Source organism: Engystomops pustulosus, chromosome 2 (genome assembly GCF_040894005.1).
Source record: "Engystomops pustulosus chromosome 2, aEngPut4.maternal, whole genome shotgun sequence".
NCBI lineage: Eukaryota > Metazoa > Chordata > Amphibia > Anura > Leptodactylidae > Engystomops > Engystomops pustulosus.
The window spans coordinates 240,199,686-240,343,864 of NC_092412.1; the positions used below are offsets into that span (position 1 = coordinate 240,199,686).

Below are 144,179 nucleotides of genomic sequence, written 5' to 3' on the forward strand. Positions count from 1 at the left end.
TAAAACATAAAAGGTAATAAAATACCAGCAGCATAAAAGGTAATTAGTGCAAAATCAATTTCGAGTTTGGATGTATGAAGAGCGGTTTTATAAACTGTTAATATGGGGAACTTATGCGACGACATTCTATTGATTTACATTCAAATACCCCTGTGAAATATGAGGAACGTGGATTGGAATTATTGCTTTAAATGGCTCTTTTTGTTGCTAAGTGTTCTTGATACCATGACAACCACACAACAAAAAAACAAAAGTCTCCATGTCCTAGATTTATCAACCTGTAGGAGAGTGGAGAGGAGAAAAAAAACCCTACTGAAATCCTTTGTAATCCTATAAAAAGAAAAGTATATAGCTTTGACTACATTTAAGAAAGCTTAACGGGCTGAGCAGTCCACCTAATTCCTATGGTATTCCTCTCCGCTTCTCTTATTATCGATTTCTATACAAGTGGATTTGTAGTCAGGCATTGGCTCTCGCCATACAACCTTCTACTCTTTCATGCAACGTGGCGTTTATAAAGGTCAAACAGTTCTCCTTAATATCTCAACGGTATAGAGGAGTTGTAGAAATAGTGAAGTAATGACAAAGATTTGGGACACTGGAGACGTTTTTCGGAAAGTGTGAGAAGGATTAAAGTAGAAAGCGAGGTAAATGATGGATTTATTTTGTTTCGACTGTATTTTTTTGTCTTCTAACTATTGTTTGCATACAGTAGTTCTGTTCCAAGTTCATATATCTGTTCTAAGCTACTTCTGTTGCCTAGGAAAAGAGTTTTTTAATGCTTTTATTCTGGTCTGGTATATAAATAATACACATTTTATCTAACCATACAGTCCATAATATTGTTGATAAAAAAAAATATATACTATGTAATAAGTAATGTTTTTGACTGTTAAGAAAAGGTAAATCTGCTGTAAAACCTACTCACGCCTTTACCATTTGTACTCTGGACTCAAAAAGCACAGACAGGAGAGGGAGCGTTAAACTGAGCCCACCAAACTGTCACTCGCCTTCTTACTGGATCCACCCTAACTAGTGGCCAGTATCTGGACGATGTTCCCTTTCCATGACAAAGTGACGACGTTCCCTTCCCATGCCAAAGTAAGGGCATAAACCAAAATTGACAAACAAATAATACAAAAGAATAACAAGCAATTTTGGGCACAACAGAGATGGCATACGAGACACAAAATTGCAGATACAAAAGGATAGTCTCAGAACTATTTTTTAAAAACTGTTTACTTTTTTACACTTTTAAGTCAGGCCTCCTACTATACTTGATCCCTTGTGAGCCTGATCGCTTATACAATATATTGAAATGCAACTGTACACTCTAAAAGTAGTATGATACAGAAAGGTGGGTGCCAGCTATGGGTGCCTCAAACAGCCTCCTATCTGCCTTGACAACTGATCGGCACCCTGTGATGGAGTCAAGGGAGGCGCTAATTGGCATTTAAAAATGGTAGTTCCCATATGCAGCCACCTGGCAGTGCTAGGTGTGATGGTTGACCTTTGGCACCTAACACGTGAACTGCTGCAATCGGTGGCAGCTCCTACTTTAAAAGCAAGTGTCAGATGTATAATGAAAATGACCCATTAATTTTCAAATTCTCAAACTAACCAATTGCTTTGTACATTTGCTTAGATAACCATTAGCTGCAAACATTAGTTTATGAGTCATTTATTTTCATCTACACCCTCTTATGCATGTTTTCTGAAAAATGGGCAGGTAGGACATAACCGGGTTTGGATATGGTCACTTGTACCCAACATATTTTTTAGGGAATGTTGTAAATTATAGCTTAGACTTTAGGTTTTTCTAAAAATTATCAGTGTCTTAGTCTTCTCAGACTCAAGTACATTTAGACTAACTGTCTATAAAACATATTACATGAGGCAACCTCCCTCTTCCGTTCTATCTAGTGGATGTATGTGACTGACTTTCTCCATGTTCACTTGTTCATACACATTTTGTGGGGCATCTATCAGTGCTTCAATGCCAGTTTTCTGGTGCCAAATTACTGAAATTATCACAATTTCTTGTGCACTGCAAGACTTTGCAATTATTTTCTGATTATGCCACCTCCACACCATGTCGATGTGGAGGGGGTCGTTAAGGGACACATCCGCCGGTTCAGTGGCCCAGCATGGGGTTTTCCTGCCCTTTGCCTGCGCACTAAAAGCCTTCAAACGCTTTTTTACGCAAAACTACGCCAAGTCAGGCCTGACATACTTTTGCCTAACAGCACTTCCACCCATCGGAAACATCCACCGGTATCGGGGGGCGTGGCCTCTATCATATGTTTGATAAATTGTCCACGTTAGTTTTTTTTTCGTTTCAATGAGATGCCTGAGTGACAGTGTCTATAAAATAGACATTACTTGGGTATATGCTATTACAAAATGTGCATCTTAGATATGTCCATGCGTGGCCATCTTCAGGTTGTGTCGTCAGTTGCCGTCTTGTTAGCATTTTGCAGTAAAGATTTGAATTTATTACGTAGGAATTTAAAATTTCCTGATAAAATATATACGACTGGTGAATCGAGAAAATGGGAAAATGTCATTTCTAAGGAATATCTCTTAAGAGCTCCAATCACTTATATGTTGAACAAACCTAATTTTAAAGGTTAAATAGATTTAAAAATAATATCCAATTATTTAATATAAGGGTATTATTTCCAATGTCCACACTCGCAATTACTAGACAGTCTAATAGTCATCCATGCACATTGATTTTTACAGACTTTCACCAAACCCTACCCATTATGGTATATAAAGGTCTATTTTCTGTAACTACACAGGGTATGTTTTAAAGGTCAGGTCCAGATTCAACCATTAACCACTTAATATAGAGTACCCAAGCAGAGGGTTGTAAAAGTACTAAAATGGTTATTATCTTCTGATAATATTATGATATTAGTTGAATTTGCCATAACACTCATGGTGATGGGGCTGATCTCTTGGTGGCCTAAAAATTGATTCTCTAATGCATTGTAATTAGATTATACTTAGTCTGAGTTGTGTGCAGAAGCACTTTTGCTATTTTTCTATAACGAATAAATGGATTTATTATCTGGCTTTTTGGACCTTATTGAGTAGCAGCAGCTTTAGTGCCTAGAGAATCATAGTAGTGTGAGTCAAGAGACCATGGCCTATAATTAGGGTTGAGCGGACCAGAGCCACAGAGTCCCTGAACACAAACTTCATTCAAAACTTTGAGTTCATAATTCGGGCTCAGCGGGAAACACAGGTTGATGCGCTGCTTGTTAGAGAAAATATATAACACACTGGGGCACATGTATCATAGTTTCAGCTAGGCAAATTTTCAAATTTTAGCGACTTTTGCCGTTTTTGCGCCCTTTTTGCGACTTTTAACTCTGTTCTGTTTCAATTACACCTTGTCTGCATCTTTATGCAGTGTGCCTAATGTATCAATGTTTTCCAGATGTTCCTTGTGACATTTTGCGCCAATTTTGCACCATTTCACAGCATTTTAGGCGCAATTCTGCACCTCGTCCAGGGCAGATGCAAAGGATGTTTTTTAGCTTTCATGGACCCAATTTTAACATGTAAATTGGAATTATTTCATGTGCTTTAACTGTTTAAAACTGTTTTTAACTGTTTAGCTGCAGCTGACCTAAAAATCAGATTCCTAAAAAGAGGTTACCCGACAAATGTTCTTAGGGAAGCCCATCATGATGCCCTGAAGAGGCAAAGAGAGACACTTCTCTCTCCTCGTATAAGGGACACAGACACCTGCCCAATTCACATTGTTGGTATCTATGATTCAAGGCATCATGAGGTGAGACAGATCCTTTCCAATTTTTGGAAGCTCCTCCAAATGGATCCAGACATAGGAGGAATGGTTGGTGATGGACCTACTATCACCTATAGAAGTGGCCTAAATCTGAGGGACAAATTGGTCGACAGCCACCTTGAACCATTGACCAAGACGACCTGGTTGCCTAATCCACCCAATGGCACTTTTAAATGTGGTTCATGCAAAGCTTGTAAGTCGATTAAACAGGACAAGACTTACACTAGCGGGGTGGTGTACTTGCTGACCTATAAGTGTGGACTTCAATATGTCGGCAAAACGATTGGGGAATTTCGTGTTCGAATCCTGGAACATGTCAGAGATGTGAAAAATGGTAATGAGACTCCTATATCTCGTCATGTATGGGAGGTACATCAAGGAGACATTGGGGCAGATTTACTTACCTGGTCCATTCGCGATCCAGCGGCGCGTTCTCTGCGCTGGATTCGGGTCCGGACGGGATTCATTAAGGTAGTTCCTCTGACGTCCACCAGGTGGCGCTGCTGTGCTGAAAAGCATCGGAACGCGCTGGAGTTCATCGTGCCGGGCTGAGTGAAGGTAAGTGCAAGCTCCGCGACAGATTTTTTTAAAAAAATGCGGCGGTTTTTACGAATCCGTCGGGTTTTCGTTTGGCCACGCCCCCCGATTTCCGTTGCGTGCATGCCAGCGCCAATGCGCAACAAACCGATCCCGTGCGCCAAAATCCTGGGGCAATTCAGGGGAAATCGGAGCAAATCGGAATTATTCGGATAACACGTCGGGAAAACGCGAATCGGGCCCTTAGTAAATGACCCCCAATATGTTAATCAAGTTCCAAGGCATTGATTTGGTTAGACCTCCTTGCAGAGGTGGCGATTTTGATAAAATAGTCACACAGCGGGAGGCAAGATGGATCTAGGTGATGGATACTGAAAAACCAAATGACTCTGTAAACTTCGCTTGCTTTTTATAATTTACCCCATATTACTGCTTATACTGAAGAATATCTTTACATCGCACAGTTTTTACACGACTCAGTGTCCAAATGGAGTGCTTCTTCGTTGTCCATGCAATCATCCCTAGATTGTAGATACCGGCTGTCTCTTATACTTACCTGTTTTTTTGGAACGCAATCAGATCCCTTTACAACAACACCGATGCTGCGATTTATCTTGTTTACCCTGACCAGTAGGCGGTTTCTCTCATTGACTGCGGGAAGCGAGCCTCCGACGCACGTCATGCTTGGACTCTGAACCTGGATTGGCGGCGAGCGCTGCAGCACCGCCCTGATGGGGTGGGGCTTTATCTTGAAATAGCCGTCATTTCGCTTACGGCCGCTACAGTGCCGGTATGGCAGACACAGACAGTTCGGCTTACCAATGTTACAAGCCAACAGTCTGTGTTTGAACTAATGTATCAGCCTAACATGTACTTTGACAGCCTCTGATGAGAGAAAGAAAACAGTCCATGTAGAAACACGTCAGGCAGGAAGGATAGGAGTATTGTGTGACTGTTTACAATGTAAATGCTGTTCAGTCAATGATAACTAAGTTTGGTGTGGTGCTTGATGTGCTTTAGGAGTTAACACTCAGCTTTTTCACCCTATTTAGTATTGTGTAAACTTGAGCTACATAGGATCGTCTTAACTCTATCGTTCACACGATACGGCTAGGATACACAATAAGCCTGTTTTTTTTAATTATTTGGGTATATTGGGCCCCGTTTTTAAATTTAACTAATAAAGTGGTTTTTAAACATTATTTTCTTCAGGCAGACTATTATACTTTGGAGAATGTAACTATTGTATTGAGATTTACTTTCTGCATTTAAAGCTTTAACTGTTTACCATTTTGCACAGTAACCTCTTTTGGCAAAATTCTTAAATTTTTGCATTTTTTTTATTGGTTACTTCTAAGGGTGAGGTCACACATAGCGGTTTACTTGCGTTTTTAATGCATTTTGAAACTAATTACCACACCTGAGGAGAGTTGATTTGCCTAATTTCATTACTGTTAACATTTGCGTTTACAAACCTCAGCTCTTGTCATAGGTTTCAAAATGCAATAAAAATGCAACATGTTAAATCCCAAATTAACAGTAGTGTCCACTCCTGTATATAACCCCCTCACGTGGCTTGTGTCCATGTGGATTTGAGACATATGCAACAAATAGGGGCAAATTTACTTACCCGGTCTTGTCCGGCGAAGATGAAGTCCGGTGCTATTCACATAGCTTGTGCGCCCGATTTCCTGCATCTGCCGCTTCCCCGCTGAAGTCCGCCAGAGTTCACCTTCTTCTTCCCGGTGCTTGTAAGTGCATGTCTTGCGACACAATTTGAATTTTAAATCCTGTGCCTAGTCTGAATCCGTTGGGTTGTCCGACGGCCACGCCCCCAAAAAACCGCCAAACTGGTTGCGTGCGCCAAAAAACCCTGTTCAATGCAAAGCAACACGGAAATACCCGATGAAAATGTGGTCCACGGACCTTTAGTAAATGAGCCGCATAGTCTCAAAATTTGAGCCTGCCAGGATAGGAAAAACTGAACATGTATCACAAGTACAAAGGCAGGATTATACATAAAGTGCAAAAACCTGGCGCCAAATGTCTCTAAAATTCACCGCAGAGAGACAAACCTATGATACATGTGCCCCACTGCACTACATACAGTAAGTAGTTCAGTGCATTATATAAGATCAAAAAATCTCATACTATTGTCCCATTGTGGGAGAAAGCGATATAAAAAAAAATGTAATAAAGAGTAAAATCACACACATTTTGCATCTGCACATCTGTACCAACCCAGGCTAAAAAACTATAATAGTATTTATCCTGTACAACAAAAAAGTTTAAAAAAGGAAAAACAAATTTACATTTTCAATTACCCATCACACAAAAAAATGATATTAATTGTAATCAAAAACTTTATGAATCATTAGATCATTGACGACAAACCTTTTAAAAACCAAGTGCCCAAACTAAAACCAAAACCAACTTTTTTATTGTTAACGTGGCTCTAACGTTCCACAGACAACAGAACTAAAGTCTCTTTGGGAAGAGTCTGGAGGGAGGGGTCTGTGGACTAGTGGACCCTCTGGACCACCACCGGAGATGATGATGGTACTAGCCGATACCCAAGACCGGTGGCACCTGATCTTTACCAGGTCGTTCCACGGGTGTGACTAGACCCACGGTGGCAGCCAGGGAAAGCAGGGGGATGTAGGACACACTACGAACCTGGGGTGACAGCAGGAGTATGCTGGAGACACAGGACCATCTGGGAACGCTGGAGACACAGGACATAGGAGCATCTGGGAACGCTGGAGACACAGGACACAGGAACGTCTAGGAATGCTGGAGAACTATCTCATGCCTTTTCTGGAACAGCTTAGGGAACTTGGTATGGAAGCCATGGAAGTTCCTCAGGGAACAGATGAAAGGGCTTTCACTTACAGGAACAAAGCAGAAGCAATCCCGGACTGAAGATCCGTCAAGGCAGGAAGGGAGGTCCCGGATTATAAGGGTGAGGCCTGATTAACGAGCTCCAATCAGGAGGACGCTGGCCTTTTAAGGCGAGGAAAGCCGTCGGGAAGCAGGAGCATTGGAGAGGTGTGTCCGGGCTGGGGAGTTGCTGCATCGCACCAAGGCGAGGCCATGACAGTGGCAATTTAAGCAGTGACTTATTGCTACATGCTCTTCCACAACCTTCAATCGTATTGGCCTCTGAGACTATCAATATGGTTAAAACTATGAGGACAAATTCTTATCATCATTGTAGCTTCTTTCCAGGGACTCTTTGCACTGGAAGAAAAGTGGGGCCAACAGGAGGACCCCCAATGATCATCAAGCTCTATATACACCTTCAAACTCTTCCTGCAGGCTCAAATGGCCTAGGATGTGTTGCTTTAAAATAGCTCTAAGAGCAGCATATCTGCTGTGACTACAGGAAGATTATTTCCTATTTGATAAAATTTGTGCTGTGGTGATGGCCTAGGGGCCCACAGAAAGGGCTCTGAGTGCCACCAGTATGCCACCACTGCCCCAGTGTGTACAAATAAAATCTGCAGACCTTTTCACAAAAAATAAGCCCTCACACAGCCAAATTTACAAAAATTGGTTTCCCTTTATCAGCCATCCCCCTCCTTCAGCCTCATCTATTCCCTCACTGCTCAGTTATCCCTCTCGCTTGGGAACAGCTCAAAATTATTTAAAAAAAAAAATCTATTAAAGTTAAAGTTAATATAAGTTAATCAAAAATACATGCACTACCAAATAGGTTCTGCTGAGAAATAAAACTTCAGCATATTATGAAAAGATGAAAGGTTTTTGACTTTGTCAGAAGATTAAGCATTAGTCCCGTCATCTGTGCTTCAACTTAGCCAAGTAAGACTTCTCTGTTTTCGCTGCCATCGAAAATCTATGCCAACGCCAACAATCAAAGCCCCCAATCTGTTTGTTGTTTCCTTTCTTTATTGTCCAGTTTCTGCTGTAACAAAATAATCAGGACCTTCGGATCATGATGTCATTACGTTAAAAATATTTTAAGATTTCTTCCATCCCATGCTGTCTCCATCAGATATCTTGGCTACTAAATCATTTGCTGTAAATAATTGATGCAATTAGATAAAACTGTTTACAACTTATTGCATATTTCATGACTGGTAGTGGCAAAAAATTAATCAACTTATTGATCACTCGGTTGAAATTGATATGATTAATAAATCACAGTCTATGCACAGCTTCTCTCCTTGCCTCATTAGAGATGATTATACCGTATACAGGAGACAAGGCTATTCATGTTGACAATGCAGGAAATGGGATATGTTATAAATGACTATAATAATACAAACACCATAGCATTAAATCACCAAAACATCACATGAGTCGTGTAACTCTCATCGACATCTCCATTGTGTTGCTGACACATCCTCATTCCAATGGTTGGCCAGGCCATCCATTATCCTTCCCATGGTTACTGAATATCTCCATGATAATCTAAACTTCAGCTTGTTGTTCTCTTGTTCTAGTTCACTCTTGATTCAGATGATTTTATTATTTAGGATTTGATTGACAGATGAGCCCCAACTTTCCTCTTGACCAAATATGTGATGCGGGATGAGCAACTTTATTAAAGACATGATTTTGGTATAGGTTGTGCATTTTTTTTGCTATAATATGGCCACCATTTGGATATAGTGTCCTAAAGTCCTTTAAAGAGTTATCTCAAGATTTAATGTTATGCCTTATCTACAGTAGAGGAAACAATATGTCAAGAATTTACAGGTTTTGACTGCAGATAAATGGTCATGGGTGCTCCTGCAACCCATATTGCAGGTCGCAGGCTCACCTGTACCCGCTCTGGATTCCCGTCTGCGGGCCATTTTCCACAAGGTTATTTAAACTTTCCTCTCCCATCACACCCTGCCGGATCTTCTTGGCTTGTGCCATAGAGAAAGCTTTGCCTCATGCCCTGCGCTGTTATTGTAATTTCCCGTTGTGACCCCGATTCCATTCCTCTGCTCCTCTGGTGCCTGTCTTGACCTATTGCTACGCCCCCGACTCTGATCCCGTGCTGCCCGTCCTGACCTCCTGCCTGTCCCCGACTACAAGATTGGCTGCCGTTCCTGTACCTCGATCTTGGCTGCCACTTTGAACAAGTCCCACCTTTGGAACAACCTGCTTTTCGGTGGGCTCTGGTAGAGACTGGGTGCCCTTAGATTCCGGTCCCAGGTATTGGCTTGTCTCATCATCTGCGGTGGTTCAGAGGATCCACTACCGCGAACCTGACATAAATATTGTAACAGGGGGCATGCATGGCCAACTGGTTCATTCTTCCAGGGAAATGGGTCGCATTTTCATTATTGATGAGGTTACCTAAAGTAAGTCTCCACAATTAGCAATTTATCTTGTACTCTGTCCTAAAGGGAAACTTGGGCCAAAACCTTTACTGAAGTTTATGTAAATGTATAGTATAGCGTTATTATGTAAATGTATAGCGACTTCTAAAGATTAAAGAAAAGGGGGAAGGGGTATTAAGCTTTGGAAGAGTTACAATTCCCGATGCAAGTCCAAGCAAAGTAGCCTTTCCACCCCTTGCGCCACCTCTTCACCAAGTGTGCATGTAGTAGCCCGGTCGGCACTTTAGCGCTAGTCTGCACCTGGTTCCGGTTATAAAACAATTCTATGCTTAGCAGGAGTTTCTTTGTATATCCGGTGTGACCTGTGAGGCAGCGTTAACATCAAACAACATCAAATTCTATTGTGTATTACAATTTTTACAGTCTGTATATCAAGGTATATCAAGGTCTTTATATAAAGGTGAGCAAGGTTAATGCTCTTGTTACCTCCTCCACAATGACTATAAAGTGCTCCGGGAACTGTTATTTTGGTAATAAAGCCTTTAGCTCATGCTTTATACAGTTATGTAAAGTTGGAGAAAGTAACTTTTGCCGCATTAGAGAAGTTCGGCTATAATCCTAGGGTTACAGCAATTGTGTTGACAGTTTCCAAAGCAACTAACAACTTTGTCAATACAGCTGTGGGCTATAAGAGAAGATCTGATGCGGTAGCAGAACAACATAAAAATGCATTGGATTAAGCCAGTTCCCTCTCCGATACTAGTTCCCTGTGCTGACACATTGATGGACTCTTCGGGGGAATAGAGCAGGACAAAGAAAATCGCTAGACCTTACAGAAACAGAACAGGGGCAGTGACAGAATTTGATGTCTATCTGTACTTATGATGTAATTTATATTAAAAAGAGCAGAGGCTTCATTCCCAAGAGTCTCCAACACTTGGGAGCACCGATGCTTCATCCTGCAGAAACAATACTTTTGGGTCCAGGGGATGGCCTCTTGTACATCCCACATTCTACAGGATCTTTACCTCTACACTGCCATATAAAGAGTATCCAGAACACTGAGTGAAGAGTTAAAGGCGTTGTCCACAGTCACTTGCATGATTGTTCTTATTGCAGAGGCATTAGTGCAGTTGAGTATAGAACATCACCACTCAGGAGCAGAAACAATCGATTGCCTAAGGAGACATAATATCTAACTCTATGGGGCATTTATCAAGACCTCTGTGCCAGGTCAGTGGTGCAGAGGCCCTTAAATAATTGCAAATGCTAGCTCATCGCCAGTAGGGCGTGAACGGTCGTGAGGGGGGGTGGGGGGCATGGCCTGCTGAGCAGAGGGCATGGCCTGCCAGGAGTGGGCCGGCGTGGGGCATTACTGTCACATTCTGGAACTAGTAGGAAAAGATAAAGTGAGACAGTGCCCTCTAAGGTAGACCAAAGTATATTTGAGGTAAACACCCTGTGTGGAGACTAGTGAAAGGGGACTTTTAGCCATTCAGGGTACATGTTGTTGTGCCATACTGAAGGTTGTGTGGACAACTATATCTCACTCCATGCGCCTCCCGAAACATGTGTACAGTTCATCACACAAAAAAAATAGCCCTTAATAGCCCAGAAAAAAAACTTCTCATGAAAATGTCATCCTATTGATACATATACAGCTTGTTGAACGGTTGGGCTAGATGTGATGTACTCAGGACTGATAACCTTCCCTGAGTATATAGATGGATGACTTGTGCAGCATATTCAATTTTGTCTACGGTAAAAATCCTAATGACATCCCCCGCTAATATGTTCCATTACAGAGTTTGTCTACTTTGGAAATGCCTTTTAATAATGTAGATCCACCTGGGACAGCCCCCATCATTGGTTCACCAATAATCAATGTTTTTGAAGGAAAGTCCCAAAAGCTTTATTACCTGTGGCTCTACAATAGCCGGAATTCATTATTTTCAGTAGGTCTCTATGGGCCAAAATAAAAGTGACTCCATTGTGTGTAACCGTCTCAGTTGCAACTCAAACCTTAACAGGTAAATTTTTAGGAGTTTTTGTAAAAAATTCTCATCAATATATTGCATCAAATGATTTAAAAAATTATCATTTCAGTACTTTTTCCATTAGAAGTTGGTTTAATCCCTATTTTATACCAAGTTTTTTTCCTCTAGAATTTCACATTTTTTACATTAAAAAGCATGGCAATTTTTCTATTTGGAGTATGTTGTGCCATAGGCAGTTATATCTCTGGAGCCTGATTATACATTGCTGCCATGTACAATGTAATGATATTACACATTCCCATGTCATTACTTGTACTTTTGAAGCTAAGTCTTTGCTGGAAGGGAAGTCATCGCTTCTATTCATAACAGTGGGGCAGCGGGTGGAATATCCAAAAGGAACGGCACATACATTAGGGAACGTGGGCATGCTGGTCATATTTTCTCCACTTGCAAGTTTGTGAACACATTTTGAGAATGCAAAGTATTTCCACTGATTAACAGAGATCCATGACTTTACGAGGATTATAATTAATGTGAGAAGGGTTTAAAGAGCCCTACTATGGATGTCCCTTAACAAGCACTTTTCACCACTTCCAGTGACTGCTTGTGTTCTTAACTTGACAATGCTTCCTGTTTCCACCACAGTAAGGCCAGAGACATACGACCATGGTTGGTACTTGAATCCTGGACCATGCGCTGACTGGATTTAAGGGCTTAAGCAGTAAGAGGTTCTCTTCTGTGATTTACCTGCGTTCTTGTGTCTCCTGCGTTTCTGTGTCTCTTGCATACCTGAGTTCCTGTGTACCAGTGTTCCTCCGTACTGCTGTCCTGTATGCTGTGTTCCCGTACCCCTCTGCTTGGACCTCCTGTTGCTGACCCTCTGGTGAAAACCGGGTACCACGGTCCCAGGTAGTAGCTTGAGTCATCGTCTGCAGTTGTCCAGAGGATCCACAACCCTCTATAGCCTGACAGTCCCGATCTGTGAGATAGCAGAGCCTCTGCACAGCTTTCTCTGCCTCCCCTGTCCATCCCGACATGCAGGACCTAGAGTGATGTCAGAAGCATGTGATCACATTCTTTCTGCATCACTGAAAGTTCTTGTAACTCTTTCATTGTTGCCAATTATGCATAGGAATAAGTTACATCTGTGACTGGGTATGAAGAAGAGGTAGGTTTGTGTTGGTCTGGGGTTTCTGGCCCACCAGGAAAAGTTAATCCTACCCTAGCTGCCTTGGACCTTTGGGGTTCACTACTGGGTTGAGCAAGGGCCCACCGGAGGATCCCCTTGTACTCTAGTGGGTCAGTCCGACACTCTGTTTGTTTATGTCAAAGCTGAAGGTGTTCATCTGAATGTGTGTAATAGAGCTGAGTTTTTTGGGGGGAATGTGTGTGGCAGAGGTTAGTGTGCGGTTCTTGTGTGTGACAAACAGGAAATCTTTACTTGGTGTCAAATATATTGTTTTCTTTTTTTGGATGACTAATTCTGGAGAGGCTATTTTAGTAAGGTCTTATAGTCCTATAAATATGGTAAATGCTTTTGCTGACAAAATTCCCTTGATATTAATGAAACAGGGTTCTAATTAGAATAGACATTTAATATTAAGTAATGGACTAGTGTTGAGCTGACCAGTAGTAAGAAGTTCAGATCTGGGTTCCACTCCTCCCCCTTTTCTTCTAACACCAACCCCAAGTCTTTGAATGCCACCTCCAAAGTTCATGACGTCTTGGAAAGAGACTATGCCCCGCCCCTTCATAATGGCAGCACATATTCATGGCTGGGACTCTATCAGTTGCTTTGCCCGAGGTGTTTAATCGGTTAACACCCGTGATCAGTGACAGTAAGTTGAATTTGCCCAAAACTGAACTGCTCTTCACTATAAGGGAACACTTCACTCACACAGAGACAGAGCTCATGCCCTGGTGAGCTGACATCAGTAGGGGAAAGGAGGAGTTGTACACAAGCAGAAAGGTGGGGGCTGAGAACCGAGGAGTGAGCTGCACAGACAAGTCACATGTTTTTTTTTCAATGCATCCAAACCAAAGCCCAACCCCTGGGACTACACAGAGGATTCTGCCAGGAAGCCAGGTAGGTTATATCACACAATTATTGTTAGGGTTGGGTAACACAGAAGACAGGGGATAGTGTGCCCTGAGCTTGCCCCAACCTCTGTCCCTTCCTATAGCCCCCCCACGCTAAACCGTGGGGCGACTACTTGAAGATTCGAAATACACTGGATAAGCATGGGAAGGGAAACACAAACAGACTGACAAACATAAAACACAAAAGAATGGTAAACTAGCCAGAGTCACAACGAGAGGGTACGTCAATAACAAAGTCAGAAGGCAAAACGTCAATGTCAAAAACTAGCCGAGATCACAACAACACAGATACAGATACAGATATAGATACAGAGCAATACAACCTAATGCAGCGAGCGAGTGATGAAGGGATTTCAAACACTGGCACAGGTGACTAGTGAGGCTGCAATTTATGCAGCCAGAACTCCACCTCCAGAACCTGATAGGAGCTGGACAACTACTGAGAATTAACCCCTCATGGTGCAGAATAACCAAGCACAATAGCAGGCACCATGCAGAGGTACCACAAGTCTCAGCAGTTCAGAACAGTTCAGAACTCCTAGACAGCGCAAGATCTTAGCAGCCGCTGCCCGGGACGAGAGGAGGAGTTTGCGCGGATACATGCTGGAGGTTGGAGAACGCTGCTAGCATCACCAGAAGAACCAGAAGTACCAGCATTCTCTCCAGCGAACCTGACAGGCCTTCGGACTCCTAGATCGTAAAGATGGCTTCTGAGGATAGGCCTGATGAAGTAACCTAAGTAACAGCGGAGCATGAACATCTCTAGCCGGAACCCAAGACCTATCCTCAGGACCAAAACCTTTTCAGTGGACCAGGTACTGCAGGGAGTTACCTACCCATCTGGAATTCATGACTTTTTCCACCTCAAACTCCAGATTCCCCTCCACACTAGATGGAGGAGGAGGGTCGGGAAGAGGCAAAACAGGCTCAACATTCCGCTTCAGAAGACTCTTATGGAAGGTGTTATGAACCCGCCACCCTGCTGGACGAGTAATCTTGAAGGAAACCGGGTTAACAATTTGAGTAACAACAAAAGGACCAACGAACCTGGGCGCAAACTTCAAAGAGGGGACCTTCAATTTATGTTTTTTTGTGGATAACCATACTTTATCCCCCACCACAAAGGTATCGTAGTTAGTGCACCTTTTCTGAGCCTGTTGGAGCATAGAATTTTGTGCCCTCTGAATATTTTGCTGAACTTGTGACCAGAGCGTGCGCAACTTGAACATAATAGCTTCCGCCCGAGGAATGTTAGAGACAGGCACAGGTGAAAAGGAGAAACGAGGATGAAAACCATCATTGCAGAAAAAGGGAGAAACCTGAGTGGAAGAATTACAGTGATTATTAATAGCAAATTCTGCCAACGGAAGGAATTTCACCCACTGGTCCTGACTGTCCGAGACAAAGAGTCGCAGATATTGAATCATCTCCTGATTCATTCTCTCGGACTGACCATTAGTCTCAGGGTGAAATGCCGACGAGAATGACAAATTCACTTCCAGTCTAGAACAAAATGCTCGCCAAAATTTGGAAACAAATTGTACGCCCCTATCTGACACAATATCATCTGGTATATCATGGAGGCGTACAATATTCTGTATAAACAATTCAGCCAACTCCTCAGCTGAAGGTAACTTTTTTAAGTTACCTTCAATGTGTCCCATCTTAGAGAAACGGTCCACTACCACCCAAATCACAGTATACCCTTGAGATGCTGGCAGATCAGTGACAAAATCCATAGACACTTTAGACCATGGCCTGGTGGGAACTGGAAGTGGAAGAAGAGGCCCCTCAGGACGTCTCCTGGGAGTCTTTCCTCGCGCGCAGACCTGACAGGCTTGGACAAATGCGTGCACATCATCAGTCATGTGTGGCCACCAGTAACTTCTCTTTAGATCCAAGGTACTCCGCATTCCCGAGCAATGCGTCTCCTCCAACACTCTCAAACGACAAGAAAGAGGAACAAATAATTTGCCTTCCGGAAGGTCTTTAGGTGCAGATCTTTGTCCTGCTAAAATTTGAGAGGAGAGGTGGGAGGAGACAGCTGCCAACACAACACCTGGAGACAAAATATTACTGTCCGTAGTCTCTGGAAGCTCAGGAGTCCCGAAGCTACGGGACAAGGCATCAGCCTTCACATTTTTTGACCCCGGTCGGTAGGTGACCACAAAATTAAAGCGAGAGAAAAACAAGGCCCACCTAGCCTGACGCGAGTTCAAGCGCTTAGCAGTATCCAAATATACTAAGTTCTTATGATCCGTGAGCACAGTTATCGGATGAAGAGCTCCCTCCAAAAAGTGTCGCCAGACTTCAAATGCCCACTTAATGGCAAGGAGCTCTCGATTACCAATATCATAATTCCTCTCACAAGAAGAAAACTTTCTAGAGAAATATGCACAGGGTCTGAGTCTGGTGAGAGTGGAGGACCCCTGAGACAACACTGCACCTACTCCAACCTCGGAGGCATCTACCTCTACAACTAATGGCTGAGAGAGGTCAGGTTGAACCAAAACTGGGGCTGACGAGAAAGCCGCTTTTAGAGTTTTAAACGCAGAGCAAGCAGCAGGAGACCAATTACTCGGATCAGCACCCTTATGGGTTAAATCCGTGAGAGGTTTGGCGCTCACGGAAAAGTTCTTAATAAAGTTCCGATAATAGTTAGCGAAACCTAAAAAACGTTGTAAGGCCTTAAGATTGGTAGGCCGAACCCAGTCCGTGAGCGCCTGAACCTTACTCAGATCCATCTGTACATCAGAGGGAGTAACAACATAACCTAAGAAGGAAACTTTCTGGACACAAAAAACACAGTTTAGCGAAGAGATGGTTTTTGCGTAACCTGGTAAGTACTTGACGGAGATGTTGCTGGTGTGAAACCATATCAGGAGAGAAAATCTAAATTTCGTCCAGATACACCACCATAAACACACCGATGTAATCATGAAAAATGGAGTTCATAAACCCTTGAAAAACCGCTGGGGCATTACTCAAACCAAAGGGCATAACCAGGTATTCAAAATGTCCCAAAGGTGTATTAAATGCGGTCTTCCACTCACCCCCTTCTCGGATCCGAATCAGGTTATAAGCCCCTCTGAGATCTAATTTAGAGAAAACTTGGGCCCCAGAAACCTGATTTAAGAGATCCGGGATCAAGGGGAGAGGACCTGAGTTTTTTACCGTTATCTTATTTAATTCTCCATAATCAATGCACGGCCGTAAACCACCATCTTTTTTCTGAACAAAAAAGAACCCGGCCCCAGTGGGCGACTCAGAAGGACGGATATGTCCGATTGCCAAACTCTCATCAATATAACTCTTCAGTGCCTCCCGTTCAGGTACTGACAGGTTATATATACAACCCTTTGACAATCTAGCATCAGGAAGAAGGTCAATTTTACAATCAAACTCCCTGTGAGGAGGAAGGACTTGGGACAAGGGTTTTGAAAACACATCTGAGTAATCAGAGAGAAAACCTGGAAGACTCTGATCTTCCGCCACTACTGTAAATAATGAAACTCTGGTCAGGTGATCCTTACAGTGAGGACCCCAATGAACCAGCTCCAGAGTTTCCCAATTAATTACCGGATTATGGATCTGGAGCCAGGGTAGACCAAGAATGACATTTTCAGACAAATTTTCCATAACTAGGAAAGAACACCATTCTTCATGCATAGCTCCTACCATAAGCTTTATCTGGGGGGTTCGGAACCTTACAAACCCTGCCTGTAGAGGGGTCAAATCCGCACCCGACATCTGGATAGGAGTGGACAATGGAATCAATGACATGCAAAACTGAGAGACAAAATTATAATCAATTAAATTAGATGCAGCACCTGAATCCAAAAAGGCAACGACCAGTGCAGGAAACAGACTGAAACTTAACCGTACAAGGTAAATACATTCTAGACACAATTGGGAGTACCTGAGCTCCTAAGCAGTCCCCCCGACTACTGCTTTGGAGCGGAAGTTTTCCTGCTGCTGCCTCTTGGAACACTAGTTGATCTGATGATCAGGACTTCCACAGTAGAAACAAAGATGGCGTCTTATTCGATGTTGCTTCCGCGGTGCAGAAGAGATACTATCCAGCTCCATGGATTCCAATTCTGGACTACCTGGAGACAGACTGGCCGCTGGCTGACAGTCAGGGGACACCCGAGGTGATCGCCTGGATCTTAGGCGATGAACAACTCGGACGACCAGAGTCATAGCGTCATCTAATGTCTGAGGCTCGGCATGAGCTAGGACTAAGTCCTGTACTCGGTCTGATATTCCGGACATGAACTGGTCTTTCAAGGCACAGTCGTTCCATTGCGAGTCAGTCACATACTGTCTGAACTGGGCACAATAATCTTCTGCTGTCCGTCTTCCCTGATGCAGAGATCTAAAGTGGGAAACTGCAAGTGCTCGGCGGTCAGGTTCGTCATAAATCTGGCCTAAAGCAGAAAAAAAAGCGTCAAGAGATGAACGGGATGGAGAGTCAGGTGGGAGAGAAAAGGCCCAATTTTGCGGATCATCGCGCAACAGGGAAATGACCACGCCCACCCTTTGAGTCTCTGTGCCCGAAGAACGAGGACGTAAAGAAAAATAAAGTTTACAGCCCTCCTGAAATGAAAAAAATATCTTACGGTCACCAAAAAACAAGGCAGGAAGGGGAACCTTAGGTTCTGGCGCAGGTGGCAGTGGATCCTGCGGTGGTGTCTGCCGTGGAACCTGCATAGTTTCCTGAATTTGGAGACGGGCAGTTAGATCCTGAACAAGCTGAGTTAGGGTCTGGACCTGAGCGACCACAGCTGACAAAGGCTCCATGGGAGGGGAGAATGTAGCAGGTCGGATACAGGATGCAGACCTATGTGTGGGCCAGTGTTTCTGTTCGGGTTGGGTAACACAGAAGACAGGGGATAATGTGCCCTGAGCTTGCCCCAACCTCTGTCCCTTCCTATAGCCCCCCCACGCTAAACCGTGGGGCGACTACTTGAAGACTCGAAATACACTGGATAAGTGTGGAAAGGGAAACACAAACAGACTGACAAACATAAAACACAAAAGAATAGTAAACTAGCCGGAGTAACAACGAGAGGGTACGTCAATAGCAAAATCAGTAAGCAAAGAGTCAATGTCAAAAAACGAGCCGAGGTCACAACAACACAGATACAGATACTGAGCAATACAACCTAATGCAGCAAGCGAGTGATGAAGGGATTTCAAACACTGGCACAGGTGACTAGTGAAGCTGCAATTTATGCAGCCAGAACTCCACCTCCAGAACCTGATAGGAGCTGGACAACTACTGAGAATTAACCCCTCATGGTGCATAATAACCAAGCACAATAGCAGGCACCATGCAGAGGTACCACAAGTCTCAGCAGTTCAGAACACAACTCCTAGACAGCGCGAGATCTTAGCAGCCGCTGCCCGGGACGAGAGGAGGAGTTTGCGCGGATACGCGCTGGAGGTTGGAGAACGCTGCTAGCACCACCAGAAGAACCAGAAGTACCAGCATTCTCTCCAGCGAACCTGACAATTATATTGTAATGCAAATGCTTAGAGAAGGCTGAAAGGCATCTTTGCACTGGAGCTGTAATGGGCTTCCGCAAACTGTCGTTAGTGAAAATGAGGTTCCCTTTAAGAAGCCTAGAAAGTACAGAAGTAAAATAGAACAAAGAGGAGCAGAAGATGCTCCTTTCCATATGAAATGGTATAGATGTCGCGTGACTGCGAGTCACTTATGCAATGTTCAGTTTCTCGCTGCTGGATATGCAAATGTTCTTTATGCAGTGATAGCTTGAGTAACATATCCCCCGGTAGGAGTTCTACCTTAAGATACACTTACATGTAAATTAAATTGTTTGCTTTCATTAAGTCACAACATTACATATGAAATGAAATGATTTTATTCCTTCGATTCTTTCATGTGATCCTCTGTTTGGCATTTGCTATCTGTTTACTTGTCTTTGCTGCATTCTGTTCTTTTAGCTGACTTTAGTCTCCTTTGTCTCCTCTGTTCATATAATAGGATCCTGTGTACCTGTGTCTGGATATATAGTGCAGGACTTCCCTGTGTTTCTTTGATTATTGTTTCCATGTCGCTCTGTATTTCTACAAGTTGTCGGTTTTCTATTTTCTAGAATTGCAGGTAATTACAGTGTTACCATCTCAAGGCAAGTCTATGGATTAGTAATGTTCATTGTTTGTTTTAGGATTGTTCTACTATATGAAAATAGATTTCTGTTAAAGTTGAGAACCTACATACAAAGTTGTATTTAATGTCCTATCTACAGGAAACAGGAGGAGCTAAGCAGCTTGTACATAGTGTCCTATCTGCAGGCAGTAGGCTATAGGACAGGAGGAGCTGAGCAGATTGTACATAGCGTCCTATGTGCAGGAAACAGGTTATAGAACTGGAGGAGCTGAGAGATTGTACATAGTGTCCTATCTGCAGGCAGCATATGTTATAGAGCAGGAGGAGCTGAGCAGATTGTACATAGTGTCCTATCTGCGGGCAGCATGTTATAGAACAGGAGGAGCTAAGCAGCTTGTACATAGTGTCCTATCTGCAGGCAGCAGGCTATAGGACAGGAGGAGCTTAGCAGATTGTACACAGTGTCCTATGTGCAGGAAACAGGTTATAGAACAGGAGGAGCTAAGCAGATTGTACATAGTGTCCTATCTGCAGGCAGCATGTTATAGAGCAGGAGGAGCTGAGCGGATTGTACATAGTGTCCTATCTGCAGGCAGCATGTTATAGAGCAGGAGGAGCTGAGCAGATTGTAAATAGTGTCCTATGTGCAGGCAGTGTGTTATAGAATAGGAGGAGTTGAGCAGATTGTACATAGTGTCCTATCTGCAGGCAGCATGTTATAGAATAGGAGGAGTTGAGCAGATTGTACATAGTGTCCTATCTGTGGGCAGCATGCTATAGAACAGGAGAAGCTGAGCAGATTGTACATAGTGTCCTATCTGCAGGTAGCATGTTATAGACCAGAAGGGGCTGAGCAGATTGTACATAGTGTCCTACCGCACCCTGCATGTACAAAAGGCAAACTAAACATATTGGGGCAGATTTATTAAGAATGAGGGAAACCGCAGTAAAAGTTCTCTGCCCGTGTATAATGGTGGGTGTGACACATTCATGAAGAACATGCGCCAGAAATCTGTCGCTTCCGTGAACTGGCCCGACCGAGTTCACCAACTTCTTTGTGGTGCACCATTAACATAGGGTGCGCAACAGATTTTGCATGTAAAATACAGCTTTCGGTCCAACTGAGCACCGGCACGCTCCCTAATTTGTGTCTCTTGGAGACAAGCGCAGCTGCTCCACAAAAAGGTGACGTCCGACACAATAGCGGCGCAGACACTTCTCAAATACCTGTGCAAGCCATTTACACCTAAAAGAACGTGAAAGAAAAGTGGCGCAAAGCCCTTAGTAAATGTGCCCCATTGTGTATTGTACTCAATAATATTGTGAGAACCTCAGCTCATTACTCAGTTCAGTCTTTAAGAGATGCCAATTTCTAGAACTTCAGAAACCCAGAAGTTACTGCCCCAATAATAAACCAAATGGCAGTACCTATGAAATACTGCAGCAATTGCTATATTACAACACTTTTTTCATATTTTCTTCTTTGACCCTTATTTCTTGGATATTAAAGTACAGTATGTACTCATTGCCTTTGTTCAGTAAATGACTGTTCTACAAAACATCTCCTGCGGCGGGAGTTGCCTTTGTTTACTTAACAAAGAATTTTCAACACTGTATTTCATGTTTTTTAATAGGAAACTTTCAACTTAATTTATTTTTACAGTGATTTGCAAGAAACTCCAGAAGGTTTAAAGGGGTTTTAACCACAAAGGACATTTAAACCCTCTCCACACTTACATTGTATATCCTACTGACAATAGATAATGTCACTTATTTTGTTGTCAGTAGTGATGTAATGATGGGTCAGTGTTATCTATATAGAGGTCATTGTACAGGGAGGGGGAGGAGATAAGCTGTGACATCATCTATTGTCAGTAGTGATTTAATGATGGGTCAGTGTTATCTATATAGAGGTCATTGTACAGGGAGGAGGAGGAGATAAGCTGTGACATCATCTATTGTCAGTAGTGATGTAATGATGGGTCAGTGTTATCTATATAGAGGTCATTGTACAGGGAGGGGGAGGAGATAAGCTGTGACATCATCTATTGTCAGTAGTGATGTAATGATGGGTCAGTGTTATCTATATAGAGGTCATTGTACAGGGAGGAGGAGGAGATAAGCTGTGACATCATCTATTGTCAGTAGTGATGTAATGATGGGTCAGTGTTATCTATATAGAGGTCATTGTACAGGGAGGGGGAGGAGATAAGCTGTGACATCATCTATTGTCAGTAGTGATGTAATGATGGGTCAGTGTTATCTATATAGAGGTCATTGTACAGAGAGGGGGAGGAGATTAACTGTGACATCATCTATTGTCAGTAGTGATGTAATGATGGGTCAGTGTTATCTATAGAGAGGTCATTGTACAGGGAGGGGGAGGAGATAAGCTGTGACATCATCTATTGACAGTAGTGATGTAATGATGGGTCAGTGTTATCTATATAGAGGTCATTGTACAGGGAGGGGGAGGAGATAAGCTGTGACATCATCTATTGTCAGTAGTGATGTAATGATGGGTCAGTGTTATCTATATAGAGGTCATTGTACAGGGAGGGGGAGGAGATAAGCTGTGACATCATCTATTGTCAGTAGTGATGTAATGATGGGTCAGTGTTATCTATATAGAGGTCATTGTACAGAGAGGGGGAGGAGATTAACTGTGACATCATCTATTGTCAGTAGTGATGTAATGATGGGTCAGTGTTATCTATAGAGAGGTCATTGTACAGGGAGGGGGAGGAGATAAGCTGTGACATCACCTATTGTCAGTAGTGATGTAATGATGGGTCAGTGTTATCTATATAGAGGTCATTGTACAGGGAGGGGGAGGAGATAAGCTGTGACATCATCTATTGTCAGTAGTGATGTAATGATGGGTCAGTGTTATCTATATAGAGGTCATTGTACAGGGAGGGGGAGGAGATAAGCTGTGACATCATCTATTGTCAGTAATGATGTAATGATGGGTCAGTGTTATCTATATAGAGGTCATTGTACAGGGAGGGGGAGGAGATAAGTTGTGACGTCATCTATTGTCAGTAGTGATGTAATGATGGGTCAGTGTTATCTATATAGAGGACATTGTACAGGGAGGGGGAGGAGATAAGCTGTGACATCATCTATTGTCAGTAGTGATGTAATGATGGGTCAGTGTTATCTATATAGAAGTCATTGTACAGGGAGGAGGAGATAAGCTGTGACATCATCTATTGTCAGTAGTGATGTAATGATGGGTCAGTGTTATCTATATAGAGGTCATTGTACAGGGAGGAGGAGATAAGCTGTGACATCATCTATTGTCAGTAGTGATGTAATGATGGGTCAGTGTTATCTATATAGAGGTCATTGTACAGGGAGGGGGAGGGGATAAGCTGTGACATCATCTATTGTCAGTAGTGATGTAATGATGGGTCAGTGTTATCTATATAGAGGTCATTGTACACGGAGGGGAGGAGATATACTGTGACATCATCTATTGTCAGTCCCCTGACAGACATAATGAGGAAGTAAGTTTGGGATATCTACAATTAGTAAATCTGAGGGTAGGTGTCCTTTAAAGTCATTGTGTTATGCCCTTAAAATAAGTTGAAACCTTTTTTTTTTTGGCTGAAATATTCCTTCTCCACAGGGACGTCTACAGTAATTTTAACCCTTCGACCTTAGTTTGATTGTTAATGTTGATCTATCATTGTAACACTGACGAGTCCCGCTCCGCTGTCATTATTTAATTTTAAGGTTAATTAAGTGGAATAAAAGATTCAATATTTGCCCTACAAACATCCTGCAGCCGGCAGGACCTCCCCGCCATGTGTAGATAGAACGCTGCAGATTTCCTCTAAATCCTTCAGGGTGAAATGAAATTACCCAGGACTTGTCATGAGGCCGTTCTATTAATTTCAATGCTATGACAATCAATTCTGGTCAATTTTATATATACATAAAAGCGACAATGCTGCAGGTTGTACAAAGCGTAAATTATTTTTAATTCCTCTTGCCTGGCAAAGGCACAAAATCAATAGTAATACCCTCTGGTCAACCTTATTGTATCGGGCTCTGGGAGAGTCTTAGAAACAAAGCTTCATGTGCCGCTATCTGCGGGAGGAAGAAATGAAATATGAGTTACTTTGGGAAAGGAAATCTTTTAAATAAGGTTTTATGAGTCCAAATCTAATAATACAAGTTATTATCAGAAATTCAAGGTTTCAAAACCAGATTTCAATTGACTGCATATCAATTGCATATGTATTTGTAAATGTTAAAGGGAGTCTATTGTTAGTTGTACCCTACAAAGCAGCAGAAAGTCTGGGTCATTGTTCCTGCGGTGAACCATACTTTTGTGTGGGTTGTTAGTAGCAGCAGGACTGTTAAAATGCAGTTATATTCCAGGATTGTAGCTGCACTAGGTGAGTGTCCCCACACTGCTGTGAGATCTCTGCTCTACATCCATGCATCTCTGTAAAAAGCTTACTTTATACTCAGAGTAGAGAAGAATGATCTAATCTTTGGCCGTGCTGACCTCAGCAATCCGTGTCTGATGAAGGTCCAAAATGGACTGAAATGTTGCATTGTTTGGATTGTTGCAACTCCCTTTACAATAAATGACCAACTAATTGGCATCATTTTAGAGTGCCATGTTTTTTTTTTACTATATAATCTCTGTACTGTGACATCACTGTGTGTATTATCCCTGTACTGTGACATCACTGTGTGTATTATCCCTGTACTGTGACATCACTGTGTGTATTACCCCTGTACTGTGACATCACTGTGTTTATTATCTCTGTACTGTGACAACACTGTGTGTATTATCCCTGTACTGTGACATCACTGTGTGTATTATCCCTGTACTGTGACATCACTGTGTGTATTATCCCTGTACTGTGACATCCCTGTGTGTAATATCTCTGTACTGTGACATCACTGTGTGTATTATCCCTGTACTGTGACATCACTGTGTGTATTATCCCTGTACTGTGACATCACTGTGTGTATTATCCCTGTACTGTGACATCACTGTGTGTAGTATGCCTGTACTGTGTCATCACTCTGTGTATTATCCCTGTACTGTGACATCACTGTGTGTATTACCCCTGTACTGTGACATCACTGTGTGTATTACCCCTGTACTGTGACATCACTGTGTGTATTATCCCTGTACTGTGACATCACTGTGTTTATTATCTCTGTACTGTGACAACACTGTGTGTATTATCTCTGTACTGTGACATCACTGTGTGTATTACCCCTGTACTATAAGATCATTGTATGTATTATAATGACATCATTATGTGTATGAACCCTATACTGTAACATCACTGCGCATCTTATCCCTGAACTGTGACATCATTATGTAGGATAGTATAACACTTTAATAATCCCTCAAAAGGAAATAATATTCCCCACAGTATATACCACACATACACAATCCAATGCACACAAAAATACAAAACAAAAACTACATTAATAAAAAAAATAAAATTTATATTTCCTATGTTTTGCATGTACTACTCATGAACTTTGACAGCACTGTGTGTATCCCTGCACTGTGACATCACTGTGTGTATTATCCCTGTACTGTGACATCACTGTGTGTATTATCCCTGTACTGTGACATCACTGTGTATTATCTCTGTACTGTGACATCACTGTGTGTATTATCCCTGTACTGTGACATCACTGTGTGTATTATCCCTGTACTGTGACATCACTGTGTGTATTATCCCTGTACTGTGACACCACTGTGTGTATTATCCCTGTACTGTGACATCACTATGTGTATTATCCCTGTACTGTGACATCACTGTGTGTATTATCCCTGTACTGTGACATCACTGTATGTATTATCCCTGTACTGTGACATCACTGTGTATTATCTCTGTACTGTGACAACACTGTGTGTATTATCCCTGTACTGTGACATCGCTGTGTGTATTATCTCTGTACTGTGATCTCACTGTGTGTATTATCTCTGTACTGTGACATCACTGTGTGTATTATCCCTGTACTGTGACATCGCTGTGTGTATTATCTCTGTACTGTGATCTCACTGTGTGTATTATCCCTGTACTGTGACACTACTGTGTGTAATATCCCTGTACTGTAACATCACTGTGTGTATTATCCCTGTACTGTGACATCACTGTGTGTATTATCCCTGTACTGTAACATCACTGTGTGTATTATCCCTGTACTGTGACATCACTGTGTGTATTATCCCTGTACTGTGACATCACTGTGTGTATTATCCCTGTACTGTGACATCACTGTATGTATTATCCCTGTACTGTGACATCACTGTGTATTATCTCTGTACTGTGACAACACTGTGTGTATTATCTCTGTACTGTGACATCACTGTGTGTATTATCCCTGTACTGTGCCATCACTGTGTGTATTATCCCTGTACTGTGCCATCACTGTGTGTATTATCTCTGTACTGTGACATCACTGTGTGTATTATCTCTGTACTGTGACCTCACTGCCAGGACCGGGAAATAAATCAGGTACCAAATCATACATCAATGTAATAAACTTATTAACAACAACATTGCATATTCCCTATCACTTAATCAAATTTTACTTATGAATTCATAACATTAAATTTTACACATATCTACACATGGACTAAATAATTTTGTATAACCTTTTTTTGACACATTTTCATTTGTATTATCCCTGCACTGTGACATCACTGTGTGTATCATCCCTGTACTGTGAAATCACTGTGTGTATCATCCCTGTACTGTGACATCACTGTGTGTATTATCCCTGTACTGTGACATCGCGGTGTGTATTATCCCTGTACTGTGAAATCACTGTGTGTATCATCCCTGTACTGTGACATCACTGTGTGTATTATCCCTGTACTGTGACATCGCGGTGTGTATTATCCCTGTACTGTGACATCACTGTGTGTATTATCCCTGTACTGTGACATCACTGTGTGTATTACCCCTGTACTGTGACATCACTGTATGTATTATCCCTGTACTGTGACATCGCTGTGTATATTATCCCTGTACTGTTACATCACTGTGCGTATTATCCCTGTACTGTGACATTACTGTGTGTATTATCTGTACTGTGACATCACTGTGTGTATTATCCCTGTGCTGTGACATCACTGTGTGTATTATCTCTGTACTGTGACATCACTGTGTGTATTATCCCTGTACTGTGACATCACTGTGTGTATTATCCCTGTACTGTGACGTCACTGTGTGTATTATCCATGTACTGTGACATCACTGTGTGTATTATCCCTGCACTGTGACATCACTGTGTGTATTACCCCTGTACTGTGACATCACTGTATGTATTATCCGTACTGTGACATCACTGTGTGTATTATCTGTACTGTGACATCACTGTGTGTATTATCCGTGTGCTGTGACATCACTGTGTGTTTTATCCCTATCCTGTGACATCACTGTGTGTATTATCCCTGTACTGTGACATCACTGTGTGTATTATCCCTGTACTGTGACATCACTGTGTGTATTATCCCTGTACTATGACATCACTGTGTATTAACCCTGTACTGTGACATCACTGTGTATTATCCATGTACTGTGACATCATTGTTTGTATTATTCCAGTACTATGACATCACTGTTTGTATTAACCCTGTACTGTGACATCACTGTGTACATTATCCCTGTACTGTGACATCACTGTGTGTATTATCCCTGTACTGTGACATCACTGTGTGTATTATCCCTGTACTGTGACATCACTATGTGTATTATCCCTGTACTGTGACATCACTGTGTGTATTATCCCTGTACTGTGACATCACTGTGTGTATTATCCCTGTACTGTGACATCACTGTATGTATTATCCCTGTACTGTGACATCACTGTGTATTATCTCTGTACTGTGACATCACTGTGTGTATTATCCCTGTACTGTGACATCGCTGTGTGTATTATCTCTGTACTGTGATCTCACTGTGTGTATTATCTCTGTACTGTGACATCACTGTGTGTATTATCCCTGTACTGTGACATCACTGTGTATTATCTCTGTACTGTGACATCACTGTGTGTATTATCCCTGTACTGTGACATCGCTGTGTGTATTATCTCTGTACTGTGATCTCACTGTGTGTATTATCCCTGTACTGTGACATTACTGTGTGTATTATCCCTGTACTGTAACATCACTGTGTGTATTATCCCTGTACTGTGACATCACTGTGTGTATTATCCCTGTACTGTGACATCACTGTATGTATTATCCCTGTACTGTGACATCACTGTGTATTATCTCTGTACTGTGACAACACTGTGTGTATTATCTCTGTACTGTGACATCACTGTGTGTATTATCCCTGTACTGTGACATCACTGTGTGTATTATCCCTGTACTGTGACATCACTGTGTGTATTATCCCTGTACTATGACATCACTGTGTATTAACCCTGTACTGTGACATCACTGTGTATTATCCATGTACTGTGACATCATTGTTTGTATTATTCCAGTACTATGACATCACTGTTTGTATTAACCCTGTACTGTGACATCACTGTGTACATTATCCCTGTACTGTGACATCACTGTGTGTATTATCCCTGTACTGTGACATCACTGTGTGTATTATCCCTGTACTGTGACATCACTGTGTGTATTATCATTGTACTGTGACAGTACTGTATGTATTATTCCTTTACAGTGACATCACTGTGTGTATTATCCCTGTACTATGACATCACTGTGTATTAACCCTGTACTGTGACATCACTGTGTATTATCCATGTACTGTGACATCATTGTTTGTATTATTCCAGTACTATGACATCACTGTTTGTATTAACCCTGTACTGTGACATCACTGTGTACATTATCCCTGTACTGTGACATCACTGTGTGTATTATCCCTGTACTGTGACATCACTGTGTGTATTATCCCTGTACTGTGACATCACTATGTGTATTATCCCTGTACTGTGACATCACTGTGTGTATTATCCCTGTACTGTGACATCACTGTGTGTATTATCCCTGTACTGTGACATCACTGTATGTATTATCCCTGTACTGTGACATCACTGTGTATTATCTCTGTACTGTGACATCACTGTGTGTATTATCCCTGTACTGTGACATCGCTGTGTGTATTATCTCTGTACTGTGATCTCACTGTGTGTATTATCTCTGTACTGTGACATCACTGTGTGTATTATCCCTGTACTGTGACATCACTGTGTATTATCTCTGTACTGTGACATCACTGTGTGTATTATCCCTGTACTGTGACATCGCTGTGTGTATTATCTCTGTACTGTGATCTCACTGTGTGTATTATCCCTGTACTGTGACATTACTGTGTGTATTATCCCTGTACTGTAACATCACTGTGTGTATTATCCCTGTACTGTGACATCACTGTGTGTATTATCCCTGTACTGTGACATCACTGTATGTATTATCCCTGTACTGTGACATCACTGTGTATTATCTCTGTACTGTGACAACACTGTGTGTATTATCTCTGTACTGTGACATCACTGTGTGTATTATCCCTGTACTGTGACATCACTGTGTGTATTATCCCTGTACTGTGACATCACTGTGTGTATTATCCCTGTACTATGACATCACTGTGTATTAACCCTGTACTGTGACATCACTGTGTATTATCCATGTACTGTGACATCATTGTTTGTATTATTCCAGTACTATGACATCACTGTTTGTATTAACCCTGTACTGTGACATCACTGTGTACATTATCCCTGTACTGTGACATCACTGTGTGTATTATCCCTGTACTGTGACATCACTGTGTGTATTATCCCTGTACTGTGACATCACTGTGTGTATTATCATTGTACTGTGACAGTACTGTATGTATTATTCCTTTACAGTGACATCACTGTGTGTATTATCCCTGTACTGTGACATCACTGTGTGTATTATCCCTGCACTGTGACATCACTGTGTGTATTACCCCTGTACTGTGACATCACTGTATGTATTATCCGTACTGTGACATCACTGTGTGTATTATCTGTACTGTGACATCACTGTGTGTATTATCATTGTACTGTGACAGTACTGTATGTATTATTCCTGTACAGTGACATCACTGTGTGTATTATCCCTGTACTGTGACATCACTGTGTGTATTATCCCTGTACTGTGACATCACTGTGTGTATTATCATTGTACTGTGACAGTACTGTATGTATTATTCCTGTACAGTGACATCACTGTGTGTATTATCCCTGTACTGTGACATCACTGTGTGTATTATCCCTTTACTGTGACATCACTGTGTGTATTATCATTGTACTGTGACAGTACTGTATGTATTATTCCTGTACAGTGACATCACTGTGTGTATTATCACTGTACTGTGACATCACTGTGTGTATTATCCCTGTACTGTGACATCACTGTGTGTATTATCATTGTACTGTGACAGTACTGTATGTATTATTCCTGTACAGTGACATCACTGTGTGTATTATCCCTGTACTGTGACATCACTGTGTGTATTATCCCTGTACTGTGACATCACTGTGTGTATTATCATTGTACTGTGACAGTACTGTATGTATTATTCCTGTACAGTGACATCACTGTGTGTATTATCCCTGTACTGTGACATCACTGTGTGTATTATCCCTGTACTGTGACATCACTGTGTGCATTATCCCTGTACTGTGACATCACTGTGTGTATTATCCCTGTACTGTGACATCACTGTGTGTATTATCCCTGTACTGTGACATCACTGTGTGTATTATCCCTGTACTGTGACATCACTGTGTGTATTATCCCTGTACTGTGACATCACTGTGTGTATTATCCCTGTTACTGGTTATGTCAAATAATAAAGGAATTATAGCCGTTACCAAGTCCTTGATTACTTTACCAGGTGAGCGCCCGTTTCCATTCTTCTTATCACTGTGTGGATTATCCTTGCACTATGTATATTATGTACACTAGCAGGTTGTACAGTATAACCGGCCAGTACCTCTAAATGAACTATGAGTGACAATGCCCTGCGCTCCTGTGAAACTGGTCAAGGGAGGATGCACTGGAATACTAACTTATACAAATATACATATAAAATGAATATAAAAATGAAGATTCCTCTGCATTCAGGCCCGGGAAGTAAGAGCTCTCCTTATGGAGACTCTGCCAATCATAATGATAATAATAATAATAATAATATTAATAAAGTTCTTCTCATCTTAAATTTTGAGTGCCAAGTATTGACTTTTTGGAAATAACATCGGTGTTTCCCCATCTTGTGCACCACTACGACACATACAGAAGGAGTGACGTGTATCTAACCATCGTTGTGATAGACTTGGCTTCATTCCTTTGCTACATTCAGGTTCAGGATTCTACACAACCTGTTCACATGGAAAATGGTAACTCCTTGCCAGGGCGGGCAAGTGCCCCACCCGGGGCTGTGGGGGCCCACATACGGCTATATACATAAGGAAACCATGGGGTTGAGGGGGGTTGTATCTAATTAATCAATGGGGTGGCTTTATTTAAAATACCCATGAGGGTATATAAAATAACCGTAAGGGGGGGGGGGGGTTGGTATGGTAATCTAGGAAATAGGAATTTCCCGAATTCTAAGAATTTTTAATGTCGCCATGTGAGTTTACTGCAAAGGGGCCCACTGAGGCTCTGTCACCTGGGGGCCTAGTGAAACCTAGAGCCGACCCTGCTCCCAGCTGTCAATGTATTTGTACATTACCAGGACATATAACCGAGGAACAGAACAATCCGGAATCATAAGTAAAGATTATTCAGCATTGCCTCACCAAATAGGGGAACGGAAGTAAAATAGAAGAGCCAGGAAAATTAAGAATGATGGAAAAACCTATTTCATTATCCCATATGATACTCACTTTGTGATCAGCCATCTGATCCTCGCGGGAATCAGAACAATTAAAAGATGTTAACGTATCGGCCACTAAGTGTCACTATTTCACTTTCCCCATTTAAAAAACCTCAACTTTGAAATAGTTTTTCATTAAAATCCTCCTAATTCCTGCTGCTTTCTTCCCTTTAACAGCCTAATTAATGACTATAACAACATGATTCTTTAATTATAGGGATTAACCGAAAATACTTCCATTCATGTGCTATGACTATAACCTACGTGGGATATTATATCTGCAATAAATTCACGAAACTTTGCAGAACACTTCACATTTCTGCTATAATCGGGGCATTGATGTGTTTGAAGGTTTTATCAGAATATAATAGTATTTTATAATCTCCAGGACGAGGGATGTTCAGGTGCTTGTCATGAGACACTTCATTAGACATGACCAGTGGGTGTATCTGAGCAGAGCCCCCCACCCCCCACCCCCCATCGATCTCTAGATAGAAGACGTTCTGAGTGTTGGCTTCCTTCTACTTTGAAGGTTTCAATCTAAATCAATAGGACTGGATTGCATGGAGAGTTACGAGACCCTTCTAGCAATATGTGTGGGTCTCGCAGACACCTACTGTACGGATCCTGTCTTACAGGCATGTACAAAGGCATCTAATGAATTCTATAGACTACCAACTTATAGGAAATGTACTGTCAGAAATATTACCTATGGAGTAAAGGGAATCCATCAGCAGTACTGACCACACAAAGGTACAGATGGTGTTAGGTATTGTCCGTGGGCAGTTACTCAAATAGCAACTTCTGAATTGTTTTTCTTTTCACAATCCATAGCGCTTAAAGAGGTATTCCCATGAAGACAAGATTCTTAAATATACCCAGGATAACAAAATAACACATTCACTGTTATTAACAAAAATACAGCATTTCACAGATATGATTCCAACCTGTCTCTATCAGTCCTGGTGTATAGAAATTTGGTTTCTCCAGGATAGAACCATACCTTTTCTGGCTTTAGGGTCAGGCAGGACAGACTTTTCTCTTAAATAGCTTTTCCTTTCTGCACACTGCAGTGTCTCTGCATTGCCCCTCCCCCCTGCATTCCAAGACAAGCTCACACATATAGACCCAGCAAACAGCAGGGTGAGGGGAATAAATCTACAAGCTACAGACAAGATATCTTCACATCAGGAGAACGAGGTACAGCAGAGCTGACTGTGTGTAAGATATAGATGGGTTAGCAGAACTGACAGTGTTTGTTATAGCTCAGATGTAGCAGAGCTGGAGAGTGTCATTGTGTGTTATATCCATCTCATGGATCTCATCCTCTGTCATCTCTGATCTGTCTCATCTCTCTTTTTCTCTGTGTCAGATACTAGTAGAATGTTATCATGGAAAGGAGAGGCTGCTGCTCCCTGCTCACTCTGGAGGGAGGAAAGGGAAGTCATGCAACAGTGTTCTCTGTGTAGTGGAGTGTGTTCAGGGCTGACAACACAAAATATTGAGATAGAAGATGTCCCTTCTCCAGTTTCAGTCCCTCCATCACAGTCTGTGGCAGAACTTTCTCTGTCTCTCTACACTTGAAACTGTGTTATACACCCGACTACAGCTGCCTTCCTTTACCTTCTGATCTCTATAGCAGAGACACTGCTAACCCTATAGACTATACACTTCATGTAACTGTTTCATTGCTGGTTTCTACCACTAATTACATGTTTCTTGCTTCTCCGTGTGAGAATTTTTTCTTGATTTTTCTTAATTTTCTTGATTAAGAGTCGCAAGGACTTGAAACGCGAGATGTGTGGATCTACTACTCTCTGATGTTGCCAATTTGTATGTTACTGGTTTTATGAGAAAGAAATAAAGAAACAAAGATTTATTGAGAATTCATCCCTGTGGACTTGCTTGTTCATTTAAACGAACTTCTCCTATTGATAAATTATTAGGCTAGTCACTATATGCATCCTGTATGTACACACTTTGCAGTGTTCAGAGGATTTACTTGTAGTAATCCCACTGGATTTACTGCTAAACTACTTAATGAGAAAACACAGGGGATCATGGGAACTGTGGGCAGCCTAAATTTGACTCTGCTTCTGGGCAGGTGCAGGAAGAGGTTAGTCTCTTCCCACTTCACTGAAGCTGACAGATTTTTGACAAGTAGCTTCAAAACAGAAAATGCCATAACTCTGGAAAGTAAAGGGTGAGCAGCACAGAGTAAGCATCACATGTGACAATGTGGTAAAATCATTATGGCATCAGAGTTACACTTTAATTTATTGTGAGTAACATCAGGCCTGTGAAAAATGCATTTTACATATGATCCAAGATTGTAGTTAGAGCACTAGGGGAGGTAAGGGACTCCTCACACTGCTGAGCTCTATGGCTTTCTGTGTCTTTCCCCTCAAATGTTTTTATCCCTGGTCATGTGATGTCACACAGGTGCACATCTTGTTATATACCTGGTTATGTGATGCCACACAGGTGCATGGCTCGTTATTTCCCTGGTCATGTGATGTCACACAGGTGCACATCTTGTTATATCCCTGGTTATGTGATGCCACACAGGTGCATGGCTCATTATTTCCCTGGTCATGTGATGTCACACAGGTGCACGGCTCATTATATCCCTGGTCATGTGATGTCACACAGGTGCACATCTCGTTACGTCCCTGGCCATGTGATGTCACACAGGTGCACGGCTTGTTACTTTATTCAGATCTGTGTGTTATAATGACCCGTGCACCTGTGTGACATCACATGACTGTAGGCAGATTTGATTCTACTTGAAGTAGTTTTTATTTTTTAAAAAATGGGAAATTGATACAGAAAATATATTGGAAAATTGTTTATCTTATTGTCATACAAACAATAAGATTTATTTGCTGAAAATGCACAACCCCTTTAAGGGTTAAAACGTCTGTTTCCATTGATTTATTAGATACAAATAACCTTATAATAGCCGTATTTACATCCCACATAGTTATCACTGGTCTGCTAAGCAACACATGCTTCAACATCTGCTTGGGAACTACAATTCCCAGCATTTCCAACCCACCTCTAACTTCTCCGGCTCCTTCACAGCTGGACAGCCCCGGACATCTGCTCCAGAGGTCGTCTTTAATGAGCTTCCTACCTTGAATCATCGCTAATAACTTGCAGCAGGAATTTATTCCTATTTTAGGTCTTTTTTCACAGAGGAGATAATCTGCTGGATATTTTTCTAAGCCGGGTAAGAATAAGCTCGGCTCGTTCCTAAGATTGACATAATTGGTCATTGTTAATCAAACACGGGGACAGCGTTATCTCCGCCGAACGGGAAAGAAAGCGATTGTCTTTTAAGTAATAGCCAGTGATTCTTATGCCACAGATAGAGCAGATCCTATCCGTGTTCTCATCTCCAAAACCTCTTAAAATGAGGAGGTGTCAGATGTCAAACGCATTGGGAGCCCCGCGCTCCGGTGCACGGCGATAAAACCATTGTGGATGGGCTGGCGGCGGCGCAATGTTCTCTGAGCTCGATGTCAGCTTGGAAGCAGGACAAGACTCTTAAGTGCTGCGCTTTCCGATGCTTCTTGTGGCAAAACTTCACTGAACTAAGTACAGAATAAGCATCGCATTTATCAACAGAAGAACATTACACTGAAAGAACAGCGAGGAGAAGCCAGCGAGAAAAGTTATACTTCAAAAGGAAACTATGCTCTCTTTTCCTTGCTGTAATCCTACAGTCCAGCTGGCAAATGGGAATCTATGGCTAACATCAAGGAGCAGCCAGGAGCTAGGAGTTTCTGTCTTAAAGATTCACAGTATTAGACTTATAGGGGCTCATTTACTAAGGGTTTGAATGCCGCACTTTCGCCAGGTTTCCCGAATATTTCCATTTTGCGCCGAATTCCCCCGGGATTTTGGCGCACACAATTGAATTTTGGAGGAATCGTGCCGGCTTTCACGCGACAGAAATCGGGGGGGGGGGGGGGGGGGGGGCGGGCGTGGCCTTCGGATAATCCGACGGATTCAGAAAAACTGCAGGATTTAAAAAACTGAATGTGTCGCAAGATCAAGCACTTAGATGCACCGCAAAGAAGCAGGTGAACTCCGGCGGACCTCGGCGCAGCAGCAACACCTACTGGATATCGGGTGCACGACCCTAGTGAATCCCGGCAGAACCCGAATCCTCGCCGGACAACGCACCGCGGGATCGTGACAGGACCGGGTAAGTAAATGTGCCTGATTGGGTACTTAAAGGCAATCAATATCTGGGGCATTTATTAATTTGGACTCATGGTGGCGCTGGAGACGTGCCTTAGTTACTTTTCAGAAAGATGCAAGTTTATTGCGCAAGGGATTAATGATTTGACGCAGGAGCCAAAAGGTTAAAAGTATTTTCCCAGGAAACAAGTAAAGACCTATTCACAGGAATTACTGAACTTGTGGATCACAGCGCTAGGCGGTCCATCAGAGATAAACAGACATGAAAAATCTACCATAAAAATCAGTCACTTACTCTCTGATCCATGTACCATGACTATGGTAATCTCTTAATATTTGTTATTCAAGGCCTTTTTTATTCTAAAATCAACTTTTAATCAAAGTATGCTAATGAGCAATAAGGGCTCTAAGGGGTGTCGTCAGAGCCCATACATGCTGTAGCTTCACAGTTTGTTGCACTGTGCAGAATAATAATATTTATTTATATAGCGCCATCAAATTCCATAGCGATTTACAGATTCTGGGGAACATATATAAATGTATATAAAAACTAATATGGAACAATAGGAGTGAGGGTCCTGCTCACAAGAGCTTACAGTCTATGAGGATGAAGCACCTTCCCTTCCCATTGTGTCAGATTACAGGAGTCAGAGGGCGCGGGAAGTGATGACTCCGAAAATCAGGAGAGTGGAGCCCCATGATAGATTCAGCTGGTGCTGGGGGTCTCGGTGCATATCATAATACACACCCCCTATAATTCCCCTTATGCCAACTCCATACCAAGTGGGTGTGGAGGGGTATTGGGATGGCCTTACCAAGCTATTGAGTGGGCTAGCATGGGAAAGGGACGCCCCACGCCCATGCACCAGGTTATGGAAAAATTTGTTGTAGAATTGTTCCGCTGCAATAGTGTATAAAGTGCAAAAATAGAGATCCAGGACAACTTTTAAGCTCACAGTCACATGCTGTGGTGAAGGTTAATTAACATTGTTTTAAGATCGGGTCTAGGTCACATTCCTTTTTAGATACATTTTCAGGATTGCCATTGTTCTGCTTGAGGATTGACATTTCAGGACCTTGTATGACTCATGCTGTGCATTTTAAGAACCTTCTGCTATTCAGTCTCTATCTCTAATTCTCAGGTACACATGGATTCCACTCTGATACACAGAGCAGCAGCAGCATGGAGAACATTATAGACAAGTTCTGAACAATATTGATGAAAATCTAGTAACACGGATATCAAACAACCTTTTATTAGCTGTTCTTTGTCATTACTGCATTTTGAGTGAATTTTAATTTAAGAAGCTAAAAAAGAGGCTAAAAAGGACCCTTAAGACTATGGGGGTCATTTACTAAGGGCCCGATTAGCGTTTTCCCGATGTTACCCGAATATTTCCGATTTGCGCCGATTTTTCCTGAATTGCCCCGGGATTTTGGCGCACGCGATCTGATTGTGGCGCATCGGCGCCGGCATGCACGAGACGGAAAACGGGGGGCGTGGCCGAACAAAAACTAGGCGGATTCAGAAAAACCGCCACATTTTGTAAAAAAAAGTGTCGCTGGACACGCGCTTACCTTCACCAAGTATAGGATCATGGACTCCAGCGGACCTCGGCGGACTTCAGCACAGCAGCGACACCTGGTGGACGTCGGAGGAACTGCCTTAGTGAATCGCCGGAAGACCCGAATCCACCGCAGAGAACGCGCCGCTGGATCGGGAATGGACCGGGTAAGTAAATCTGCCCCATTTTGTTTTCATTTGCTAAGAAATATTCCATTTTCTCCTGAACAATATCCTGTCATTGAGTCATTTGTCTCTGTTACTGGAAGCTTTAGGGTTAGGGTAAGATGTAATAGACTGAGACCAATAAGGTCACTTTAGCTATGGTTTATTTTTAAGAAAAAACCTTTCAAATCCAAAGCTGTTCCTGAAGTCACTGAACCTGACCGTTACGTCCTCTGCCACCCAGCTCATTGTCACTTATCACAGATCATGTCACTACAATATGGGGTTAACATCTCTACACTTGACCTTTGCTTTTTCATTTAAAATGAAAGTCTAACGCTCAACGAACAGCAGTGGAGTGTGATATCAGCTTCTACACTTCTTACTAAGAGGACATCGCTGTACATAGAAGACGGAAATTTATGGTGCCTTTTGTCTCCTTAGGAATCTTTCCCTTACACTTCACCTGTAAACTATTTCACATTTCTATTATGATCAAGAATCCGGAATTAAGGAATTCTCAAGACGGACATCAATTTACCCTATAGCTTTGATAAAATATTATTTCACTGGTCAGGGTCGGCTCCAGGTTTCAGTAGACCCCTGGGCGACAGTGCCTCAGTGGGCCCCTTTGCAGTGAACTCACATGGCGGCATTAAAAATTCTGAAACTAAAACAGTATCCTGTTCCCTAAAATATTTCCCTAGTTTATCATCCCAAACAGCCCCCTCATGGTTATTTTATATACAGCCCTCTCACCCCCTATGGATTCATTAGATACAGCCCCCTCACCCCATGGATTCCTTACGTACAGCCTTATGTGGGCCCCCCAGCAGCTCTGGGCCCCGATACTTGCCCAGTTTTGCCCAGTGCTGGCGCCGACTATGTCAGATGTGCCAGCGAGGATCATCATATACAAGTATACAAGCCACAGACTATATAGTTACCCCTACATTGCTTACTAAAAATCACCCCTGTAGATACAATTGTGTCCATCTAATACTACCAAACTGCAGTTACAGACCAAATACAAAAATGTGTACTGTATGTATATCTGGGTAAAACATAAGGCAGAATTGATCATTCTTTTTCTTTATATACCTTTTTATTGAACTTTTTTTTGTATAATATACAAAGAAAAATTTCTGATACAATAGGGGGGGGGAATTCATGAAAACACTCTGGCCAAACTTCTGCTGTAGATTTGTAGGCTGTTGCAGTGTGCAAGGAGCACTTCCTCACTGCCATTGTGGGCTAATATTTCCTCTGCTGCAGTGAGATTACATCATGCAGAGGGAGGGTGCAAGTAATTAGGGGGCAGAGGAGGAGGGTGAGACAGTGTAACAGCCTGTGAAGGTGCAGCAACGCCAAAGAAAAATCACATTGTCCTCCCAGAAAGCAGGAATGGTATAGTCTGTAGCTGCCCATGTGATACCTTACAGTTACATCATAAGATTGATTTCAGACTTCACAGAGTAAGAAAAATTGTGGAGGGAGGTGACTGTTTTATAAGAGCTGGAGACTGTACTATGGAGAACGTGTGTCACCACATTCTGTACTATAAATTACACTACAATCAGGTACGGGGTACAAAGGGAATACAAATACTTTATGACGTCCTATTGTTGAGGCAGCTTCAGCTCTATGATGTCTCTCTCGGTTTTGTAAATTTCTGCCAAAAACTGTTATTATTTGCTTTGGCAGCAGTGCCCGGGCATTGGCTGCTACGTTGCTCACCTTTACCATCTTTTTATATCTTCCAGTCACTTTCCGTGCCAGCTTTCCCCATTACTTTCCCATTTTATATGTGTTAATGACATAGTATAACATATATTTTGTTGTCTAAGCACATTAATGGTGTTAAATGCTTTTCATTAATTTGCAGAATTAACCTAATTTATTGTACGAGGGGAGGAATGCAATTCTCTTGTAATTACATGTTACATGAAAGATACAATCAAACAGATACAGCATGAATGGACAGATTGACACTTAAACTTTACCTTTCCCATGTTATCAGTGTGTTATCAGATTCAGTTTACCTTAGTGACCGCCTGTAGCAAAATTCACTCGGATTCCAAATCTTCTTTTATAATAAGAAATCCACTGCTCCCGTAACCCAAAAAATAAAGTTGATAAAAATACCTGGGTCCATGCAACGACAGACACCCGAGTCATGTGGGCACCATCCAAGTCTAGTCAATGGAATAACTGCTCACAAGTAGAGATGAGTGGACTCATCACTGTTCAGGTCCGGGTTCTTGTACTAAACCCTACAATCCCTCTATCCACATAGAGGTCTTGAGTAGTGATGAGCAAAACCAAATTCTAAAACCCTGTGTGACCCCCAACCAATAACACCCGGGATCGGTGCTAGCACCAATGGTGTGTATTAACTACAAAGTCGCCATCTAAATGACTGTAACTATGCATGCCGGTATTTTGTCCAGGATCACTGCTCCCTTGACATTTGACGATCCATCTCAAAATGGTGGCCCCCTGTACCGCCAGCTGGCTATTGCTGGCAGGTGTGGCCATTGCGACGACTTTGCCAACAGCATTTCAAGAATTAATGTCAGCAATCAATGTCCGGAATGAAGTTTGCCGTTGGATACTTAGAACCTGAACCTGTCCGCAAAACACTTCTCACAAGTCTCCCTCTTCCGTCATCCCTTCTGGCCACGTCAGAGTGTTATTTTACTCAAATCTTGTGCTTGTACAGTAGTTTCCCCAGCTGCAACTTGCACAGAAAGTGAAAGAGAGAAAATATTAGGTTTATTTATCATACGCCGGCGCTCGTGTGGCGTAAAAAAATTGCCTGCTGCAGTGAGTGCACAGACGCTGGCCCACTCTCCACCCTCTGGCCGGCTACAGCCCACACCACCCCTGCAGGGTTTCTGAAATAATAAGTACTCCAATACTAAAGTTCTCCAGATAAGTACTCCAATTATATATTATAGAACCGTATTTTTCGGACCATAAGAGGCACCTAGGTTTTAGAGGAGTAAAAATAAGAATTTTTTTTTTGCCCCAAATAGTGTGCTAAAATGTTAAATAAAGTAACAGTAACGTAGCGGCGCCGTACGGAGTGGCACAGCCATGTTTCTCTTTGGAGAGGGGCTGGGGCGAGCAGCGCTCAACCCCTCCTCCTCTCCCGGGCACCAACGTGTGCCCGCAGTGCTACGGTAGCCTAAGGGGACTGTGTAGGGGATACTTTTATTAGGGGTCATTGTGTGACATTTGGTGAAGTTTTAATACTGTGTTTGGGGAGAATTAATGGGGAGACTTTATTAGGGGACATTTTATGGGACACTGTTACCTGGTGCTGAAGGATGACTCCTGTGCCGACACTACAAGTGTTCTATCACATACAGCTCTAAACAGAACACTTTGTGGTCGGGGAAGTGTTGTTCCTTTGACCCAACACTGAATGGCTAGGGCTTGGCTAGTAGCGAGCTCAGCCAACCAGTGCTGGGGGCAGAATTAGTGATGGGAATTACGGCTCTTTTGAGTGAGATGGCTCTTTTGGCACTCAAATGGCTCTCAAACGGCTCTTTACATAGAATCATGCGGACATTTAGTCAGGGGATCTCAAAAGTTACCAGGGCTGTATAGGTATGAGTATATCTGACAATGGTCACAAGAGCTTACAATCTATGAGGAGGAGGGGACACAGCAGATGACAGTGCTTGTACACTGGTCACAATCCTACAATCTATGAGGAGGAAGACAAAGGAGGTGACAGTACTTGTACAATGGTCACAGGAGCCTACAATCTATGAGGAGGAGGACACAGGAGGTGACAGCGCTTGTACAATGGTAACAGGAGCCTACAATCTATGAGGAGGAGGAGGAGGAGGACACAGCAGATGACAGTGCTTGTACAATGGTCACAAGAGCTTACAATCTATGAGGAGGAGGACACAGGAGGTGACAGCGCTTGTACAATGGTAACAGGAGCTTACAATCTATGAGGAGGAGGAGGAGGACACAGCAGATGACAGTGCTTGTACAATGGTCACAAGAGCTTACAATCTATGAGGAGGGGGACACAGGAGGTGTCAGTGCTTGTACAATGGTCACAAGAGCTTACAATCTATGAGGAGGAGGAGGGGGACACAGGAGGTGTCAGTGCTTGTACAATGGTCACAAGAGCTTACAATATATGAGGAGGAGGAGGAGGGGCACTGGCAGTGACAGTGCTTGTACAATGGTCGCAAGAGCTTACAATTTATGAGGAGGAGGAGGAGGGGCACTGGCAGTGACAGTGCTTGTACAATGGTCACAGGAGCTTACAATCTATGAGGAAACAGGAGGTTACAGTGCTTGTACAATGTGCAACACCCCTGCCAATGCAAGGCAGAGGAGTTGTTGCGAATAAGCCCCTAATATGTGTGTTCCCCTGGTAGAGAGTCTGATCAGCTCCTCTGCAGGACACTATACATATACATAGGTAATTGTGCAGCGGTAGATACTGCCTGGATAGGCAAGGGTTAAACATCATTTATCGTTATCATCCAATGATATGCCTCAATGCACTTAATTGTGAACTGGAGTGTGATTGGAGAAGGGGATCACCTGACCAGGGATTAACTAAACCCTTAGTCAGGGGAGGAGTTAGCACCCTTCAGGTCCAGCTCTTCTAGTGAGCAGACCTAGCTCTTGGAACCCAGCTCTCCTAGAGAGCAGATCTCTTAGGCCCAGCTCTCACCACATGAGGAGCTCCTAGGCCTCAGCAACTATACACAGAGTGACAAAGAACTACCAGGACAAAGCTGCAGCTTCCAGCATTGGAAACAGCTACATCCCAGCCTGCCCCTGCATCCAGGCTGGTGACTCAACTCCTGAGGTTCCCTCTGAAAGATCACTCCAGTGTAATATATATATATATATCGTGGGGAATTGCTCAGGTAGATGCCTGGTAGTAGTAGTGCAGGAAGCAGGGACACATGCAGGGTTAATGTCCAAATAAAGTGTTTTATTCACACTTCAAAAAAACAACATCAATTCAGCCTTGGTTTTGGCACATATAAAGCAACACAAAAATAAACCCTGCCCGGCTGGGCACTGCCTAATACAATATCAGGTCCTAGCTATACGGGTACCAGGCTGCCTGGCACACGCTCTTGGTCAGCAGAATATAAGGAGGCACTCAGTTACCTTTGCTGTGTGAACTCAGTCTTAGGCTGGTGCCAAAAACGCTAAAAATGGCTAAGGCTGGCGCCAACGCAAAACACCGGCGGCTCATTCCCTTATCACAGGCGTTTCCATAAAAACACTGATGCGATTGGGCCAAGGCCCGCCCCGGTGGGCGCGACTTTGTCTGCGTTTGCGTTTGCAAGCGCAGACAAAGCGCTACGTGTGGCGCCAGCCTTAGCCTTCAGCTCTCCAGGTAGGGCCTCCCCTACTGCTTCTGGCCTGCAGACTAAATCAGGCTCTAACGAGGCCTGTGACCCGCACCTGTGGGCTATACAAAAGCCCAGGACCGAAGCCCGGGTGGTGTAGGAGTCCCACTACCAGCCTACCCCTACTCCATAATAAGCAGGCCCAGTACGGACATTACAAATGTGTCTGTGTTAGCTAGGCCAACATGGACCAAACAGACTATTCCTGCTTATCACATGTCTGCATTAACCCTTGGGTTACTGCAAACAAACCCAGGGCTTTTACCACACACCCTTCATCTGCCTGTATAACAGATAGCAGTTTTCCCACACAACACGTCTCTCACTTTCTCACAATATATATAAATTACATATATATGTATTTACATATTTACAGTGCTTTGCAAAAGTATTTGGCCCCCTTTAACTTTTCTACCTATTGTCACATTTCAGGCCTTAAACACAAAGATATTGAATTGTTATTTTTTTGGTGAAGAATTAACATGTGGGACACAGGGACACAATTGTGAAAAGGAACAAAATGTATTGGATATTTTGAATTTCTGTAAAAAAATAATAAACTGAAAAGTGGGGGGTGCAATATTATTTGCCCCCTTAAGTTAATACTTTGCAGCACCACCTATTGCTGCGATTACAGCTGAAAGTCACTTGGGGTCTAGACTCCAACAGGTTTTCTTCCAGAATGGTCCTCTATTTGGTTCTATCCATCTTCCCATCCATTTTAACCATCTTCCCTGTCCCTGCTGAAGAAATGCCCAAACCATGATGCTGCCCCCACCATGTGTGACAGTGGGGATGCTGCCCCCCTAAAATATGTGACAGTGGGGATAGTGCCACCACCATGTGTGACAGTGGGGATGCTGCCCCCCTAAAATATGTGACAGTGGGGATAGTGCCACCACCATGTGTGACAGTGGGGATGGTGCCACCACCATATATGACAGTGGAGATGGTGTCCCACCATGTGTGACAGTAGGGATGGTGCCCCCCTCCATGTGTGACAGTAGGGATTGTGCCCCCCTCCATGTGTGACAGTAGGGATTGTGCCCCCCTCCATGTGTGACAGTAGGGATGGTGCCCTCACCATGTGTGACAGTAGGGATGGTGCCCCCCTCCATGTGTGACAGTAGGGATGGTGCCCTCACCATGTGTGACAGTGGGGATGGTGCCCTCACCATGTGTGACAGTAGGGATGGTGCCCCCCTCTATGTGTGACAGTAGGGATGGTCCCCTCAACATGTGTGACAGTGGGGATGGTGCCCTCACAATGTGTGACAGTGGGGATGGTGCCCTCACAATGTGTGACAGTGAGGATGGTGCCCCCACCATGTGTGACAGTGGGGATGGTGCCTCCACCATGTGTGACAGTGGGGATGGTGCCCTTACAATGTGTAACAGTGGGGATGGTGCCCTCACCATGTGTGACAGTTGGGATGGTGCCCCCCACCATGTGTGACAGTGGGGATGGTGTGTTCAGGGGGATGAGCTGTATTGCTTTTATGCCAAATTTAATCGTTTGGCATTGGGGCCAAAAAGTTGGATTTTGGTTTCATCTGACCAGAGCACCTTTTTCCAAATGTTTGGTGTCTCCCAGGTGGTGTTTGAGAAATGGCTTCTTCTTACCCCCATCAAGGCCACATTTGTGCAGTGTACGACTGATTGCTGTCCTATGGTCAGACTCTCACACCTCAGCTGTAGATCTCTGCAGTTTATCCATAAAAGCTTCACAGACCTGCCTGGTGTGTTCCCTGGTCTTCATTATGCAGAACCCTGAGACTATCACAGAGCAGATGGATTTATACAGAGACTCGATCACACACAGGTGGATGATATTTATCATCATCAGTCATTTAGGACGACATTGGATCATTCAGAGATCAGAGACTGAACTTCTGGAGGGAGTTTGTAATGAAAGTAAAGGGGATGAATAATTTTGCACCCCCCCACTTTTCAGTGTATTGTTTTTCAGTTATTATATATTATTATATTTTCAGTTTATTACAAAATTTTAAAATTTTCAAAGAATTTCGTCCCACTTCACTATTGTGTCCGACTTGTTGTTGATTCTTCAACAAAAAAATTACAATTTTATATCTTGAAAGCCTGAAATGTGGCAAAAGGTAGAAAAGTTCAAGGCACTGTATATATATATATATATATATATATATATATATATATATATATATATATATATATAAATAGTAGAAATTGCAGTATTACGAATGAAGAAGTCACCAGATATTGTCATAATCGTGTTATGACCCATCATAAAATTGGCGGAATATGCTGTGTTCAGGATAAATAAATGAAGTGTCTGCCAGGAGTATAAGCTGCAATTTTTTTTGTGTAGAAACACTTTTTTTCCGTAGAAAGTCAACATTTACTGCCTTTTTATTGGCGAGAAAAATACCCAGCAGGAGACTAAATGGTAGAAAACCTGCAGTGAGCATTTGAAACGTGGGATGTGAAAGTCCTGTAGTTCCCGCAGTCATCACTCTCTTATATTGTCTTGTATTGGTCATTTCAGGCTACAGCACAGAATACTGTGACTAGGAACATGCTAAAGCTGGAAATATATTGATGTTCTACAGAAATACCGCAGTGTTATAACTTCTACAATCAGACTCCGTGTAACCATAAAACAACCCAAGCGATAGCATCGGAATCCATGCATCAAATAGGCTCGTACAGTGATGGGATGCTGCCCATTTACCAAGTGGAAAGTTGTAGTATCCCCCTGTGTAATTTTAACTATCCTCCCCAGGATGCCTCCACAGTTTGAGGATATGGTAGACTCCATCTTATGCGTTTCAGAGCAGAACTTTGCATTAGACAGGGCCTATAATCTGCCCAGGACTATAGTGCAGGGATTAGATTACATGGCGGCTCTCTGGTCAGGTTCCCTTAAATCCACATGAAGTCCTGACGCTTTCAAGAACAAGGATACTGGGATCAAGGTACAGAGTGTGGTGACATACATTGCCCTTAGTACATTCTCCTTCTGCTGACATGAAACAGTCACCTCCCTGTACGATTCACCCTGCTCTGTGCTCTATAATATCAATCGTATGATGTATCAGTAAGGTATCACATGGGGAGCTACAGACTGTACCATTTCTACATCCAAGGGGGCAATATTAGAATTTTATATCCTCCTAAATCTATGAGTTATTATTTTTTATAGTAAGCTTCAATCTTCTACATTATAACTGCTTATCTCCCATGTGTATTTTGCACGTAATGAGAGAAGTACTAGTACTACTATTTGGTTTGAACAGGAAAAGAGATTAAAGGCATCTACCCCCAGGATGAAGGACTGTATGCAAATGAGCCTGAGGGGTTCCAGGCTTCATAGGTGTTAATAAAGCTTGGATTCCCTCAGGCATCCCTCATTTGCATACAGTCTTTCAGTCTGGTTGTAGATGTCCTTAACAGTCTTTCTGTATGTTTTACAAGGAGTGTTATTTATGTGTTTATCTACCACATGGTGGGTAGTTAATCTCAGGAGTAGTGCTTGCTGGGATTCAGATTTAGTATCATAATCCGGACCTGATTAGGTCATCTAAACCTGAATTTTAATGGGACTGCTAATCACTGCAAAGGACCGGTGAGGAGACAGATTCTCCTGGTCAGGCATCGATCGGCTGAGGACATGGGATACTAGGTTGTTGGTGAAGAAAATGATACTTGAATAAATTATGCCTTCGAGTACCCCTTCTTGTTATAGTGTATATTATGAATGTTATAAATGTTTAACCCCTTATCACCGGCGCTTGTTTTTAGCTTGATGACCAGACTCGATTTTTCGAATATGACGTGTATCATGATAAATGGTTATAATTTTGAGATTGTTATCTCGAGACACATTGTACTGTGTGATGTCACAGCCAGACACTGGCACTTGCAGGACCCGATGTCCCACAATCTTCTTCTGAAGCACTGCCATAGAAAGCCGTCGTGTCAGAAGAAGTACCCTTAATGACCACCGTAGAAAGCCGATAGGGTGATCATTAATGGGTTATGTAGGTTTATATGTTTACTTATTGACAAAGTTAACCTTGTATTATTCGGATAATAAATACGAACAGCTGCCTCCTCTCCACCAGAACCAATGTACAGCGGGTACGGAAAGTATTCACACCGCTTTAAATGTTTCACTCTTTGTTTCATTGCAGCCAATTGTTAAGATCAAGTAAGTTCTTTTTTTTCGCTCATAATGTACTTTTACCCCATCTTGACACAAAAAAACTGAAATGTAGATATTTTTGCGAATTTATAAACAAGACAACTGAAATATCACATGGTCATAAGTGTTCACCCCCTCTGCTCAGTGATGAGTAGAAGCTTTGGAGCTGGTGCAGCCTGGAGTCTTCTTGGGAAGATGCAACAAATTTTTCACACTTGGATTTGGGGATCCTCTGCCTCTTCCTTGCAGATCCTCTCCAGTTCCTTCAGGTTGGATGGTGAATGTTGTGGAAGCCATTTTAAAATCTCTCCAGAAATGCTCAACTAGGTCTTGTTATTTTGTTGTGTGCTTAGGGTTCTTGTCTTGTTGGGAGAGCAAACTATGGCCCAGTCTGAGATCCAGAGTACTTGGAAGAGGTTTTCATCCAGGATATCTCTATACTTTGCCGCGTTCATATTTCATTCAATTGCAACCAGTTGGCCTGTCTCTTCCCCCATAGCATGATGCTGCCACCACTATGTGTCACTGTTGGGATTGCATTTGGCAGTGCCTGATTTTCTCTACACATACAACTTAGAATTAACACCAAATTTCATCAGACCAGAGTTTCTTATAGTCTGGGAGTCCTTCATCCTGTCCTTCACCCATCTCCCTACTACATCTCTGGAGCTAAGCCATAGTAATCTTGGGTTTCTTCTATACGTCTCTCACCAAGGCTATTCACCCAAAATTGCTTTGTTTGGCTGGACAGCGAGGTCTGGCAAGAGATGTGATCGTCCCAAACTTTTCCATTTAAAAGAAATCTACTCCCAGGATGAAGGATTGTAAACCAAGCATGCTTACATGCTTGTGTGTTCCTGCTCCCCCCGGCAGATCTGCTCTTATGAAACATCTCATGCCATTGTTTTTAGGAAAAAAGCCTTAAAAATTATGCAAATGAGTGGGCTCATTTACACCTATGGTGCCCAGAGCCTTTCAGGTTTATTTACATAATTGTAAAGGCCTTTTTTTGTAAAAAAGCAGGGCATAAGAAGCAAAAAGAAGAGCATATCATGCCAGATGTGGCACTCATCAATATGTCACTGTTCTTGGTTTACAATCCTTCATCTTGGTGGTAGATGTCCTGGAGGCCACTGTGCTCTTAGGAACCTTGAGTGCTGCAGAAACTCTTTAGTAACCTTGGCTAGATCTGTGCCTTGCAACAATTTTGTCTCTGAGGTCAGTTCCATAAACCTCATGATTCTCATGTGCTTTGGCATGCACTGTGAGCTTTGAGGTCTTTTATAGACAGGTGTGTGCCTTTCCTAAACAAGTTCAGTTAGTTTAATTAAACACAGCTGGACTCAAAGGAGAGAAGTACAACCATCACAAGGAGGATCAGAAGTAAATGGACAACATGTGAGTTAAATATGTGTGCCGCAGTAAAGGGTCTGAATACTTCTGTCCATGTGATATTTCAGTTTTTCTAGTTTAATAAATTAGCAAAAATATCTGCAATTCTGAGTTTTTTTCTGCTAAGATTGGGGCAGAGTGTACATTAATGAGCAAAAAAGAACTTTTTTGATCTTACCTTACCAATTGGCTGCAACGAGTGAAAAGAATACTTTCCATAGCCACTGTATGTCTTTCATTAGGTAAGGACCTAAAGAAATAATGGATGGTCCCTTAGTCATATTTTGGGGAGTCTGTCACGCTGTCCCAGTAGTTACAAGTTAGAACTTATGGCTTTCCAATGGTACTAATACAATGGGGCACATTTACTTACCTGGTCCTGTCGCGATCCCGCGGCGCGTTGTCCGACGTGGATTCGGGTCTGCCGGGATTCACTAAGGTCCGTGTGCCCGATATCCACCAGGTATCGCTGCTGCGCCAAGGTCCGCCGGAGTTCACCAGCTTCTTTTCGGTGCATGTAAGTGCTTGATCTTGCTACACATTTAGTTTTTTAAATTCCGCGGTTTTTCAGAATCCGTGGGGTTGTCCGAAGGCCACGGCCCCTGATTTCTGTCGTGTGAAAGCCAAAATCCGATCACGTGCGCCAAAATCCCGGCGGTATTCGTCACAAAGCGGAAAAATCTGGGAAACCCAATGAAAGTGCGCCCGTGGAGCCCTTAGTAAATGCCCCATTATGTGCCTTGTGGCATCTATCTTTGCTGTGTAAGGTGAGTTGTGTGTCTGTTTCTCCGTATATTTTTCATTTTTCATGGCTGAGGGGTCTTGGCATAGTTAAGGGCACAGATAAAATTATTTGATTCAATATATATAAGCAATGGAAAGATTTCCTTCAAAGGCAAAAAGACCAAGAAGATGTCTCTTGTATGTTATAAATCAGAGGAAGTCTGGGAATTGATGGATCACACAAGCAGAGGTTAGATAATGCAGTGGTACCGAGTAATGATGAATAATTTATAGATTATTTCCATGATCCAACTTGCTGAATCAACTGCTTGTCTTGCAGAGGCTCCACTACATGACAGAGTTTCTGTCTGAAGCAATGCTGTCTCCATTTACTCATGGTCGCCTAGAAAGCTGACCGGCCTAGAAGAAAATCATATTCTTCTCTATTCAAATTAGATTTCTTGATCCTCTGTTGCTATGTTACCCTGGTCCCATCGTTTAGGAAAGATTAATAGATGTCACATTCCGGGGCTTTGATGTGTCCATTCTCTTACTTCCTTTTACATTGCTGGAAAATTTATACATAGGGATGTTATTGGCTCGTCTCATCCCCAGCCAGCACCAAAGTATAAGAACGAAGAAGTTTTACTTTGAAATTTTGATGTAAAATTTAACAAAAATAATTAATATTGAGCCTTTAGTAGAGGGATATAGAGTTAAAAAGTGTGAACTCCTTTTTTCGACCTCTCCCAGATTATGCACCCAGAACCTTCCAGAAGAGTAGAGATGAGTCAACCTCATCTGAGTGTTCCCATTTGGGTGCGGTTCGGGTGCATGACCTGAACATATTCCCACGGATTGGCGCATAAACAGCCAATGGGGGTCATTTACAAAGGGCCCGATTCGCGTTTTCCCGACATGTTACCCGAATATTTCCGATTTGCGCCGATTGTACCCGAATTTCCCCGGGATTTTGGAGCACGCAATCAGATTGTGGTGCATCGGCGCCGGCATGCACGCAACGGAAATCGGGGGGGGCGTGGCCGAACGAAAACCCGATGGATTCGGAAAAACCGCTGCATTTTAAAAAAAAGTGTGTCCCGAAAATTTCACTCACCTTCATCCAGGATAGGCCGGTGTATTTCGAGGCATTCCACCGGACTTCAGCGCAGCAGCGCCACCTGGTGGACGGCGGAGGAACTACCATCATAAATCCCGGCCGGACCCGAATCCAGCGCAGAGAACGCGCCGCTAGATCGCAAATGGGCCGGGTAAGTAAATCTGCCCCAATATGGCAAATTGATGCCCCTACCTAACAGCCATGGCTATGATTGGCCAGTGATCATAGCCATTGCTAGTTGCTAGGGTTGTCAATGTCAGATTGGATGTTCATCAAAAACATTGGTTCCGCTCTTCTCTACAAAAGAGATCTCAAGACATTTTTGAAAATACTTCTATTCCCCCATGAAATAGCAATCCTGGCGCATCTCTTTATTTAAATTGGAAACATTTCTCAAAGAAATTCATAGATAAATAGACAATTGGGTGTAACTCTCCCCTTGTAAGAGGGGTGTGTCTGCACAGGACATGAAACTGTTGGACACTGTTAGTTTATGTAAAAATATCCAAATTTCAAACTATTTAAACATGTATAGTACAGTAATTCCCAAACTGTTTTGCCCCAAGACCAATACAGTCTTAACTGTTAACTTTCCAAGGGACTGGGGGATATAATAAGAGGGTGATAGTCATTGGTAGGTGGTTGTGGGGGTTAATGAGGAGGGAATTTCTTGAGGTTTTGTAGAATGTGGATGAGGCAGTAGTAGCTGCTGGCTGAAAAACTGGTGGAGGTGTCTTACCGTGGGTCTTCTGCTCACCGCACCAGCCACTGCCCACAGATACTACAATTGTACTGATACTGTACACATTAGGAGCATTAGTACCAGGGCCAGGAAACACCATTACACTTTTAGTCAGTAACTGCTCCTTCTTTATTCTCTCTAAATTAGCCCAGGCCATGAATTGGACCACATTCTGGTGTATGGGGAACACTGGTGTGGTAGGTACAATAGAGGAATGATAAAGTGAAGAGTAACAAAAAACAGAGCTCCATAGTAGAGATGATTGCATTTACTTGCTGGTTCTTACATTTGAAATGAAGTTGACATTTTTAAGGCACCGATTCGAATCAAAATCTTTTCTGATTAACTTTGGATGAATCTTTCAAATGTCATCATCCCAGAAGGATGAGCAAGAAATAATATGTAAAATTTCCTAATAAAATTATCAAAATGAGAAAGAAGTTTCTTAATGAAAGATCAGTGTTTAAAGGACAAGACATGGTTATATACTAATTTCAAGGGCAACTGGGGCAAAAATCTGTTTGGACCAATTTGATTCAGACTTGAACCGAAAATTTAAAGAAATTTGATGTGGCTTCTACATATCAAATCTTGGAAGATTTGCTTATCTTTAGAGATGAGCGAGCACTAAAATGCTCGGGTACTCGTTATTCGAGATGAAGTTTTCCCGATGCTCGAGTGCTCGTCTCGAATAACGAGCCCCATTGAAGTCAATGGGAGACTCGAGCATTTTTCAAGGGGACCAAGGCTCTGCACAGGGAAGCTTGGCCAAACACCTGGAAACCTAAGAAAAGGATGGAAACACCACGGAAATGGACAGGAAACAGCAGGGGCAGCATGCATGGATGCCTCTGAGGCTGCTTAAACGCACCATTATGCCAAAATTATGGGCAACAGCATGGGCATGACAGAGTGACAGAATGAAGCTAGATAGCATCTAAAACATCCAATAATTGACCCTGACACTATAGGGGACTTCATGCAGAGGCAGCGGCAGCAGCGGCAGGCTAGAGAGTGGCATGGCGACATACCCTAAATGGACTCAGGCTTCCAACCAATGGGTGGCAGAGAGGAACCAAAGGAGGTGAGCAAGAAGCGCTGAAATTATTTCCTCTGTGAACAAAAGGTTGACGGTATATTTAGTCAATAACACAGCATGGTGGCGACATAGTGACCAAGTTACATAACGTATCTGGTGAAACACCCGAAAAATGAGCCTGACACAGCTCGTTTGATAAGGGGACGACATTTGGAGGCAGCCATGGAGAGGACTTCCATGATTAAGAGCGACAGTATGGGGCATCCATATTGCGCTTCTATGATTGCAACTTCAGGTCTCCAGCATGGCGGCGACAGACGCGCCGAGTTCCACTATGTATGTGGTGAAACACCTGAAAATTCTGCCTGACACAGCTCGTTTGATAAGGGGACCATGTATGGAGGCAGTGAACTAGTAGTAGATTAAAGGTGCTGCAGTTAAAACTATGTTAGTTGGATCTTGGGATGGAGCTGGCGCTCCGCTGCCAGGCGAGCTTTCGCCAATCCAAGCCCCTGTCTCTAGGCTACTCGCCAAACAGCACTTCTAAGAACCTTTTGTATAAGATCAAGTGTAGTAGCGTTCTTATAAGTTTGGGATATGGCGGGTGAGGGGAATGTAAACAGATGCGCAAGAAGCGCTGAAATAATATCGGTAAATGATAAAAGTTTGCCAGTATATTTTGTGGATTACACAGCAGGGTGGCGACAAAGTTAACAAGTTTGATGTGGAATGCCCTGTAATAGCTCTTGGGTGGTGTGCCTTTTATCACCTAGGCTCAGCAGTTTGAGCACCGCCTGCTGTCGCTTAGCGACGGCACTGCTGCTGTGCCTAGAGCTATAGACTGATGGCGCCATGCCCACGGATGGTAATTTGGAGGAGGAGGAGGTGGAGGAGGGGTGGGAGGAGGAGGAGGTATCGTAGGCCTTTGAGACCTGAACCGAGGTAGGCCCCGCAATCCTCGGCGTCGGCAGTATATGACCAGCCCCAGGGTCAGACTCGGTCCCAGCCTCCACCAAGTTAAGTGTAGTAGCGTTCTTATAAGCTTGGGATATGGCGGGTGAGGGGAATGTAAACAGATGCACAAGAAGCGCTGAAATAATATCCGTAAATGGTAAAAGTTTGGCAGTATATTTTGTGGATTACACAGCAGTGTAATCAACAGATGCGCAAGAAGCGCTGAAATAATATCGGTTAATCATTAAAGTTTGCCAGTATATTTTGTGGATAACACAGCAGGGTGGCGACAAAGTTAACAACTTTGATGTGGAATCCATGAAAACAACCCAAATTTCTGCCTGACACACCTCGTTTGATAAGGGGACGATGTATGGAGGCAGCTATATGGACGACTTTTGGAGGTAGCAATGGAGACAACGTGTGGAGGCTGCTATGGAGACAATTTAATTTGGATAGTGCCTGTATGTGGCAGTCCAAAAAAGTTTTCAAACCAGAGGAGCAGGTAGGTGGCCCTCCAGAAAAATGAAATAGATTGAGTGCCTATATGTGGCAGTCCAAAAAAGTTTTCAAACCAGAGGAGCAGGTAGGTGGCCCTCCAGAAAAATGAAATAGATTGAGTGCCTGTATGTGGCAGTCCAAAAAAGTTTTCAAACCAGAGGAGCAGGTAGGTGGCCCTCCAGAAAAATTGAATAGATTGAGTGCCTGTATGTGGCACTCCCAAAAATTGTTTAAAACAGAGGACCGGGTAGGTGGCCCTCCAGAAAAATTAAATGCATAAAGTACTATAGCTAGAGCCAGTGGGCCCTGTCAAAAAATAGCCAGTTTCCTCTGCTTTAGTGTACAAAGAGGAGGAGAAGGAGGAAAATGAGGAGGAGGAGTGCATAAATTATTCAGGTTGAGCTTCCTTCACCTGGTGGAGATTGGAAATTAGGAGAAATCCAGGCTTTATTCATCTTAATAAGCGTCAGCCTGTCAGCGCTGTCAGTCGACAGGCGTGTACGCTTATCGGTGATGATGCCACCAGCTGCACTGAAAACCCGCTCGGACAACACGCTAGCGGCAGGGCAGGCAAGAACCTCCAAGGCGTACAGCGCCAGTTCGTGCCACATGTCCAGCATTGAAACCCAGTAGTTGTAGGGAGCTGTGTGATCATTTAGGACGATGGTATGGTCAGCTACGTACTCCCTCACCATCTTTCTGTAAAGATCAGCCCTACTCTGCCGAGACTGGGGACAGGTGACAGTGTCTTGCTGGGGTGACATAAAGCTGGCAAAAGCCTTGTAAAGCGTACCCTTGCCAGTGCTGGACAAGCTGCCTGCTTGCCTACTCTCCCTCGCTACTTGTCCCGCAGAACTACGCACTCTGCCGCTAGCGCTGTCAGAAGGGAAATACTGTTTCAGCTTGTGCACCAGGGCCTGCTGGTATTCATGCATTCTCACACTCCTTTCCTCTCCAGGGATGAGAGTGGAAAGATTTTGCTTGTACCGTGGGTCCAGGAGAGTGAATACCCAGTAATCGGTGCTGGAATAAATTCTTTGAACGCGAGGGTCACGGGATAGGCAGCCTAGCATGAAATCTGCCATATGCGCCAGAGTCCCAACGCGCAAGAATTCACTCCCCTCACTGGCCTGACTGCCCATTTCCTCCTCCTCCAACTCCTCTTCTTCTGCCCATACACGCTGAACAGTGAAGGACTGAACAATGGTCCCCTCTTGTGTCTCGCCAACATTCTCCTCCTCTTCCTCCTCATCCTCCTCCACCTCCTCCGATATGCGCTGAGAAACAGACCTGAGGGTGCTTTGGCTATCAACAAGGGAATCTTCTTCCCCCGTCTCTTGTGATGAGCGCAAAGCTTCCGACTTCATGCTGATCAGAGAGTTTTTCAACAGGCCAAGCAGCGGGATGGTGAGGCTGATGATGGCGGCATCGCCACTGACCATCTGTGTTGACTCCTCGAAGTTACTCAGCACCTGACAGATATCAGACATCCACGTCCACTCCTCATTGTAGACTTGAGGAAGCTGACTGACCTGACTACCAGTTCTGGTGGAAGTTGACATCTGGCAGTCTACAATCGCTCTGCGCTGCAGGTAAACTCTGGATAACATGGTTAATGTTGAATTCCACCTCGTGGGCACGTCGCACAACAGTCGGTGAGCGGGCTGTTGGAGGCGGCGCTGCGCTGCCCTGAGAGTGGCAGCATCTGTGCTGGACTTCCTGAAATGCGCACAGATGCGGCGCACCTTCGTGAGCAAATCAGACAGATTGGGGTATGTCTTGAGGAAACGCTGAACTATGAGATTTAACACATGGGCCAGGCATGGCACATGTGTCAGTCTGCCTAGTTGCAGAGCCGCCACCAGGTTACGGCCGTTGTCACACACAACCATGCCTGGCTTCAGGTTCAGCGGTGCCAGCCACAGATCAGTCTGCGCCGTGATGCCCTGTAATAGTTCTTGGGCGGTGTGCCTTTTATCGGCTAGGCTCAGCAGTTTGAGCACCGCCTGCTGTCGCTTAGCGACGGCACTGCTGCTGTGCCTAGAGCTAGCGACTGATGGCGCCATGCCCACGGATGGTAGTTCGGAGGAGGAGGTGGAGGAGGGGTGGGAGGAGGAGGAGGCATAGTAGGCCTGAAAGACCTGGACCGAGGTAGGCCCCGCAATCCTCGGCGTCGGCAGTATATGACCAGCCGCAGGGTCAGACTCGGTCCCAGCCTCCACCAAGTTAACCCAATGTGCAGTCAGCGATATATAGTGGCCCTGCCCGGCAGCACTCGTCCACGTGTCCGTGGTCAGGTGGACCTTGTCAGAAACGGCGTTGGTCAGGGCACGGATGATGTTGTCTGACACGTGCTGGTGCAGGGCTGGGACGGCACATCGGGAAATGTAGTGGCGGCTGGGGACCGAATACCGAGGGGCGGCCGCCGCCATGAGGTTGCGAAAGGCCTCGGTCTCTACTAGCCTATAGGGCAGCATCTCCAGGCTAAGCAATCTGGAGATGTGGACATTAAGGGCTTGGTCGTGCGGGTGGGTTGCACTATATTTCCTTTTCCGCTCCAGCGTCTGGGGTATGGAGAGCTGAACGCTGGTGGATGCTGTGGAGGATCGTGGAGGCGACGATGGGGTTTTTGTGCCAGGGTCCTGGGCAGGGGGCTGACTATCAGCTGACACAGGGGAAGGAGCAGTGGTGTGCACGGCCGGAGGTGAACGCGCTTGGTGCCACTGAGTGGGGTGTTTAGCATTCATATGCCTGCGCATACTGGTGGTAGCTAAGCTAGTAGTGGTGGAACCCCTGCTGATCCTGGTTTGGCAAAGGTTGCACACCACAGTCCGTCGGTCATCCAGTGTTTCCTTAAAGAACCTCCAGACTTCTGAAAATCTAGCCCTCGCCGCGGGAGCCCTCGCCACGGGATCTTCATTACGTGACACATTTGGCGCTGATGCACCAGCTCTGGCCCTGCCTCTCCGTCTGGCCCCACCACTGCCTCTTCCAACCTGTTCTGGTCGAGGACTCTCCTCCGTGTCAAAAGCACTGTGTTCACCCGGCCTATCAACCCAGCTTGGGTCTGTCACCTCATCATCCTCCGATCCCTCAGTCTGCTCCCCCCTCGGACTTCCTGCCCTGACAACAACTTCCCCACTGTCTGACAACCGTGTCTCCTCATCGTCGGACACCTCTTTACACACTTCTTCCACTACGTCAAGAAGGTCATCATCACCCACAGACTGCGACTGGTGGAAAACCTGGGCATCGGAAAATTGCTCAGCAGCAACCGGACAAGTGGTTTGTGATTGTGGGAAGGGTCCAGAAAACAGTTCCTCAGAGTATGCCGGTTCAAATGCCAAATTTTCCTGGGAGGGGGCAGACTGGGGGGGAAGAGGCTGAGGTGCAGGAGCTGGAGGAGTGCCGATTTTGGTGACATGGGTGGACTGCGTGGAAGACTGACTGGTGGACAAATTGCTCGAAGCATTGTCGGCAATCCACGACATCACCTGTTCGCACTGTTCTGGCCTCAATAATAATAATATCCGTAAATGGTAAAAGTTTGGCAGTATATTTTGTGGATTACACAGCAGTGTAATCAACAGATGCGCAAGAAGCGCTGAAATAATATCGGTTAATCATTAAAGTTTGCCAGTATATTTTGTGGATAACACAGCAGGGTGGCGACAAAGTTAACAACTTTGATGTGGAATCCATGAAAACAACCCAAATTTCTGCCTGATACACCTCGTTTGATAAGGGGACGATGTATGGAGGCAGCTATATGGACGACTTTTGGAGGTAGCAATGGAGACAACGTGTGGAGGCTGCTATGGAGACAATTTAATTTGGATAGTGCCTGTATGTGGCAGTCCAAAAAAGTTTTCAAACCAGAGGAGCAGGTAGGTGGCCCTCCAGAAAAATGAAATAGATTGAGTGCCTATATGTGGCAGTCCAAAAAAGTTTTCAAACCAGAGGAGCAGGTAGGTGGCCCTCCAGAAAAATGAAATAGATTGAGTGCCTGTATGTGGCAGTCCAAAAAAGTTTTCAAACCAGAGGAGCAGGTAGGTGGCCCTCCAGAAAAATTGAATAGATTGAGTGCCTGTATGTGGCACTCCCAAAAATTGTTTAAAACAGAGGACCGGGTAGGTGGCCCTCCAGAAAAATTAAATGCATAAAGTACTATAGCTAGAGCCAGTGGGCCCTGTCAAAAAATAGCCAGTTTCCTCTGCTTTAGTGTACAAAGAGGAGGAGAAGGAGGAAAATGAGGAGGAGGAGTGCATAAATTATTCAGGTTGAGCTTCCTTCACCTGGTGGAGATTGGAAATTAGGAGAAATCCAGGCTTTATTCATCTTAATAAGCGTCAGCCTGTCAGCGCTGTCAGTCGACAGGCGTGTACGCTTATCGGTGATGATGCCACCAGCTGCACTGAAAACCCGCTCGGACAACACGCTAGCGGCAGGGCAGGCAAGAACCTCCAAGGCGTACAGCGCCAGTTCGTGCCACATGTCCAGCATTGAAACCCAGTAGTTGTAGGGAGCTGTGTGATCATTTAGGACGATGGTATGGTCAGCTACGTACTCCCTCACCATCTTTCTGTAAAGATCAGCCCTACTCTGCCGAGACTGGGGACAGGTGACAGTGTCTTGCTGGGGTGACATAAAGCTGGCAAAAGCCTTGTAAAGCGTACCCTTGCCAGTGCTGGACAAGCTGCCTGCTTGCCTACTCTCCCTCGCTACTTGTCCCGCAGAACTACGCACTCTGCCGCTAGCGCTGTCAGAAGGGAAATACTGTTTCAGCTTGTGCACCAGGGCCTGCTGGTATTCATGCATTCTCACACTCCTTTCCTCTCCAGGGATGAGAGTGGAAAGATTTTGCTTGTACCGTGGGTCCAGGAGAGTGAATACCCAGTAATCGGTGCTGGAATAAATTCTTTGAACGCGAGGGTCACGGGATAGGCAGCCTAGCATGAAATCTGCCATATGCGCCAGAGTCCCAACGCGCAAGAATTCACTCCCCTCACTGGCCTGACTGCCCATTTCCTCCTCCTCCAACTCCTCTTCTTCTGCCCATACACGCTGAACAGTGAAGGACTGAACAATGGTCCCCTCTTGTGTCTCGCCAACATTCTCCTCCTCTTCCTCCTCATCCTCCTCCACCTCCTCCGATATGCGCTGAGAAACAGACCTGAGGGTGCTTTGGCTATCAACAAGGGAATCTTCTTCCCCCGTCTCTTGTGATGAGCGCAAAGCTTCCGACTTCATGCTGATCAGAGAGTTTTTCAACAGGCCAAGCAGCGGGATGGTGAGGCTGATGATGGCGGCATCGCCACTGACCATCTGTGTTGACTCCTCGAAGTTACTCAGCACCTGACAGATATCAGACATCCACGTCCACTCCTCATTGTAGACTTGAGGAAGCTGACTGACCTGACTACCAGTTCTGGTGGAAGTTGACATCTGGCAGTCTACAATCGCTCTGCGCTGCAGGTAAACTCTGGATAACATGGTTAATGTTGAATTCCACCTCGTGGGCACGTCGCACAACAGTCGGTGAGCGGGCTGTTGGAGGCGGCGCTGCGCTGCCCTGAGAGTGGCAGCATCTGTGCTGGACTTCCTGAAATGCGCACAGATGCGGCGCACCTTCGTGAGCAAATCAGACAGATTGGGGTATGTCTTGAGGAAACGCTGAACTATGAGATTTAACACATGGGCCAGGCATGGCACATGTGTCAGTCTGCCTAGTTGCAGAGCCGCCACCAGGTTACGGCCGTTGTCACACACAACCATGCCTGGCTTCAGGTTCAGCGGTGCCAGCCACAGATCAGTCTGCGCCGTGATGCCCTGTAATAGTTCTTGGGCGGTGTGCCTTTTATCGGCTAGGCTCAGCAGTTTGAGCACCGCCTGCTGTCGCTTAGCGACGGCACTGCTGCTGTGCCTAGAGCTAGCGACTGATGGCGCCATGCCCACGGATGGTAGTTCGGAGGAGGAGGTGGAGGAGGGGTGGGAGGAGGAGGAGGCATAGTAGGCCTGAAAGACCTGGACCGAGGTAGGCCCCGCAATCCTCGGCGTCGGCAGTATATGACCAGCCGCAGGGTCAGACTCGGTCCCAGCCTCCACCAAGTTAACCCAATGTGCAGTCAGCGATATATAGTGGCCCTGCCCGGCAGCACTCGTCCACGTGTCCGTGGTCAGGTGGACCTTGTCAGAAACGGCGTTGGTCAGGGCACGGATGATGTTGTCTGACACGTGCTGGTGCAGGGCTGGGACGGCACATCGGGAAATGTAGTGGCGGCTGGGGACCGAATACCGAGGGGCGGCCGCCGCCATGAGGTTGCGAAAGGCCTCGGTCTCTACTAGCCTATAGGGCAGCATCTCCAGGCTAAGCAATCTGGAGATGTGGACATTAAGGGCTTGGTCGTGCGGGTGGGTTGCACTATATTTCCTTTTCCGCTCCAGCGTCTGGGGTATGGAGAGCTGAACGCTGGTGGATGCTGTGGAGGATCGTGGAGGCGACGATGGGGTTTTTGTGCCAGGGTCCTGGGCAGGGGGCTGACTATCAGCTGACACAGGGGAAGGAGCAGTGGTGTGCACGGCCGGAGGTGAACGCGCTTGGTGCCACTGAGTGGGGTGTTTAGCATTCATATGCCTGCGCATACTGGTGGTAGCTAAGCTAGTAGTGGTGGAACCCCTGCTGATCCTGGTTTGGCAAAGGTTGCACACCACAGTCCGTCGGTCATCCAGTGTTTCCTTAAAGAACCTCCAGACTTCTGAAAATCTAGCCCTCGCCGCGGGAGCCCTCGCCACGGGATCTTCATTACGTGACACATTTGGCGCTGATGCACCAGCTCTGGCCCTGCCTCTCCGTCTGGCCCCACCACTGCCTCTTCCAACCTGTTCTGGTCGAGGACTCTCCTCCGTGTCAAAAGCACTGTGTTCACCCGGCCTATCAACCCAGCTTGGGTCTGTCACCTCATCATCCTCCGATCCCTCAGTCTGCTCCCCCCTCGGACTTCCTGCCCTGACAACAACTTCCCCACTGTCTGACAACCGTGTCTCCTCATCGTCGGACACCTCTTTACACACTTCTTCCACTACGTCAAGAAGGTCATCATCACCCACAGACTGCGACTGGTGGAAAACCTGGGCATCGGAAAATTGCTCAGCAGCAACCGGACAAGTGGTTTGTGATTGTGGGAAGGGTCCAGAAAACAGTTCCTCAGAGTATGCCGGTTCAAATGCCAAATTTTCCTGGGAGGGGGCAGACTGGGGGGGAAGAGGCTGAGGTGCAGGAGCTGGAGGAGTGCCGATTTTGGTGACATGGGTGGACTGCGTGGAAGACTGACTGGTGGACAAATTGCTCGAAGCATTGTCGGCAATCCACGACATCACCTGTTCGCACTGTTCTGGCCTCAACAGTGCTCTACCACGAGTCCCAGTAACTTCAGACATGAACCTAGGGAGTGTAGCTCTGCGGCATTCCCCTGCTCCCTCATCAGCAGGTGGTGTCTCACCCCGCCCAGGACCACGGCCTCTGACCCCTGCAGTAGTTGGACGCCCACGTCCCCGCCCTCGTCCTCTACCCCTAGCCCTCGGGTTAAACATTTTGAAAATGAAAGTTAGAACTTTAATTTTTTTTTAACTTTTTTTTGTGTTTTTTTGTGTTTTTTAGTTTTTAAAACCAAACGATGCTATCCTATTGCTATGGCTATTTTCTAGCCAACTATGAAAGCACACTGCTATGCCAGATGAGATGACGCTGAGTTATGAAAAAATAAACGTAAAATAAAAAGTAAATGGCAGACTGTGCCTAATTTCAATCCAATCCCTAATAAATTGTCCCACTTCGGTCTTTGCGATGGATATGTGCGTCACTAAGCGCTAAACACAACGGTCGCAAGTCTCCCTGCAAATTCCTCACAGTATGGTAGTAGATGCACTACAGCAAGGCCAGCCACCAGCAGATCAACCAGAAATAAAATATATAACGCTATTGTAGGCCTAAGTAAGCCGTTTGGATTCTCCTATGGCTATTTTCTAGCCAAGTATGAAAGCACACTGCTATGCCAGATGAGATGACGCTGAGTTATGAAAAAATAAACGTAAAATAAAAAGTAAATGGCAGACTATGCCTAATTGAAATCCAACCCCTAATAAATTGTCCCACTTCGGTCTTTGCGATGGATATGTGCGTCACTAAGCGCTAAACACAACGGTCGCAAGTCTCCCTGCAAATTCCTCACAATATGGTAGTAGATGCACTACAGCAAGGCCAGCCACCAGCAGATCAACCAGAAATAAAATATATAACGCTATTGTAGGCCTAAGTAAGCCGTTTGGATTCTCCTTTGGCTATTTTCTAGCCAAGTATGAAAGCACACTGCTATGCCAGATGAAATGACGCTGAGTTATGAAAAAATAAACGTAAAATAAAAAGTAAATGGCAGACTGTGCCTAATTGAAATCCAACCCCTAATAAATTGTCCCACTTCGGTCTTTGCGATGGATATGTGCGTCACTAAGCGCTAAACACAACGGTCGCAAGTCTCCCTGCAAATTCCTCACAATATGGTAGTAGATGCACTACAGCAAGGTCAGCCACCAGCAGATCAACCAGAAATAAAATATATAACGCTATTGTAGGCCTAAGTAAGCCGTTTGGATTCTCCTATGGCTATTTTCTAGCCAAGTATGAAAGCACACTGCTATGCCAGATGAGATGACGCTGAGTTATGAAAAAATAAACGTAAAATAAAAAGTAAATGGCAGACTGTGCCTAATTGAAATCCAACCCCTAATAAATTGTCCCACTTCGGTCTTTGCGATGGATATGTGCGTCACTAAGCGCTAAACACAACGGTCGCAAGTCTCCCTGCAAATTCCTCACAATATGGTAGTAGATGCACTACAGCAAGGCCAGCCACCAGCAGATCAACCAGAAATAAAATATATAACGCTATTGTAGGCCTAAGTAAGCCGTTTGGATTCTCCTATGGCTATTTTCTAGCCAAGTATGAAAGCACACTGCTATGCCAGATGAGATGACGCTGAGTTATGAAAAAATAAACGTAAAATAAAAAGAAACTGGCAGACTGTGCCTAATTGAAATCCAACCCCTAATAAATTGTCCCACTTCGGTCTTTGCGATGGATATGTGCGTCACTAAGCGCTAAACACAACGGTCGCAAGTCTCCCTGCAAATTCCTCACAATATGGTAGTAGATGCACTACAGCAAGGCCAGCCACCAGCAGATCAACCAGAAATAAAATATATAACGCTATTGTAGGCCTAAGTAAGCCGTTTGGATTCTCCTATGGCTATTTTCTAGCCAAGTATGAAAGCACACTGCTATGCCAGATGAGATGACGCTGAGTTATGAAAAAATAAACGTAAAATAAAAAGAAACTGGCAGACTGTGCCTAATTGAAATCAAACCCCTAATAAATTGTCCCACTTTGGTGTTTGAGGTGGATATGTGTGTCACTAAGAGCTAAACACAACGGTAGCAAGTCCCCCTGCAAATTCCTCACAATATGGTACTAGCTGCAAATAAAAAAAAAAATGTATAACGCTATTGTAGCCCTAAGAAGGGCTGTTGGGTTCTTGTAGAATCACTCCTGCCTAACACTATTCTAATTGAACAGCCTAACGCTTTCCCTGACCAACAGCAGCTCTCTCCCTAGCGGCATCCAGACACAGAATGATCCGAGCAGCGCAGGCAGCGGCTAGTCTATTCCAGGGTCACCTGATCTGGCCAGCCAACCACTGATATCGATGTGTAAGGGTACCACGTCATACTGGGTGGAGTGCAGAGTCTCCTGGCTTGTGATTGGCTCTGTTTCTGGCCGCCAAAAAGCAAAACGGCGGGAGATGCCATTTTCTCGAGCGGGCGAAGTATTTGTCCGAGCAACGAGCAGTTTCGAGTACGCTAATGCTCGAACGAGCATCAAGCTTGGACGAGTATGTTCGCTCATCTCTACTTATCTTTACTTTAGAGTAATTTACATTCTCTTTTAAATTTACTGAAGGGAAGGTGATACAATTTGTCTGAGAAAACCCTAAAAAACTGAAGGATCCATCTCTGTACCTTGTCTTTAATGGGGGTTCCAGGAATCTAAAGGGGCTAGTTTTGTAAATAAATAAAAAAGCTCCATCAGATGCTCCAGTTCTTCATGCCCTCAGTGGTCATATGCTAAAAAGAATGTGATGTCAAGACTTTACTCTGATGGGACTGATCATAGTATCATAGTATGTAAGGCTGGAAAAAGACAGAAGTCCATCAAGTCCATCCTTTAAGAACTAAATGAATGTTTTTTTCTCCAGAAAGGCATCCAGGCCTCTCTTGAACATGTACATAGTGTCCGCCATAACAACCTCCTGCGGCAGAGGATACCTCTGGTCTATGGTGATGGTAGAACTGCCTTTCTTTTAGGTATAGAGGATGTCCCCTGTCTATGACGATAGTAGAACCGCCTCTCCTCTAGGTGTAGAGGATGCCCCTGTCTATGGTGATGGTAAAGCTGCCTTTCCTCTAGGTGTAGAGGATTCCCCCTGTCTATGGTGATGATAGAACCGCCTCTCCTCTAGGTGTAGAGGATACCCCCTGTCTATGTTGATGGAGGAAACCCCTCTCCTCTAGGTGTAGAGGATGCCCCCTGTCTATAGTGATGGTAGAACCACCTCTCCTCCAGGAGTAGAGGATGTCCCCTGTCTATGGTAGAACTGCCTCTCCTCTAGCTGTAGAGGATGCCCCTTGTCCTGGTCACAGGCCTAGGTATAAAAATATCTGTGGAGAGATCCTTGCACTTCCCATTTAGGTATTTGTACACTGTAATGAGGTCTCCCCTCAGCGTCTTTTTTCTAAACTAAATAACCCCAAATTATGTAATCTGTCATTGTATTCTAGTCCCCCAATAATCCTGGTTGCTCTCCTCTGCACCAGTTCCACTTCTACTATGCCCTTTTTAGACACTGGTGCCCAAAACTGTCCACAATATTCCATGGGTGGTCCGACCAGTGATTTATATAAGGGCAAAACTATGATGGCACCAAGAGTAATAATTGGAGTCCCTTTTTTGTTTTATTTTTATAAAATGTTCCCCCCTTCAAGAAATTTTCAATTTTCAGGAAACCCCTGTAAGAGATCAAAATAAAGCTCTTGATCCAGCCAGGAAAATTTAGCTAAACCTGAGGCATAGCAGATAATTTCTACGTACCACAATAATTATAGAGTAAATCGTGTTAGATAATGAAAGAGATATCCGAACAATATTGTCACTTGCTGCTCTCAACATTTTATGTTGCTTGTCAGACGTGAACTGTAACTCTTGGAAATGTAATCTGCTTGAATGAAATTCATGAGGGAATTTAAATGTAGACATAGAATATTAGATTTTCTCTGTTCTATTTTTCATGCACAAAAGGCTTCTACAGGGAAAAAAATAGTTAAATAAGAAATAGAACCCAAAAAGTACATTTTACCATTTAGTCTACAGGCGATGATATTTCATAAGATTTCTTCAATTGTATTTTATTTAAAAAAATGTGTGTAGATAATTTCTTGTAAAAGCAGTCCTGTTGTCCTTTAGAAACAAGATAGCTGTCCTTGGATACGACCATCCCCGAACCTTGGCAAAAATGGCTAGACATCTGCTATTGAGGCAACCGACCACCTGGATTCAGCGTTCATTACCACAGGATGTCTGTGGGACGTACAGTAACTCCTAGACATTTCATAAGCAAAAACTATTAGTTTCCTCCAATTCCTCCAGCAGCTGCGGTTGTATCCAAGGACAACAATCTTATTTCTTAAGGATGAAATGGCTATATTTATGGGAAATAATCTTTACATGAGAAATTTTTGTTAGCATAAAATTTAAGAAATGTAGGCACATGCCCAGATGATAATAACATTTAATAATGGTGAAAGTTCTAGTCTCTTGCCCTTGGATTCAACCCACAAGAACACACTTCATGACAATACAGTATTTCATATATGCCAGTTAAAGAGAACTCATTATGCTAAATCAATATTATAAACTATTGTGTTTTTAATCTTTTTGATAAAATGATATAGAGCCAGTAAAATTTTACAGACTGGTAGATTTGGGGGAAAAAAAAACATCAGCACAACTTTTTTCAGTTTTTTACTTAATCTCTTACTTTAATCTCTTCTCTAAGGATCCAATTTGGGCAATCCTAATGGTGAAGGAATGTGTAAGGGACAGTCTCCACTGTGCATACAATGTTAACCAAGCATGATAAACTAGGGACACTTACTTATAGATCCAGTAACCATAACGGTGGCAATCTTCTTATATTTTCTCCTCAAATCAACTTTCAAAATTATGCTAATTAGCCAGCTAGATATCAGAGCGCTGCGTGTTGCAGAGTCAGGGATTGTTACATTGTACAGGAGCAGTTTCCATATCCTACTATCTGCTGAAACTTCCTCTGCTGCAGTGAGATTAAATCAGGTAGAGGGAGGGGTAAGTTCTGAGGGGGCAGAAAAGGAGGGGAAAGAGTGTAACAGCCTGTGAAGCTAAAGCATGTAGGGGTTCTGGTAACAGCACCATAGCCGTTCTGGCTAATTAGCATAATTTTAAACGTCTATTTTCTCAGGAATAGTCTTTTGTTTGTATAGCACAAGCAAATAAAACAAACTAAAGTTTTTATAAATTTACGTTATTGTTGGAATCTATTAGTGACCCACAGAACAAGTAACAAGTCATATAAGCCATAAGGAGAATGACATAAAATTTGAAATTAAAAATAAACTGTCAGAAATTTGTGTTTTTTTCATCTTTTAGGGCTCTTTCACATTGGCTTTAGTTTTTACATCTGCGGTTCAGTGATTTCCACGAGTGCCTCACAAAGCCATTGTTTTCAATGGATATTTTCACATTGGCTTTTTTCTTCACTGATCTGTCTGTGAAAAAAAAAATGAAAAAAAAAATGAAATATTTTGCTGATGATCACGGAAGCCCATAGAAGTCTATGGGTGTGCAAAAAAAACACTGATGAAATGTCCGTTTTTAGTTTTTTTTTCACTGATGAGGCTGAGAAACCAGGTATGATATTCTCAAAGCAATGTTAAACCTTCAGTTGTTTTTTTTTGTTTGTTTTTTGCAGACGCAGACAAAACGGAATGGATGCACAACGGAAGCTGAGCACACATGGCAGTTTGAAACTACCCGTAGAGAAAGAGTTAATAAAATTCAGTCACTAAACGAATGACACCAAAAACTACAGTTTTTCTCACAAAAAACAAGCCCTCAGCCTGCAAAAATCAATGAATAAGTTACAACCATTAACAGTTAGAAACATAAAAGAGCAAAAAAGTCGCTGTGTCCTGAAGGCCAAAACTGTCTGTGACCTCTACGGGTTCATCTGTATATTTTAAGAGATCATAATATTGACAAATAATATAAATAGCTATAATAGTTCATTAGGATAAAGCATTACACTATGGTAATTATTGAGATTGAAGAAACACAAACAGTTTCTACCAAACAAATGACCATTTACTTGACTTTCAAGAGACCAAGCCTGTAAATTAACAATGTAAGCAATTGTGAGAGTCAATAAACTTTTGGTGGCAAAGCTGTTGTTTACTTGAGAGATACCGTGGCAATTACTGCAAGAAAGAAAATAATGAACAAATGGTAACAAAGCAAGGAATAGAATTAATTTAGGTAATAATTAGATCTTCAAGGTTACTCTGACATTAATCAATCAGGGTTTTCTGCAAATTAGAAGACGTGAATTGCTGCTTTGCATGCCGCGGAGCGCGCACAATGGAAGAAATGGTCTCACCGAGTAATGATTACCATTTAGATTTTCTCTTCTAGTGCCGTTGTAGTATCTGGTGAAATTAGACTTCGAACTTGTATGTAAATGGAAGCGTAGACCTAAAAACTGCAGAAAATGCAAATATTGACATAATAGTAAACACTTTCTCTTGCAGGGAAAATTAAAAAATAGATGGCGCATAATTATTACATAAAGCAAATGTTCACCTAAAAAGTACAAATAAAAGACAAAGGGAACAATGGTGCATAGTACAGATGTGGAATATATTAGCCGCTCTAGAATGCTTGACGTGCTGGCTCGTCCTGATTAGCCCTGTATAATAGTCCTTGTAATCGCGATAGAACTGTGAATAACTCAGTTTGATCAGTGGCGTTGATCAGTTTAACACATAATTTGGGTCCTACTCAGATAAACCCCTTAATTGCCCCAGTCAAGGGTAATTGAGGCAGCTATGGTGGCCTGTAGCCCCTACTACCCCCTGCCATAGGGTTGCTATTGGAGCTAGAAGCCTGATCATGGTCTTGGGGTTTTGAAACTGTCTGTAAGGACAAGCCGTAGTCTGTATTTAATAGGCTTAAAGGAACACTCCATCCAAAGATAATGCCGCTCTGTTTTTATATGGTAGCACATTCACTACAATAGGCAATATAGTTATCTAATTAAATGGCCACCTTGTCATTCTGTACAGTGAGTAAAACATAAAAAACATAAAAAACATATCCTATTTTCTTCTATACTTCCATTAAGTACACCCCATTGAAGTATCTGGGAAAGTGGGAAAGTTGTGCTGCATAAGGTTGTGCTTTGTATGCTGCTGATACTAGATATACATATCTACTATCCACGGATTTATGGGTTGGGAAGGCTAGTAATGTGATTGGCCAACCCACCGTATTGTATATGGAGCTGATACGGTGACAAACATGCACATAGGTTTAAAAACATCATCTATGTACGGCCAAATACGGCACTGAAATAGATGACTAAAAAAAGCATACATGTGTGTGAAAGAGGTCTAAAACTGAACAGAAGTCGAGCAGTGTATTATAAGATCTATCAACTGGTGGTGTGTGTAAGTCTCCTAATGGGATAGTAAAAAAAAAAAGTAAATTAAATATTTTAAGTATTACAAATAAAAAAAAAAAATTCCCCACAGTTAAAAATTTAAAACAAATAAAAATGTGAAATAAAATAATTAAAAAAACACACAAAGGATATTTTTTTAGTGGTTTCTCCAGGAAAAAGTAATAAAAAGCAATCAAATATTTGTTATACCCCAGAAAATTAGCAATGAAAACATTATGTTACCCCGCACAAAACAAGCCTTATTTTTGATTGAAGAATAAAAAAAAGTTGTAGCTCTCAGAATACTGAGACACTAAAAGAGCATTATTATTTGTTTTTGCCAAAATGAGATTCCCTAATGACTGGTACGGTGCCAAGTGACTGGCAGAAGGCAAATGTGGTGCCAATATTTTATAAAGGCTCTACAATTTGCCAGGCAATTACAGGCCTGTAAGCTTAACTTGCATTGTGGGGAAAATATTAGAAGGGTTATTAAAAGACTATATACTGGAGTATGTGACATCAAATAGTATAATAAGTGACAGCCAGCGAGGGGTTACTAGGAATAGAAGTTGTCAGACTAACCTGATCTGCTTCTATGAAGAGGTGAGCAGATGCCTGGATGGAGGAGCCACTGTGGATATTGTGTTCATGTCCTTCATAGACCCCTGATGGGTAAAATAAGGTCTATTGGTTTCGAAGGAATCTTTGGCAATTGGACACTGGTTGAAGGATTGTATCCAGAGAGTTGAGGTCACTGATTCCTACTAAGAATGGTCACCAGTTATCAGTGGTATACTCCAGGGTTCTAAACTTGGCCCACTATTATTTAATTTATTTATTAATAATATAGAGATAGGAATTAATAGCACTGTGTCTATTTTTGTGGATGACACCAAGCTGTGTAGTGTAGTAGAGTCTATGGATGTTCATAGGCTGCAGGGTGACTTGGGCAAACTAAGTGTTTGGTCATCCACTTGGCAAATGAGGTTCAATGTAGATAAATGTAAGGTTATGCACCTGGGGGCTAATAATCCACATGTAACATCTGGGAGAGTCCCTTGTTGAGAAGGACCTGGGCGTACTAGTACATCATGGATTTAATAACAGCATGCAATGTCAATCAGCTACCTCTAAAGCCAGCAACATCTTGTCATGTATCAAAAGTGGTCTGGACTCCCGGGATAGGGATGTAATATTACCACTGTACAAGGAATTGGTTCGGCCTCATCTGCAATATGCTGCCCAGTTCTGGGCATCAGTCCATAAAAAGGATGCCCTGGAGCTGGAGAGGGTTCATAGAAGAGCCACAAAAATGATAAGGGGTATGGAGGGTCTTAGTTATGAGGAAAGATTAAAACAACTAGATTTATTTAGTCTGGAAAAGAAACGGCTACGAGGGGACATGATTAATTTATATAAATATATGAATGGTCCATACAAAAAATATGGTGGTAAATTGTTCCAGGTTAAATCAAATCAAAAGACGTGGGGGCACTGTCTCTGTCTGGAGAAAACAAGGTTTAATCACCAGAGGCGACAGGGCTTTTATACTATGAGAACTGTCAATCTGTGGAATAGCCTGTCTTAATAACATTGATGGTTATGTTATATAGAATTGTGTCCCTTAAATCCCTTCCTCATTCTTGGTAGAACTTGATGGACATGTGTCCTTTTGCAACTGTATAAAATATGTAACTATGTAACTATGAAGTGAAACATATTCTTGTCATCACCGTCTAACCTCTTACTTTACAATCTTACTTAGCTTTATTGTGCTTTTAGCTCTTATCACTCAGTGATGGTCAATATAAAATTCTAGAGTGAGTATGGGTACTCTCTAAGAAGACACTTCATGATTCCTCTGTACAATGGGATACTGTTTGCTGACAATGTACTTAGATTATCAGGGTTTATCTACCTTTTCATGTAGCTTCTTAACATTCTACTAGCATCTGACACATAGGAAAAGAGAGATGGGACTGATCAGAGAAGATAGATGATGAGACCCATGAGATGAATATACCACACAATGACACTCTCAGCTTTGCTAACACACCTATAACACTCTATATGTCTCCTTCTCCTGCTACAAAGACTGTATCTTGCCTGTAGCTTGAAGAGTAAGTCTTTGCATGCTGCTGCTTGCCAGCAGAAAGTGTCCGTGAATGTCTGTGTGTGACCTCACCTTGTAAAGGAGGGGGGAGGACCAGAGCGCACACTTTATAGTGCAGATAGGAGAAGCAATTCATGACAACAATCTGCCCTGCCCGACCATAGAAGATAGAAATTTACTGTCGGATCCCGGGGCAACCAAAATTGTATACACCAGGACTGATAGAGGCAGGCTGGATTTATATCTCTGAAATGCTGTATTTTTTGTTAATAACAATGAATTATAGAATGTGTTATTTTGTCTTAATTGCCCCAGTCAAGGGTAATTGAGGCAGCTAAGGAGGCCTATAGCCCGTACTGCCCCTACTACTATCCTTTCGGAGCTAGAAGCCTGCTCAGGGTCTTGGGGTTTCACAGCTATTGAAGTCAAGCAGTGTATTATAAGAGCTATCAACTGATGGCGTGTAAGTCTCCTAATGGGATAGTAAACAAAAATGTAAATTATTTTAAATAATAAAAATAAAAAAAGTAGCAATGAAAACATTATGTTACCCCACACAAAACAAACCTTATTTTTGATTGAAGAATAAAAAAAGCTGTAGCTCTCAGAATGCGGAGAAAATAAAAAAGCATTATTATTATTTTTTTTTTTTTGCCAAAATGAGATTCCCTACTGACTGGTACGGCATCAAGTGAATGGCGCAAGGCGAATATGGTGCCAATATTTAGCCCCTTACCGACATGTGACCTAATACTACGTCACATGCCTGGTGCGGTAAGCCGGTAAGTCTTTGCTGCATATTGCTAGTACCGATCGCGGGTGTTTTCCTGGAAGCTGCGATCCGTCGCTATGACAGCCTTAGGTCTTCCGAAGACCCGAGGCTAATTCGTGTTAACCATTTCATTGCAATGTGCTATCAGGGGGAGTATATAGGGAGGAAAATCCCCATATACTGCCATACTGTAGTATCGATTAGACAACCTAGGGTTAGAATAAAAAAACATAAAAATTAAAATTACTGATATGAATATAAATAAACAGTAAAAATCATAAACACACGTCACGTCCAAAAATGCCCGATCTTTCAAAATATAAATATATGGTTTTTTACTGCGTTTAACCAAGTAAAGGAAAATAGCGCCCAAAGTCGAAAATGGAACTTTTTTGCTATTTTAAAAAATATAAAAATTCTATAAAAAGTGATCAAAAGGTCATACAGTCCTAAAAATGATAACATTGGAAACGTTATCAAAAGTCGTAAAAAAAATGACACCTCCCAAAGCTCTGTATACCAAAGTATAAAAAAGTTATTAGCGCCTGAAGATGGCAAAATCCCCCAAAATATTTTTGTACAGGAGGTTATCATTTTTGTAAATGTATGAAAACGTTATAAAACCTATACAAATTTGGTATCCGCGTAATCGTACAAACCCAAAGAATAAAGTAGACATGTCATTTGGGTCATACAAGGAAATCCGTGAAATCTAAGCCCACAAGAATATGGCACAAATGTGTTTTTTCACCAATTTCTCTGCATTTGGAATTTTTTTCCGGCTTCCCAGTAAACAGAATGGAATATTAAATACGACCATTTTAAAGTGTTATTTGTTAAGCAGAAAATAAGCCATAACACAACTCTGTAAATGGAAAAATAAAAAAGTTATTGAGTTTTGAAGGCAGAGATTGAAAAATGAAAACGCAAAAATGAAAAAGCGCATCGGCGCGAAGGGGTTAAAAAAAGGCTCTACAACTTTGCAGGCGATTACAGGCCTGTAAGCTTAGCTTCAATTGTGGGGAAAATATTGGAATGGTTAGTAAAAGACTATATACTGGAATAACGAGTGAGAAATAGTAATTTTTATTACAAATAGAAACCGTAAAATTGAGTGCATCACATGACGAGACACACAATGCATGCCATGTAATAGGTAGGGGTTTGCAGCATTTGGGTCTCACGGCCCAAATGCTGCAAACCGGAACTCAACTCAGCATGTCAGTTGAGCTCCTGTTTTCAGCGTTCGGGCAGGAGACCAGGGCAGAATGCGTCGAGAGTGTGATGCAAGTTCATCGCATCACACTCACAAGTTGGGAATGGGCCTAAGGCTACCGACATGTATAGGCCCAGAGTCTCAGGAACGCAAACACAACCAGTGATAAACAGATAAACGCCAAAGAGTGGCGATAATAGCGCTGAGGAAAGGAGGACAGGATATTACCTGGCATGCAACCCTGACGCTCGTTTCAACCGCAGCAGGTCCTTGACAAAGACAGAAAGGCAGAAGATCCAGGTGAGTTGTTTTCAAGGCAATGCTTAACCTTCAGTTTTTTATGGACACGGAGTCAAAACACAAAAAAAAGGAGACAAAACAGAAGAAAAACGGAGACACAAAGGGGACAGAACACAACGGATGCTCAGCGGAACCGCAGCACACCTACCTACGTGAAAGAGCCCTTAGAGGAGGTAGATGTGAAGAGGTATATAGCTGAGGCTGTGTTATATAACTGCTATCCTGCATCTAGTACCTACCTCATACACCATCATGTAGAACGTTGTCTTACTTCTGAGTATAACCAGGGAGTTGCGAGGCGAGAAGAGTTCTCTTCTTTGTGAACTGAATGGAATAAGTGATGGGAATAATCTGATGAATCTCCAGCAGTAAACTAAGACATTACTGGTAATTGGTGTCTGCAGAGTTGTCTCCTGCACATGTGTTTCCTTTTGATGTCGGCATTTCTAAAGCATTCACTCATTTTAAACAACATTGGTTTGCTTCATTTATACTAAGTAACACTCAAGATTGAAAGTAATTGGATGCTCGAAAGGGAAAGTTTTTCAGATGATTAGCTAAAGACTCTCTTTTCAGTTCAGATTAGAACCTTTTCATCAAAGTAGAAAAACAAGCCATTATTTTACATGGGTCTTTATTTTTATCTGTATTTGTGTAAGGCGGCTCTTCGTATCCGTTTTTTACAAAGTTTTAAGAAATTACACCTAAGAGTTCTGGTTTAACGAAGTCTCTTATTGAGGACGTGTTTTTCTTTTTAAAGATATAATTTTATCTATTTTTGGTTGTGTGGGTGTAGACGCATTAAACATCCTGACTTGGAGTGTTTTTATGAGCCCTCTTATTTTGTATTGACAAGTGTTTTTATGTACTTCATAGAACCTAATGAGATAGGAGTGTAGAAAAAAATGTCATAACAATATATGCCAAAAAAAAAACCTTTTAGAAAACAAAGGATTTCTTTTGAATCAAGGAGGTAATACAAATTTTTGATGTACATTGTTCAATAAAAAAAAATGTTAACTGTTGAGCGTAATGTAAGGACCTGTCTCTTAGTGATGGGACAGTACCAGAGCCCCTCTATGCTGTGACTTCACAGCCTGTTACACTGTGCAGGAGCATGATTCCCCCCCCCCATCTCCCTCGGCACTCCTATCTTTCTATATCACACTTTTTTTTGATTTGAGTATCAAAGTTCCAGATTAAATCAAATCAAAAGACAAGGGAGCACTGTCTCCGTCTGGAGAAAACAAGGTTTAACCATCAGAGGTGACAGGGATATTTTACTATGAGAACTGTCAATCTGTGGAATAGTCGTGCTCAGGCGCTGGTCATAGCAGGGACAGCAGAGAGCTTCAATAAGGGTCTAGATGCCTTTTTACACCTAAATAACATTGATGGTTATGTTATATAGAATTGTTTCCCCTAAATCCCTTCCTCATCCAATCCCTTCCATGACTAGGTTGAACTTGATGGACATGTGTCTTTTTTCAGCCGTATAAACTATGACAAAAAAGTAGTAAATATTCGGATGTCCATAGGTGGTTGTCATTTATACAATAACACAGCCTCTAAATCTTTACCACAAATGGAGATGCCGTGCAAAAATATTATATGTCATCTGAGGATTTTGTTGGGTGTCCAAGAAAATTTATAGTAATTCTAACATAGTTATTAGAGTGCTCATTAAAAACCTTGCAATGATACGTCCACTTCTGTAGGCTCATCTCGTAATGCGTGCCCTATATTTGTAGGGTTTTTTATGAGACAGTTTTATTGTGCAATTAAGTTGTGTTATCTCAAGATTCACGTTGATACATTACAGAGCCGGAATATTATGATTGAAGTCCTTTTATCAAATCAACATAAATACGAAAATATTATTAGATGAAGTACAGTCTGTCCTAATGATAGGTGGAAAGATACAACATTGAAAGGACAAGTCATGAATAGCAACTCTCTCACTGCGCTTTATACAAAATCACACATGTATATTAATGAAAAAAATACTATTGATCAAATTGATGTTTCTGTAAGTCTCAAAGCAAGACATCGGAATAACAGAGAAGCATTGGGAGAACACTTTGAGACATCTATTATAGAGGTGGAATTTCAAACTATAAACCATAGTAGATCACTTAAAGAATGTATAAAGGGCCATGTTAACTGAACAGTTTAGAAAGTCTTCAGTCTATTTACTATCTAATGTATAAAGCTGAGTGTATGTGTGTTTGTGTGTATGTGTGTGTATGTCTGCTCGAACCAGTCTGCCCATTCTCCTCTGGCATCAACAAGGCATTTCCGCCCACAGAACTGCCACTCACTGGATGTTTTTTCTTTTTCGGACCATTCTCTGTAAACCCTAGAGATGGTTTTGCGGGAAATTCCCAGTAGATCAGCAGTTTCTGAAATACTCAGACCAGCCCTTCTGGCACCAACAACCATGCCACGTTCAAAGGCACTCAAATCACCTTTCTTCCCCATACTGATGCTCGGTTTGAACTGCAGGAGATTGTCTTGACCATGTCTACATGCCTAAATGCACTGAGTTGCTGCCATGTGATTGGCTGATTAGAAAGTAAGTGTTAACGAGCAGTTGGACAGGTGTACCTAATAAAGTGGCCGGTGAGTATATATGTGTGTAAGTATGTATGTCCGCTAAAGGAATCTGCACTATCACATTTACAATGCCCAAGTTTTGCACTGCAGCTCTCCGTGACTCAGGGAACGTCAAAGACTCAATTTTGAGACAAAATTTTAACCCCATGCTTTCGACAATACACTCATTACCCACCATATGAAGGATCCATTGTCTACTTTTGTTGCTGTGGCAGTTAGAAGCTGAGCCATGATTGGTTGCTGTTCTGCCATAAGTCATTAATATGAGCTCTGAGCTTTGATTGGTTACTATAGGCAATGAGTATAAGATGCTTATATGTGAGGTAAGATGGATAGAGACAGAAAGATATGCAGGGAGGTTGAGTGACAGGGAGAGTGAGTGACAGAGTGACAGACAGGGAGAGTGAGTGACAGAGAGACAGATAGGGAGTTTGAGTGACAGAGAGACAAACAGTGAGAGTGAGTGACAAAGAGACAGACAGGGAGTGTGAATGACAGAGAGACAAATGGTAGAGTGAGTGACAGAGAGACAGACAGGAAGAGTGAGTGACAGAGAGACAGGCATGGAGTGTGAGAGACAAAGAGACAGACAGGGAGTGTGTATGACAGAGAGACAGACAGGGAGAGTGGATGAGGGACAGAGAGACAGAAAGGGAGAGTGAGTGACAGAGAGAAAGACAGGGAGAGTGAGTGACAAAGAGACAGACAGGGAGTGTGTATGACAGAGAGACAGACGATAAGAGTGATTGACACAGAGACAGACAGGGAGAGTGGATGAGGGACAGAAAGGGAGAGTGAGTGACAGAGAGAAAGACAGGGAGAGTGAGTGACAAAGAGACAGACAGGGAGTGTGTATGACAGAGAGACAGACGATAAGAGTGATTGACACAGAGACAGACAGGGACTCCCATCCACTGCACTGTGCGCAGCCTCTGGGATTGTGCTACCATTTAACTATTAATATATACTTTAAGTATAGACGGACAGACCTTACTACCACACTCAGGTGGGTGCTTGCAGAGTGACTGAAGTCTTGGTGTTGCCAGTTGGAGTAACAGCGGCCCAAAGCACACAGCTGCAGGGAAAAGTCCATGTTTACTCACAGGTGCCTTCATTCGGTGCCTGTTAGAACGGTCTTCTGACTCACTGTTATTCCATTTACTCCTATATGACGGCTATAATACTGACCTTTTCCTTTAACCATTTTACTGCCATTTTGCAACTTGTCACCATCTTGGTCTTTCATCCCTTCTTTCTGCTTGTTTCATTTGTCCCCTTGTGTTACAGTTTTGTTCACATAACCAGGGTAGGGATCATCGCCTAATTATAGTCAGTAGTGGATTATAATATAGGCAGTTTGGGCAGTAGTTGGGATCTCAAGCTTTCTAGGGGACCCTCTGCCACCCACACCACCCATCAAATTTTATATTAGGGAAGACCTTCATCCATGAAATCCTTCTACATCTGTTCCCACTCTGAATACACATGTACGCAACAACCATTTTAGCACCTTTGACGGTCCTCCAAAGGTTTTGAAACCACATATTGAAACCAGGCAGAAGGGACACATACTCTATTCCCTAAGAAGATTGTTTGGGTACCATATGTAGGAAGTGATTTTTGGAGTTGTAGGGGCTATAATACTCATACAGCCCAGGGACCATGGCAGTCTTAATCCGCCCCTGCCTGTTAGCACAGGGTTAGCAATTAGGCAGGGACAACGGTCGTTGGAAGGGCAGGGCTCGCACTTCTGTCCTAACTTGATGCATGCACTGGAAAACGATGTAACCGCTGGGAGAACATCCAGGCCGAACTTGCCTGTAAATTCAAACTAAGGACTTAAAGTTAACAGTATTAATGGAATGGAATTTACAGTAAACTACAGCAACGCTACACAAGCATAATAACATCTGATCTGTATATCATAGAGTCTAATCCAGTAAGGTCAAAAAAGAAATTTCACAGGTCACTATGGGCTTATTTGTTGAATTTGGTCCATTTTTCTGCAATTTGATAACCTTAAAGGAAATCTGCCATTTGATTGAATCTGCATTATGAACCAAACATACCTTGAGAACGCTGTAGCTATACTGATGCAGAAAATATCTTGTTTAACCCCTAATCTGAGTGGTTTTGCTGAAAAAACAATTAAAATAGTAGGATTATGAGGCTCTGTTGCTTCTCTGGCTCCCCAGTGCTTCTCCTCTTACCCTTATTACACACTGCTTCAGCCTTTTCGTGCCCAGCATAAGCTGAGACTACGTCATGACAGTGTTGTCCCTGACAGCCAGAAGTAATCAATTTCTGCACCATCCCCCAGCTGCTGTGTCTGAGTGATCCAGCTCAGGTTGATTAGTCCTGTCTGGACAGTTTAGGCAGCTCCTGTGTATGTGGAATTAATGGGGCACATTTACTTACCCGTCGGAGTCACGATCTCCGATCCAGAATGTCCGCCGGAATGCACCTCTGCCATGAGTCATGAGATCCTGCCCCCGATATCCTTGTGTTGCTCCCCGCTCAGGTCTTCCGGAGTTCACCTTCTTCTTCCCAGTGCATGTAAGTGCTTGACTTGCGACACAAATTTGAATGTTAAATCCTGCGCTTACTCTGCCCCTGATTTGTGTCACGTGAAAGCCGGTGTGATTGCGTCACAATCTAATTGCGTGCGACACAATCCCCGGCGCGTTCCCCGAAAATTCGGGAAACCTGACGGAAATGCAGCCATGGGACCCTTAGTAAATAAGCCCCAATGGGGAAGATTTACTTACCCGGTCCATTCGCGATTCAGCGGCGCGTTCTCTGCAGAGGATTCAGGTTTTGCCGGGATTCACTAAGATAGTTCCTCCAATGTCCACCAGGTGTCGCTGCTGCGCTGGAGTTCACCGGAAAGCACTGAAGTTCACCAAGCCAGGCCGGGTGCAGGTAAGCGCGTGTCAAGCGACACTTTTTTTTTAAATGCATCGGTTTTTCGGAATCCGTCAGGTTTTCGTATAGCCACGCCCCCCGATTACCCTCTAGTGCATGTCGGTGTCGATGCGCCACAATCCAATCGCGTGCGCCAAAATCCCGGGGCAATTCAGGGAAAATCGGCGCAAATCGGAAATTTTCGGATAACCCGTCGGAAAAACGTGATTCAGGCCCGTTAGTAAATGACCCCCAATGGGGGATATTTATCAGGACTTCTGCGCACCGCCAGTGGCGCAGAGGCCCTGAAATAATCACAAATGCTAGCTTATTGCTAGCTTTTGCGATTATTTTCCCCAATCCACCACTGGCGTGAAGGGGCATGAAGGAAGGACGCGGCCGGCCGGCAGAAGCCTCTTGATATATCGGGCTGCGAATTTGCAGCGGCGGGGCTATCATACGCTGGGGCACGAGCGCCAGCGTATGATAAATATCCCCCAATTTGTTTATGTACGGCAGCCAGCAGCACCCAGGTTTCCAAGGTCCTAAATTTTATATTTGTTTTTTGAGCAAAACCACTCGGTTCAGGGATTAAACAAGATATGTTTCTGCAACAGTGTTGCTACAGCATTCCCAAGGCATGGTTGGTTCATAATGCATAAAAACAAATGGTAGATTCCCTTTAACCTTTGCATATTAAATAAGTTTACTTCCTAAAACTTCATACCCTTATCATACGGAAGGGATATATCTATATCTACTTTTCTGAATTATGTCTAGAACTAGAAGGAAATCCAGAGAGATATAGAGAACATATAATCAGCTCTGTGTAGATTGTGTCAAACTCTAAGTTGAGTTTTGGCACCGAATCTCATCTCATTGACACGGTGCTGAGGAGCTGTGCTAAGAGATGATCTGTGGAAGGCAATGAATTACACTCCTTGTCATGTTCAATAGCAGGCAACATTTGGCATATTGATGGATTGTCTTATTCTGTATGATAGAACTCATCAATATGTATTGCCTCTGGCTTTTATGGTATTTCTAATATTATATAACATCCAAGCAACAACTTTGAAATGAAAGGATGAATATCTTATTAAAATGATGGAACTCATTCAAAATGTAACAAAAAAACTGATGATAAACTTTAGTCTACGACACTTTGTTACTGATACTGTAAATACATTTGTTCTAGCCGGGATTTATCTGTAATTAGATTTATTTTTTTTTCTGATGGATCATCTTTACAGATTTTTTTTATAATACAGTGATGTGCTATATAGCAGCCACATGCTACATAGGAACATATACACTGCAAATTACTCACTGGGGCACATATATCATAAGTCCGGCTATGTCCCACTGTTTTTTGGCTCTTCTGCGGGTCAGATGTTTCTTAGCAGTTTTTCCTTATGGATACATGTGTTGTTTGGTGTAGTGAATTTGCGACTTTTTAAAACAAAAGTCACAAGAAGTCTCCAAAAAACGCAATCAGTTCTTAGCTAATTTCTACAACTTGTCAGGGACAGCAATAGATTTGCACCAAAATTTGCAACTCCTTCGAGATTTTTTTAAAATGTCCCAATTTTCACATCTGGATTCAGGGAACACTGCAGCAAACTAAACAATGGCGAACTTTGAAGGGAGACAGTTATAGACGCAAAAAAAGTCAAATAAGTACAAGCAGCAAGAAAAGTCTCAAAAAGTAGATAAAAAGGCAAGCCACAAGTTTGATACATGTGCCCCATTGACTTCTACTTTATGAAAGTGTAGCGGGCATGCTCTCTGACCTTTGCGAAGGTCACAGCAGAAGGAAGGGAGGAGGGCAGTTATAACAATTGCCTATAATGAATCATCGATCATGCGTTACAGTTGTAACTTAGTTGTAAATTTTTTAAGTTGCCCCCCTCTCCGGGCTAAGTTTGGTATCATTGGATAGATTTTTGAAAAATGTATTTCACACATATATCTTTAGTTTTACAAACTGATGTATATTTTGCAAGATATTTCACCACCCCAACCTTTTTGTTGCACCCTGTATACAGATAGCGCCTTGGTACAGGCTCATGCAACTTTATTATTACTATCTTATTTAATGACATCAGGAGCCTGTTACGTCTTGGATCACACCAATTCTCTCATAGATTGTTAGCTATTGTGAGCAAGGCCCCTTTATTTGATAAGTTAGTTATTCTGTCACACAGCATTGTCTGATATAGTCTCTATAGAAACTTGATTTGCAAACTGATATGGAATTTGTTGCCACTACATAATTAATTAATTCATTTATTTGTTGGTTTTGAATGTTATTTTATTAATAATTTCTAAATATTCACTTAAAAGGGTATATAAAAGTGATTTTTAAACAACCTATTAAAGTCTTCATCTATTAACCAGAAATTATATTAAGACAAAAAATACGAATCACTCCAACTTTAGAAAAATGAAAACATGTAGGTTTAGTCACCCATACAGCAAAGCTTTAGTTGAGAAATACAACTGCAATACTTCATTTCTCCTGTGGAGGCACTGCAGAAAAGTCAAAGGGCTTGGCTGCTTTATGTATTGGGTACATTATATAAAGCAAGTATATGTTCTGTACAAGTTCTGCATCATTTCCATGAACTCGGAAGCCACAGCTCAGAAATGCCCTTATGCTGCTCCTGCTGCTCCCGTCCATAAATTGCAGGACCTTACACCATGAGCACTTACTCGTCTACAGCGTCCTGTGAGCTATCCATGCAGTGATCTCCGTTACCTGGTACATGGTCTGTCACTGCCATGTCACAAAGGGGAAGATGTGTTCAGGGATCAGACACTGAACTGCTTTAACTTCTGGACTTACTGGTCCTCCGGCCTTCAGACGTTCTCCTCACCTCCCTCTTTAGACTGTTACACCGTCTTCGGCTTATCAAAGCTAAAGAAATGCAGAGTCTGCTCCCTGCTCACAAATTCTCATAACTGCCCCCTGTGACATGGCATTGCAGGCTAACAGAAAGGAGATCACTGCACAGATAGCTCACAGGATGCAGGAGAGGAGTGAGTGCTCATTGCAGTGCATGGTCACATGACCCTCCATTTCCTGTCATCCTTTGGGCGGGAGCCGCAGGCAGGAAGCTGAGAATTTCTGAAGGAGGTCTGTGGCCTCTAATTTGAAGAACTTGCAAAACTTTAACTAATTATATATTGGTAAAATTCTTTTGATCATGTTTCCCTTATCCCAAAACATAAATAAATAAATAACATAAAGTGGCCAACCCCTTTAAACATCTGAATGTACACCTCCTCTCATCATGTAAAATCAAGCTAAAAAGACCTCAGATGCTAGAAATCCCCCATATTTTTTAGAAAAGTAGATAAATCCTGGACAAGGACAACACTTCTTTACGCGTAGTAAAATTACATGTGGACAGCGATGACATTTGTCCTGGTTTGCCTTATCCGCAATTTGAATTTTCCATTTCCACAATTACTCAAATTGGTTTCCTTTTCAGAGAATCTCATGGCATCATTCTTCCGGCAAATTTCATTCCCCACGGAAAACGCCACTAGTATATTACTTAAACAACATTAAGCACTTTACTTCCTCTGTATCATTTTGGAGAGCGCACCTTGAGCGCATTATATCAACCTTTTAATGGAGCCAATTAAGTATTTTGCATTGAATTAGCCATTAAATTTAATTACAGATAGAAAATAAACTGCGGAGTATAGTCCTCGTTGTGAACTCCTTCCCTTCTGCTTTTGAGCTAAGTGAAAAAGAACTATGCAAAATACTCTCAATTTTTGGCAATTATTATTCATTTTCTATTTTCGCCGTATATTTGGCGTCTGACAGGTCTGTGATTGAATACAGCATGGGTCGTAATCCGCTGACAATTTATATAACATCCAAAATACATTTTGCTAGGGATGGGTAGGACAAGCTCGATCTTATAATGACTTGCAATTTCTCCCTCACAGACTACGTTTGTAAGAAAATTACCTTTGAAGCCGGCCAATCTTAGGTTTCTTTTAATAATCGTCCTATTATCGAAGACTAAGCGTTGAATTAATGGCCGTCATCTTGTCGGTTGATTAATTGGAAGACACGACTACCATGACAATCCAACTATAGTTTGCTTAGACATCACCTGTCATCTTGTCAGGAGGAGGAATGCTGAACATCAAGTATTTGTTTACAGGTATATAGGGTAGAGCTAGAGACAGAGTTAAATATAAAACCAGCCATCCGATATCTGTAATCTCACAGTTGATATCTTGGCAGTCTACAGTGATAGAAAAACATGCTCAGTAAACTGCAGCTGATCGCAATGAATATACAACAATTAGTGAATTATTTTTGGGTTTAATTGGAATTACCATATATACTCGAGTATAAGCCTAGTTTTTCAGCACAAAAAAATGTGCTGAAAACCCAAACTTGGTTTATACTCGAGTAAACAAAATATATCAAAACTCACCTTTCCTTGCTGGCTATATACTGGGGCAGGGGGCTGGCTATATACTGGGGGATATGGGCTGGCAAACAATATACTGGGGAGGCTGTGACCAATGCATTGAATACCAATCAGATGGCCCTGTTCCTGTACGGATCCTAACACCAAAACAACAACAATAATACCAATGGAGGTATATAGGACAAAAAGTCAATCCACAATCACAGACCAGAAAGCTGCTTATTGGGAATAAAATATCAACAATCTTTATTAACACATTACAGCAATCAAGACAACATTAAAAAATTATTTAAAAGATTCCACAAAACACAAAAAAGAGTGTGGTGGTGGTCCAAAACAAGTTAACGTAAACATATCTCCTCTGTAATGACCAAGTATACAAGCCAGTTATTTATGCAAATTCATATTACCCACTCGGGCGTGACATGATGCAGTAATGCAAGAGCAGCTTTCTGGTCTGTGATTGTGGATTGACTTTTTGTCCTATATACCTCCATTGGTATTATTGTGACCAATGCATTGCCCACCCTCGGCTTATACACGGGTCAATATGTTTTTCCAGTTTTTTGGTAAAATTAGGGGCCTCGGCTTATACTTGGGTCGGCTTATACTCGAGTTTATGTTTTATATGTTTAGTAAAATGTTTAGATTACAATTAAAAACTTTCAGAAGAGCATTCCCATTTTTTTAAAAAAAAGTGGAATATAGTGTGTTGGGATATTGTAGAAGTGTAAGTTTTCTGTCCTCAGAATGTCTCTGTAACGTCCGTTCCAAAACTTTGCTCTATCCGCAGTTGGCAGAATACATGGCGTTAATTTGTGTGTGAACTGTGGCTTAGTGTTTGTGTTTGGATTAACTGAGCCACACCCTGCTCCTTGCATTTCAGCCCTGCCCAGCAAGGGTTATTAGCCTGATGGACAGTTTCCCCTGTGTGCTGCTGGAGGCGTGTCCGGAAATGGCCTTATATACCTGCCTACTTGATCATACCGGGCTGGGTAATTCAAGTCTTACCTGTGTATCTAGTGCTCTTGCTATCTTGTTTGGTATTCTGTCTTTTGTATCTTATTCTGTACCTTTGCAGCCATCTTGGTTTTAACACGGTTTGTTTGTCTCCGCTTGTCTCCGTTGTTTCTGTTGTTTGTCCCTCAGTATTGTTTACCTCCTAGTGCTCCCGCCATCCCTGTTTCAGATCTGTGTTAGTGTTCTGTGCACCCGTGTGAACACTGGTCTATTCCTGTATTCCTGTTTCCTGTCCGCTCCACCATCCAGCAGCTGCCAGACGAAGTAAGTCTTCCCTGTCATCTTGTAGGGTCGCTCAGGGACCGTCAATTAGGTTCCTGATAGTGGGTTCATCGCAGGGTGAGTTTGCTACCCCTTACCTAGTCTGACAGATTACGCCAAGCCTGGTTGTGGTTGCACGGTTGCTGGACAAGTCAAAATTTCCAGTCTGCTGATTTGAAGCTATTTGCAACATTTTACCACCACATTTTACTTTTCAATTCAGGCAAGTGTGACTTTTCAAAATGTCATAGATTGGGGTCAAATCCCCTGAAGTTCCCCAATTCTGCAGGAAAAATGTAAGTAGTTGCTGTAACTTTTGTATACGCTTTATCAGTTGCTGAGACCACATTTATTCACTGCCTGTTAGACAAGTCTTCTGGTACTTTGTTATATCATATACTGTTTGATGCTTGCTATGATACTGATGTTTGCTCGTATATTTTGACTATTCTTCTGCCTTACAATATTGTACCTCGTTGTTATCTTGGTCTTCAAACCAATTTGCCTGATCTTGCTTTTTTTGTCTGTCTTGTGTCTCTTATCTGTCTGTCTTACTGATCTTTGCACTTACCCAGGGTAGGGAGTGCCACACAGTTGTCGCTTGATTTAGGGCAGGGTTAAAAAGTAGGAAGGGAAAGATGAACTACGATTTAGAATCGCATAGATCTGAAACACGTCAGTTTCTGACTATTTTTTCATGGCATCTCATGATCAGCGTCGGACTGGCCCACCGGATTACCGGAGAAACCTCCGGTGGGCCCTAAGTACTGACGCTGACTTCAGAAGTGGAGTCGGGCTGCCAGGGCCACCGGGAGCTAGCGGACGCTGTTTCCGCCAGCACCTGATCATAGCTGGGAGTTGGACACTCCCCAGCAGGGCCGCTGGCACAGACGCGCTGCGCACAACGATGTACGCAAGCGCCACCCCCGCCAGCATCAGAGCGCGGACGCCGCGGCTCTTGTGAGAAGGGCAGGAGCGTGCGGCACCTGACAGAAGCGCGTGCGCATAACAGCTTACAACCGGAGCCGGAGGTGAGTGGCAGCTCTCGGCCCTGTGATGGCATCATGGCAGCTCTGGGAGAGCCAGGGGGAAGGGGGCCTTGATGGCTGCTGTAGAGGATGGGAGGGGGGGGGGCTTTAATGTCTGCTGGAGGGGGGGGGGGCTTTAATGTCTGCTGGAGGGGGGGGCTTTAATGTCTGCTGGAGGGGGGGGGGGCTTTAATGTCTGCTGGAGGGGGGGGGGCTTTAATGGCTGCTGGAGGAGGGGGGCTTTGATGGCTGCTGTAGGGGGTGGGAGGGGGGGGCTTTGATGGCTGCTGTAGGGGGTGGGAGGGGGGGGCTTTGATGGCTGCTGTAGGGGGTGGGAGGGGGGGGCTTTGATGGCTGCTGTAGGGGGTGGGAGGGGGGGCTTTGATGGCTGCTGTAGGGGGTGGGAGGGGGGGCTTTGATGGCTGCTGTAGGGGGTGGGAGGGGGGGCTTTGATGGCTGCTGTAGGGGAGGGGAGGGCTTTGATGGCTGCTGTAGGGGATGGGAGGGGGGGGGGGCTTTGATGGCTGCTGTAGGGAGTGGGAGGGGGGGCTTTGATGGCTGCTGTAGGGGGTGGGAGGGGGGGCTTTGATGGCTGCTGTAGGGGAGGGGAGGGCTTTGATGGCTGCTGTAGGGGATGGGAGGGGGGGGGCTTTGATGGCTGCTGTAGGGGATGGGAGGGGGGGGCTTTGATGGCTGCTGTAGGGGGTGGGAGGGGGGGCTTTGATGGCTGCTGTAGGGGGTGGGAGGGGGGGCTTTGATGGCTGCTGTAGGGGAGGGGAGGGCTTTGATGGCTGCTGTAGGGGATGGGAGGGGGGGGGGCTTTGATGGCTGCTGTAGGGGATGGGAGGGGGGGCTTTGATGGCTGCTGTAGGGGGTGGGAGGGGGGGCTTTGATGGCTGCTGTAGGGGAGGGGAGGGCTTTGATGGCTGCTGTAGGGGATGGGAGGGGGGGGGCTTTGATGGCTGCTGTAGGGGATGGGAGGGGGGGGCTTTGATGGCTGCTGTAGGGGGTGGGAGGGGGGGCTTTGATGGCTGCTGTAGGGGGTGGGAGGGGGGGCTTTGATGGCTGCTGTAGGGGAGGGGAGGGCTTTGATGGCTGCTGTAGGGGATGGGAGGGGGGGGGCTTTGATGGCTGCTGTAGGGGATGGGAGGGGGGGCTTTGATGGCTGCTGTAGGGGATGGGAGGGGGGGCTTTGATGGCTGCTGTAGGGGATGGGAGGGGGGTCTTTGATGGCTGCTGTAGGGGATGGGAGGGGGGTCTTTGATGGCTGCTGTAGGGGATGGGAGGGGGGCTTTGATGGCTGCTGTAGGAATGGGAGGGGGGCTTTGATGGCTGCTGTAGGGGATGGGAGGGGGGGCTTTGATGGCTGCTGTAGGGGATGGGAGGGGGGGCTTTGATGGCTGCTGTAGGGGATGGGAGGGGGGGCTTTGATGGCTGCTGTAGGGGATGGGAGGGGGGCTTTGATGGCTGCTGTAGGGGATGGGAGGGGGGGCTTTGATGGCTGCTGTAGGGGATGGGAGGGGGGGCTTTGATGGCTGCTGTAGGGGATGGGAGGGGGGGCTTTGATGGCTGCTGTAGGGGATGGGAGGGGGGCTTTGATGGCTGCTGTAGGAATGGGAGGGGGGCTTTGATGGCTGCTGTAGGAATGGGAGGGGGGGCTTTGATGGCTGCTGTAGGGGATGGGAGGGGGGGCTTTGATGGCTGCTGTAGGGGATGGGAGGGGGGGCTTTGATGGCTGCTGTAGGGGATGGGAGGGGGGGCTTTGATGGCTGCTGTAGGGGATGGGAGGGGGGGCTTTGATGGCTGCTGTAGGGGATGGGAGGGGGGGGGCTTTGATGGCTGCTGTAGGGGATGGGAGGGGGGGCTTTGATGGCTGCTGTAGGGGATGGGAGGGGGGGTTTAATGGCTGCTGTAGGGGACGGGAGGGGGGGTTTAATGGCTGCTGTAGGGGACGGGAGGGGGGCTTTAATGGCTGCTGTAGGGGATGGATGGGGGGACTTTAATGGCTGCTCTGGGGCAGGGGGGTCTTTAATGGCTGCTCTGGTAGAGGGGGGGCCCTTTGATGGCATCTCGGGGGCATTACTTTAATGTCTTATTTTATTTGTATGTTCCACAGAATCTGTAAAACGCTACGGAATTTGATGGTGCTATATAAACAAAGGTATGACTATAATGGGGGCAGGGGGGCCATGTGACTGTACTGTGGGAGAGCCCTGTGACCGTACTGGGTGAGAGGCCGTGTAACTGTACTGGCCTTGTGACTGTACTGGGGGGGGGGAGGACCTGTGACTGTACTGGGGGGGAGGCCCTGTCACTGTACTGGGGGTGGGGGGCCCTGTGAGTGTACTGGGGGGGGAGGCCCTGTGACTATACTGGGGGGGAGGCCCTTTGACTGTACTGGGGTGGGGGGGGGCTGTGTCTGTAGGGGGGTGAGGAGAGGGGTGAGGCCCTGTGACTGTACTGGGGGGGAGGCCCTGTGACTGTACTGGGGGTGGGGGGCCCTGTGAGTGTACTGGGGGGGGGGCCCTGTGACTATACTGGGGGGGAGGCCCTTTGACTGTACTGGGGTGGGGGGGAGGCCCTTTGACTGTACTGGGGTGGGGGGGAGGCCCTGTGTCTGTAGGGGGGTGAGGAGAGGGGTGAGGCCCTGTGACTGTACTGGGGGAGGCCCTGTGAGTGTACTGGGGTGGGAGGGAGTCTGGGAGGGAGCCCTGTGTCTGTACAGGGTTGAGGACGGGGGTGAGGACCTGTGACTGTACTGGGAGGAAGGCCCTGTGAGTGTACTGGGGTGGGAGGGGGCCCTGTGTCTGTACGGGGTTGAGGACGGGGGTGAGGACCTTTGACTGTACTGGGGCGGGGGGGGGGGAGAACCTGTGACTGTAATGGCCACGATAAGGATACCAGCTACAGAGACGAGCCTAAAATCGACAGAAAAAGGGCCTGGCGGCTTAGAAGCTGCCATGGGGGGCTAGGTCATAGAAGAAGATGAAAGTAAGATTTAGAGTAGGTCCTGGTATTACCTCTAAACTCACAATTCTGCAGCATCTCTCATGTTCTGTGACTTCTACGAGGAGAATAAGACTTTTACTTAACCCCTCAAGGACTTGGCTCTTTTTGGTTTTTGTGTTCCTGTTTTTTGCTCCCCACCTTCAAAAATCTATAAATTCTTTAGTTTTCCATGTACAGAGCTGTGTGATGCTTGTGTTCTTGGTAACAAATTGCACTTCATAGTGATGGTATATAATATTCCTGCTTTTTCTCGCGGGCTTGGATTTTGCAGCTTTCACTGTGTTCCCCAAATGACATATGTACTGTATTCATTGGGTCGGTGCGATCACTGGGATATGCCAAATTTGTACAGGTTTTATAATGTTTTCATACATTTACAAAAATAAAAACCTCCTGTACAAAACAAAAATTCTTCATTTTGCCATCTTCTGGTGCTAAAATATTTTTCGGTGTATGTGTGTGTGTATGTGGTGTCAACCATCTCTGTCCTCCCTCTCCAGATGTGCGCCATACTGTTAGGGCGGACGTCAGAAAGGGGTTAAAGAGCTACAGCCACTGTACACAGCAATACATGGACTGACATACTCAGACAGACATGTCAGGAGTGATGTCAGATCTGTATTGTCCGGTGACTATTGCTGCACAGAGCTTTATCCACCCATATACACTCACCGGCCACTTTATTAGGTCCACCATGCTAGTAACGGGTTGGACCCCCTTTTGCCTTCAGAACTGCCTCAATTCTTCGTGGCATAGATACAACAAGGTGCTGGAAGCTCCTCAGAGATTTTGCTCCATAGTGACATGATGGCATCACACAGTTGCCGCAGATTTGTCGGCTGCTCATCCATGATGCGAATCTCCCGTTCCACCACATCCCAAAGATGCTCTATTGGATTGAGATCTGGTGACTGTGGAGGCCATTTGTGTCCAGTGACCTCATTGTCATGTTCAAGAAACCAGTCTGAGATGATTCCAGCTTTATGACATGGCTCATTATCCTGCTGAAAGTAGCCATCAGATGTTACAGGGGACATTGTGCTCATAAAGGGATGGACATGGGCAGCAACAATACTCAGGTAGGCTGTGGTGTTGTACCAAGGGGCCCAAAGACACCATGACACCACCACCACCAGCCTGAGCCGCTGATACAAGGCAGGATGGATCCATGACACCACCACCACCAGCCTGACCCGCTGATACAAGGCAGGATGGATCCATGACACCATCACCACCAGCCTGAGCCGCTGATACAAGGCAGGATGGATCCATGACACCACCACCACCAGCCTGACCCGCTGATACAAGGCAGGATGGATCCATGACACCACCACCACCAGCCTGAGCCGCTGATACAAGGCAGGATGGATCCATGACACCACCACCACCAGCCTGAGCCGCTGATACAAGGCAGGATGGATCCATGACACCACCACCACCAGCCTGACCCGCTGATACAAGGCAGGATGGATCCATGACACCAGCACCACCAGCCTGAGCCGCTGATACAAGGCAGGATGGATCCATGACACCACCACCACCAGCCTGAGCCGCTGATACAAGGCAGGATGGATCCATGCTTTCATGTTGTTGACGCCAAATTCTGACCCTATCATCCGAATGTCGCAGCAGAAATCGAGACTCATCAGACCAGGCAACGTTTTTCCAATCTTCTACTGTCCAATTTCGATGAGCTTGTGCAAATTGTAGCCTCAGTTTCCTGTTCTTAGCTGAAAGGAGAGGCACCCGGTGTGGTCTTCTGCTGCTGTAGCCCATCTGCCTCAAAGTTCGATGTACTGTGCGTTCAGAGATGCTCTTCTGCCTACCTTGGTTGTAACGGGTGGCGATTTGAGTCACTGTTGCTTGAACCAGTCTGCCCATTCTCCTCTGACCTCTGGCATCAACAAGGCATTTCCGCCCACAGAACTGCCGCTCACTGGATATTTTTTCTTTTTCGGACCATTCTCTGTAAACCCTAGAGATGGTTGTGCGTGAAAATCCCAGTAGATCAGCAGTTTCTGAAATACTCAGACCAGCCCTTCTGGCACCAACAACCATGCCACGTTCACAGGCCACAAATCACCTTTCTTCCCCATACTGATGCTCGGGAGAACTGCAGGAGATTGTCTTGACCATGTCTACATGCCTAAATGCACTGAGTTGCCGCCATGTGATTGGCTGATTAGAAATTAAGTGTTAACGAGCAGTTGGACAGGTGTACCTAATAAAGTGGCCGGTGAGTGTAGTGGTTAGTGTGGTAACACTCTGCAGAACCCCCTTTGTAGACATAGTATTTGACTGCATATTGTCACGGTTTTCTGCAGTGGACACTTTTTTTAGCACCCTTTAGATGTTGTTCTTAGGTTTGTGTCTCATTTTAACAAGTTAGTGGATTTACAACCACCTGTATGTCACCTGTGTTGTTCTAACTAAGCTTTTCTTCTGTTTGTATGGAGCATATTTTGGTGCTGTATTTCTGTAATTCTGATGTATATAGTGAACTTCTCTTAATGCTGCAGTTATGTACTGGGCTTTGTTCTGGCCCTGCATCTAATGTTAGATGTTTCTAATTAATCCGCCAGAACGTATTTTACACTTCAATTAGGAGTAGTTAGGTAGTCTCTCATTACATGAAGGGTGGGCCCCCCCCAAAATTTTCTCTGGTGGGCCCAAGGTACTCCAGTCCGACACTGCTCATGATGCTTTTAAAACTATGGAATAAAAGTTATTTATTTTATATATAACTGTTATTACATCTATGATACACAGTGCTTAGAGAGCCTGTTCTTTAGAATAAAGTTAAAACTTATAGAAATGTCCTACCTTAACTTTTGTCCTGGCTGGATGTGATATATATTTTTTATACTGATTTAATGCGAAATAAAAGTCCTTATGTGAACTGAAATGTAAAATATGAAGTGTTAAGGGTAAACATATCTAAATGTCAGTGTAGGAGCAGACTCATAAGCCTCTTCCGAGGCCATTTTAAGACTCCATATTAAACAGAGCAGTTGGGCAGTATAGGTATGGATTTTCAAATCATGTGCCCAAAAACTCTATTGAGGATTTGTTTTTTGTCTAACATGTAGAGTTCCTTTAGTACAGGGCTGAACAGCTTCCACATGCTTTAAGCCAGTGATGGCGAACCTTTTAGAGAACGAGTGCCCAAACTAGAACAAAGACCCGCTTATTTATCGCAAAGTGCCAACGCAGAAATGTAATTTGTGATTGATACTCCGTTCTCTGTCACAGCTTTTATTCATACCAGCACCCTGAGGACACCAATAAAGCAGAAAATAGAAGAAATTTGGATGAGCATTGTAGCTTCCTTCTAGGGTCCCATAAACGGGAAGAATTGTTATGGCCGGAGCAGGAGCTACAATGATCTAGATCTGTCCTCATCTTTCCACTCCTCCAGTAGTCCCAGGTAGCTCTGTCACTTTAAAATAGCTCTGTGCACAGCAAGTCCTGGGCTGTCTGCAGAAAGATACCTGGAGTGATCTCTGGTGATGGCCTGAGTGCCCACAGAAAGGGCTCTGCGTGCCACCTCTGGCACCAGTGCCATAGGTTAGCCACCACTGCTTTAAGCCATTCTGTGTTGTAATATTTGTGTGATTTTTTTTTTTTACATATGGTGTCAAAATGTGGCTCTTCTTACTGTATGTGTCAAATGTATATATTAAATTGAAGGTTGGTTGCACTGGATAGTTTGTATCTTCTTATTAAATAAAAATGAATACATGAAATAAAATATAGTGATATATGTGAATGTCTAATTCCCTACTGTTTTCTGGAGATCTTCTGCTTCCTTCTCTGTCTCTCTGCCCACTTGTTCACACCTAGTAGTTGTAACTATTTTGTCTTGGGTGTATAATTGTAGAGTAGAGGTCTTACTACAACTTGGACTTACAGTGCGTATTCTAAGTGCAAATCTTAAGTGCACAAACCAGAATTAAACCAGAAGTGACTCTTTCTGTAAGTACTAGTCCAACTAAAAACACTTATCACTAATCTAACACTTTCAAAGTGTTATCTGAAAAATACATTCACACTATAACCTCTGTTCTCTTTCACTGACCAAGTACTCTAAAACTTTTTGACCTTTGAACTTTTAACTGGAAAACTTACTTGTTTAGGATCGCCTACAACAAGCAATAACTGCACTGTTCTTCTCCCTCACCTTTTGTCTCCATCTACCCAAATTGTGACCCCTCAAGGGCAGGGTCTTCCTCCCTCTTGTTCCATATCTCTTTAGTTTTTTTATTTTGTATTGGAATTTGTTCTAGTCTTAATGTAATGTATGTGAACCCATTATTTATTGTACAGCACCATGGAATTAATGGTGTTCCATAAATTAGTATAATACTAATTAAAACCCTACTTGGTGAGCCTATTCTTATTTTACGAACTCACTGCTGGTACTGCAATAGGAGGCAAATTTTTGGCATTCAGTACCATAACAGAAAATCTATCGTATTCATTTAAAGTGCTTGAAGTGCGAACAAAGAGAAGTTTCAGTGTTATTAACAGTTGTTTTCCTGTGTTTACTTGCTAAAATATATTTTACCGCTCTGACAAAGAGCCTTGGCACTGGAGCTGTAGTCAGTTTGTATGGTACAATAGAAAAAAATGTTTTGCTGTTTTCTAAAAACAACAAGGACAATGTTATGATCGCCCAGAATGACTTGTGTTCAGTATTTATGGACATAACATGGCTTAACCTTTGATAAAAAGTTTTGAGGGAAGCTTAACATTACGAAGCACAAAAAAGTAACTATGAAAATATCTTAAAGGTAAAATAAGGTTCCACATAAAATATATAAAACAAGGTTCCACATAAAATAAGTGACAATAAAGCTTACTATGAAGGTGTCCATTTCTTTTTATTTAGTCAATAACTGTTCCTCCCAAATACTCCATGCACATACATGTGGGGTGGAAGAATTTGCTCTTACTTGTATGGTAGTTTCACTTTTGGATGAAAATTTTAATTTGTCAAAAAAATATCTAATGACAGTTCAGATACAGAGTCCATACCAAGTTTGATTGTTATGTCCTATCCACAGGATAGGGCAGTGATGGCGAACCTTTTAGACACCGAGTGCCCAAACTACAACCAAGACCCACTTATTTATCGCAAAGTGCCAACACAGAAATTGAATTAGTGATTTACACTCCCTGAATTGTCAGGGCCGGAGCAGGAGCTACAATGATAATCCAGATCTGTCCACACTTTCCCAATCCCTCCAGTAGTCCCAGGGGGTGCTGTCATTTTAAAATAGATCTATGCACAGCAAGTCCTGGGATGTCTGGGACTGCAGGAAGATATCTGGAGTCCTCTCTGGTGATGGCCTGAGTGCCCACAGAAAGGGCTCTGAGTGCCACCTCTGGCACCCGTGCCATAGGTTAGCCACCACTGGGATAGGGGATAACAGTCTTATCATGAGAAGGCACCACTGAAAGTCATGAGAATGAGGGACCTTTTATCACTTGTGGAATGAAGTTGCTTGTTGAGCATTTGTCCTGTCACTTCATTCATTACTACAGGAGTACAGTAAATTTCTGAGCACAGCAATGAGGTATGTCTTGCACTTCCATTCATTAGCAATGAGACCAATTTCTGCTTTTCCCATAGTATTGAAGACGTATGCTTATTCATTCAACTAGTGACCTGCTTATTCATTCAACTAGTGAGAACTGGACCCCCAAATTTCATGAGCCATTCTTAAAAGGGCCGGCGCCAGCACGCATCATACCTAGGCAAGTTCCGGGGCCCAGAGCTGCAGAGGGGGCCCACATAAGTCATCCATGGGAGTGTTTGGGGCTGTATCTTAAGAATCCATTGGGTTTAAGGGGGGCTTATATAAAATAACCATGAGGGGGCTGTTTGATATGATGAACTAGGGAATATTTTAGAAACCGGGAGAGTTTCTGAATTTTGAATGCCACCACTTGAATTCACTGCAAAAGGGCCTACTGAGGCTCTGTCGCCCAGGGGCCTCTTGAAACCTGGAGCTGACCGTGATTCTTGTGATTGGAGGACACACTACACACACATATAACGAAAGACCTATTGAGCACCACTATTTATATTGAGAAAAGCCTGGATCTGTTATTTTCATGATAAAAGATAAAATTGAAAATTTTCACCATAGATAAGTAACATATTCAAGCTGTAGGATTCCAATCTTAAAATCTTGGGTTCGGTCAACTACTTAGGCTCAAATATAACAAAGCTGCCAATTTTGTGTACACGGTCCATTGTTTAAATTTGCCAATATATTGAAATACATTCACCCCTACTTGTATATTGGATCGGTTGGTGCATGTCTAGCATTCCAAGCTAGGTGTGTCTTTAGTGTGCTCATAGAAATTTCTTCTCTCAATGCTTACAATGCTTACCTGTGCTGAAAATGTAGTTTTGTTTTTTTTTAATTGAAAAAAATTATTACCATAAACTCCCTTTTTCCCCAATCTTAATTAGATCTGGAGATATACTCCACAGAAGTTATCCATATTTGATGTAGTGATTAAGAACTCTCATCAAAAAGTATATAGTTAAGGATGTGCCCTTACCTTTTTTAAAAAAAAACTTGTATTATTGCATATTATAGTATTATAATTTATGTTGAAAAGACACAAGTCCATTCTATAAGATTAAACAGATGATTTTTTCCCATAACCCGTGATATTTTTGTTCTCAAAAAAGACATCCAGGCCTCTATTGAACATGTACAACGTGTCCACCAAAAGAATATCCGGTGGCATATATAAGAGTTCCACAGTTTCACTGCTCTTAAATAAAAGAATCCCTATGGTCTATGGTAGAATATCCTCTCCTCATAGAGGAGTCCCCCTTGTCTTTGGTGATGGTAGAAACATTTAGCCATTAAGTGTAGAGGATGCCTCCTGTCTATGGTGATGGTAGAACCTCCTCTCCTCTAGGTGTAGAGGATGTCCCCTGTCTATGGTGATGGTAGAACCACCTCTAGGTGTAGAGGATGCCCCCTGTCTATGGTGATGGTAAAACCGTCTCTCCTCTAGGTGTGGAGGATGCCCCCTGTCTATGGTGATGGTAAAACTGTCTCTCCTCTAGGTGTGGAGGATGTCCCCTGTCTATGGTGATGGTAGAACTGCCTCTCCTCTACGTGTGGAGGATTCCCCCTGTCTATGGTGATTGTAGATCTACCTCTCCTCTAGTTGTAGAGGATGTCCCCTGTCTATGGCAATGGTAGAACTTCCTCTCCTCTAGGTGTAGAGGATGCTCCCTGTCTATGGTGATGGTAGAACCACCTCTCCTCTAGTTGTAGAGGATACCCCCTGTCTATGGTGATAGTAGAACCGCCTCTCCTCTAGGTGTAGAGGATGTCCTATGTCTATGGTGATGGTAGAACCACCTCTCCTCTAGGTGTAGAGGATGCCCCCTGTCTATGGTGATAGTAAAACCGCCTCTCCTCTAGGGGTAAATTATGCCCCCATCTATGGTGATGGGGGCATAATAATACCCTCCTCTCCTCTAGGTGTAGAGGATGCCCCCTGTCTATGGTGATGGTAGAACCACCTCTTCTCTAGGTGTAGAGGATGCCCTCAGTCTATGGTGATGGTAGAACCTCCTCTCCTCTAGGTGTAGAGGATGCCTCCTGTCTATGGTGATGGTAGAACCTCCTCTTCTCTAGGTGTAGATGATGTCCTCTGTCTATGGTGATGGTAGAAGTCCCTCTCCTCTAGGTGTAGATGATGCCCCCTGTCCATGGTGATGGCAGAACCACCTCTCCTCTAGGTGTAGAGGATGCCCCCTGTCTATGGTGATGGTAGAACCGCCTCTCCTCTAGGTGTAGAGGATGCCCCCTGTCTATGTTGATGGTAGAACCGCCTCTCCTCTAGGTGTAGAGGATGCCCCCTGTCTATGGTGATGGTAGAACCTCCTCTCCTCTAGGTGTAGAGGATGTCCCCTGTCTATGGTGATGGTAGAACCTCCTCTCCTTTAGGTGTAGATGATGCCCCCTGTCTATGGTGATATAGCATTTTCACACATTCCAATCTATCTTTAAAAGAGGCAAAGAAGAGAACCTTAATATTAATAAACATATTTAAAAATAAAAATTAACTTCAGACATTTTATTAACAAAATATTACACGTGTGAATGGGCCTTGAGGGGGAAGCTCTGTCTTTGCATTGGCTATATGGTCATAGAATTACTTTTCTTCTTTTAGTCTGTGCAGAGAAAGTTGAAGTTGACAATCTCAGTGTAATAACAGATCTCGAGCTGACATTTCTATAAGACCCTTATGAGTCCCTCCGTAAACTATCTGCCAGATGGATTATAGTGTTATAGTTTTAACATTTTTTTATTGTTTTGTGGTGGCTGAAGTTTGGAGGGCAGAAATAGTTTCTAGGGGACAATTAAATGAAATGTCCTTAGCGCTGGAAATGACAGACACAGATATCTGAAGACTTGAGCACCAGTGTAAAAGCTACCAGGATCAATCACGATCGTGGTGTAACATGGGAAGTGTAAGTGGGGGCAATTAAAAAAAAATGGCACTATCTGAATTGTTCTTCATAATTAATAAAATAGCAACTAATTGCCTAATATATGCTAATGAAGTATTTATTTCTTAGAAATTATTGGTCACAGAAAAAAATATTCCACTAGGCTACTTTTGTATTGGAATTTTTTTCGAGCTCAGTGGCTTTTTCCCAACCTTTACAGTGCCAAATTGAGTTGGATTACTCACAATTAATAACTAAAGAAGCATGGAAGCTGAATGTTCACAGATTTTTGTTTAACTCCTGACCTCCCACTGTTTATGTTTCTTCGCGGCAGGTGGTGTAGGTCCCGTCGTTTCAATGTTGTTGCAGTTTTGCTGCTCTCAAGCTGATTGCGGTAGCCGGACCAGTCTGTGATTGTCAGATACATTTATTGACCATAGGGAGAAGGTAGAAGTGGTTTATTACTGCTTCTTCCTCGTCCTTTCTTCACTGCACAGTGCTAAAGCTGCGCTATGCAGTCAATACAGGAACCAGCACTGTCATCGGTTTATAGACCCGGTAGTCTATGTGATTGCCAGTTCTGAAGGAGTTAAGCAGAGCTGCGGGGTCTATTCAGACCCAGTACAGCTCTGCCCTTGACATCAACCTCTTTTTCCTCTGTAACTCGGGGTCATATAGATCTCCAGTTACAGTGGAAAACTTGTAAGGGAAAAAAATGAAAAACGGGTTACAAAAAAATCCCTTTTTTCCAATTTTTGCAACCAAAAATAACTTAAAAACATTTCTTAGTTTTTAACTGGCCCTAGTTAAAAATAATGCAGCAAAAATGTTAAAGGTAGGACTGCAAAGGCTGCTGGGGCATGGAATAGCCTTTGCCGGCCAGGCTACACCACACCCCAATAGCCTACGCAAGTAATTTACATACTACCTTGTTAATTTTTTTTAAATGTTAGGTTTAGTGAAATAAAGATCATGGCAGAGCCCGACAGGAGGAACCTACCATCAGGTATTCTTCTGATGGTAGACTCTTTGTGGTAGGCTTCCTTAAAAATCCTTTTACAAATCATATAAAACTATATGTATCACATATTCCAGTCTATCTCTGATTCCAAAAATTCCCTAAAAGTTTAACTTTTTTTTTAAGTTACGTGAGTCATCCAGCTGTATGCTACAGAGAAAATAGTCTGTAGGACTTACCGGTGACTTTGGAACCAGTGCCGCCTATATTACCACAAGGATTAACTACTGTACTTTTTGTAAAATCAGCAAACGTAATGTGATTATTATGCCTAATTTTCAAGTCATTAATAAACATCATGAAAGTAATGGACCACAAAAGGAAACTAAAGGAATTTTGAAGCTCGAGGAGCTCCATTCCAATGATTTACTGTTAATTAATAATCGCAATATGATTTATCCCGCAGCTGAAATAAAATGAAATTACTCCCAGGTAGTCGTATCTGCAAATATAACTGTCAGATTAAACCAGGGTAAATATATCAACTTGCCAGACCTCCATAACGGTGGTGAAGAGACAGGACAATTTAACTAAACAATCCAAAAACGTGGGGAATTTATTAATCATGAACAATTAAAAGCAGACGTTACTGATGTTCACCGGCTACACTGTACAATGTAATATCTAAAAAACAGGGAAAGGAAAACACATTTTGCAAGATGTTAAAAAAGATATTTTCTAACAGCAGGACAACCTATCAAGGAGCACAATGACCTAAATTCGTTAGCTTTCTTCTTAAGTATCTTTGCCAGCAAGCCTTAAAATTTCTAAAAAAAAATGGCAGATTAATAAGATTTATTAAAATTCTTCCAATAAATTATGGAAGACACTATAGGGCAGTGATGGCTAACCTATGGCACGGGTGCCGGAGGTGGCACTCAGAGCACTTTCTGTGGGCACCCAGGCCATCACCAGACAGGACTCCAGGTATCTTCCTGCAGTCCCAGACAGCCCAGGACTTGCTGTGCATAGATCTATTTTAAAGTGACAGTGCTACCTGGGACTACTCAAGGAGTGGGAAAGTGCTATGACAAAGCAGGGAGTATAAATCACAAATAAAATTTCTGTGTTGGCACTTTGCGATAAATAAGTGGGTCTTGGTTGTAGTTTGGGCACTCGGTCTCTAAAAGGTTCGCCATCACTGCTCTAGGGGCTAGGCATTGTGCTAACTGTTCAAGTTTCTGGTGCCCGCCGGTCTTTGTCACGCACCATTAAGGGCGACTGGTAACAGGACCCACTTCGGCCGAGAAATGGCTTCCTCAGACCATGTACGGTAACTTAACTTTCTTATATGTCACCATTGACGTCCCATGGCTGAGGCAGGTCCCTCCCTATGTAACAAAGACCGGAATTACCAGCGTAATGCAGTGATCGGGAGCAAGAGAAGGGCAAGCACCCTTTTCTATCGGCTCACCCTGACCCCCATTCTTTACATTTTAGATAACTGATAATGGCAAAACTAACAAAAGATTTAAAAGGGTTGTCTCGAATAGACATTTGTCAATGTACATTTATCAACAATATTATTCTTCTTTTTCAATTTTTTAAAACTACTTTACAGAAAAAACTTAAAGGGGTTAGCAATCTACCTCATGTTTTTTGTTCAAGAGGCCGATATCCGACCGCACAATTAGAGGCTGGAAATCTCCATAGACGACTATGATGTACCATTGACAGGAAAAAGATAGAGCATTCCCTATCTTTACCTATGCATATGGGTGGTCTGCAAGGGTCCCTATCTTTTACATCTGAAAAGCTTAATAGTTCCTCTGAGCTGTAGTTGGCTATATCTGCAAACCTAAACCGGCCATTCCAGTAGTACTTGAGTGAAGACCCAGATTATACAGGAAAGAGGTCATTGGGAACTCTCAGATTCCAGGAGGGACCTTGTTTATGCTCAAATAGACCTGTGGTTCTTCATGGGACCCATGGGTGGTTTCTTCATGGGACCCAATAGTGGTTAAGACGGGAGAGTACATGAGTTCTGGTGCATAACCCAATTACCCACCATAAGGAGACATACCTTACTCTTGGATACAGCTAATAGTAAGAGAGTTGAGATGGCCATTGACAATTACAGATACAGTGAGACAAAATTGTATGATTACCCTTCTCAAGCTTACGGTTTCTATGGACTTCTGGTGGGGGGTGTCCCGAACCTCTTTCAGGCAATAAGAGGCCTCATTGGACTTCCAAGTCTCACTTGAAATTTGAGAGGAAGTGACAGCTTTTGGTCTAAGGATGCCACTCATTGGTCAATGTAAGTTCCTTGACATCATGATGCCGTGACAACATTTGGGATGTTGAATTTGTACTTTAATTCATGAGAACATTTTTACTTTCATTTCTTCTTAATCTGGAACATTCTTCAGTGTTGAAATAGCACTTCACGTTACAGTAATGTAAAGTGATGTAACGCATACTAATTACCCATTACCAGTTTCATACATACTGTATACAACACCCATGGTTTTCTAATGTTGTTTATTTTTCCCACACCATGATCCATACATACGTCTCGTCAAACAAGTCGTGTTTTCCTTCCCTCTGATTATTTCTTAATTAATAACCTGCTGATATTTCTGACTCCTCCTTGCCCTTCTATGAATATTAAATTAAAGTTCTAAATTCACCACTGGAGATCTATTAAACTGACTGCCTGCGAAATAATTAATCAGCCACTGAGATACGTCTACAGCATTGAAATGCCAGGACTTGACTTCGGCACGGGTGACGCTAACAGGTTTTTCTATGCATACATGATAAATTATCATATGATTTTAAAGATACAGATGGGTATTTTACAGATCAGAGCTTCTAATTTTTTTTTCAACTAGGACAAATCAAGTTAAAACCTTGGCTTCACCACAGTTTGACACAGGTCAACATTATAGAATCAAAAATAGAGAATATTGTCCTTTTTTCAGTAGTAAAATGCACAGAAATAACATATTTAGCTTATGGATGAAATAAAAGTTGTTTTCAACACTTTAAAAAAGTTTGAAAAACTCATGCCTATATAGTGGCAGACATTTTTCTAATTTTTTTTTAAACAAAAATATTTACCTGTTTTATGATACACTGATGATTTCCTATTGTTTGTTTAGATGCTTAGACTACAATTCCCAAGAATGCTTGCACAGAAGGCCCAATGAAGTGAGCTCCTCCTACCTGTATAGTACAGTACAGTTAATTAAGAAACCTTAGCAAAGGTAACAAACCTGACTACAGCACTTTTTGTCTACATCACACTTATCTATTATGTGCCTGGAAAGCAGATCATTTCAGTTTCTTTCTTTTTCCCGTCCCTGCTGCATGATGTAGTTGTAGTTTATTATATAATCCGTCATTTTTACTTTGCTCAAATTGCGTATAGAACTTTGACTTCCTTTGGAAAAATCTATAAGTTAAATGGACAGACAGGATATATGTTTTCAAAGAACTTTTTCTTTCTTTTGCTTCATCAGCCACAAAATAGAAATATATTATTGCATGTTTTTAACCCCTTAAGGACACAGTGGGGGTCATTTACTAAGGGCCCGATTCGCGTTTTCCCGACGTGTTACCCAAATATTTCCGATTTGCTGCAGATTTTGGCGCCGGCGATCGGATTGTGGCGCATCGGCGGGGGCTTGCACGTGACGGAAATCGGGGGGCGTGGCCGAACAATAACCCGACGGATTCAGAAAAACCGCTGCATTTAAAAAAAAAGTGTCGCGGGACACGTGCTTACCTTCACCAGGTATAGGATGGTGCATTCCGGCGGTCCTCGGGGAACTTAAGCGCAGCAGCGACATCTGGTGGACGTCGGAGGAACTGCCTTAGTGAATCCCCGGAAGACCCGAATCCTCCGCACAGAACGCGCCGCTGGATCGCGAATGGGCCGGGTAAGTAAATCTGCCCCAGTATTTTTTCTTTCATTTTTCACTCTCCACCCTCAAAAATACGTAACTTTTTTTCCTGTGTACAGAACTGTGTGGGGACTCTGGCGGAAGCATTGGAATGGTTAATACCCACGGTTGGGTGTTAGTGGAAGGTGTTTGCTGCAATATGCATTAAACCCCACCTCGGTATGAGGGCTCACCCTGTGAGCCCTCTTCATACAGCCCCTGCACCTCTGCTGCGAACATGTACGGTGCAGAGCATGAAGGGTTAATACTATCCTAAAGAGCAGATTCCAGACTCTTAGCCATCCTTCCAGAACAATTCTGTAGGATATGTTATAATTAGTGATGACCAGACCTATTTAGGTGCAAGCCCATTTAGTTCGGCTAAACTTTGAAAAAAGGTTTGATTCGGGTGCCCTAATCTCCACATTGGCATCTTTTTGCCCCTACTACAGTAATGCAGTATATGGAGAACTACCTACTTGTATAGACTCCAAACTCTCATGGGTGCACCAAACATCCACTGGTGACTACTGCCAGTAATCCGGGTTCAAGTTTGGGGACCCAGATTTGGATATTGCAATCTGGGGCCACTCAAATCTAGTTATAATATTTCAATTCTAATCTTCAATGATTTTCTCCAAAGACTAAGGACATCAAGTTCACCATCAGGTGTTTCCTTATAGGTTGCGTCCCAGGAAATCCATTTGCATAAATCTAAAAATTAAACTTTCCCTAATTCCAAAATTTGTTGTGAAACAGAAAAGATATGTCTGTGTAGCTTATTGCATGTCCTACACAATGCTGCTATTACTTTGGCATGATTTGGATCCGGTAGACTCCCTTTAAATTGAGTTGCTATAATGGAGTTGACTCCATTAGATTATTAAGTCAAAGTATATTTCTCAGGACTTTGTACTTGCTTACTTCATATTATATTTCACAAATGCTTAAGAAGATGGGCACATCAGTCAGTTCTATGGAAGGAAAGATGGTTTATTAGCATTCAAATATCAAGAGTAAACTTACTGCGAGAGCCGCAACTTTCTAAATGATAAGTGAAGAAGTTTTATTATTGCCACGAAGAGGTTTGAAATATGACATTAAGTAACTTAGCCTTCCTTGTCATTTGCTAGCTGAAAATATGATTACCTATGTATAGCTCCAGGCCTAGCATGACTATCCCTCCAATAATTTCTCCATCAGTCCTTGGAGAGGAAGAGTATTCTTTTGGTGCTTCGTGACTAGTGACTGGAATATGATGTATGATTATTGCACTTTGTATATTTCACTGCTATCGGCACCGGATAAAAGTTCTAGGGACTATAAAGCTTCAATTCCCTGTAATTCTGTAGGGTTTCTATGCACTATCCTTTATGTAAAATGTTACCAGTGACCTTACAGGTAATTGGGATGAAGGCAGGTTTAAAGCCATTATAGATCCTCCGAAAAAAAAAATCTTCAGCCGTACAAGTCAGTTCAAGGGACATCTAGGGACTTAAAAATCTTTGCGGAAGTTTGATGAAGCGTTTTCTCATCCCATGAATTTTGAAGAATATTATATATTTTAGATGATGTTTTCGACAATAGGATAGAACAGGTAGCCACAGGTAAAATTAATCTCTCAGAAGGTTAATCAAGTCCAAAAGAGGGAGAGATCAATTATGACCAGAGTAATCTGCCCCATCCCTCTAAATTAGAATGGGGCAGATCCATTTTATTGAATACCAACAAAGATACCCTCTACAGTCTTTTATGATCCCTATACCAATCACAAGATAAATACCAAAAGGCAGTATATAGGATCTGAGTAATCAGTCAAAAGACAAAATACCATATTACAGGCGGTCCCCTACTTAAGGACACCGACTTACAGACAACCCATAGTTACAGACAGACCCCTCTGACCTCTGGTGAAGCTTTCTGAATGCTTTACTATAGTCCCAGACTGCAATAATCAGCTGTAGAGTTTCTGTAATGAAGATTTATTGATAATCCTTGTTCCATTACAGCAAAAAATGTTTAAACTCCAATTTTCACTAGGGCCAAATTTTTTTTGTCTGGCTCTACAATTATAAAGTATACAGTTTCGACTTACATACAAATTCAACTTAAGAACAAACCTCCAGACCCTATCTTGTACGTAACCCGGCGACTGCCTGTACTATGGAATAAATTTAAACTTTATTTGTATAACAAATTGCCACTTCAAAATATATTAAAAATATGATAAAACCACAGAAACAACACAAAAGGGTGGTGGTCACCAGTACAAAACATTCCACAGTGGGATATCAAAAGACAGGCACATAAGGAAAGTCACATGATAGGTAGTAAAAAATGTTACCAATGCCCAAAACAGGGCATAATATGGCCCACACGTGCCTACCAATAAAGTTTTATAGTAAAGTCACCTGACCACCACCACAGCATCCCGACGCACGTTTCGCTGTCGCTTCCTCAAGGGGGTGTGCTGTGGCTAAGTCCTGGTGTGGTATTTAAGTCAATAAGCCGGTACGCCCATATTAGATTGACTTACCCCAGATTAAAGTGTGACCGCGGAAACCGAAGTACCGGAAGACGAGGGCGTGCGTACCCGCGCGTCATCGTGAACCGGAGGTCCGGACCCGCCACCAGGATGCGCATGGAAAAAGTATGGGCAGTACTCGTACCTAGGATGAAGTGCATATATCGCAATAAATGGTGTATGGTAAGGTTACATTTATCTGTGGAACATTTTGGAGCAATTGGAAATTTGCTCATTTTTTGAAGCAGCTCCCCGAAATTGACAAACTGCACATTTTTTTAGTCTCAAAAGTCTCAAATTATTACACAAATGCTTGCCTATTCTCAGCTGGTGGACTTTGTGGATAGATACAGAATAACCCTTTCCAACTTCATTTTGGTCAAAAATTTTAATTCTTTTTTAAAGTCACAATCTCCATACCAGGCTAACAGGTTAAAATAATAAGCACAGGTTGTTGCGAACCTGTCCAGCAAACAGCACAACCACAACAATACTTGGCGACTGAGTCAGTGATGGTTAACTCACCCTACGATGTCCCTCCAGGCCTTAAAGCAGATAAGACATCCCTGATAAAGGTGAACCCACTATCAGGAACCTTCTAGGAGACCCTGGAGTTTGGGGAAATTACTTTGCCTGGAAGCCACTGGATTGGAGTGGACAGGTAACAGAAAGTCAGAGACAGACTGGTGTTCACACAATGACATACAAGCCAATAACCAAACACAAGTCTGAGTCAGAAAAAGCAGGGTCACACTGAGAGAGATACAAGAAACTGAGGGACCAACTACAGATAATAGACAAAAAAAGCAATGTCAGACAGAATAAGGTGAAATCCAAGATGGTGATGAGGCACAAAATTGTATTGAGAGAATAAACGTAGCTAAGGTCGGATACACAGAATATCAAAGCAATAGCAAAAGCAATAGACTAAGAGTTGGACTGCAATAAGCAGCAACCTCTAAGGAATAGTTCCTGGAAGGGAGCTGTCAATCAAAAGCATCCCTGTTTTCAAGCAAGAAGCCTAAAAACTGATCCCATTCAGAGCAATTCAGTAAGTATCAGGTTTTAACTTGCATTAATCTGTATAATGTTTTGCTATATACTGTTACAGACTTGTTTACTAGATGAGCAGACAGGAAGACCTTTAGAATGACAGGTGATGTCTGGAAAGTTTTTTACACTTTAGAACCATAATGCCTATTGGCATAGAATAGTATGTGGACCCAATGTCTATCGGAAAATGCCTTGTTTTGTGCTAAAAGGTAACTACTACTCCCCTGGTAAAAAGTATATCAAGAAAACTGTGTTTTTGTGTCTTGCAGGGGAAGGCTGCCAGAGCTTGTAGGAGAAGACTGTCAGCCTACCTGAGCAACCAGGAGAAAGAACTGAGACAGGGATATTCTGCTATAGACCCTGGGCTCCTAGCCTGTGATATGCTTTGCTTGTATTGCTATGTATCCAAATTTCTTCAGTAAAGAAGGTAACTGTTCACTGCAGACCCTAACTCTCTGGACTTATTTCTCATTGGGGTGCACCACGCCTTACAAGTGTTGACACCACAGTGGTGCCTAGCAGACCCAGCATGGCTTTGGGCCTACTCTAACACATTTATTCCACCTCTGGTTATCCAGTGATTTCCTGATAGATAAGAGTCAAACCTCTGGGACACTCACAAGTTTCAAGAACAGAAGTCCTTAGTTTTCCATCTAAATTTAGCAGCCGTGGAGCTTGAGTGTTTGCGTTGCTATTCCAATCAAACATTATTGGACTCCTGAAGATAGCTGAGCTTGAACCATCTTATCCAGTCTAATTGAATTGGTAGACCACCACTCCATTAAAATGGACTTGAGAACCTTTCTCTATGAATCATTGGGGACCTTAAGAATCGAGCCACCAGTGATCAGGTGACAATCAGTCACACGTTTGGGTTCAGTTCACCCCCAATCGGTCGCTTCTGGTGCTGCCAAAGTGGCATAAAGGATAACACCTGCATGTAATGGATAACCCCCGTGATTAGTGCCAGCAATAATTGCAGGTGTTACCAGAGGGTGAGCGGACCCATTTAAAGGGTTAATACACACAATCAGTGCTTGCACCAATGCCAGTTGTTTGGATTTGGGTCTGGATTCAGCCGACCCACCAAACTTGAATACTGATGGGATAAATTGAGGATAAGGTGTAATTTTGTACTGGCATTAGCAATTATAAAATTATGTAATTACATCATAATAAAACAGAACAATTACTGAAAAATAGAACTTCTTTTTGTTTTAGAACTGGCATTTTCTTTTGGGAGAAAATCCTAAAATGAAACAGATTTGATGAAAACAGGAAATGTCGGTGTTAATAAAGTAGATCTGACATTCCAGTTACGACAATGGAATAAAACAAAATCTGCTAAATAAACAATATAAACTATATTCAGATGTGATTCTATGTCCCTCATCCTATGTTATGGGCCATCTGGGGGTTCCTTGTCAGTTTTACTCCATTTGGATGTGAAATGATCAGTTTGTGTAGAGAAGTCATATTTTTCCCAAATAGGATGTGAAGTCGGGGAGTATTGGTTTTTCGTGGCGTTATCTGTGCTATGACAGTCTCATATTTGATTCCACAACATATGATCTAGTTATTCAGCCAGACACAGCTGCAGTCTGGCATTAGAAATTACAGCAAAAAGATTTCACAGTTTTCAATTCATGCGACTATTAATGGAAAACATTTCATAACTTATTCAAAATATTAGCTTTTTTATATCAAGAAGTTTTCACCAAAATCTTAACAGAAAAAAATGCTGACGACTGATACCGCAGTGTAGAAAATGCAAATAGAACTACAGAAACCTTAGGAGACAGGGGAATCTCTTGAGAATATTGTCTGGGATTTTTTGATGATTTACAAAGGAAGGAAATATATTTTCTTTGGAGTAATGTACAGAAGATACAGGAACACGAGCTTCTTGGTGGTATTGTCTTTTACTTTACACCACTGAAGTGTGCGGGAAAGGTAAAATAAAATAAAGTCCTCCATTATTTGGCCTCGTTGACAACAATAATTATCATAATTTAATCATCAATTCATTGTTTAATATTCAATATCAGACTATACAAACTCGAGTATTAAGGAAATTTGGCATATTTGATATCCCAATAAGTAATGGGTGTGGCACATTTACTTACCCGGTCCTGTCGTGATCCAGCGGTGCGTTCTCTATTGAGGATTCGGGTCTTCCGGCGAATCACAAAGGTAGTGCGCCCGATGTCCACCAGGTGTCGCTGCTGCGCTGAAGTCCGCCGGAGTTCACAGTCCTATCTTGGGTGCAGGTAAGTGTTTTAAATTCCGCGTTTTTTCCGAATCTGCCGGGTTTTCCGACGTTAACGCCCCCGATTTCCAACGCATGCATGCCGGCGCCGATGCGCCACAGTCCGATCGTGTGCACCAAAAACCCAGAGCAATTCAGGGAAAAACGGCGCAAATCGGTAATATTTGGGAAACCCGATGAAAAATAGTGATTTGGGCCCTTAGTAAATGACCCCCTATGTCTGCAACATGACCACCATCTTGAAAGCCACCGTATTTGGTTTTCCAATGGGAAGGTGGTCCTCATAAGAAACAGAAACTGATTGTGATACTAGAATTATCAACATAGATATTCTCCATAGATTCTCATTCAGGTTCATAACAATTGTATTCAGGGCTTTCAGCTCTGTTTTCAGCACCATGGACAACATATCACATAACTGTGCATTACGGAGACTGGGGCAGGTTTACTTACCCGGTCCAGTCGCGATCCAGCGGCGCGTTCTCTGCAGTTGATTCGGGTCTTCCGGCGATTAACTAAGGTAGTTCCTCCGCCGTCCACCAGATGTCGCTGCTGCGCTGAAGAGCATCAGAACGCACTGGAGTACACTGAGCCGGGCTGAGTGAAGGTAAGAGCGTGCCGAGCGACAATTATTTTTTTAAAAATGCGGCTGTTTTTCCGAATCCGTCGGGTTCTGTTTGGCTACGCCCCTGATTTCCGTCGCGTGCATCCCAGCGCCGATACGCCACAATCCGATCGCGTGCGCCAAAAACCCGGGGCAATACAGGGAAAATCGGCGCAAATCGGAAATATTCGGGTAACACGTTGGGAAAACGCGAATCGGGCCCTTAGTAAATGACCCCCAGTGTTTCTGGTTGTTTTTGCAACCTTATGGGGCACATTTACTTACAAGGTCACTGGAGTTCACAGAAAGTGCATTGTCCGTGTATAATGCTGCGTGTGGCGATTCACAAAGATCGTGCGCCCGATATCCTGCATGTGTCGCTTCCCCGCTCAGGTCCGACCGAGTTCACCATCTTTTTATTGGTGCATCTTTAAGATAGGATGTGTAAACACAATTGAACCCCTTAAGGACGGACGTTTTTTTTTTGCTCATTTCTTGCTCTATATCTTCAAAAATTCATAACTTTTTCATTTTTCCTTTTACAGAGCTGTGTCAGGGCTTTTTTTCTGCGTAACAAATTTTAACATTATTTATTATTCCATGTGGTGTATTAGGAAGCTGGAAAAAAATTCCAAATGTGGAAAAATTGGAAAAAAACCATGTTCGCGTTCTTGTGGGCTCAATTTTTAAGACTTTCACTTTGACATTTTAATCACTTTTTATTACATTTTTTATATGAAGTAAAATAGTGTAAAAGTTGCATTTCGGACATTTGGGCCCCATTTTCCGTTATGGGGGTCACCGCTGGCAATAACCGTTTTTATATTTTGATGGTCTGATCATTCCTACCATATACTGCAATACTACTGTATTGTAGTATATGGCATTTCTGCATAGTATACTTTACAATGAGCCGGTGGCAGAATCCATGCAGCCTCGGGTCTGATGAAGACCTGAGGCTGTCATGGCAACTGATCGCCGTCCGCCGGTGACGTTCGGGGGAGTGACAATCAGATCCAAGATGGCGGCGCCCACGAAAGGGGTCTCTTGCGGCACAATCACAGCACACACACTTTTTAAATACTCTACAGCAGCTGGGGTCTGTGTTGTGATGCTCTGCAGCAGCTGTGGTCTGTGTTGTGATGCTCTGCAGCATCTGGGGTCTGTGTTGTGATGCTGTATTTTACAGCTATTGCCAGTGAATGTTATCATGCATTGACACGACAATAAACATTCCCCTTTGTGCATGATATTCTGTATAAATCTTTACATTTTGGTATTGTGTAAGGTATACAATGCGGATGTGTCTTGTGCACTCTCTGTTACACACATGACTAACTCCCATCTTTACCTGCAATGATCCCTACAGGGTCACAGCAGCCCCTAGGCGCCAGCACAGTTATAATGAGATAATAGAAGTATAATAAAGCATATAAACACTGCCTTCGCTGGGATCATTTTTCATGCTGAGCCGGTAAGCATCAGACTAATTGTAGCTTATGGTAAAGTATGTAGCGCTCTGCGTGTTCTGCCAATTATTATTTTTACCATTACAGACATCAATAGGAAAGATAACTTTCATTTTCACGGGAAACAGATATTCTCTGTAAATGATGGGCACTGATATATAGGCAACAGGTGGCCGCCAACTTGTTTCTGTAGTTTAGTCAGAACTATTATGTATAATGCAGATGTACAGTAATTGCAGTAGTTATAAAAACTTTAAGTTGCAGACATCCTTTAAGTAAACTTTTTCTGTTGAGTTCAAACAGAGTTTAATCACATTTAGATACATATAAAAAAAAAAAATCTACATAATACATACTTCCAATATACTCCTCCCCATGTCACATGGCTCCGCACATTTCAGCACTTTAGGTTGATGTCATCTAAGGTCCTTTACTCCCTAACTTTTGCAAAGTCTACCCCATGTATATATCTGATCACACGAAATCACAGAATGATGGGATATCATGTGATAAGATACATGATAAGATGACACGAGGTTCTCAATGATGTAACATTAGTCTCCCTCAAAATTCCAACAAGGCACGGTGTAAAATATTTGACAATGCAAAGCTTTTTCTACCCCTAATAATAAGTAAACTAAGCTGTAAACTGTTGTAGTTTACTAGTTCCATACAGCAGCATGTACTGGCAGTGAGACCTGTCAATCATGAACAAGGAGGCAGGGAAGTGCAAGTAGAATTTAATATGCAGGACTCCATTAATATAATTGGACTCGCCTCAGGTGAGTTGTGTATAAGTTTACAAACTGATTTTTTTTAATCCCTTACCGTCATTTCATGTAAAAGTACTTCATATGTCGGCTGCAGGTGTATGGACAGGACTCATAGGCTGAGCCCTCTCCATACAAGGTCAGAGCTTGCTGCATATTGCAACAAACGCCCACTTGTAAGACCTGCAGTCGGTGCTGGCAGCAAACTTAGGTGTTAACTGTGTAAATGCCACCGGAAAAGCTGCTGGAGTCATTTAAATCTCAGCGGTGTGTGGGCGCCACCATCTTGAGTTTGATTGGTGTCAGTTGTTATGACAGCCTCGGGTCATATGAAGACCTGAGACTGTCTTGTTTTTCACATTCACATTGTAATAAATGATATATACAGGTGGCCCCCTACTTAAGACCACCCGACTTACAGACAACCCCTAGTTACAAACGGACCTCTGGATGTTGGTAAGTTACTATACTTTAGCCTTAGGCTACAATAAACAGCTGTAACAGTTATCACAGGTGTCTGCAATTAAGCTTTAGTGTTAATCCTGATTTTTATGAGAATACAACCTTCTTTAAATCCAATTGTCACAGAGACCACAAAAATTTGGCTGGGGTTACAATTATAAAATATACAGTTCTGACTTACATACAAATTCAACTTAAGAACAAACCTACAGAACCGATTTTGTACGTGACCCGGGGACTGGCTGTACTGCAATACTATAGTATGGCAGTATATGGTAGGTTCAATCAGACAATCTAGGGTTAGAGTACTCTAGGACAGTGGTGGCGAACCTATGGCAAGGGTGCCAGAGGTGGCACTCAGAGCCCTTTCTGTGGGCACCCTGGAGGATATACAGGAGGAACAAGGTGGTGTGGATAGAGATGGATTGTCATTTGAGCCCCTGTTTTGGGTCCCCTGGTTCTTTCTCGTCAGGGGACCCTGGAGGGAAGCTACAATACAAATTTCTCCATCTTTCTATTGTTTTGCTGAACTCAGGACACAAATACGATTAAAACCTGTGATACAGCAGGGATCAATAAGTTACTGCTTAAATTGTCATGTTGGCACTTTGCGACATACAAGTGGGTTTTGGTTGTAGCTTGGGCACTCTGTATCTAAAAGGTTCGCCATCACTGCTCTAGGGGGTCTGAAAAATAGTAAAAAATAAAAAAAAATGAAAATAAAAAAACTAAATTCAAATCACTCCCCTTACCCTAGAACTCATATAAATATAAATAGACAGTAAAAAGCATGGTGTTAAGGGGCAGCCTCAGCGTTAAGGGGTTAACCTTGCAGCCATGGAAAGGAATCATTTAGAGATGTGGCCAGTTCTTTTTAATCATAGATTTTTATGAAGTATGTATTTTGGGTGAGTTCATTTAAATGGCCCTTTATGTGCCGCTATGCCGACAGTATTGTTTTGTCATATTATGATATGATGTGTCTCTATGCGATCATCTTCTGTTCAAGGGTTTTCTTGGCACAATGTTGTATGGAATTGTTTTCATTAGAAGTGAAACATTTGAAGCAAATTTGAAGTAAGTTCATATCAGTATTGCCTTGTTAATTAACCTAACGTACATACTCGTGTATAAGCTGAGATTTTCAGCACAAAAAATGTGCTGAAAAACCTCACCTCGGCTTATACACGAGTCAACTAAAAAAAAAAATTATTACTCACCCTCCGGTGTCCGGATCCTCGGCGGCAGCTCCCGATTCTCGGCGGCGGCTCCACTCCTCTCTTCTTTCTTCACTGGCGGCTCCCGGTCTCTTTGCTTACTTCGCTAGCCGGCAGTCGCGTCCATGCGATCTGCCGACGGGCGCACACTATGAAGCGGCGGTGTCGCCGCTGATGACGTCATCGGCGGTGACACCACCGCATCATAGTGTGCGCCTGTCGGCAGATCGCATGGACGCGACTGCCGGCTAGTGAAGTAAGCAAAGAGACCGGGAGCCGCCAGTGAACAAAGAAGAGAGGAGCTTCCGCCGAGGTTCGGAAGCCGCCGCAAGGACCGGGAGCCGCCGCCGAGGACTGGGAACCACCGCCGAGGACCGGGAGCCGTGCCGAGCATCAAAGGTGAGTATCGTCGGAGAGTGAGTATTAAGTTTGTTTTTTTTATTCGCTTGGCATACTTGGGGCTGGCTGTATACTACTTGGGGCAGGCTGTATACTACATGGGGGCAGACTGTATACTACTTGGGGGGCAGGCTGTATACTACTTGGGGCTGGCTGTATGCTACTTGGGGCTGGCTGTATGCTACTTGGGGCTGGCTGTATGCTACTTGGAGCAGGCTGTATGCTACTTGGGGCAGGCTGTATGCTACTTGGGACAGGCTGTATGCTACATGGGGCAGGCTGTATGCTACATGGGGCAGGCTGTATGCTACATGGGGCAGGCTGTATGCTACAGGGGGCAGGCTGGCTGTATGCTACAGGGGGCAGGCTGGCTGTATACTACATGGGGGCAGGCTGTATACTACATGGGGGCAGACTGTATACTACATGGGGGGCAGGCTGTATACTACTTGGGGCTGGCTGTATGCTACTTGGGGCTGGCTGTATGCTACTTGGGGCTGGCTGTATGCTACTTGGGGCTGGCTGTATGCTACATGGGGCAGGCTGTATGCTACATGGGGCAGGCTGTATGCTACAGGGGGCAGGCTGACTGTATACTACTTGGGGCAGGCTGTATACTACATGGGGGCAGACTGTATACTACTTGGGGGGCAGGCTGTATACTACTTGGGGCTGGCTGTATGCTACTTGGGGCTGGCTGTATGCTACTTGGGGCTGGCTGTATGCTACTTGGGGCTGGCTGTATGCTACTTGGGGCAGGCTGTATGTTACATGGGGCAGGCTGTATGCTACATGGGGCAGGCTGTATGCTACATGGGGCAGGCTGTATGCTACAGGGGGCAGGCTGGCTGTATGCTAGAGGGGGCAGGCTGGCTGTATGCTACAGGGGGCAGGCTGGCTGTATGCTACAGGGGGCAGGCTGGCTGTATGCTACAGGGGGCAGGCTGGCTATATACTACAGGGGACAGGCTGGCTGTATACTACAGGGGGCTGGCTGGCTGTATACTACAGGGAGCTAGCGGGCTGTATACTACAGGGGGCTGGCTGGCTGTATACTAAAGGGGGCTGGCTGGCTGTATACTACACCCTCGGCTTATACTCGAGTCAATAGGCTTTTCCAGTTTTGGTGGTAAAATTAGGGGTCTCGGCTTATACTCGGGTCGGCTTATACTCGAGTATATACAGTATATTATAACATATAGGGGCTTATTTACTAAGGGTCCGCGGATCGTTAGTCCATCGGACTGTTCATGTTTTTTGGGATTTGCGCTGTTGGAACAGGGATTTAGAAGGGGATTGTGATTGGATTGTGGCGCAGTGGCGCAGTGGCGCTGGCTTTCCTGCGACAGAAACCGGGGGCCGACTATCCGACTGATTCGGACTGAGCGCGGTATTTAACATTAAAATTGTGTCACAGCTAATGCACTTACATGCACCAGGAAGAAGAAGGTGACCTCCGGCGGACCTGAGCGGGGAAGCGACACATGCAGGATATCGGGCGCAGGATCTTAGTGAATTGCGGCTCAGTGCATTATCCGCGGACAATTCACTTCGGGTGAACTCCGTCGGCCAGGTAAGTAAATGTAATGTATTAGAATTGTAGGCTATATGTTGCACACAGTGGATGATAGAACTTTGTCTTTGTTTTTTTATTCCTCTTGGTTTTCCTTTATCTTTCAATAATAAACAATAAAATCTGCAACAACATGAAAAGTTCACCAGCTCTGAAAACCCTGCAAACTCTCCGTGCTAACAACCAAACCAGAAGCTTTTACCTCAAATAAATGTGTAAAATCGGTAAGCACCGCAGCAGAGCAGCATGCAGCAGAGTGATCTCCCATCACCCCCATCCCTGACGTCAGTCTGCATTATACAGAACAATACAACACAAAACAAGCAAATATAACATAAAAAAACCCTTCAAAATAAATATTTTTCTACAGAATTTAGAACTGATTAGATTTCACAATATTTGCATTTCCACGGCTCATCTTCATTGTTTTTATTTGGAATTAGAAGCTTTCACCGAATCCCCAAAAAAACAATGCAGATTGCTTTTTTTTTTTTTTTTTTGCGCATCGCTCATTATCTCAGCCAATAGGCTTAATTAAATTGCTTTGCCAAGATTAATTTGATCTGGACCCTAGTGAACTTTACTGTGTTGTTTGAGGATGATTTATTTCGCTGCTCTTTTTAGGGTGAAGTAAATATTCTTTGTTTCCGATATTGTAGGATATTTTGGAAGACTTTATTGCTTTTTAAGGCAAAGAATTGGCCTCTGGGGGATTGTGGGAGGACAAAGTTTTATTTAAGGATGTAGAAAAGTTGTTATTTCTAAGGTTTAGCTGAAATTCTATGGATAAAAACACATTGGGGCTCATTTACTTACCCGGTCCATTCGCGTTTCAGCGGCGGCTTCTCCGACGAGCGTTCGGGTCTTCCGGCGATTCATGAAGGTCCTGAGCCTGATGTCCACCAGGTGTCGCTGCTGCGTCGAAGTCCGCCGAGTTGGGTCGGAGTTCACTGATCTCTTCCTGGTGCATGTAAGTATGGCGCGTGCGACCAATTTTTTTTTTTAATGCAGCGTTTTTTCCGAATCTGTCGGGTTTTCGTTCGACCACGCCCCCCCGATTTCCGTCGCGTGCATGCCAGCGCCGATGCGCCACAATCCGATCACGTGCGCCAAAATCCCGGGGCAATTCAGGGAAAATCGGCGCAAATCGGAAATATTCGGGTAACACGTCGGGAAAACGTGAATCGGGCCCTTAGTAAATGACCCCCAGTTGGGCAGATTTACTTACCCGGTCCCGTCGCGATCCCGCAGTGCGTTGTCCAACATGGATTTGGGTCCGGCGCGATTCACTAAGATCGTGTGCCCAAGTTCCTGCAGGTGTCGCTGCTGCGCCGAGGTCCGCCGGAGTTCACCTGCTTCTTCCCCGTGCATGTGAGTGCTTGATCTTGCGACACAAAACCTTTTTTAAATTCCGCGGCTTGTCCGAATCCATTGGATTGTCCAATGCCCACGCCCCCCGATTTCTGTCACGTGCAAGTCAGCGCCAATGAGCCACAATCCGATCGCATGCGCCAAAATCGGCGCAAAACAGAAATATTCAGGAAACCCGACAAAGTGCTGCATTCGGACCCTTAGTAAATGAGCCCCATTGAGATTTTGTGATTTGCTAAATTTAAAGGGATTACAGGAATAGAATATGAATGAACCAAAATTATGGAGAAAAAATACTGTAGTTTCTCCAACTTCATTGCAAGAATATCTTTACATTGTTGGGCCCCTCGCTGCAGCCCCAGCTCTAAGCCCTGAGTGACTACCCATAGTGTGATATTTTACTCCTGCAATAAATGAAGGTCTTACACAGCAACTCACCTAAATAAAAGAATTTGCAGCCATTAATTTTAAAATCTGTTGCAACGAGATGGGCCACACCACATTGCCAGAGATGGGCCACACCACATTGCCAGAAATGGGCCACACCACATTGCCAGAGATGGGCCACACCACATTGCCAGAGATGGGCCACACCACATTGCCAGAGATGGGCCACACCACATTGCCAGAGATGGGCCACACCACATTGCCAGAGATGGGCCACACCACATTGCCAGAGATGGGCCACACTGTGAGTATACGATGACTGGACAGAACTACTACCACTACCCTGCACAGACGGGAACGACACAGCACTACTACTCCAATGGACAATAGATAACATTACTATATAACACTTAATGGGCACCACAAAAAAATACTTTTATATTGTATACATATGGATAAAACACAGTATTATTACTGAACTACTGTAAATAGTTTCCCATCAGGATAAATAAAGTTTTATTCTATTCTAGAATATTCATCTCATCTTCTTTATATGGACAATTCACAGAATTACTGCTCTTATCCTTCATATATGGGCCCAGCAGAGTACTACTATATGGAGCCTGTACATAGGGGCATAGCACAGTACTACTAGTGCTATTATCCTGTATATATGGGCACAACACAGAACTATTTCTCTTTTCCTGCATACATGTATATCTGCACTGAAAAACTCTACTGCTCCTATCCTGTATATAGGTGCATAGCTCTTATATGAGTACAGCACAGTACTACTACTCCTATCCTGTATATATGAGCACAGCACAGTACTACTACTCCTATCCTGTATATATGGGCACAGCACAGTATTACTACTCCTATCCTGTATATATGGACACAGCACAGTACTACTACTCCTATCCTGTATATATGGGCACAGTACAGTACTACTACTCCTATCCTGTATATATGGCCACAGTACAGTACTACTACTGTTATCCTGTATATATGGGCACAGCACAGTACTACTACTCCAATCCTGTATATATGAGAACAGTACAGTACTGCTACACTTATCCTGTATGTATAAGTTTAACATAGTACTACTAACCTTATCCTCTATATATGGGTACAGCACAGTACTACTACTTATATCCTATATATTTGGGTACTGCACAGAACTACTACTCCTATCCTACAAATGTGAGCACAGAAGAGAACTACTACTCTTATCCTCTACATATTGACACTATACAACATGATTATTCCTATCCTGTATATGTGGGCTCAGCACAGTACTACGTATTTCTCTTATCCGCTATGTATGGAGACTGTCCAGTACTGCTACTCTCACTTCAAAGGTCCTAGAGTACTACTTCCATTTCTTGCTTCTTCATGTTACAGTTGGAGCTTAAATTCCAAATCTTACTATTTGGACCAACAAGGTCAGCAGTTACGCCTCTAGATCTTCCTATTCTTCATCCCCCTTTACTATTTTGCACACTGTTCCATTTTCGTTCCTTTTACCAAATTTTTTCTATTTTTGCAACTTTACTGTAGATGTTTACAGTGAATATGCGGCAGTACAAGTACACCGGGTTTCCAGCTTCGCAAAGTCAAAAGTCTTTGATGACAGTGGGTGGTCAAGCAGACCGGCAATTATAGTATGTTTTACCAAGTCTGCTAGAAAATAAATAGTGTAAGCACAAGGACACCTGCTGCTGCCGCCGAGTCTGAGCTTATTCCTGTGTAGGAGCACTTGTAGGATATCCTCAAATAGGTTTATTTAATGGAGAAAGTGTCTGCGTTCTCATCAAACTTCAATACAATTCATTTAATACAGGATAACATGTTTCCAAATTTTTGACAACGCTGGACCTTTCCACAGGCAAAGACCTGACAGAATAACTGGACTCATCAGAGGATTCAAATCCAAAGCTGAAGGATGAACCAACTTTTTCTTCAAAGTAATAACTTATTTTATGTGGGCATATATGTTACTGGATCGATGAATTGTTGCTGAAATGTATCCTACAATCATAGTACGAGCATAGATAACAGAGGAAAACACAATGGGGGTCAATTATCTTACGGCTACATGCACACAAACGTCCGACATGTACACGGCGTATATATACACTCACCGGCCACTTTATTAGGTACACCTGTCCAACTGCTCGTTAACACTTAATTTCTAATCAGCCAATCACATGGCGGCAACTCAGTGCATTTAGGCAATCTCCTGCAGTTCAAACCGAGCATCAGTATGGGGAAGAAAGGTGATTTGAGTGCCTTTGAACGTGGCATGGTTGTTGGTGCCAGAAGGGCTGGTCTGAGTATTTCAGAAACTGCTGAAACTACTGGGATTTTCACGCACAACCATCTCTAGGGTTTACAGAGAATGGTCCGAAAAAGAAAAAACATCCAGTGATCGGCAGTTCTGTGGGCGGAAATGCCTTGTTGATGCCAGAGGTCAGAGGAGAATGGGCAGACTGGTTCGAGCTGATAGAAAGGCAACAGCGACTCAAATCGTTACAACCAAGGTAGGCAGAAGAGCATCTCTGAACACACAGTACGTCGAACTTTGAGGCAGATGGGCTACAGCAGCAGAAGACCACACCGGGTGCCACTCCTTTCAGCTACGAACAGGAAACTGAGGCTACAATTTGCACAAGCTCATGGAAATTGGACAGTAGAAGATTGGAAAAACGTTGCCTGGTCTGATGAGTCTCGATTTCTGCTGCGACATTCGGATGGTAGGATCAGAATTTGGCGTCAACAACATGAAAGCATGGATCCATCCTGCCTTGTATCAACGGTTCAGGCTGGTGGTGGTGGTGTCATGGTGTGGGGAATATTTTCTTGGCACTCTTTGGGCCCCTTGGTACCAATTGAGCATCATTGCAACACCACAGCCTACCTGAGTATTGTTGCTGACCATGTCCATCCTTTTATGAGCACAATGTACCCTTTAACATCTGATGGCTACTTTCAGCAGGATAATGCACCATGTCATAAAGCTGGAATCATCTCAGACTGGTTTCTTGAACATGACAATGAGGTCACTGGACTCAAATGGCCTCCACAGTCACCAGATCTCAATCCAATAGAGCATCTTTGGGATGTGGTGGAACGGGAGATTCGCATCATGGATGTGCAGCCGACAAATCTGCGGCAACTGTGTGATGCCATCATGTCAATATGGACCAAAATTTCTGAGGAATGCTTCCAGCACCTTGTTGAATCTATGCCACGAAGAATTGAGGCAGTTCTGAAGGCAAAAGGGGGTCCAACCCGTTACTAGCATGGTGTACCTAATAAAGTGGCCGGTGAGTGTACATCCTCCATACACTTCTATGGCCTCACGGCGCTGTACGGCACCGTACCGCTCCGTAGCCTGTAGAAAGATATGTGTGCCATATATTCCGGTGGAGAGGGGCTGGGGTGGGGGTGAGCGGCACTCTCCTCCTCCTCCTCTCCCCTGTCACTTCCGTGTGTTCGCGTTGCTATGATACGGCGGGCAGCGGCAGTGTGCATGTAGCCTATCTCTGATCGTTTTGTCTTTTTTCCATCTGCTACTTTGGTAATTTATTAATCTCATGTTTTCATTGTGTTTACTGTTTTTTGTTCCAGATCTCTTTTTACAACATTTGTTACAAATGTCTCAAAAATGTCGCACAAATGTCTCATGTCACTTCTTTCCATTTTCTAAGTTTTTTATTAGGAAGGAAGTTTTTTGCTCCAAAAAATGTTGCAAATCTTAGACAATTTGACAAGATAAATGTCATTTGGGACATTTACAACATCTGGAATAGAAGATATATGTGTCTTACTGATGATAACAAATGTCCGACCGACTTCAGTGCACATTTCAAAAAGTCCCCAAAAAGTCGCAAAAAAAAAGGAAAAAAAAAAAAGGAAGAAAGATAAAGATAAATGACCCCCCTCCCCATGTCTTGTTGAGTCAGATCTGTTGAGTTGTTTTGGACTAACTTTTGGCACCTGTATCCAAGAATGACCACCATTTTCTATATCACATCAACTTTTTAAGGTACAGTTTATCCTCCCTTTGTCCCAAAATCATACAAATATTTACACACAAAAGGAAAATGTAAACAAAAATTCCAAACTATATTGTTTATTTAAAGCTATTTTTTCATACAAAGTGTAACATCTGTGCCGGCATTGTGACTTAGAAGGCACTGATTCTACTCTTTGTGCAAGTGTAAACTTTGGATAGGTTTCTGCTGCTTGGGACTGATAGAACTACACCCAGCTTCTCTACATTCCAGCCTGATCCAGCTAGGGTTGCTATAGAGTGATGGACAGCCGGTCCAGTCAGCTATGGGGGCGGCTTCCAGAAACTCCTTTAAATACCTACCCCCTTCCATTACACCTTGCTGGTTTTTCTAGTCTCCACACACTCTCATTTTTGTGATCCATGGGGGTCTCATCACTTAAACCCCCACCGAACAGCAAGTTAGGGGTTAGGGCCTAACTTGCTTTGTGGGGACAAGTCAATCTGTGTATAAGTAGTAAAGGTATAGGTCACATTACCTCATATTTTTTTAGTGTGTCTGTAAGTGTGGAGCGTATATTAGGTCATTTACTATTACATTTCTATTACATTTTCTGCAAAGTAAGGTAGGTATCATATATATACACACACATATGAATGAAGAGGAGATGATGCGGGTGGTCTTGTATAGTAGGCTATCATTATGTTTTGACTGACTTCTCTGGGTTATGGGTAGCAAGTTCAAAGATAAGTAGGCAGAGGAGTAGTAAGGAAAGAGGTGGGTGAACCAGCAAGTGGAGCTGAGAAAGGATTGGAAAGGTGATATTATCTAGATGGAAGATAACAGAGAAAGATGGAGTTGTCTTACATGATTAGTCATCTTTTTGTGAGGTTAAGGAATGTAAATTTCTGGGCAAAAGCAACAAACAAAGAAGATTTGAAGCTCTTTTATAGAGCCTTAAATGGAACCTGTCACCAGGAGACCTATTTTTAGCACTCCCCCAGTCCCCACAGAGCATAGTACATACAGAAAAAAAAATATGTTATATTGTATCCTTCATTAGCATCTGCGGTGTGACTAGGCACTCGGAGTGACTGGAAAGGACAAAACCTATCTACAAAAAAGCCATTCCAACCAAAGAAATGTAAAGTACAATTATATCTTTATTACAAATCAAATGACAAACAATTAAAAACAGAGAGAACAGGCTGGTCACATAGAAGGGGAGGCGGAGACACTACACAAAATCAGACCAATCTTGCAGGGTGATGCATGGGGATGGGTGCTACCCTCCTAAGGGGGGTGTGCCTGAGGAGATATGCTATGAATCCAAGAGGAGGAATGTTCCTGAAATCAATATACAGTGTTTAAAGTGCATAGTGCCTGTGCATCCAAATGGGGGCATATCTTAATCTAAGAGCACACAGATTCATTGTAGCTTATCATGAAACAGATGAGACAACTATATTATACATCTTACTCTAAGAGCAAACAAATATATTTATCATGAAAGCAGTAAAGTAATTGTATTGCACGTACCCATTGTAGTTAGTTCGCCTGCCGTCTGACACAGAAGCCCCGACGCGCGTTTCGGCGCTAGCCCAGACGAAGGCTAGCGCCGAAACGCGCGTCGGGGCTTCTGTGTCAGACGGCAGGCGAACTAACTACAATGGGTACGTGCAATACAATAACTTGCATGTATCCCCATGCATCACCCTGCAAGATTGGTCTGATTTTGTGTAGTGTCTCCGCCTCCCCTTCTATGTGACCAGCCTGTTCTCTCTGTTTTTAATTGTTTGTCATTTGATTTGTAATAAAGATATAATTGTACTTTACATTTCTTTGGTTGGAATGGCTTTTTTGTAGATAGGTTTTGTGTTTATTGAAGTCAACCACGATGTACATGTAGGAGTCTACTATAACAGTGGAATATGAGAAGGAAACCCAGGGAAATATAGATTGAAATCATATATTATATGTTACTACACTCCCTCCACTGTATGTATATGCATGCAGCTGCATTGTTAGTACTAGTGACTGGAAAGGAGCAGTTTCCCCCCACCTTTGGGAAACTGCTCCTCCATGTGTCCTTTTCAAATATATGAAAACATCCATCACTTGGCTTAGCGATGCCTCCTGCTCCTCTACAGCCAATCCCGAGTGAGGGGAGTTATTCACATATTTGAAAAGGACACATGGAAGAGCCGTTTCCCAAGGGTGGGGGGGACTGCTCCTTTCCGGCCACTCTCAGGGGACGAGTGCATAGTCACACAGCAGATGCTAATGAAAGGTACAATATAACTTATCTTTTTTTTCTGTAAAACCTATTTTTTATACAAAAACACTTTGGCAGTGTATGTACTATGCTTTGTGGGGACTGGGGGAGTGCTAAAAATGGGTCTCCTGGTGACAGGTTCCCTTTAAGGAATAGCAGCAGATTGGGTGCATGGAGGCATTGAAAAAGTATATCATGAGAAAATCCAGACTGTGACACCAAGAAAGAGGGAGGTTTGGCGTGCCTGGCTCCTTCAATAAATGATCTTTCCATGGTGCCCCCATGATGAGTGGTTGGTGATCAAAACATAGCTGGAAATGGGCCAGGGGTTTGAACATAGAACTTGCCATCACGACTGACCCCCTCACTCCCGTACTGACCCCCCCCCCACCACCACTGGCCCATTTGGAACAGAAATACTGGGGAATAGTTGGGGGCTTTCGCACCAATCATCTGCTGGATTCTGACTGTATTCATACATTAACACTATTCTATCTATTTCTCTCTACTTGAAAGACACATATTGGGGGTTATTTACTAAGGGCCCGAATCGCGTTTTTCAGACGGGTTATCTAAAAATTTCCGATTTGCGCTGATTTTCCCTGAATTGCCCCGCATGCAGGCGACGGAAATCGGGGGGCGTGGCCGTATGAAAACCCAACGGATTCGGAAAAACCGACGCATTTCTTTAAAAAAAGTGTCACTTGACACACGCTTACCTGCACCCACGATAGGACGGTGAACTTCAGTGCACTCCGATGAACTTCAGCTCAGCAGCAACACCTGGTGGACGTCAGAGGAACTACCTTGGTGAATCCCGGCAGAACCTGAATCCTCCGCAGAGAACGCGCCGCTGGATCGCGAATGGATCGGGTAAGTAAATCTGCCCCATTATGTTTCTGTTCTAGATTACCAAAATTATTTATATTTGCCAAGTGCTGGAAAAATGAGAGAGAAATTTTTAAGGCATTTTTTTACTTTCTACAAAGTCAAATGTTTATATGCCCAAGATTACTATGCCTTTAAATATTTTGGACAGCCCATATGAAGATGTCATGTGATAAGCAAGTTGTTTATTGGGAACAACTGAGTTAATTACCGACACACCTGTGAATGTGTTTAAAGGAACACGTGAAGCATACTGTTTCTTTGTGTAACATCATGCAAAAGTCTAAAGAAGTCTCCCAAGACATCAGGAAGAGAATTGTGGACTTGCAAAAGTCTTGGTCATCCTTGGGTGTAAGTTCCCAAAAACCCAACGGATTTGGAAAAAACGCTGTATTTAAAAAAAAATGTGTCGCTTGACACGCGCTTACCTGCACCCAGCAACGGATAGTGAACTCCAGCGGACTTCAGAGCAGCAGCGACACCTGGTGGACATCGGGCGCACTACCTTAGTGAATCGCCGGAAGACCCGAATCCTCGACGGAGAACCCGCCACTGGATCACGACAGGACCGGGTAAGTAAATCTGCCCCATTGTGTCAGTACAGAAGCAACATCTCAAGATATCAGTCAGGAAGACAAAGCTTGGAAGCAAATGGGTCTTCTTTATGAACAATGACCCAAAGGCCGATGCTACTGCCAAACTGGCCAAAAAGTGGTTAATAACAATAAAAAAAAGTCATGTTAAAGGCAATGGTACCAAACACTAATGGAATGTATGTAAACTTTAGACTTTGCAGAAGTTAATCAAAATGCCTTAAAAATCCTCTCATTATTCTGGCATTTGGTAATATACCATATATACTCGAGTATAAGCCTAGTTTTTCAGCACAAAAATATGTGCTGGAAACCCAAACTCGGCTTATACTCGAGTAAAAAAAAATATATAGGTTTTACCTGGTTTTTGTGGTAAAATTAGGGGCCTCGGCTTATACTTGGGTCGGCTTATACTCGAGTATATACGGTAATTAATTTTCGTAATTGACCTAAACCGGGAAAGGTTTATTCTGATTTCACGTGAGAAACACATCATTTGTATCTTTTTTATATAGTGTATGGAAACTTCTGGTATCTGTGCTTGCAATATCAAATGTGCAATATAAATTATGGAATTCAGCAGTATCACTATGGTAACTGTAATAAGATGATGTTTGAACCTCTTTGTGTAATAGGCGTTTCACATTCTTTAACCCCCTTTACCATAACTTCCCTTTATCACATAACCATATTTCTGCTATGAATGCTGTATTCTCCAGAGCACACTTGATCAGGTCCTAACAATTCATGTGACACAGTACTTCATCGATGAGCACAACATTGCTATTGACTGTCATATTAGTTCCGGCTTTTTAACGTTAAAGAAATGTGAATTGAGATATAATGAATCAGTGGGAGCTGTCACTAAATAGATAGAGAAGAAGAAATTGAAGCACAGCCCCCGACATAATGTAAGACAAACACGATTCATCCGAAGTTCTGTGCATATTAATGAAACACTTATTTATACATCATGAAGAAAACCTCAAACTAGGAAAAAGAAAGGGACACGAAGAATATATAAGACATTTATCTTCTACATAGGACTGGAATTAAGAAATTTAAAAGGTATTCAATGGCTCACCTCCAGCGTGGACAATACCGTGCTCATGGAATGTATCCGGACTTCGACATCAATGTTGAACCAAAAAAACGCAAATCACTTCGGAATTTGATCTCTTTCTGTCCAATCTTTATTCACGTAATGGAGAAGTTTCACAATAAAAATATAAAATATTCATGGCATCACCATATGGACCAGAGAGGGGTATAGCCTACATATTTCGAGTGTCCGAGACACTCTTGGTCATGTCATAAAACCATGATTAAGAGCGTATCGAACAATAGAAACATGTAGGCAATACCCTTCGTTGGTCGATATGGTGATACCATGTATATTATATATTTTTATTGTGAAACTCCTCCATTAGGTGAATAAAGATTGGACAGAAAGAGATCAAGTGCCGGAGTGATTGGCATCTTTTTGGTTCAACATTGATGTCAAAGTCCGGATACACTGGGGCTCATTTACTGAGGGTCCGAACGCCGCACTTTTCTCGTGTTTACTGAATATTTCCGATTTTGGCACATCAGCGCTGGGTTTCACAGGACAGAAATTGGGGGGCATGGCCGTCGGATAACCCGACGGATTCGGAAAAACCGCAGAATTTAAAAAGCGATTTGTGTCGCAAGATCAAGCACTTACATGCACCGGGAAGAAGCAGGTGAACTCCGGCGGACCTTGGCGCAGCAGCAACACCTGCTGGATATCGGGCGCATGATCTTAGTGAATGCTGGCAGAGCCGAAACCTCGTCGGACAACGCACTGCGGGATTGCGACTGGACAGAGTAAGTAAATGTGCCCCATTTTGTTGTCCCCTCTGCCGGAATGATTGGCCGGTATATGTTAGCCCCATCGCTGCTTTTTTGCAGCCCGATACATCAAGAGAATGAAACCTCTTAATTTATACGCGGGGTTCAGCTCAGCGTTTATTCTACACCAGACCCTGCCTGGCATAGAAATAAATGCAGCTGGCAAATTTTCACATTTGCAGCAAGTGTGCAGGAGAGGGGGCCAGCTCCCAGCTGGTCGTGCACCCTTCACGCCCCTTCATGCCCCACTGACGTGAAGGTGGTGGATTGGAGTAAATAATCGCAATTGCTAGCAGTAAACAGAGGCCCTGATAAATATGCCCCATTTAGTCTAGAAACATCTATAGTTCTCAGCCAAGCCATGTAAAGTTCCTTAAAATACCATGACCATGGTGAAGGTATGAATCCTCCCATAAGGTCTCTAATCTTTCCATTTGTTGAGCTTTTGATAAGTCACCTATGGTCGTATTCAATGAAAATATGTTCATAATGTTTCGACTTTATTTCGAAATAAATGTTGTCTCATCTCTATAATTTAAACATTAAATGTTCTCAGCAGAGATTTCGAGATTTAGAGTTTCCCTAACTCACAATGTTGTGTATTGTATTATTGCCTTCTGCCGTATACACCCTGTAATTTTTGTTATTCAAATAATGTAAAGCTTGGTGTAAACAGTAGTTTATCATATATTATATCATTTACATTTTATGTAAATGATATATTCTACTTTGTGATTGTTGGCACACAGGTAAAATTTCATTGTAGCCATCAGTGGTGATCTCGGGATGTAGAGGTTAGCCATATCCAAGCTTTTCCATGGCTATAAATGCTTACAGTAAAAGTTTACAGTTTACAGTAAAAGTAAAAGGTTTTTAGACAAAGTGGGGTCCTGGCCAAAACTAAAAGTATTTTATGACCAGTCACAGTCAGTAAGAGGCTTCTTTAGCCCTCCACAATGATAACACTTTGTAGGTTACAAGCAGTAGTATGGTAAGACCATCTGTAATATGGGGCTGTAGGAGAATGTTATAGGAGATAGACAGATGATAGGGAGATGGATGATAGATAAATTGTTAGGCAGATATATAGATAGGAAATAGACAAATTATAGGAGATAGATAACTAGATGGATAGATGATAGATATATAGATAGGAGATAGATGATAAGCATCTTCACCCGAGCATTTAATCAAGGGGTAGTAAAATAGCAATACATTCTCTGCCCACAAAAATCCACATGGAGGGGGCCCCTTTATGATAGGGGCCCTGGGCAAATGCCCATTTTGCCGCCCTCTAACGCAGGCCCTGCTCAAACCTCAAAACACAAACGGAGTAACCAATAGACACACCAATTGGATAGGATCCTCCCTTTAAGGTTCACATAATATTGATAATGAGACCATTGTACTCCTAGCATAGCACCTGTGCTGCATCCTTACTGGACACAGAGATACATGTAAACTAAATAGGGGGGCTTTAACATGTACAATCATTAGAGGGGGCATTGTGTAATTAAATTTTCTTTGGATACTGTTATGCGTAAATACTGGTTCTGCTGATGTTTTTCTACATACTGTAATAATTATTCACTATACCTTTCTGTAATTCTATACGGTTGTTTTTGTTTGCAGCTTGGTTCTGGTGCTGTATTTGTGTGGAGTTGAGTGTTGGTACTATATTTATAAACCAAGCTTGGTTGTGTTGCAATATTTCTGGATGGAGCCAGGTTTTGCATTTCTTTATCAATCATAGTTCTAGTGCTGTATATCTGTAATGTGCTGGGTGCTGCAGCTGTATGTATATCCTTAACGCAGTTCTCGTTCTGTATTTATGTAATTAGGTTAATTCTGGTGCTGTCATCATGTACTTGGCTTTCCTCTGGTGCCTTATTTAGTTACTGAATTCTGTTCTGGTGCTATATTCATGTAATGAGATGTATTTATTTATTTATTTATGTTGGAAAGTCAGTTCTGGTGCTGTATTTGTATATGGAGCTTGGCTCTGTTGCTGTATTCTTTTACTGAGCTTGATTCTATTTTTCAGAAAAGGGAATTACCTTGAAACTGCTGTGATGGTGGAAAAGGTAAAGGGTTATGTGGCATTTGTTGGGTTCCTGGTACCAGAGCCTCTTCATCTGTCCTGATGCTGTTCAAAATATAGCACATTTCCTATAGATTTTCCAACACACTGATATGCAGCTGATCCCTTCTGTTATCTACTTACTGTTAATTGAAAATCCAACAACTGTTACTTTTTTCTACCTTAAAGGGGTTTTCCCATGAACCAAGTTAGGCCCTATCCACAGGATGGGGCTCACAGTGATGGGGTCCGATGTACCTTCTTTGGACCCCTTGACAATCCCGGAGATTAGTGGAGCAGCTAGCCAAGCATGTCTGGTGCTGAACCATTCATCTCTATAGAGTTGATGGAGATTGCTGAGTGTCAAGGGGTCCGGCAGAGATACAATGGACCCCTATTCTCCTGATCTATGGGGGTCTGATCACTGAGACCCCCACAGATCAGCAACTAAAGCCCTTAACAATTTACCACAAAATCTATAAGCCAAGTTTTTCAGTTTTTATATAACTGAAGGAATATTCTGGTCAAAATAAGGTATCCTTATCCTTATAACTGTCACGGGTGCTCCCGCGCTCCATGTCTCGGGTTCCGGGCTCAACTGTGACCCACCGTGTGCCCCAGTGCCCCATGGCATCTGCTTGCCTGTCCCCACTCCTGTCTCCGATCCCTTGGATGTGCGCCGGCTTCAGTAGATTTTAAGGCCCAGCACGCCGTTAATTGGCTCTTTCCATTTCCCAGAATATTATTTAAGCACGTCTCTCCCTGCACACCCTGCTGGATCTTTGGGCTATACGCCTCTGAGAAAGCTTGTATTGTTGCCCTGTGCTTTTTTATTGATTTCCCGATGTGACCCCAGACCTGTTCCCGTTTACGCTCCTCCGCTGCCAGCCCTGACCTTCTGCTCTTCCTCTGACGTTGATCCTGTGCCAACAGCTCTGACCTCCTGCCTGTCCTGACCGCAAACCTGCCTCCTATTTTTGTACCTCGCCTTGGCTGCCACCGTGGACAAGTCACACCTTTGGAACAGCCTGGTGGTACCCTGCCGCAGCAAGTCCAACCCGCTTTGCGGCAGGCTCTGGTGAAGACCGGGTACCACTTAGACTCCGGTCCCAGGTGTCAGCTTTCGTCATGGTTCATTGTGGTCCAGTGGGTCCACTACTCCTGGAGCCTGACAATAACTTGCTGATTAAAGGGATCCAATTGGTGAGATCCCTATGGATCAAGATTACTGGGGGCCTTTTTTTTAATTTGGAGTTACAGTGGACCTCATGATCTGTGTGGTTCCCACCACTGGGTCACTTATGCTCCATTGTTATTCCCCACCCATAGGATAGGGGATAACTTGTTGTTATCAGACATCCCCTATAAATATTCCAGGCCAACCTATAATCCTGGAGTCGATAACCGGAGTTGGATTATAAATTTCATGTTAAGCAATTTGTAAATATGACCTAATATTCATATCTATATAATAATCTATATGAATCCCTCTTAGCATAAGCACCCCTCCCCTCCGTCTGTATCGCTCACAATCAAAAGTCACAGAATAAGACGATGAAACTTAAAAATAGACTTTCAGGAATCAGGACAACATTTTTCATTCTACTTTCATTATTTCCGTGAACTTTTTATTGCTGTAATTTCCTACCTGTAATTACATGTTTGTGAGCCATTGAACTGGACAAGTTCTAATTACATGCAAATTACACAATTTTACCCTCATCTTAAAGGTCCCTTCCAAATACAGTGAGTGTGATAGACGCTTGATGAAAAAGTTGCTGATTTACAGATCAAAAGTTCTTTTTCTTTCTTAAATTTATGTTGACGGATGTAGAGATTTGATAGAATTTATGGCGATGTTCCATCGGTGCACATCAGTGTATATGTTTAAGATGCGCGCATTACGTTTTATAATTACGGCTATATTTCATTTTCGCTGCCTTAATATCCTGCTTTGTGTGGCTTGCATGCAATAAATTCCGACATGATAGTATCTACAGACGATTAATCTATAGAAGAAGAATATTTTTGATTTAGGAGGTTTCGTTTGAATGTTGTGTGGTGGTATCATGGACGCTACACTTCAATGGGCGGAAAGTCATTTTATCCCTCCTAGATGAAGGGAAATGAGAAAGAACACAAGTCTCATTTATTTTACCAGGGATGAGCACGGAAATAAGAATTTTCGTGTTGTGTTTTCCTCTAGAGGACAGAATCGGTCCGCGTCTCACACGGAAAGATAGATCGCTAATCCTACTGGTTTATTATCAATGAAAAAAGGATCAGTTATTAGAGATTAGAGAATGTAATTTGGGATTCAGGTCCAGGTGGTAAAGCGTTTTCTAGGATACAGTCAATCCTTAATTGTTCCTTATGCGAAACCCAAAAGACACAAGTAATCCAATGACTTCACTGTTAATAAAATTGCAAAAAGCTCCACAAGCCATTGCTGCTACCCAATAATACACGAAAGAAACTTCAATAATGGGGAGTAATTAAGATTCCCAGAAACTCGCTAAACACAATTTTTTCAAAGTCTAATATGTAAATTGTCTGCTAATTAAATAAATTTACAACACTTTCATTTAATAATAATAGTAATAATGATCTTTATCTATATAGCACCATTATATTCTGTACCGCTTTACAAATCATCGGAGACTTATACAATTATAATATTACATTACAGAGTATAAACAGTCATATGGCACAATAGGAGTGAGTGCCCTGATCACAGGAGCTTACAGACTATAAGGATGAGGGGGTGACACAAGAGCTTACAGTCTATGAGGATGAGGGGGTGACACAAGAGCTTACAGTCTATGAGGATGAGGGGGTGACACAAGAGCTTACAGTCTATGAGGATGAGGGGGTGACACAAGAGCTTACAGTCTATGAGGATGAGGGGGAGACACAAGAGCTTACAGTCTATGAGGATGAGGGGGTGACACAAGAGCTTACAGTCTATGAGGATGAGGGGGTGACACAAGAGCTTACAGTCTATGAGGATGAGGGGGTGACACATGAGCTTACAGTCTATGAGGATGAGGGAGTGACACAAGAGCTTACAGTCTATGAGGATTAGGAGGTGACACAAGAGCTTACAGTCTAGGAGGATGAGGGGTGACACAAGAGCTTACAGTCTATGAGGATGAAGGGGTGACACAAGAGCTTACAGTCTATGAGGATGAGGGGTGACACAAGAGCTTATAGTCTATGAGGATGAGGGGGTGATACAAGAGCTTACAGTCTATGAGGATGAGGAGGTGACACAAGAGCTTACAGTCTATGAGGATGAGGGGGTGACACAAGAGCTTACAGTCTATGAGGATGAGGGGGGACACAAGAGCTTACAGTCTATGAGGATGAAGGGGGGTCTATGAGGATGGGGGGGTTGACACAAGAGCTTATAGTCTATGAGGATTTTACTCATTCACACAGGCATCCCCATTGCATCCATTATTTTTCATCCCTTAGGACCCAATGATCCATTTTTTTTCCAAGTCTGCAAAAAAATGATGGTTGTTTTGCAAAAATCAGATGGTAAAACATGTCACGAGTGTCCCTACGATCCACGCCTCGGATTGCAGGCACTGCCCGCCTCGGTCCTCACTTACTTCGCCGTGCTCCTGCTCCCGTTCCGGCTGGGCCGCGCGTCATCACTCCCTGGGGCAGTGCGCGCCGGTACTCGAAGATTTAAAGGCCCAGCGCAACTCTGATTGGTGCTGGCACTTGCGGCTTTCCCATAAAGAATGGCTGCTCCCATCTACTCCTGCCGGATCTTTGACCACTTTGCCTTAGTGAAACTCTCCCTACGTTGTTGTTCCTTGCTCCTCGTTCCGGTTTCCTGTTTCTGCGTGGATCTCCCGTTGTGTCCCCGGACCCGACCTTAGACCTTGCATCTCTGCCACCTGTCCTGACTGCCTGCCTGTGCCTGACTCCAAGATTGCCCGCTGTACTTGTACCTGGACCTTGGCTGCCACCTCGGGCTAATTGCACCTGTGGAACGACCTGGTGGCACCACGCCACGGCAGGCACTGGGGAATATCGGGTGCCACTTAGATTCCGGTCCCAGGTGTCGGCTAGGGTCATCTCCCGTGGTGGTCCAGGCGGTTCTCTACTCCGAGCCCTGACAAAACTCTTGGTTCTCAGATATAATTGAAGAAAAAAATGGACCTGATATGGCCTTCATCCTTGTAGCGTACTTTTTTTCTTGTAGACAAATTGGGTCCATTTTTTGGCGAGCAATGCATTAAAAAGAAAGTGCAATGTGCTATAAAATGGGGGATGTTGCTGAAGGCTATATACTGGGGGCTGGGGCTACAGGCTTTATACTAGGGGCAAGGACTACAGGCTGTATACTGGGGGCAGGGGCTGCAGGCTATATACTGGAGGCAGGGGCTGCAGACTATATACTGGGGGCAGGGACTACAGGCTATATACAGGGGGCAGGGGCTACAGGCTATATACTGGGGGGCAGGGGCTACATGCTATATACTAGAGGCAGGGCTGCATTCTATATACTATATGGCAGGGGCTGCAGGCTATATACTTGGGGGCAGAGGCTGCAGGCTATATAATGGGGGAAGGGTATGCAGGCTATATGCTGGGGGCAAGGGCTGCAGGCTGTATAATGAGGGCAAAGGGGTGGCTGTTTACTGGGGGCATGAGCTGGCAGGCTATTTACTAGGCTTATACTCTAATCAATAGGTTTTCTCAGTTTTTGTGTTAGGTACCTCTGCATATAATCTGATATATGACATACTACAGTTTAACCCCGTAACAGAAAATATAAAAAATTCAATAAAAAACTATCAAAAGGTTGTACAGTCCTAAACATGGTAGCATTAAAAATGGGGGCAGGGATAAGAGCCGCTCTATAATTTGTATCACTATACACGAGCCCTTGCACAATAGAGGCCTATGGGGACACATACTGCAGCCAATAAAAACTGCCAGGTGTATGTAACCTTAGAAATATTGATAATAATATTGACTAATATACTTCTGTGTACCTAAAGATACTTTACCATAGGGGGTGCAGAGGGTGCGATCGCAACCGGGCCCAGGAGGTTTAGGGGCCCGTAAGGTGTCACTTTCCAATATAAGAAGACTAGTACTATATACCATACATGATAGTCGGGGGCCTGGCACAGACTTTGCACTGGGGCCCTTCAGCTTCAAGTTACGCCACTGCTCTACCAGCTGCAGCCACCACTAGGATGATATTCACTTCTAATGGATTATGATATCAGAGCATTTTTTCATAGCATCATAGGTAATAGATGTTTCATCGTTGGACACCACACTGATAAATGGGGGTTTACAGCCCATTGTACTTCTTTACGGCACGAGGAGAAGTTTGGAGGAGTAACAGTCAAACTTGTCTCTTATAGACACCTTGGCAAAATCCATTTTTCAGCTTTATAATGTGGTGTTTGCACTTCACGTTTCTGCAAAGATTAAATATTGACTTGATTTTGCATAATTATTACATATTTATTCTAACACAGAGAGACAAAAACAAAAGCTAAAAATAAACTTTATGGAATATTTGAAAATCCCAAAACAAGATGATTTATCAATGAAAAGACACACAGATAGATAAATAGATAGAAGGTAGTGATGAAGGGACCCATCTGTAATCAGGTCGGGCGGTTTTGGTCAAAAACAGACGCGAATCTGCACATCCGCAATCGGTGCTAACACTCATCGCAGATGCTCACCCTACAGTAACACTAGTAATCAGTGCTGGCACCAATTGTGGGTGTTATCCTTTACATGCTGCTCCCTCTGCTGGGGAGAGGCGCTGCTGAAGTAAACCAGACTTTTAAATAAAGTCCAGGTACGTGTTCTGCAGATTTGGACTAGCATTGTTTGGTCCCGAACATTGCGGTTTAGGTTGGACTAATTAGAGATAGATAGATAGATAGATAGATAGATAGATAGATAGATAGATAGATAGAGAGATAGATAGATAGATAGATTTAGCGTCTGAATTTTTAATGCAGTCACATGAGTTCACTGCAAAGGGGCCTACCAAGGGTCTATTGCCCAGGGGTCTACTGATACCTGGAGCCGACACTGGTCCTCATATTAAATATTTTATTAATTTAAGGATAGAATAAAAATAAATGCAACATCCCTGTCAATTTGCATGGAAGAGGAGTGGTTGCTAATAAGCCCCTTGTACCATTCAGTACACCAAGAGGTAATATGCAGCGGTAGATACTGCCTTTACAGGCAAGGGTTAATTGTATTTGCTATTGTTATCCAATGATGTTCCAATCTGAAAACTGGAGTGTGATTGGAGAGTGAGACCACCTGACCAGGGAGTAACAAAAACCCCTGGACAGGAAATGACAAGGCTCTCTTGGTGCTGAGCTCTCACTTCATGAGCAGCTCTTGTAACCCTGCCCCTTGACAGATGGTCATAGCAACTCCTCATTGAGTGACCAGAGACAGCGTGTGCCTCACACCTCTAGTGAGCTCACACCGAAGACCCAGGACAAAGCTGCAGCTTCCAGCATTGGACATAGCTACCTCCCAGCCTGCATCTACAACCAGGCTGGTGACCAAGCTCCTGAGGTTCCCTCTCCAAGATCACTCCCAGTAATCTGCCTCTGTACAGAATCGTTTGGAATGTTGCTGCCGTTGGTTTGAATAAAGAACTGTAAGTTATTTTTGCACAACGTTGCCTCCGTCTACCATCTACCATCCAGGGACTCATACTACGGACACTAAGGGGTTGCCCCAGGGATAACCAGTACCACAGCCTCTCCATCATCTAATTTCTTGCGCACACCACCTGCTGGAGACCTGCCACGCTGTGGGACAGCCCTCCGGTTCCCATACCAAGCACCGTGACACTAGCGTGCTCACAACTGCCAGTATTCCGGTATTCTGGGCCCCGGCTGCCTCCTGGCCCCAAGAAAAAGGCTAGGCCCACTGGGGGACGTTGCATAAACATGGTTTGGTGTCTACCAAAAACAGAGCTGAGTCGCTGCATCTAAGCTGCAATTACACAGGCATCCGTCTTACATAGAGCTGTATCTAAGCTGCAATTACACAGGCATCCGTCTTACATAGAGCTGTATCTAAGCTGTAGTTACATAGGTATTCATCTTATATATTGTTGTATCTAAGCTGTAGTTGCATAGGTATCCATCTTATATATTGTTGTATCTAAGCTATAGTTACATAGGTATTCATCTTATATATTGTCGTATCTAAGCTGTAGTTACATGGATATCCATCTTATATATTGTTGTATCTAAGCTATAGTTACATAGATATTCATCTTATACATTGTTGTATCTAAGCTGTAGTTACATAGGTATCCATCTTATATATTGTTGTATCTAAGCTGCAGTTACATAGGTATTCATCTTATATATTGTTGTATCTAAGCTGTAGTTACATAGGTATCCATCTTATATATTGTTGTATCTAAGCTGTAGTTACATAGGTATTCATCTTATATATTGTTGTATCTAAGCTGTAGTTACATAGGTATCCATCTTATATATTGTTGTATCTAAGCTATAGTTACATAGATATTCATCTTATATATTGTTGCATCTAAGCTGTAGTTACATAGGTATTCATCTTATATATTGTTGTATCTAAGCTGTAGTTACATAGGTATCCATCTTATATATTGTTGTATCTAAGCTGTAGTTGCATAGGTATCCATCTTATATATTGTTGTATCTAAGCTGTAGTTACATAGGTATCCATCTTATATATTGTTGTATCTAAGCTGTAGTTACATAGGTATCCATCTTATATATTGTTGTATCTAAGCTGTAGTTACATAGGTATCCATCTTATATATTGTTGTATCTAAGCTGTAGTTACATAGGTATTCATCTTATATATTGTTGTATCTAAGCTGTAGTTACATAGGTATCCATCTTATATATTGTTGTATCTAAGCTGTAGTTACATAGGTATCCATCTTATATATTGTTGTATCTAAGCTGCAGTTACATAGGTATCCATCTTATATATTGTTGTATCTAAGCTGTAGTTACATAGGTATCCATCGTATATATTGTTGTATCTAAGCTGCAGTTACATAGGTGTCCATCTTATATATTGTTGTATCTAAGCTGTAGTTACATAGGTATCCATCTTATATATTGTTGTATCTAAGCTGTAGTTGCATAGGTATCCATCTTATATATTGTTGTATCTAAGCTGTAGTTACATGGGTATCCATCTTATATATTGTTGTATCTAAGCTGTAGTTACATAGGTATCCATCTTATATATTGTTGTATCTAAGCTGTAGTTACATAGGTATCCATCTTATATATTGTTGTATCTAAGCTGTAGTTACATAGGTATTCATCTTATATATTGTTGTATCTAAGCTGTAGTTACATAGGTATCCATCTTATATATTGTTGTATCTAAGCTGTAGTTACATAGGTATCCATCTTATATATTGTTGTATCTAAGCTGCAGTTACATAGGTATCCATCTTATATATTGTTGTATCTAAGCTGTAGTTACATAGGTATCCATCTTATATATTGTTGTATCTAAGCTGTAGTTACATAGGTATCCATCTTATATATTGTTGTATCTAAGCTGCAGTTACATAGGTATCCATCTTATATATTGTTGTATCTAAGCTGTAGTTACATAGGTATCCATCTTATATATTGTTGTATCTAAGCTGCAGTTACATAGGTGTCCATCTTATATATTGTTGTATCTAAGCTGTAGTTACATAGGTATCCATCTTATATATTGTTGTATCTAAGCTGTAGTTGCATAGGTATCCATCTTATATATTGTTGTATCTAAGCTGTAGTTACATGGGTATCCATCTTATATATTGTTGTATCTAAGCTGTAGTTACATAGGTATCCATCTTATATATTGTTGTATCTAAGCTGTAGTTACATAGGTATCCATCTTATATATTGTTGTATCTAAGCTGTAGTTACATAGGTATCCATCTTATATATTGTTGTATCTAAGCTGTAGTTACATAGATATTCATCTTATACATTGTTGTATCTAAGCTGTAGTTACATAGATATTCATCTTATACATTGTTGTATCTAAGCTGTAGTTACATAGGTATCCATGCTGAACTGAGCTGTATCTTTATTAGTATTTGTACATATTTGATATTCTGTTTACATATTTCTCGGCCTATACCAACAACTTTTTGAGACTCCAGGAAAGAATCACAGCTAGTGCTGCGTCGTGTGAATGACCAGAATTCCATCGGGATGTGTGTAGACATTCTGGTCCAGTGACACTTTGTATGTGATAGAACCAAGTCACTGGTTTGACCCAAGGTTTTCTATCTGGTAGAACAATACAAGACACATTGGGGGAGATTTATCAGAAGTGTCTGAGGTATAACTGTTCTAGTTGCCCAATGGAAACCAATCAGAGCTCAGCTTTCATTTTATTAACAGCTGTGGGAAAATGAAAGTTGAGGTCTGATTGGTTGCTATGTTCAATTAGAGCTACCTGTCCCTCTTATATCTGGCAGGGTGAAATAGTAAATGCCAAATGTCAGACCTGGGAGTCTCTGAGAGTCATTGCAACCAATTGGCTTCCCGCAGCTATTGGGGTGCTGCAGTTTGCCAGCCCCAATCACAGCAGTTATCTGCTGCATAAAAAAGCTGCTCTGTATAGAAAGGACTGAGCCGCCTGCTTTATAACATTTTTTGCAGGTAGGACACTACTCAGATTCTTCTGCTCTGTAACATGCTGCAAGCAAATAGGACGCTATATACAATCTGCTCAGCTCCTCCTGCTCTATAACATGCTGCCTGCCGATAGGACACTGTGAAATCTGTTCAGCTCCTCCTGCTATTTAGCATGTTGTTCGAAGATAGGACACTATGGGCCACATTTATCACTAGTTTTTTCTGTTGTTTTTGCACCTTTTCATTCAGGCGCACCGTTTTTGCGCCATTTTTGCGATTAAATGCCAAACTAGCCGCACAGCAAAAATAACCACCTTTCCCTCATCTATCTTACCAATCCACATGTTTTGCTGCGCCTAATGATATTCATCACTTGCAACGTTTTCATTTAGGCGCAAAAACACTCCAGCCCGAAGGTGGCGTTATCTGAGAAGAAAGCACTGAGCCCCTTTGCAGAACAGCTCATTTCTAGCAGCAAAGCTCAGCCAGACACTGGAACATATAATAGATACATGAGATACTCTGCAAACAGGAGCTGCAGACTCTATTTACAGTTCATCACCTTCTATTTACAAAATATTCTGCAAACTCCTGAGCTCAAAGCAAGAGAGAAGAGAACTTTGCACAAGTTTGCAGAATGTTGCAGATACTACAGACAAGTGTCCCCCATGTAATTCTGCACAGTATCACCAGTGTGTCTGAGGGGGATATTGTGCAGAATTACAGGGGTGCAGCAGGAGACCAGCACTGGGGGATCCCCTCCAGGAGAAGCCACTGCTGAGGAGGTCACTGGGTGCTGGGTGTCACACACCTGGGTGCTGCTGTGAGTGTTATCTTCATTCTGGGCTGTGGGAGAAGCAGAGAGGAGCTTGTAGCAGGATCACATGTAAGTGCCCGAATCTAACATTGCACCTAAACTGCGCCTAAACTGTGTTAAAGTAAAGTGATTAATAAGAGGCAGAAAATATACTTATCACAGATGGTTGTAGCTTGTGATAATTCTGGCAAAACAGTGCGCCAGAATAGGCGCAACTACTACACTTAGGCGCACAAAAGTGATAAATGTGGCCCAATGTACAATATATTTAGCTCCTCCTGCTCTATAAGATGTTGGCTGCATATAGGAGACTATCTACTTCTTTCCAGCTTCTCCTGCTCCATAACATACCGCCTGCAGATAGGATACTGTGTACAAAATGCTCAGCTCCTCCTGCTCTATAACATGCTCTATAACATTTTGGACACTATGTACAAAGTGCTCAGCACTTACTGTTTTATAGCATGCTGCCTGCAGATAGGACACTATGTACAATCTTCTCAGCTCCTCCTGCTCTATAACATGCTGTTTGCAGATAGGACACTATGTACAATCTGTTCAGCTCCTCCTGCTCTATAACATGCTGTTAGCAGGTAGGACGCCATGTACAATCTTCTCAGCTTCTCTGGCAGTTAGAGCAGTTGCTACAATGCACTCACCTCCTTTTGCTCTGTTACCTGCTACCACACGTGTTCCAGTAATGAGTTCTCCTCTAAGCTCTACCATTAGATATCTTTATCATAAATATTTAAATCATTTCCATAGATCCTGTGATCGCTGCGGCCACGTTGTTGTATAATGTGTAGCCTCTTTGCATAAGATTATTACCCTCCAGTCTCCGCTCTGTGTCATTCTCTTTCCTTATAAAATGCAATTTGATATATTTGATTATTTTTTGCATCTGGCCGGGAGCCTGCGGATGGAAGGGGGCGTATTGTTTAGCTGGTTTTATTAGTGAGGTAGCGCTGAAGGACCATTGATTATTGGTTGTCTGAGAACACTTTGTACAGTCATTATTACAGAGTGGCCAGATATTACATTCAGCTGCTCACAGGCGACAGCTCCTAAGCCTTTAATTGAAATATTATGGACATGTTTTTGTATTTGGGTTTTAGCAACATTTTGCATTTCATTCATGTTCTATAGGAGGGATCTAAATTTTGTCAAAAATTAGGAAAAAAAACAATGGCTCCATTTTCTGCTCCTGTATATTGGTCGCTATTCCGTAATATCCCATATTGATTACCTGTCCTATAATGTAACATTCTATTCTATACAAGGACAAAGTTGATGAAACCCATAAATACCGATCCAGCGAGTCATTCCAAATACTCCGCCGAATGTTCATTAATCCAATCCTTTTTCCCGGACTTAAAATCGCAGAGAGAATTAAATGTAAATTCCCCCCCCCCCTCATTAACATATAAATGGTTTCATAATTCAGTAACACTCTATATAGTGCGCGCCCTCTTATCTGTAAATAGACATTTAATCGCGCCACTCATTCTCACATCCGTCTATTGTGCTCCCTAATTCCATATTATTCATATGGATTTCCTTCATCCCAAATTCTATATGAAAGGCTAGAATATAATAGGAAATTGTAATAGCTTTTAACGATGAAGTCAAAATAGAACATTTTGCGCTTAAGAAAATGGGATACCAGCTCTAAATGGGGGCTTCCAGGGTTTAAAATATTAATAAATATCCATAATGTAGGGATTCAGTGTTAGGCCACGTGCACAAACTATGGCTAATTCATGGGCCTATAGCCTTTTATTGGAAATGTGTTCCCGCTGCGGTAGGGGACATTATTAAGGGGCACTGATGGGGGAAGGGGCAGCGTATAAAGCAGATCTGCTTGAAAGGGTATGAAGGGGATCCGCTAGAGGGGAAAAGCATAAAGGTGATCTGGTGGAAGGGGTGCGGTATAAAGGCGATCTTCAGGGAAGGGCACAGTATGATGGTAATTTTTTGGGAGGGGCACAGCATGAAGTAGATCCTCTGGCAGGGGCACAGTATGAAGAGGATTTTCTGGGAGGGGCACAGCATGAAAGGGATCCTCTGGAAGGGGCACAGTGTGAAGAAGATCTTCTGGGAATGGCACAGTAAGAAGGGGATCATCTGGAAAGGGGCACAGTATGAAGGAGATCTGCAGGGGGGACACAGTATAAGGGGATCTGCTTGAGGGGCACAATAAGAAGGGGAGCTGCAGGAGATGCACAGTCTGAAGGGGATCTGCTGAGGGGGCACAGTATTAAGAGGCTCTTCTGGGAGGGGCCAATTATGAAGGGGAGCAGATGGGGTACACAGTATGAAGGGGAACTGCTGAGAGGGCACAGTATTAAGAGGCTCTTCTGGAAGGGGCCAATTATGAAGGGGAGAAGATGGGGTATCATAGTATATAAGGCTGGAAGGAGACACAAGTCCATCAAGTCCAACCTTTAAGAATGAAATAAATGTTTTATCCCCATAACCCGTGATATTTTTTTCTCTCCAGAAAGTCATCCAGGCCTCTCCTGAACACGTACATAGAGTCCGCCATAACAACCTCCTGCGGCAGAGAGTTCCATAGTCTCACTGCTCGTACAGTAAAGAACCTTTGTCTATGTTGATGGTAGAATCGCCTCTCCTCTAGGCGTAGAGAATGCCCCCTTGTCCTGGTCACAGGCCGAGGTATAAAAAGATCTTTGGAGAGATCCTTGTACTGTCCGTTCAGGTATTTGTACATTGTAATGAGGTCTCCCCTCAGTCGTCTTTTTTCTAAACTGAATAATCCAAAATTTTTTAATCTGTCATTGTATTCTAGTTCCCCCATTCCCCTAATAATCCTGGTTGCTCTCCTCTGCACCCGTTCCAGCTCTACTATATCCTTTTTATACACTGGTGCCCAAAACTGTACACAATATTCCATGTGTGGCCTGACCAGGGATTTGTATAAGGGCAAAACTATGTCTTTATCATGAGAATCTATTCCTCTCTTGATACATCCCATTATTTTATTTGCTTTAGCAGCAGACGCCTGGCTCTGGTCACTAAATTTAAGTTTACCATCCACCAATACCCCCAAGTCCTTTTCAGCTTCAGTTTTACTAAGTAATTGATCGTTTAGAACATAATTATACTTTTTGTTTCCATGGCCCAAGTGCATAACTTTACATTTATCTACATAAAACCTCATCAACCATTTCTCTGCCCATCCCTCAAGCTTCCACAAATCCCTCTGTAATGCTAAACTATCGACCTCAGTATTTATTACTTTACAGAGCTTAGTATCATCTGCAAATATTGAAACTTGACTGTGTAAACCCACTACAAGGTCATTAATAAAAATATTAAAAAGAAGTGGCCCCAATACTGACCCCTGTGGCACTCCACTGGTAACATCAACCCAATCTGAGAATGTGCCATTAATGACCACCCTCTGTTTTCTATCACTAAGCCAATTACTTACCCAAATACACAGATTTTCTCCTATTCCCAGCAGTCTCATTTTATATACCAACCTTTTATGTGGCACGGTGTCAAATGCCTTTGAGAAGTCCAAGTACACAGTATGAAGGGGAACTGCTGAGAGGGCACAGTATTAAGAGGCTCTTCTGGGAGGGGCCCTCTATGAAGGGGAGCAGATGGGGTACACAGTATGAGTGGGAGCTACTGGGTGGTCACAATATCAGGGAAGTCCAAGTAAGAGGGAGTCACAAAGTGAAAGGGAGCTGTGAGGACACAATGTAAGGGGGGGAAGATGTGGGGCAATGGGGGAATTATATTGTGTGGGTTGCTGTAAAGGTGTAGCTGAGGTAAAAAAGGTCCACACAATTTATCCCTTATGTTTTTCAATACAGACTCTCCACTGCTTATAAAAACACTTGATCTGGATTTTTACATTTCCAATTTATTTTAATGTTCTCTCATCTCTTATCAATCTCATGATGCCTCAGCTTCAAATAAAATGAATCACGCCGGACTTCATCCTCGTTGGACCGTCCGAATCAGGGACCGCGACAGGGCCCCATAGTTCTCCATAAAAGTCACATTCACACTTCCATTAAGCAACCATTCCATATGTAGAGATGAATATTTAAAAAATACACCCATTATACCTTGTTGGTTTATAAGTAGAATTGCAAATTGAATAACACCGAAAAAAAAAAATTAGAAAGAGAAGAAAAACAATAAACTTTTTTGTTTTATTACAGGGTTATATTGTTTGAACAAGCAAAGTAAACCATAATTTGTTTATTTAATTTTTATTCAACCTGCGGAAATTGTTTGAATGACTTTTTTTCATTTTTAAACTTTTTTTTTATTTACTACTTTTTTAGGTCCCTTAGGTAATATGCTGCAATAAAACTGTATTTAAAAATGTATTAATATACAGTCTTTACATTGCAGCCTGCCTTTGGCAGGTTGTAATTAATAGTGTCATTTGGCTGTCATAGAGGTCTCTCAGAGGGTCCCAACTGTCATGGCATCCAATCAGCAGCCTCTGATGATGTTGTAGAGAGTACATATTGCCAGCAATATGAAAGCTCATGTGAAGCTGCTGTTTTTATATAAAAAATAGGTTTTACAGAAAAAAGATATGTTATATTGTACCTTTCATTAGCATCTGCAGTGTGACTAGGCACTCGTCCACTGGGAGGGGCTGGAAAGGAGCAGTTTCCCCCCCACCCTTGGGAAACTGCTCCTCCATGTGTCCTTTTCAAATATATAAATAACTCCCATCACTCGAGATTGGCTGTAGAGGAGCAGGGGGCGTTGCTAAGCCAAGTGATGGGTGTTTTCATATATTTGAAATGGACACATGGAGGAGCGGTTTCCCAAGGGTGGGGGGGGGAACTGCTCCTTTCCAGCCCCTCCCAGTGGACGAGTGCCTAGTCACACAGCAGATGCTAATGAAAGGTACAATATAACATATCTTTTTTCTGTAAAACCAATATTTATACAAAAACACTTTGGTAGAGTATGGACTGTGTTCTGTGAGGACTGGGGGAGTCCTAAAAATAGGTCTCCAGGTGACAGGTTCCCTTTAAGGTTTTTTAAGATGTACATCTACTGTGGGCAGTCCCTATGAGGTTAAAGGTCAAGTTTCCTGACTTTGTTCACCTAAATTTACATTTAGAAAAATAGTTCATACTAAATTCTTTGGATCGCCATTTAAATTAAAAAAGCATCAAAATGATGTTCAATATTTCATTTTGAGATTTTTCTTACATAAAAACTCCCCTAAAATATGCAGAATAATCGCTCTATCCTTTTGTTTTTCCATTTATACAGAGTAGATTTTGAGTAGGCGGCATCAATGAATCACGGAGAACAGTATAAAGGACGTGGCGCAAATATTTTGTCATCAAAGCATGAATGTGACAAATGTCTCTGCCAGAGGCCCTGAGGAAAGCTGCGCTATGACTATTGCTAATGCACATTACCATCTGTTTATCTACATCTGTTTCCCGTGTTGTACTATATAAAAAAGACAAAATAAACCTAATAGGTAATAATTAAAAAAAGCAAAGTAAATCGTATTTTTTTTTCAAACGTTGTGTTCCGATGTATTAAACTTTTTTGGAGTGTTTTATTTTACAGCCTGGCGTCAGTATAAATTTTTCTTACGTCTGGTGCCTGTTTTTGCTCGAACAAAATATATCACCAAAGTTTGCAGTAAAAAAATTTAAGCTACTCGTAAAGAAGGAATATTGTGAATTCATCTGACATTTATATTTGTGTTTTGACTAATGACAGAAACAAACTGCGCCTTTGGGGGGAAAAGTTTCATCAAAGTGACATAAAAAATACACAACATTTTAAGTCACTTAGGAATGTCTCCGGCATCGGTTTCTTTTTATTTTTTATTTTTTTTTTCTCCAAATCCTGTGAGATGTCTGTGTATTCTTTCTGTCTAAGAGATGAATGATGCCCTGCATAGCTAAGCTCAATATGGTGATGGAACTTATTTTGGAGGCAGATTCAAGCAGGGTTTCACTTAAAGGGATTTGACAACTAAAGAAGTTAGGCCCTATCCACGGGATAAGGCCTAACTTTCTGATCAGTCGGGGTCTCAGTGATGAGACCCCAACAGTTAATGACAATGGAGGCTCCAATGGGGTCCATGGTGCCT

General features: G+C 43.0%; 1 long non-coding RNA gene across 1 annotated transcript; it reads left to right on the top strand.

Annotated features, from left to right (window-relative positions):
- The first annotated feature begins 289 nt into the window (after nucleotides 1-289).
- Nucleotides 290-66,982, top strand: LOC140116778 (uncharacterized). The gene is made up of 2 exons (XR_011852956.1): nucleotides 290-647; nucleotides 66,884-66,982. It is a non-coding gene; the product is annotated as an uncharacterized lncRNA (long non-coding RNA).
- Nucleotides 66,983-144,179: the final 77,197 nt, after the last annotated feature.